The 114,809-nt window shown below is 33.1% G+C and overlaps 16 protein-coding genes, 1 long non-coding RNA gene and 1 pseudogene across 23 annotated transcripts in view; 10 read left to right on the top strand and 8 right to left on the bottom strand.

The window, feature by feature from the left end:
* The first annotated feature begins 2,737 nt into the window (after positions 1–2,737).
* LOC17894690 lies at positions 2,738–3,496 on the top strand. The gene is made up of 3 exons (XM_006300502.2): positions 2,738–2,855; positions 2,977–3,123; positions 3,213–3,496. The coding sequence occupies exons 1-3, from the start codon at positions 2,777–2,779 to the stop codon at positions 3,422–3,424; spliced, it is 438 nt and encodes a 145-aa protein (XP_006300564.1). The 5' UTR covers positions 2,738–2,776; the 3' UTR covers positions 3,425–3,496.
* Positions 3,497–4,765: 1,269 nt separating this feature from the next.
* On the top strand, positions 4,766–17,895 carry LOC17895746 (BEACH domain-containing protein B). Of its 4 annotated transcripts, XM_006301619.2 has the most exons (28): positions 4,773–5,015; positions 5,295–5,753; positions 5,860–6,018; positions 6,141–6,290; positions 6,693–6,848; positions 6,969–7,010; positions 7,100–7,444; positions 7,807–7,980; positions 8,074–8,234; positions 8,352–8,670; positions 8,768–9,191; positions 9,476–9,800; positions 9,954–10,142; positions 10,235–10,496; positions 10,596–10,787; positions 10,867–11,085; positions 11,167–11,343; positions 11,815–11,930; positions 12,393–13,758; positions 13,834–14,139; positions 14,222–14,674; positions 14,750–14,796; positions 14,879–14,972; positions 15,097–15,303; positions 15,679–15,804; positions 15,947–16,318; positions 16,400–16,631; positions 16,931–17,895. In XM_006301619.2, the coding sequence occupies exons 1-28, from the start codon at positions 4,968–4,970 to the stop codon at positions 17,596–17,598; spliced, it is 7,788 nt and encodes a 2,595-aa protein (XP_006301681.1). In that variant the 5' UTR covers positions 4,773–4,967; the 3' UTR covers positions 17,599–17,895. The 4 variants fall into 4 exon arrangements, with proteins under 4 accessions (XP_023644374.1, XP_006301681.1, XP_023644372.1 ...); XM_023788606.1 differs by lacking the exons at positions 15,947–16,318; positions 16,400–16,631; positions 16,931–17,895 and having other exon boundaries at positions 4,766–5,015; positions 15,689–15,799; XM_023788604.1 differs by lacking the exons at positions 4,773–5,015; positions 5,295–5,753; positions 5,860–6,018; positions 6,141–6,290 and having other exon boundaries at positions 6,757–6,848; positions 7,105–7,444.
* A 690-nt stretch (positions 17,896–18,585) lies between these two features.
* LOC17896475 lies at positions 18,586–19,146 on the bottom strand. Its single transcript, XM_006301242.2, has one exon. The coding sequence runs from the start codon at positions 18,850–18,852 to the stop codon at positions 18,586–18,588; it is 267 nt and encodes an 88-aa protein (XP_006301304.1). The 5' UTR covers positions 18,853–19,146.
* Positions 19,147–19,629: 483 nt separating this feature from the next.
* On the bottom strand, positions 19,630–33,960 carry LOC17895997 (protein SABRE). Of its 2 annotated transcripts, XM_023788037.1 has the most exons (23): positions 33,608–33,960; positions 33,342–33,453; positions 32,512–32,778; positions 32,155–32,414; positions 31,723–31,942; positions 30,883–31,053; positions 30,707–30,784; positions 29,729–29,980; positions 27,362–29,452; positions 24,948–26,775; positions 24,656–24,753; positions 24,056–24,412; positions 23,380–23,498; positions 22,910–23,156; positions 22,455–22,679; positions 22,119–22,258; positions 21,800–21,872; positions 21,538–21,639; positions 21,264–21,443; positions 20,855–21,172; positions 20,600–20,767; positions 20,107–20,467; positions 19,630–19,882 (listed from the first exon to the last, which is right to left on the bottom strand). In XM_023788037.1, the coding sequence occupies exons 1-23, from the start codon at positions 33,676–33,678 to the stop codon at positions 19,773–19,775; spliced, it is 7,848 nt and encodes a 2,615-aa protein (XP_023643805.1). In that variant the 5' UTR covers positions 33,679–33,960; the 3' UTR covers positions 19,630–19,772. The 2 variants fall into 2 exon arrangements, with proteins under 2 accessions (XP_023643805.1, XP_023643806.1); XM_023788038.1 differs by lacking the exons at positions 32,512–32,778; positions 33,342–33,453; positions 33,608–33,960 and having other exon boundaries at positions 31,723–31,937; positions 32,155–32,240.
* A 1,077-nt stretch (positions 33,961–35,037) lies between these two features.
* LOC17895147 (F-box protein At4g22390) lies at positions 35,038–36,937 on the top strand. Of its 3 annotated transcripts, none has more exons than XM_023787949.1 (3): positions 35,038–36,248; positions 36,405–36,489; positions 36,739–36,937. In XM_023787949.1, the coding sequence occupies exons 1-2, from the start codon at positions 35,083–35,085 to the stop codon at positions 36,448–36,450; spliced, it is 1,212 nt and encodes a 403-aa protein (XP_023643717.1). In that variant the 5' UTR covers positions 35,038–35,082; the 3' UTR covers positions 36,451–36,489; positions 36,739–36,937. The 3 variants fall into 3 exon arrangements, with proteins under 3 accessions (XP_023643717.1, XP_006302310.2, XP_006302311.2); XM_006302248.2 differs by having other exon boundaries at positions 36,733–36,937; XM_006302249.2 differs by lacking the exon at positions 36,739–36,937 and adding an exon at positions 36,606–36,725.
* Positions 36,938–39,459: 2,522 nt separating this feature from the next.
* LOC111831997 lies at positions 39,460–42,257 on the top strand. The gene is made up of 2 exons (XR_002835096.1): positions 39,460–39,646; positions 41,173–42,257. It is a non-coding gene; the product is annotated as an uncharacterized LOC111831997 (long non-coding RNA).
* A 2,222-nt stretch (positions 42,258–44,479) lies between these two features.
* Positions 44,480–44,595, top strand: LOC111832238 (annotated as a pseudogene).
* Positions 44,596–45,734: 1,139 nt separating this feature from the next.
* On the top strand, positions 45,735–48,027 carry LOC17894076 (dihomomethionine N-hydroxylase). Its single transcript, XM_006301541.2, has 4 exons — positions 45,735–45,766; positions 45,869–46,850; positions 47,056–47,329; positions 47,654–48,027. Exons 1-4 carry the CDS (start codon positions 45,735–45,737, stop codon positions 48,025–48,027), a joined length of 1,662 nt encoding a protein of 553 aa, XP_006301603.2.
* Positions 48,028–48,455: 428 nt separating this feature from the next.
* On the bottom strand, positions 48,456–48,930 carry LOC111831838 (phosphoglycerate mutase-like protein 2). The gene is made up of 3 exons (XM_023787053.1): positions 48,862–48,930; positions 48,686–48,793; positions 48,456–48,549 (listed from the first exon to the last, which is right to left on the bottom strand). The coding sequence occupies exons 1-3, from the start codon at positions 48,919–48,921 to the stop codon at positions 48,466–48,468; spliced, it is 252 nt and encodes an 83-aa protein (XP_023642821.1). The 5' UTR covers positions 48,922–48,930; the 3' UTR covers positions 48,456–48,465.
* Positions 48,931–50,521: 1,591 nt separating this feature from the next.
* LOC17894145 (phosphoglycerate mutase-like protein 2) lies at positions 50,522–52,610 on the bottom strand. Its single transcript, XM_006302508.2, has 10 exons — positions 52,458–52,610; positions 52,279–52,340; positions 52,100–52,207; positions 51,866–51,945; positions 51,553–51,715; positions 51,389–51,463; positions 51,201–51,289; positions 50,989–51,108; positions 50,869–50,913; positions 50,522–50,774 (listed from the first exon to the last, which is right to left on the bottom strand). Exons 1-10 carry the CDS (start codon positions 52,570–52,572, stop codon positions 50,684–50,686), a joined length of 948 nt encoding a protein of 315 aa, XP_006302570.1. The 5' UTR covers positions 52,573–52,610; the 3' UTR covers positions 50,522–50,683.
* Positions 52,611–54,142: 1,532 nt separating this feature from the next.
* LOC17895905 (glutamyl-tRNA reductase 1, chloroplastic) lies at positions 54,143–56,640 on the bottom strand. Its single transcript, XM_006300377.2, has 3 exons — positions 56,261–56,640; positions 55,878–56,119; positions 54,143–55,583 (listed from the first exon to the last, which is right to left on the bottom strand). The coding sequence occupies exons 1-3, from the start codon at positions 56,520–56,522 to the stop codon at positions 54,456–54,458; spliced, it is 1,632 nt and encodes a 543-aa protein (XP_006300439.1). The 5' UTR covers positions 56,523–56,640; the 3' UTR covers positions 54,143–54,455.
* A 6,992-nt stretch (positions 56,641–63,632) lies between these two features.
* On the bottom strand, positions 63,633–65,503 carry LOC17894910 (heme oxygenase 4, chloroplastic). Its single transcript, XM_023788293.1, is given in 5 exon segments — positions 63,633–63,925; positions 64,076–64,183; positions 64,351–64,574; positions 65,082–65,421; positions 65,423–65,503. Coding segments are annotated over 5 exon segments (846 nt in total). The 3' UTR covers positions 63,633–63,832.
* Positions 65,504–67,407: 1,904 nt separating this feature from the next.
* Positions 67,408–69,683, top strand: LOC17895498 (putative F-box protein At1g58310). Its single transcript, XM_006302084.2, has 4 exons — positions 67,408–67,565; positions 67,736–68,767; positions 68,862–69,002; positions 69,083–69,683. Exons 2-4 carry the CDS (start codon positions 67,754–67,756, stop codon positions 69,476–69,478), a joined length of 1,551 nt encoding a protein of 516 aa, XP_006302146.1. The 5' UTR covers positions 67,408–67,565; positions 67,736–67,753; the 3' UTR covers positions 69,479–69,683.
* A 290-nt stretch (positions 69,684–69,973) lies between these two features.
* Positions 69,974–71,048, bottom strand: LOC17893998 (protein PLANT CADMIUM RESISTANCE 9). Its single transcript, XM_006301560.2, has 4 exons — positions 70,922–71,048; positions 70,738–70,809; positions 70,424–70,633; positions 69,974–70,317 (listed from the first exon to the last, which is right to left on the bottom strand). The coding sequence occupies exons 1-4, from the start codon at positions 71,013–71,015 to the stop codon at positions 70,241–70,243; spliced, it is 453 nt and encodes a 150-aa protein (XP_006301622.1). The 5' UTR covers positions 71,016–71,048; the 3' UTR covers positions 69,974–70,240.
* Positions 71,049–73,471: 2,423 nt separating this feature from the next.
* LOC17894058 (protein DOG1-like 4) lies at positions 73,472–74,186 on the top strand. Its single transcript, XM_006300954.2, has one exon. It carries the CDS (start codon positions 73,472–73,474, stop codon positions 74,174–74,176), a length of 705 nt encoding a protein of 234 aa, XP_006301016.1. The 3' UTR covers positions 74,177–74,186.
* Positions 74,187–88,908: 14,722 nt separating this feature from the next.
* LOC17894405 (protein DETOXIFICATION 48) lies at positions 88,909–91,303 on the top strand. Its single transcript, XM_023787787.1, has 2 exons — positions 88,909–89,189; positions 89,574–91,303. The coding sequence occupies exons 1-2, from the start codon at positions 89,028–89,030 to the stop codon at positions 91,008–91,010; spliced, it is 1,599 nt and encodes a 532-aa protein (XP_023643555.1). The 5' UTR covers positions 88,909–89,027; the 3' UTR covers positions 91,011–91,303.
* Positions 91,304–98,428: 7,125 nt separating this feature from the next.
* LOC17894789 (protein FAM135B) lies at positions 98,429–103,101 on the bottom strand. Its single transcript, XM_023788250.1, has 15 exons — positions 102,794–103,101; positions 102,326–102,684; positions 102,160–102,245; positions 101,863–102,017; positions 101,516–101,769; positions 101,366–101,420; positions 101,054–101,272; positions 100,833–100,966; positions 100,536–100,722; positions 100,396–100,455; positions 100,065–100,313; positions 99,692–99,950; positions 99,402–99,607; positions 99,270–99,320; positions 98,429–98,968 (listed from the first exon to the last, which is right to left on the bottom strand). The coding sequence occupies exons 2-15, from the start codon at positions 102,496–102,498 to the stop codon at positions 98,666–98,668; spliced, it is 2,391 nt and encodes a 796-aa protein (XP_023644018.1). The 5' UTR covers positions 102,499–102,684; positions 102,794–103,101; the 3' UTR covers positions 98,429–98,665.
* Positions 103,102–112,793: 9,692 nt separating this feature from the next.
* Positions 112,794–114,809, top strand: part of LOC17896120 (amino acid permease 1) — a 4,176-nt gene continuing 2,160 nt past the window's right edge. The window contains exons 1-2 of the mRNA XM_006302132.2: positions 112,794–113,237; positions 114,735–114,809. The exon at positions 114,735–114,809 is cut by the window's right edge and continues 19 nt beyond it. Of these exons, the coding sequence (XP_006302194.1) occupies positions 112,886–113,237; positions 114,735–114,809 (427 nt within the window). The 5' untranslated portion in view covers positions 112,794–112,885. The remainder of the gene's footprint in view (positions 113,238–114,734) is intronic.

Genomic DNA, 114,809 nt, shown 5'->3' with positions numbered 1-114,809 from the left:
ATGGTCAAAATGAATAATTTATCGACAAATACTATTTTGTGCTGTTAAATTTTCACCGTGTTTTTAATTGTATCAAAACTCAGTATATGATTATTTACTTGCTTTTTCTTTTATTATTTTATTTGAACTTATTAATTATACAAATATATGATTTACCGTAATCGACTGCACTATAACAAAATTAAAATGTAACATATTTTAATCCGCTAAAAGTTATATATGTGTAATTATTTCTCCCGCGCTATAGCGCGGGTCCGAACCTAGTCTTTCTTTTAAGTTATAAAACACAATCAACTCTTTTCTACCATTGACCATGAAGAAATCTTTTCAACTATCATTCATCGTTCTTACTATTGTAACCATTTTTGTGCTAGGTTTGTATACACATTTAAAATCATTTTAATATATATCTATTGCATATAATCACTCTTCTCATATAATTTTCTTTAAAATAATAGTCCACCTAAGTTATAAATATGTATCAAAAATATTTTGCACTACATAAATCAAAAGTAATGGTTTTAGCTTCTCTTTTTTTTTTTCTTTCTAAAACCTCAAAATCATAATATATCGTAAAAAATCGAATTCCTATACTTACAGAACCAATCCCAAAATACCTTTTTAGAATTCTTTACTACCCATTTTGGTTAATTCTTTCATATATAATATATATGGCCATGATGAAGAAGAAGTTCTATGTATCCGTTTCCACGTATATATTTTGGTTTTGTTTCCACGTATCCGTTTCCGTTTCCATGCAACATAGAGAAAAACTACAATATTGCGATATAAATCAATTATTTTCCTTTCCATATCATCAATTATTTTTGCTTAATGCATTAATGATGCTCCCTAATTTTTAATACAAAATTTATTTGATATCTTAATAACTATTATTATTTTTGCTTACTGAGATTTATGTTATCAGGAGTGGTGGGTAATGTGGAGCAGAAAAAACAATATAGACGATGTCTTCCATTTCCAGTGAACACAAAAACTGGATTTTGTGTGAACGACGATTGTGAGTCAATGTGCAAGAAGAAGGGTAAAGGCTTAGTGGGGATGTGTGGTGGGCATACTCCTAAAGGGAAAAATCCTACTAAATGCTTCTGTTGTGGTCTTTGGTCTTGGCCCTGATTATACTAATGTCGCTACCAAATTATTTACAATAAAATTCATATCATATTTATAATAAAGTAATTAAAGCCATGAATATATGGTTGCTGTTTTATAATTCAGTTTTTGGATTTTAAATTTTAGATTTCAGTTTTTTTTTTTTTGGTAGAATAGTTTTTAGTTTTATAGTTTTTCCTATTTAGGTTTTTGTTTTACAAATCCTAAAAAATAGTTTTTGGTCTTTGAGAAAAATAACGTAGAAAAGGTAAAAATTAGATTTCCTAAATTATAAGAGACATTAAATACTAATATCGTGAATGAGAGACTACGGGGGAGTTATTGGGAGATTGATTTTAAAAGAATTTGTAGATTTCAAAAGTTTAGAGATTTTAAGATTCTCAAAAAGATTTGTTGATTCTAAAATAATGTTTACCCAGATTTTTAGAGTTTAATAGATTTTTCATATGATAGACTCTACAAATTTTTATGATAATTTCAGTATTTTGAAAGTTGTTTTTAATGACTAAATATGTAAGGAATCATCAAACCAATAACACTAGAATTTGATAGAATTGGAAAATCAATAAATACTCAAGTTTTTGAATAACAAAGGATTTTAAATAGAATTACAAAATACATTCACCAATAACAAGAGATTTTATTAAAAATCTAAGAATTCGTACACCAATAATAATAGAATCTTAAACTCTAAAAATCTTTTAAAGTCATTCTCCCAATAACTCCCCCGCAACAAAAACCTAAATCTAAATTTTAAAAAATCTTGATTGGTTGAAAATGAGTTTTTGAAAAATATAAACCAAAGTATCATTCGACAAATCATTCAAGGCCATAAAACATTTGCTCAAAGTTTGTGGTCAATTTGTTTATACTAGAAATCACATAAAAAAAAACATGAATCAGATTTGGATATTTGAGATATATATATTGAGGAAGTTTTAATATCTCCTTATGGTACAAAAATATACAAACCATTTATTTGTTAATTTTTTTACCTTTAACTCTTTAAGATACACAGCTAATTATATTGTTCATTGTAATTCTCATGGTATTAATTATCATTTTGATTATTGTCCTAATCGATCTACTAACTCAAGACAAAGTACTATCAATATCAAACAACACTATGAACCATCGATATTCAGACTCGAGTCACTCGACTTAGTTATACCTAGTATTTGTTATTACTTCATATTTCATCTCAGTTCCGACCAATAAGAAAGATATTTCTAACATTTTTATATAATATTTTTTTTTTTGTATTCAAATTAGTAGAGACTAATCTCAGTAGATTTATAAATATATACACTAAGATATATGTATTATGGGCAAACATGATATATTCAAAGAACACCAAGTCAACACAACCCATATTGTAAGTTAGCATTTGACAGACAGTATATATAAAGAACTGTTCAAGTCAAGTCAAGACGTGTGAAGGACGGTTAATCATCATGTTTGATAAAGATGCTTAACCACATTGACTTGGCAAAAACACTTTGGAAAAATTGAATCCATTTACATCTTTCTATAAATAACTCATCTTGTCTTTGTATTCTTTCACTTCAAAACAACTCACAAGTAGTGAAGAAAGACCCAAAGAAACAAAAAAAAAAAAAAACAGAACAACTAAAGTATTAAAATGAAAGCGAAATCAAGACATGGAGGTTTGGTTGTAATGTTGGTTCTTGTAATTGTTTCTTGCTTCATCGAGAATATGGGTGAGCCTAATTAATATATGATCATGTGTTAATATATTCTATATATTATGCTTTTGTTGTTGTTATATTATGTATATAACAATCTTTCATGACAATTTTATCGTTAATTAATAATCATTAGCCAGGAGCTCGACCAAGGTTTCGTCTCATGAACATGTTCGAAGTTATCTACCTAGAAGTGTACCATTTGCTCTCTACAACAAAGACAAGATGCTAAAATCATTCCCATCTTATAATGAGTATCGCAAAAGATTCAATCTAGCCTCAGGTTTTGTTTTTAAGAATTCTCTAACATCAATTTTACTCTTTACGTACTCAAAAACTCATTTGTGATGGATCTTGAATCATTTTATGCAGTGGATGTTTGGCAAACAGCGAGAAGCAAGAGTAGAGATGGTTTCATCACATTGAGCATAAAATCAATGCATTTTTTCGTCTCAAAGTTTGTGCAGTTGAGATATTCGATATCAACAGCAACACCAGTGAGTCGCTCTTGGACTTGTCGAATTATTTTCTGGGTAACATTAACTCGATCAGTCTCGTCCATGGCCAACGACACAACTCTATGATATATTTTTTCATCTTGATAGATAAAGTGTGGTTTGGTTGATATGTATGTGGGCATGTAAACTATAAGGTGACATTGGGGATTACTTGTAACAAAAGAGGAAAAATAATGGTTGATACTAGATAGTATTGTATTTGGTCAATCAGTTGCAGAAAAAAAATCAAATATATATTGTTGGAAATTTAAGAGTATTTAGGGTTGGATACAATTTTCAAAGGATTACTACCTAAAAAAAATTTCAATGAATTTATGCCAAATTTGTTTTCTATACATTCGTGTAAGATCCTATATGGAATGAATTTATAATCATCGAATCGATTCGAAAGAGAATAAGCATCGGCTAACTATGTGACAACAGTCGCGGTAACACAGAGGACACTATAAAGAACAATTCAAGAAACCAGAAAAAAAGGAAAAAGAATGTGAGAACTGAGAACTAGTAATCCGATAAATAGAAGTGTAGACTAAGAGAAAGAGAAAAATGTCCGGAAATAAATATGGTATGAGCTGAATATCAATATGTATATTTATGGTTTATTTTCATACAATTACTATATTTAGAGGTGCACGAAAACATGAGAGTTTAGTACATGAGTACTTGTGTGGAAATAGATTACAATCTTTGAATCAAATTGATTGACAAATAATGGAATTTGTTTTTGGTATTCATAAAAATAGAAAGTTGTAACACTTCAGTTCCTAAAAAAAATACATGACACAAGAATTTGACACATACAGTATTATGTGAGATACATATTGGAGTGTTCTTCTATGAAGAAAAGTCTTGCAATTATTTGTCTATACTCTTCCTTTATTTCCCACTAAAATTTCTTTAAGACTTTTTTTTTGGTAGAAAAATTCTTTAAGACTTTAACAAAACTTATTGAATGGAATTAGGTTAATCACTCGTGTTAAGTACTACATGCATGGAATAATGAAATTTTGTAAGTTTCTCATTTGGAATAAAGAAGATTTTTATTTTATTATTGGTAAAGTTAAATATTTAGAATCTTTGTATTGACTTTTGTTTTTTTGAACATTTTAAAACTCAAATGTGTTTGGTAATTAGATCTAGAAGAAAATAGATAATATTTGGAAATAAATATGTTTGACAATAAGTATGAGATATTTTTTTTAAAAAAATAAATGTGCAAAATGTGGATTTATCACATAAGCATAATGATTCTTATTAAGAAAATTATATATCGGATTTGATAAGAAAATTATATATATCGGGCCGTGTTTGGCATAAATATAATGTAAGACCGAATTTAGGAAACTTTAGTAAAAAGGAGGACTTGCTTTTGTAAATTCTAAATACTTGTCTGCACTCTTTCGTTTCTGCAGATTTCAGAATTTGGGGGTAAATGCTCCGACGCTTCATAGCCTTCATAGCAGCTCTTTATCACACAGACTTGAATAAGCTTTCTTCTTCGCCGTTTCTCTTCGCAGTGAATCCAAAATCAACGGTTATGCGCCAGTTTTGTAGAATCTCTTGTGTGATCAAACCGTCGGCTAGAGATCTCGAAACCGATTGAGCTAATATGGAATCTGGCTCTGTCGCAGGTTCTGATACAACTGCGTCTCATTTGGTACGCATTTTAGCTTTTTAATCGATGATCCTGGTTCTTCGTTGTGTCTCTTAGTGTTGTTTTTGAAATTGAGATAAGAATTTGGGTTTAGCTCTGATGTTGTAGTTGTTGTTGTTTCCTTATTAGAATCATACCAAATGTTACAGTCGTGTTGCTTTGCTTCTCTTTGGTTAGTGGCTAATTTGGTGGTTTAAGTGTCATTAGTGATGAAGGGGTATCTCACAACTTATACTTCTCCTTGAGGGCATTCATGAATTTAGTGTTTTTTTTTAATTGCAGCCTAGTGTATCTGTACTTTTAGATGCTCTTGAGAAGTCTGCGTCGACTCCCAGGATTGCAAATGGTCTTTCACAGAGGCTGTTACGCTCGTTAAAGCTTTCAAATGAAAATAAACTTTCTTTTAAGGCGTTGAATGGAGCTTGTCGTGTCCTCAGATTGGCTTGCGCTCAAGCCAGAGAAAGTAGGAAGCCTGGGTGTGTTAGCCCTTTAGTAGAGAGTAGTGACAGTCGAGTTATAGTTGATTCACCTCATAAAAGTTCTGATTCAAGTCATACAGAGGATTCTTGGTTTGAGTGCGTGGAATCATGCGTGGGGGTTTTCACTGAGTTTTTCTCATCGACAGACGATGCAAAAATATATGTTTTGCGAAGCTCCGTATGTGTTGATTGTCTTTTTGAGCTATTTTGGGAAAAAGCCGTAAGACACAATGTGATGAAACTCATTACTGATCTCATGAAGGTATCTCTTTCAAATAAGTACTTATAAGTAGTCTTTACTAACATCTATTGATCTAATAGCTTGTTAAGGAGATTGAAATGGATTTTTTTTTAATCTAAATTTTCAGATCAGGCCTTTGTGTGACGAAGACAAAAGTGCAAAATCTCAAGTGTGTTCCAAATATCTAGAAACTTTCACTCAAGTGAAGGAAAGAGAAAATGATTTTGTAGACTTGTCTGGTGATCTATTGGCGGGTATGAGGGATTTGATCAAGACTGATTCGAAGGTATGCCTCTATGTTACTTGTATAGTGTGTGTACAGTCTGTTTGGCGTCAGCCACTCCTGCTGTAGATCCTTATCTTAATTTTTTGCTTCTAATGTTTTTTTCTATTTTTTTGCAAATCCAGTACTACCAAGCCCTCTTCCGTGAGGGGGAGTGTTTCTTACACATTGTCTCTCTCTTAAATGGTAATCTTGATGAAGCAAATGGAGAGAAGTTGGTTTTAAATGTGCTTCAGACTCTAACCTCCCTGCTTGCAAATAATGATACGTCAAAGGTGATTCTTCTTTTCTTTTGCTCTTCGCTACAGTAAGGGTCACTTAAAAAATGGCTTGTTCAGTTATTACCTTGGGATGAGAAAATAGATGGGGTTCATGGAAGGAGTAGATTATAAGTTTCTGCTTACTGTGTTAGCAAAATACGAATATCGCACCTCTCCCCATAATCCATGTAGATAAAGGCTTTTCCCTGGATGACATGTATTACTTAACTTGATTTGGGATGAAGTAATAGTGAAAGGAATCTTGGAAGTGAACTTTGATCTCAAATAGTAAATTAGTAGAACGAAAGACACATTTTTTTTTTCATTGTTTTGGAAGACTTTCTGAGCTAAGTTGAACCTAAAGGTCTTCTGCACTGGTATAATTAGTTTTTGCAACTGCTTCCTTGTGCTCTTCAGTTTGCATTTAAAGCCCTTGCTGGCAAGGGTTATCAGACACTGCAAAGCTTATTGTTGGATTTTTTCCAATGGAAACCTACCCAAAGGCTCTTGGACGCACTACTTGATATGCTTGTTGATGGAAAATTTGATGATAAAGGCAGTGCTCTTATAAAGGTGGTGTAGTTTTCTAATTTATCAGTTAATGATTTGTTTTTCAATTTTCTTCTAATACCTTGTTCACTGGGGCTAATTATGTTATCCTGTTTCCATTTTTAATTTGTTCTTCCTATCCAGAATGAAGATGTTATCATACTTTACTTAAATGTACTTCAGAAGGTTGGTGCAATTCTTCTTACTTGGATTTGCCTTTTTCCATTCTTTGGTTTTGGAATATATCCTTATTGTCGAGTTGTATAATTTGGCAGAGCAGCGAGTCTTTGCAGTGTTATGGGCTAAATTTGTTTCAGCAACTCCTTAGGGATTCCATATCGAATCGTGCTTCATGTGTTCGGGCGGGAATGCTTCACCTTCTTCTTGATTGGTTTTCTCTGGAAAATGATGATAGTGTTATCTTGAAAATAACACAGCTAACTCAGACAATTGGTGGCCACAGTATTTCTGGGAAGGATATACGTAAGATATTTGCCCTTCTTCGGAGTGAAAGAGTGGGCAATCAACAGAGATACCGCTCACTTTTATTGTCTTGTTTGTTGTCAATGCTCAATGAGAAAGGACCAACAGGATTTTTTGACATGAATGGGGTTGAATCTGTAAGTCTTTGTCCCACTTGAGAAAGTTTCCATGCTTAAAATATGTATGCTATCATACTGCTACAACTTGTGGAGATAAAGTATAAGCTCATCAGTTTAAAGCTTCTTTTGGATGAAATCAGTTTCCAGTGATTAATTTACGCTGCCGTAACTGTATCAAACATGCCTCAAATTTAAATAGTAAATGTTTAGACATCGTAGAGGGGAAGTTTTTTTGAATTTTTGTTTCCAAGAAATGGTGGTACTCTATTGGAGATATTGATGCTAAAGTGTTACACTTTTCTTGGTGAGTAGACAAACTCTGACTATTTCTTGATTCTTAATTCTTACCTTTGTTTTGTAAATTATTTTTTTATTCGCAGGGGATTGTAATCAGGACACCTGTTCAGTGGCCTGCAAATAAGGGGTTTTCCTTTTGCTGTTGGCTTAGGGTAGAAAGCTTTTCTGGAGATGGCAAAATGGGTATCTTCAGCTTCATGTCAAAAAATGGAAAGGGTTGCTTTGCTGCTATTGGAAAGGATGGACTATCTTATGTTGTAAGAAAAAATACAGCTTCTCTGAGGTCTTTTTCATATTTTAAATTTACTTATGCTTCTCCTAATACAATTTCTCTTCCTTTTCTTTCTCAGTCTCTGAATCTGAAACGGCAATGTGTAAATGTGCATGCCAATTTGGTCTGTAAAAAGTGGCATTTTATTTGTATATCTCATAGTATTGGGAGAGCATTTTGGGGTGGAAGCCTCTTAAGGTGTTATGTTGATGGGGATCTTGTGTCATCTGAACGATGCAGGTGATTTCTCATAGATTTTTTTTTACATTGACAAAACAGAGTTATATTATGTAATGCTTGATTGCTTATTTTTATTTCTATTTGCCCAGTACTTGATTTTGTTTTCTTATGTTACAGCTATCCCAAAGTTACTGATGTACTTACCAGCTGCTTAATTGGCACAAGAATCACGTTGCCACAAATCCAAGATAATGATGGCTTGGAATCAATCCGAGATGTGTTCCCATTTTTTGGCCAGATTGGCCCTGTTTACTTGTTTAATGATTCCTTGTCTTCCGAACAAGTTCAGGCCATTTATTCGCTAGGACCAAGCTATATGTATTCATTCTTGGAGAATGAGATGACTGGTCCCTTTTCTGATACTCCACTTCTGAGTGGTATTCTTGATGGAAAAGATGGGCTTGCAGCTAAGGTTTCCTTTGGACTCAATGCTCAGGTCCTCCACCCTCTTAAGCAATTCTTACCATCATTCCTGCCATCTTTACTAAAATTGTTCTTTTTCTACTTAAACCAACTATTTTTCCTCCTTTTAGGCGAGCGATGGTAGGAGATTGTTTAATGTGTCTCGGGTGTCAGATCATCTACAAGAGAGGCTCGCATTTGAGGCTGATATTATGGTTGGTACTCAGCTATGCTCGCGGCGCTTGCTCCAGCAGATAATTTACTGTGTCGGAGGGATATCTGTTTTCTTTCCTTTGATTACACAATCTGATAGATGTGAAAGTGAAGCACTTAAAGAGGAAAATTCAGCTATGCCAACAAGAGAGCGTATGACAGCAGAAGTTATTGAACTTATTGCTTCTGTCTTGGATGAAAATCCAGCAAATCAGCAGCAGATGCATCTTCTCTCTGGATTCCCCATACTAGGATTTTTGTTACAGTCTATTCAACCAAAGCAGCTCAATCTAGAGACACTTTCATCCTTGAAACACCTATTCAACGTTATTTCAAGCTCTGGTACGTGTTATGAATGCCTCATACTAATGCTTCATTCCTGGTACCATATATTGTGGTTGTGTTTATAGATAAAGTGAAACGTGTTCCTAAGTGTGGTTTGTTTGGAATGGTTTTATGTATTTCCAATGGTTGGAATCATATTCTGATTTCCGCAGCTAGTATATTTAGTCGGATTCTTTCCTTTATTCTTTTGCTAATTCAGTATTTAAAAGTTGTTAGTCGATTATGGGGATGGTCTATTTTAAACTTCTTTAAGTTTCTCTTTATTTATTTTTCTCTATCAGGGTTTGCTGAGCAGCTTGTGGAGGATGCTATATCTAGCATTTTCCTTAACCCTCACATTTGGCTCCATGCGGCCTATAATGTGCAGCGTGAACTTTACATGTTTCTCATCGAGCAGCTAGATAATGATCCACGACTTCTGGGAAACCTTTGTCGACTCCCAAGAGTTATTGACATAGTATGGAACTTTTACTGGGAATCTGAAAGATACCTTAAAGGAAGCAAGCCTCTTATGCATCCAGCACGAACTATGGCAGAACGACCAAGTAGAGATGAAATTCATAAAATTCGTCTCCTTTTGCTGAGCCTAGGTGAAATGAGTCTGAGGCATGTCATCCACTGTAAAAATACAGTTTTTTTCTCGCTTCTTAATTTTTTACCCTTTATGTAGCTAGCTTTTAAATTCATGACACGAGAATTTTGAAACTTGTACTCAAGTCCATGTATTCAGTTTTATTCAAAATTTTCCTTCATTTTCAGGCAGAATATCTCATCAGGAGACGTAAAAGCTTTGACAGCATTTTTTGAGACCTGCCAAGATGTAGCATGTATCGAAGATGTGCTGCATATGATTATCCGTGCCATTTCTCAACCATCAGTCCTTGTTTCTTTTCTTGAACAAGTCAACCTTATCGGTGGATGTCACATTTTTGTCAATCTTCTTCAGAGGTAAATTTTTGTTATGTTACCAGCTTTTTTCCTTTATATTAATAAAGCAAACAAAACCTCAGCCACATATATTCACATAATGAATCTGGCAGGGATTACGAGCCTATAAGGTTACTCAGCTTGCAGTTCCTTGGAAGGCTTCTTTATGATGTACCTTCTGAGAAAAAAGGACCTAAGTTTTTCAACCTTGCTGTTGGAAGAACTAAGTCTCTATCACAAGGCCATAAGAAAATTGGTTCTAGAACGCAACCAATTTTTTTGGCAATGTCTGATAGATTGTTCCAATATCCTCAGACAGACAACTTGCGTGCAACCTTGTTTGATGTTCTTCTTGGTGGGGCCAGCCCAAAGCAGGTATCTGCGAAAGAATGATTTTTTGTATAAATTGTTTGTTCTCAACTTTCCAGAACATATTGTTGGAAGATCATTCAGAGTTTCTTTTTTTTCTTGTAGGTTTTGCAGAAATACAACCAGGTTGATAAGCACAAAGGCAAACCAAGCAACTCTCACTTTTTTCTTCCACAAATTTTTGTTTTTATATTCGAATTCTTGTCCGGCTGCAAGGATGAATTAGCACGAATGAAGATAATCAGTGACATACTCGATCTTCTTGATTCAAATCCTATGAATGTTGAAGCTTTGATGGTATATACACCTATGGCAGAATTTTTTTTGTTATGCAAGTGTTAAAATGGCAATTTAAAATACAAAATCTTATGTGTAGGAATTTGGATGGAGTGCATGGTTATCAGCGTCAGTGAAACTTGATGTGATAAAAGATTACAGATCTGAGTTGCTTAATCATGATGACTTGGCATTAAGTGAGCAACATTTTGTCAGGGGTCTCTTTTGTGTTGTTCTCTGCCACTATATTTTATCTGTGAAGGGAGGTTGGCAGCAGCTAGAGGAAACTGTGAATTTCATGCTCTTGCAGAGTGAGCATGTAAATTAATCAAACCTATTTTCTTTCTTGAATCTCAGAACAAATTTGTTGTTATTCTTCGCTTATTCTATTACATCACAGAATGATGTTCCATACCGGACTTTTCTCCGCGATCTCTATGAGGACTTGATTCAGCGTTTGGTGGAACTCTCATCTGAAGATAATATCTTCCTTACGCATCCATGTCGCGACAATGTGCTGTATCTCTTGCGGCTCGTTGATGAGATGCTTGTCCGTGACTTTGGCAGTAGACTCCTGGTATGACCTACCTATTCCTGGTTTTCATTCTTGTCATGCAGTTGATTGCTGAACCAAATTGTACATCACTCTGCAAAATCTTATGAAACTCCCTTCTTGTTCTACGTCTTGCTTGAGATTTATGGAGTTTTGGTTGTGATTTTTTTGCGTGTTCCAAAATTGTCAACCAGGTTAATGTTTAGATCTTTTGGTGCGTATTAGATTATCTAGAGTGGTGTCTCTTTCCATTCATTCATTACATTTACTAACTATGATAAGTCAGTCAGATAGGGTGGTGAAGGTATTAGTTAAATTATTCGGTGAAACATCTTGGATTCACTTAAGTTACTTGACGCTTTATAAACCAGATAACTACATTGTATTTAAGGTCAATGCTAGCAAGTAGTTTGATCCAGTTTTCTGTGCTAAGAAAAGTATATATGTTCTTTCCTTTATATATATGAGCTTTAATGTCAAATGTTTTTCTTCCAGTTTCCAGCAATTAGCACTGATTTTTCAGAGGATTTATTACAACTTGGAAATCGTGGGGACCACAGTTTGGGACTAGATGAGAGTTTCCAACGATTTTTGTCAGAAGAAACCTCTAGGTATGTTCTTTATGGAATTCATTTGACTGCGTCTTTAGTTTAGTGCCGTTACACCTTTGTCTCAAAGTTCTTATTAAACAGTATATGAAGTTGGTTATCTGTAGAAAAAATAAACTGTAACCAGACATGTGATCATCTCCTGCATGGATAACACTGTATCCATTGAAACCAATAATAGAATACATGTATGGGTAACATAACTTGTAGTCCATGATATTGTTGTAGGGAAACATAACTGGCCTTCCAATAGAAAATATGACCCGTGGCTAGTGTCTTCTATGTGAAATATATGAGAAGCTGTTTTATCAGATAATACAACATCTATTTTACGATATAGTACAATATTCCAGTATATTGTTTATATAGAGAAATCTTTTTAGTGATTGATTTGTAATAGTTGCTGCTTCAGTTTCTTGCTTGCTAGTTTTGGTGATGATATTATTCTCATCATTCATTTTCCAGAAACACAGAAAGTCGGCAGTCTTCCACCACAGTAACTGAACTTATGACCAACGAAAGGTGGTGGAATTTGTATGACAATTTGTGGAGAATAATATGTGATATTAATGGAAAGGGTCCGGTAAAGATATCTCCCAAATCTTCAGCTACGGGTCCCTCTATTGGTCAAAGAGCAAGAGGTTTAGTTGAATCATTGAATGTTCCAGCTGCTGAAATGGCCGCGGTTGTTGTGTCAGGAGGTATTGGCAGTGCATTGAGTGGAAAAATGAACAGAAACGTTGATAAGGCCATGCTCCTAAGGGGGGAGAAATGCCCGCGGATCGTGTTTAGGCTTGTCACCCTTTATCTGTGCATGTCTTCGCTGGAAAAAGCCACTAGATGTGTACAACAGGTGACCTCACTCTTGCCTTCCTTTTTAGCTGCTGATGATGAACAAAGCAAGAGCAGATTGCATCTCTTTATTGGGTGTTTGCTTTATGTGAGATCCCAGTATGGAAAGTTAGACGATGGTGCTCGTTTTCATGTCATATCGCACCTGATACGTGAAACTGTAAGTTGCGGTAAGTCCATCCTTGCCACCAGTGGTATGAATAAGGATGACAGCTCTGATTCTGGTGGAATCTTCAAAGAAATGGGATCTATCCAGAATCTTATACACAAAGACCGTGTGCTTGCTGCTGTCACTGATGAAACAACATACATGAAAACATTGATATCTGATCGTACTCGTCAAGTGCAAGTCCTTGGTGAAAGAAATAATGAAACATTATCTTTCGAATGCAGCAGCAGGAAAGCTTTTGATGATGAGCTGGTAAACTTTTTGAAAACTGTTCTCACATGGGATGAAAATAGACGAGTTGCAGTGCAATTAAGCCATGAAGAGCAACAGCAAAATGTTACTGAGAAATGGATTCACATGCTGCGATCTTTGATGGACGAAAGAGGTCCTTGGTCTGCAACTCCTTTTCCTAATAGCATTTTAAACCACTGGAAACTCGACAGGACAGAAGATTCTTGGAGGCGTAGACCAAAGTTGAGACGGAATTATCATTTTGACGAAAAGCTGTGTCATCCACCTTCTACTTCCACCACCACTGAAAATGAGACTTCAAACGTTATTAATGAAAGCAAGTCGGGTGTGATACATATACCTGAACAGATGAAGAGATTTTTACTAAAAGGCATTCGCAGGATAACCGAAGAGGGTGGCTCAGAATCCTGTGAGAATGACAGTAGTCAAAGTGAGCAAAGTTTCATTGATACTTCTACAGATATCCAGTTCTCTGAACTTGTGAGAACTAGCAGTGGTCTCAAGGATGTCGTACAGGATAAAGTGGATGCATCTTCTCTAGAAGTTGATACCAGCGAGGTACATATTTGACAGATTTTGAAGAATTAGACAAGAAAATGATTATGTATAACATGGTTTTGCTTTATTTCTCAGGTTTTGACATCAGTTCCTTGTGTTCTTATAACTCCGAAGAGGAAACTGGCTGGGTGGCTGGCAGTTATGAAAAATGTGTTGCATTTTTCTGGGGAGTTTTTGGTGGAAGGAACTGGTGGATCAGCTGTCTTCAAGAACTTCAGCACTACAAAGGGTAGTGATGTAACAAAGGCTGACAATAAACAGAACCTTGTCAAATGGTCTTCACCATATGATAGTGAGACATTCCTAGATTTGGAATCAGGAAACAACAATAAGAAACCCTTAAAAAAGATTAAGCGCCACAGAAGATGGAAAATAGGGAAGGTAAAAAACATTAAACTACTTTGGCATATTCGTGCATCTTTTCAGCATATTTGATAACGTTTCATGGACATGCTGTTGATAGGTGAAAGGTGTTCACTGGACGCGGTATTTGCTTCAATACACAGCTCTGGAGATTTTCTTCCAGGAATCTGTACCGCCAGTCTTTCTAAATTTTGCATCGCAAAGGAGTGCAAAGGAGGTTGGGATGTTAATTGTTTCTACCAGAAATGAATTCCTGTTCCCAAAGAATGCTGCTAGGGACAGGACTGCAATTATTTCGTTTGTTGACAGACGTGTAGCGATGGAAATGGCAGAAACAGCCAGAGATAGATGGAGAAGGAGAGAGATTACAAACTTTGAATACTTGATGATTCTCAATACCCTTGCAGGCAGATCTTATAATGATTTGACTCAGTATCCTGTTTTCCCTTGGGTAGTGGCGGACTACTCATCAGAGACTCTCGATTTTAGCAAAGCATCTACCTTTCGTGACCTTTCTAAACCGGTTGGAGCTTTAGATACAAGAAGGTTCGAGGTTAGTATAAAGCAAGTATTTCGTTTCTGAGATTAGTGGCATGAATCTGTTACCATATGCCTTATTTTTTGACAGATTTTTGAGGACAGATATCACAGCTTCACTGATCCTGATATACCTAGGTACATTGCATGCATTTTTTTCTGTACTGAAGAAATACTTCCCCTCCTTGCACCTTAGTAATTTTTTTTATGCTTAATGCAGTTTCTATTATGGGTCCCATTATTCAAGTATGGGAAGTGTGTTGTATTACCTTTTGAGGTTAGAGCCGTTTACATCCCTTCATCGTAGTCTGCAGGTACTTGTTTCCAACTTTGACCAATAGCAGATTTCTGGAGTATTATAGACAATAATTGTGTTTTAGATTATGAAAAAAATGGTAAATACAAACGTATCCCCTAAATATCTCTGTCTGTGGTCAGGGTGGTAAATTTGATCATGCAGATCGTCTATTCCAAAGTGTTGATGGGTCCTTTCGGAATTGCCTGTCCAATACAAGCGATGTAAAAGAATTGATCCCTGAGTTTTTCTACATGCCTGAATTTCTGGTGAATTCTAACTCTTACCATCTTGGAGTGAAACAAGATGGTGAACCTCTTGGAGATGTTTGTCTACCTCCATGGGCTAAGGTATGCTTCTCATGCATATGATTTGCAGGGTAATTTGTAGTTGAGCTCTGAATTAGTTTGAATTTGGTCTAGAAACTGGATATGCAGTAACATATGTGAGACTCTTAAGAGTAATTTATTTACTTTAGTGTTTGCTACCCAATCTTGTAATATGTTAAACATGTTCATGAGGTGTCTTTGGTCTTTTATAAAGGATATCACCTATATGATTATATGATAATTAGCAAACTTAAGTCAAATTTTTATTTTATTTTGGTGGTGTGAGCTACGGAATCGTAGTGACTTTGGATTCCAGACATCCTGAATATATCTCCGTTGTTGCATTCTTTTACTGTTTTATCTCCAGGAGAACTTAGTAACAAATTATATATGCAGGGTTCTCCAGAGATGTTCATTGCTCGTAATAGAGAAGCCCTAGAGAGCGAGTATGTTAGCTCACATCTCCATGATTGGATTGATTTGATATTTGGACACAAACAGCGTGGCAAACCAGCTGTGGAGGTACTCATCAATTTTTAAAAACTATCTTATCTTGCCAGCTACTGGTGGTAGTTTCTATTTCATAGGCTTGTCCATTTTTTTGTTGACATGGTATTGAAGCTTCCAAATTGTTTTCGTACTAAAATAAAAACCTGAATTGCAGGCAGCAAATATCTTTTATTACCTTACATATGAAGGTGCTGTTGACGTAGAAAATATGGAAGATGAACTGCAAATATCAGCAATAGAAGATCAAATCGCTAATTTTGGTCAAACTCCTATCCAAATTTTCCGGAAGAAACATCCAAGGAGAGGACCACCTATTCCAATTGCACATCCGTTGTACTTTGCGCCTGCTTCCATTAATTTGACTTCTATTCTTCCCGCTACAACTCATCCACCATCAGCAGTTCTATATGCTGGTGTAGTGGATTCAAATATAGTTCTCGTTAACCAAGGTCTAACTTTGTCAGTCAAGATTTGGTTGACAACTCAACTACACTCTGGTGGAAATTTTACTTTTTCTAGCGCTCAGGTATGTTCAGTATCATTCTTTTGGTTTCTTTCAATTCAATAATCTTTTATTCGACTTCAGTTGATTCCTCTGTCATTGCAGGATCCATTCTTTGGAGTTGGTTCCGATGTTCTCTCCCCTCGTAACATTGGAAGTCCCCTAGCAGACAATGTTGAACTTGGATCACAGTGCTTTGCCGTAATGCAAGCGCCACTGGAAAATTTTCTGGTTTCATGTGGAAACTGGGAGAATAGTTTTCATATCATATCCTTGTCTGATGGACGGGTAGTCCAGAGCATCCGACATCATAAGGATGTCGTAAGCTGTGTTGCAGGTATACTCTTTGTTTTCTGTTTCATTTTCCTGGTTGAAGATACTAGTACTTTCTTAGAAATGATAATGTAGATGAGCTGCTAGCCAATATTAGATTTCTAGGATAGGACATTGAAACCTTCTGAGAAATATTCCAATTATGGTGAAGAATAACAAGAGTTGGACTCAGCCAGTCCCACAACCTATGTTCTTGCAGTTGTTTATTAAAATAGGATTGCTGTTAAACAGGTCTACACATTTCATGTTTTTTAATTTCCAAAGCTTCTGATTGTGTTACTGAATATATCATTGATCCTGCAGTGACTGCCGATTCGAGTATTCTTGCAACTGGTAGCTATGATACGACTGTGATGGTGTGGGACATTCTCCGCATTAAAACACCTGAAAAGAGGGTCAGAAATACCCATGGAGACACAATGCGGAAAGATATCGTCCTCGCCGATGCTCCTTCTCATATTCTTTGTGGCCATGATGATATCATAACCTGCTTATATGTCAGCACTGATCTTGATATAGTCATTAGTGGGTCAAAAGATGGAACCTGTGTGTTCCACACATTGCGGGAAGGAAGATACATTAGATCTTTAAAACATCCTTCAGGCAGTGCAGTGTCAAAGCTTGCTGCATCGCACCATGGACGAATTGTCTTGTATGGTGATGATGATCTTAGTCTGCACCTATACTCCATTAATGGAAAACATCTGGCTAGCTCGGAGTCAAATGGACGCATCAACTGTCTTGAACTTAGCAAGTGTGGAGAGTTCTTGGTCAGTGCTGGTGACCAAGGACAAATAGTAGTCCGGTCAATGAACACACTTGAAGTAGTAAGACGGTATAATGGAGCGGGAAAAATTATCACTTCTCTAACTGTAACTCAGGAAGAGTGTTTCTTAGCAGGGACAAAAGATGGAGCCCTTCTTGTTTATTCGATCGAGAATCCTCAACATCGGAAGAGCACAAAATCCTGATTCTATCTTATCATCTATATGTAAATTTATGTCCGATTAATCCATTGATTTAGCAATGGTGTTCTCGATTATGTGGCTAATCTTTTGTGTTCTGCAGAGGGGACTTGACACTTTTTCACTGCCTTGTAAATGTGCAATATATCTCATCTTAAGCTGTTAAGATGCATAGACGATATATAGAGAGGTGTTAATTGATGTAACATTACCATAGACAGACAATAGAGATGCTCTTGAAGAGGTAATACGATTTGTATACATTATTCCTCGATTAAAGTTAGAAAGTATACCTCTTTCCTATTGCAAGTATAACTATGAATTTCCAGTATTCGATTGCTTAAAGCAATGAAACTCTGACCAAAAATAGACCAGAATTTCCAGTACAATACTTAAAACTAATAAATCATTAAAAAAATTGATAGCCGCTTCTTAAGGAGAATTAATCCGATAAATTTTAAGCGCAAAAACTACGTGGGGTACCCATTTGGGTTGAGATCGGATGGTTTGGGTACCTATTAGGGTGTTCGGATATACCCGATCAGGTTCGGGTACCCAATTCATTTAGTATAAACATTCAATCGGATATTTTGTATGATTTACACCCAACCCAATCTGCTTACTTCGGGTGGGCTTGGGTTTGGGTTTCGGGTGTGGGTGCTTCTCAAAGAGGACGATTAATCCGATAAATTTTAAGCGCGAAAACAATGTCCATCCGAGTACCATTTTTTGTTTCAGAAATGTTACGAAGTTATAATCTTTTGGAGACATGAAAAAACAATATAAAATATTAAGTCAATAAATAATGTAAAACACAGATTAATACAAAGATAGGAAACATACACAATTATTATTTTGCAGAAAGTATGAAAGTTTTGTTTTACAAAGTACCACATAACATAGACACCAAACTAATTAAATTAACAAATACAAAAATAGATTATTTTTTTAAAAAAAAGAAAAAGAACAGTTTTAATTTTCATACGTACCACATTAACATAAAAACCAAAAGAATCCCCCACACTCAGGTCGCGGGATCACAGCTTCTTCATGTGCAACTTCATTTTTGTTGCAGAGTTTCTTGCAAGCATTCTCACATAACGGAAGAGTTGCCTTGTTTGAAATATTCATGCATTGTCTCGGGATACAATGCTTAATACACATATCCTTCTTGTTTGCATGTGTTGTTGAAACCATCATTGTAAATAAAAGTACAATCATCAAAACATTGCATATGTTTTTCATTGTTTGAGCCGCCATTATTTATAAGGTGAGATGAGTGTTGTTGGTGTTCAAGTGTTTTAAATGTTGTTTTGTGTTATATATCAAACAAATTTGCAAGAGGGATGATTACCTTGGGTTGGCCTTTTGTGGCTTATATAGTAAAACTAGTAGAGGTTGTTTTGGTTTTTTGGTTTGTTAGTTAGTTCGTCAATTGTTGTTGGACGTCTAAAAATAGTCCATCGCCTACCGTTTCATTTTTTTTTTTTGGCCATCCAAACAATAAATAATTCTACATTGAGTCTAACAAACTGTGATTCTTGTTTTTTCTATATTTAGTTTTATGTATGGTATTTCAAATTTCATTAAATCAATGTAGTTATATATCCGACTCGATGTTTCTTGTATAAATACGCCAAAACAACTAAGTTCATGGGAGTATCGTCTATTTTTCCTTCTGTTCTTATCTATGTGTTAGTTCTATTCACCACTTTTCAATACCCAAAGACGCAAGGCCAAATCATTTGTCCTAAGAACTATGAGAGATGATGTAGAGAATGACATATAAACAACGCACACACAAATTACTCTACATTACAAGCTTTCTAGTTTTTAACTTTTGAATATGTATCAAGGTGATCCACTGTCTCTGCGACTCCGCACCAGTGATTCCGGCAATGCCAAAAGTTCAGTTGACTCCCAAGTCCCAACAGCCATCTTCTTATACCTTACATGAAAATAAAAAAATGTCTCTGACATGACACTTCTTCGAACAGGGCCTAGGTTTTGTAAACCCAAAATAAATGGAAAGATTGATTGAACAAAGTGACCTGTGGTTTTTTTTAATTTATATTCCAATATACCAACGTCTGTACAATATTGTTGATATCTCTCTTTCTCTCTTAATTTACTTTCTTCTATTTTACCAGGGATAACAAAATTTGGTCAGAATGTGTATTTTACTCGTGGAAATCTTCGTATGGGGAAGATCCGCTTGAATAACCACTTTCAAATGCAGTGGCTTCTCTTGGAGATGATGGAAGTGATTCTCTTTGCTGAGATGTTGAACCTAAGAAGAAAAAACAAATCAAGAAGCTGAGTTAATGAACTGAGACTGACAATAACATTGCCGATGCAACATTTTCCCAAGAATCCTTAACTATCTATAGATTAGAAGATTGAATTTTATCAAGGAGGTCACTTTCTTGAACAGTCCTTATATGTATACTATATATAGGAATTAGTTGTACTGATTGCGAACAGCTAAATAGGGTTAAGAGGGTTTCTCATCACCTCTTTGGATCCTTGGACGGAATTTCTTAGTGTGCCGCCTGATGAGTCTTTTGGCTTTTGTTATAGTTAATTGCCGAGCAAAAGGAGAGAATTCTACGTCACTGTCACTCCAATCGCCATGGAAGTCATTCTCTGCTTCACCTCTCATAGTTCTCAAGACGAAAGCTTTGGCCTTGCGCCTTTGCGTATTGAAGAGTCCTCGAATAGAAGTAACGAAACCATCGCCTGCTCCATCACTTTGTCGCTTAAACCATGTGACTTGTTGTTGATCAGGTTTCCCAGTTTGATCATTGTCACTTAGATTCAGGTCATTGTCAGTAGACTCGCGATTGTTATGTGACTTGTCTTTGAACTTCTTTCCCTGAAAGTTTGAATCAAAAGAGAACTATTTAGCTTGCTTATCTTGTCCTCATAACCTCGACTTTATTCTAGAAGTACAATGTTTTAGATAAGAGGATTTATAAAGATTATATTCACGCAATACATTCCTGACCTGCATTCCAGTAACCGACTTCAATACTCCCCAGATTATGTGCTTCTTAACACGGGAAAAAAGCCTCCTCCAAGTCCCGGTAAACTCAGCACGATGAAATGTATCCATCAACAATTTGAGGTCGTTAACAACAAATCTTGAGCCCTCATATGTAACTAGAAGCTCCACCTGAGTTGAAATTATGTAAACTAGTTAAACCAACTAACCAATATCTGACATTCAATTTAAAGTGGTCGTAGAAATTAGCATACTTACCTGACTAATTTTAATGTTGTGAAACTCCATCATCCTTCTAGGCCTAGATTTCTTCTCCTCATGTGATTTACCAGCCTTCTTTTCTTCATGAGAAGAGCGGCCAGACTTGACAGGTTTCATCTCTTTGACCTTCAGTTTAGAGGAATCTTCCTGTTGTTCCATGGAAGATGACACAGTGCAAGAGTCAGCCTGTAGAACGAGTTCATTAGCTACGGATTCTGCCACATTTTCTTCCCAGCTCCTATCAAAAGAAGATGTTCTTCTCAACTCCTGAGCTGAACCACCAGTGCTAGACCTGAGGCTTAGAATATTTGATTTCTGCAACGAGAATTCAATAAAAATCAGAAAAAATAAGAATAACAGAGAAGACATTCAAAAACTTGGAAGTGAGACTAAGGTGAAAGCCTACTTGAACAGAGTCTGTATTGCTTTGTGACTGTACTGTAGCAGAAGCAGAGAGAGCTGCAGAACTAACTCGAGATGCTTCAACATCCCTAATGGCGTGGCTAGTTGTTCCAGAAGATTCATGACCTGCCAACCCTTTCTTTACACGCTTTGAACCAGCTGTTGTCGAAATTTTCCACACTTCCTGCAAGACACAAAATTAACCAAACAAGCCTTCGTATAAATTTAAGTTTTATCAGCTTTTCATCTACAGGCTAAATTGTGATATTATATGTGACCTGTCTCCTTTGTGAATCCTGCTCTTCCTCTGGGAAGAAATACTCCCACATCATTCTGTACATTGTCTCAGTCAAATGGATTCTCAGCGGATAAATCTCCACCTACAATATTTGCAGATATTATCAGACATTTACCACACACACAAAGGAAATAAAAGATTTAAAAGAGTCATACAATTCACTGATAGTTAATTATAATGGTTCCTTTGGGTATTTTGTATATTTGCAAATCCAGTAACGAGTGTTGAAAGAGGATACTTACATGGAAAAGCTCAAGTGGATAATGCCCATCTTTTGGCGCTCCCTGCTTTGCATCCACACGTAGCATAACTTTCCTGTACATATAATTACATCACTTCTAATGAAATTCAACTTCAACTCAAACATATGTGGAAATAACTACGAATCACACTCGCAAAGTCAGAACCAGAATCAAATAATGATTACAAAGTAACAAAGAGTTACATCATACTAAATTAGATATACGTTATATAAACTACTGTATTAAAAAATCCAGAAACAAAGGTAAAGTATGTAATATGGAAAACAACACTGTAGATGAGCATGTAAAGATAACGTACTTTCCCCATTCAGGTGGAGGATTCCATGCTGATAAAAGCATATCTGACTTTGCATTGGGTAGACAGTTCCTAACAACAAAGTACTTGGTGGTGAAGCGAGCAACACCAATGTCTTTGTAGTCCCGATCAAAGTCATATATCTGCATGAACAAACCCAATTTAATATGTACTCCTTTAAATTTAAACAGTCTGCCTACATGTAATAGACCAAATCAGTGATAAATTAAGTAAACCTAATGAAAGATAGTAGGCAAATTGCTCATAACACACCAAGATTCTTTTGATGGTATCACTTCAGAGGCATTGGACTAAGAACAACATAATGTATAAACGTACCATGTCATTTATCTCTGCCTCAGCAAAGGATTTACCATCTACAAGCATGCTCCAAACAACCTTATTAATTTGTAAGGAAATACACATAGCATACGAGGGGCTTTTATTCTTTTCCTTCTCCATTATTCGCAGCTGTGCAGCCTTCTGCAATGCCATTCTTAAAGATGCAGAAGCCGCCTTTCTAGACTTTTGTGCATATGTGAGCTCTTTTTTTAATCCTTGCACCTAAAACAGACCAGCAGAAATTACAACATTAACTTCATATTGTCACCACAAAATAAATGACACTTTCAAGAACAGACACATAAGCCAAACATAAACCTGATGCTTAGGAATAACAAAAATCTCTAATTGAATAGTTGCATGCACAGCCCACATTAGTTAATGAAACAAGTTAGAGACTTAGAGCAGTAACCAATGAATCATGAAGCAAACTTCTTTCCGCAGAGTCTTACCAGTATGGATCTTCTGGTACTAATCATCCACAAGTCACCTTCCCTTTCCATATGTGTGTCATCCACATTGTCAGAACAATGAGACAATTTTCTAATATCATCAAGAAGCAATTTCCGTTCTCGCTCTTTCTCTTCAAGGTTGATTTTTGCAAGTTCTACTTCTTCAACTCCGTATGGAACTACCTCATCAGCCTCCTCTTCAACATCTTCATCTTCAGTGGGACATTGGAGACTACTTTTCCTTGGCCTGGGTCATAAAAGGAATTCCTTAATGCTAGGACATATTCAAAAAAAAAGACAGAAAAACAAGAATTTGAAGTTTAGCCCTAATCATCAGCGAAGTGAAGGGGGTATGTAGTCTAAAAATTGTACATGTTTATTTCAAGCAAGTTACAGCAAGCATGAGAAAATGAAGAATAATGACATGAAAAGTGTGGGTCCCTTTAATATTATTCAGGTTTTAATCTCACTTTGGAAGCCTTGCAAAGAGAAGGTTTGTCAACACATCCAGCATAACTTGGAATTGCCGAGATGTCATTGTAGCTATTATATTGTGTGAATTGAAAGTGAGCTCTTTTAGTGGTTTCACCTGCAAATATATAAATAAGAATTAAATTACTTAGAAGAAAATAAGAATTAGGTTAATTCTCTGAAAAGACCCTGCAAAAAAAAAGAAACATATTTGCTTACTGACATGAAGGTATCAATTACAAGTGTACATTGACTATATTACTCCTGACGGCCAACACAAAAATTCAGTGATTCATAGAACCTTACTAGTTTATACGGAAAAAAATCTTCAATCAATAAATGTGAAGTTACATTGCTACACATGGCATACAGAGAACACCACGCCCAAATTAACTGCATGCCACTTTAAATAATCTAAAACGTATGCCAATTTATAGCATTTCGTTCTGTATATCATGGAAAAAGTAGGCAGAACAATCTATTGACTAGGTTGCATCTCCTTGCAGGATCCAATGCAGAAAATATATGACATAGTTTCAGAATTCTGTCATGATGGTTGCACTTTCAACGAGCAACTATAACTATTCTCCTATGCATAAGAAAGCACGAAATATGTCTCTGCAGACAATGTAATGAAATTTTAACCAAAAAAGGCACTGAAGGTATTGGTGTTACCTTTAGATCAGGGGTTCCACCTTTGTGTCTAGTATACCGAAAATACATGTCACAAGGCATGAAAACTCTTTCAAGTAGAGCCCCAGTACGCTTCACTTTTGGGGAGTTTCTGCGAATTTTTGGGAGCCACTGCAATCCAGCACCTGGGTCAACATCAGTGGGAGCTACATGGGCTTGTACATGCTCTAACATTACAGAAACTTCCATCCGTGTCCATGTCATTTCAGGACTACATTCTGGAATTTGGACACTTCCAGTGCCAAGAGCCTGCTCAATCACTTCCACACCAACACGCATAATGGAATTAAATGATCGTGCTAGAACACGACCACTAACAGCAGCTAGCAGAAAGCGACCCTGATAGATTAAGGTTTATCAACAAGTCAGTAACTCCTTTTTAAACCCAAGGAAAATTAGTTTGTTAACAATATTTACCATGTAGCTTGTTCAAATAATATATTTTTACAGTGTGAAGCTATAATCCATGCCAAGAGAAGTTTGAATGCAAGCTAGGTGGATTTAATCAGCCAAGAGCCATACTGTTAAACGCTAAAACATGTAATGATAAATGTGCATTCTTACGCATCAGTAATTACTTACATTAGCTTCTTCTGAGTGAAGATTAAACTGTGGCTCAATGACATTCACCATGAAGTGACGAGTCCCTTCTTCCTCAGATTCATTGGTCTCAACTATACCTGGTTATACATCCAGGTCAATATTTAATAAGTAAATTATGCATTGAGATCAACATAGCAAGTTCTCTGCCACTCTCCTAGATGCCATATTCTTTCTGAAAATTTCATTTTATTAAGATATTCCAGTAATTTGATAAAGTTTGAGAAACAAGACAGATAACGAACAGATGTTGACAACAACAAAAAAGACATACCAACTTCGTCATCTGATTTCTCAATTTTCAATGAGTGTGACGGTGATGAAGGAGGTCTAGCCATCTCCATAGGCTGAGAAGTTAGATTTCTTCCAGGGCTTGCCGAAGATCTCAACATTTCCCCTTGATGTGTTTCGGGACAGGATTCCTTTTGGTTTTCTTCATGAAGCTTCCTCTGTGTATATTGACGAGAAGGAGAAGGTTTAGGAGGTTCAAATGCTTTTGAAATTCCACCAACAAATGACCAAACAGCATCCCTGTTCTCTATCGTCCACAAGAGTTTGAGGCCATAAACAAAGACCCGCTGACAATTGTCAGCAATGACAACATTGTATCCGTCATCATCACTAGGATCTGATCGTATGTGTTCATCACTCTCACTTCCATTCTCAAACTCAGACCGCACATACGTCATCTCAAGATTTCTTCGTCCAGCCTCTTGCCATGCTAATAGTCTTTCAGGATCTGCTTTTGGGGCCTGCCTTCTAATTGTAAAATAATCAGAAGACAATAAAAACCCTTCATCCCGATGCTTCTCATCCCTCTTATGGTCCTTTCCAGAAGATACTCTGTCTATCAAAGCATTGTTTTTTCTCAAATTCTGAACACTTCCTGGAATGCAAGGATGCTGATCTTTGTTAATAAAAGCCTTAGGCACATGAAGGTCCAGACCCTGATATACAAGGTCAAGTGCATCCCGCTTGCATTCAAATGTATACTTTTGCTTCCCGCGACTATAGCATAATTCATATTTTAGCTTTGCCATGTTAAAGGTCAATCCTTTGGCAGGGTCATCAGAGTCCCAAGGCATGTACTTTATCACGGAAGGAGTGGCATCTACACGGAGCATAAATTCCGTCATTACCTTATCCATAGATAAATTTCCTGATCTTGCAGCTCTTGCGACTCCAAACCTAGGCCATCTGGAGAAAGAACGTAACTTGTGCGGAGGATAGTAATTCATACCCCAAAACTTAAGTATCCATGCCAAATCATGAGCTCCAAGATTCATAGTTGGTGATGCAAGAGGTATGCTGTCAGGCTTGTCTTGTGAAGTGTAGACAGTTCCAACGTCTGTTGGGTTCTCATTACCTAAGGAAGACTGATGGATTTTTTCGGGTCTAAGTGAGAAATTCCACCGAAGTGAGAGTGATGTTGATCTAAACGGATCAAAGACCTTCTCACGAGGCTTTCCTTCAGCTGGAAATGCATATAGATAATGATTCAAAGAATTCCCAGACTCACAATCCCAGTCCATTGTAACTTCGAGGTTAAAATCTGGGGCTTCAATAAATGCAGCCCCAGAGGCGTCGACGGGTACTTTTAAGGAATGTCGACTAATCAAACTCTCCAGACTGCTCAATTTTATCTTAAAATCTTTAGCATTGACAAACACACGACCATCTGACTGCTGGAGTTCAATAGGACCAGTCACTATTTGAAGTTTGTCTAGACTCTCATATGGATCCGTTGTAGCAAGAACAGACCACTTTGATTCAGAAAAAGATAAAGTGATATTGCCATGGACGTAGTTTCTCATGTCATCCCACCAGGGTAAGCTTCGTTCTTTTTTAACAACCTGTGCCATACCTGGATTCCTAAGACTCAGATTAGCTCTACGAAGAGCCACTGTGAAGGCATAGCTAATGTCTGCAAACGCTGGTTCATATCCAACCCCAAAGGAAACTTCTCCTTGTTCAAAATGTATACGCAGATCTGAGTAGGTCTTCAATGGCGGAGTTGTGCCACTGGCTGACCGGAACATTCGCACTTTTCTCCATCTTCCTACAAAGACATCTTGGGAAATTTGTGGCTGAAAACACGTTGCCTAGTTTAAGAAACAATTACAAGAAGTTAAATAATCAGTCAACTGATATCAACATTCATGTATATGTATATATAATACAGAAATGGAAAATTTAGCAATATACACCCATACCAAAGGCAGGGGATGGTGGGGAACATTTTGCATGCCTTATAGAATCTCATACTACATCTATAGTGATCAGAACTCCATACAAATGCACAGCTACAGATCTATGAAAACTTATTCTAGCTTTCAAAGAAGAAAATAATCCAAACAAGCATGCATTGGAAGACAAGAACGGAATATTAATCTCTTACTAATAGAAGCATTTGTGTTCCGCATGAATGGAGAATGAAGTGAGAAACAAATCATCTGGGGGAGGAAGCTAAATCTCAAACTACTAAATTTGTTGGATTTCAGAAATATATAATAACTAGAGCAGACCATTAAAACTAAAGGTCTCAGAATACAGATCAGATGCTACCATTAGTATGCCTTAGAATAAACAAAATAATCACAGAAAACATCAACAAAAAAAAAAAATCAACCACAAAAGAATAAACAATATACAGATGGCATGGGAAACGATAACACAAAATAATAATACCTGCTGTGCCAGCACAATACGACCTTCACATTTGCCAGAAGTGCCAGAGAGGAGAGGGAGTGTGTAATTTCTTAACTGAACAACCAACCTTCCAGTATTCAAGTAGACATTGCTTCCATATAACCGAGAAAAGGGTATGTCATTTTCTTGACAAATAGGATCAAGCGTCTTCAAAACTTCTAACAAACCAGCATCACCACCAGGAACTGCCGTCAAGCTTAAATCAAAATCTGTAGCACAAACAGAAAGAAGAGAGGTTCTAGCAGCACTTGGCTTAAAACCTGCCTGGAATCCTTCCCTATAGGCACCTGAACCCTCTGAGGGAGCTAAACCCTGGCATGCCTGATAATACGATTGAAACGACCGTTTATGAATCTCCTCTTTCACTTTGTTAATAGCTAAAGGATCCTCGACATCAATTTCAACCCCATCAAAACACATCATTCTTTCATCGGAAGCATCAGTTGTTTCTGCACCTTTAGGAGCCTGACAAGCTTTGTGAATAAAATCTTCAAGGAATTTCAATCGGACAGCCAACTCGCAGGCTTCTTTCTTTACCAACTGATAGTGTTCATCAAGCCAACCCTGAATTGGTTCTTCTTCAATATCTGCAGTTAGTCTACGTATGCAAAATCTTATGCGGCCAAATTTTGGACTAGATTTCTTAGGCTTTGAGCTTTCTCTCTTTCTTGATAAAATATTTTTTCCCTTTGCTACAGATATAAGTTTTAAGCCTCGCAACATCTCTTCAATTGAATCATCTATGGCACGCAACTGAAGTTTGTATGGCATACAAATATGCATGTCAAGCCCTTGTACAACCCAGTCCCAAGGACCACCTGTCATTACAGGAACTGCATCAGACAGATTCAAAGAAGCAGTAGGGATTCTTGATATTTGCATTCTCGTAGTTTTAAATACTCGAGATCCATTAAAAGCAAGCATAAGGCCCTCAAGAAGCACTCCTATACAGGCATTCTCAGAAAAAATTGATTGTGCCTCCAACGTAACCTCCACCCCATCTCCTACCTCAGCTGATATAGTTAACGTTTCCACATCAATAGCAAACACAGATTCCTTTTTCTTCTGCTTGTCAACAGAATTGGACTGACCACCATCTTTCACACTAGAGATGCCTTTATTGCACCCGCTTTCAGGTTCATTATGCCTCTGTCCATACACCAGGGATTTCAACCGCAAAAACAGTTCATAAAAAGATAGATGGACGTCAGGTTCCCAACCCAGTGAAATATGAGTAGCACTGAAGAGAGAACAGACATCAATATCGTTAAGACCACCGGATCGACGTACAAGCTTGGCTTTGTGCATATCAAACAATGTGACATTCGAACAAGGCTTATGCTCTTCCAGATACTCTTGATAGATGGATTTTGCTCTTTCAAGTTCCATTTGGGTTGAGTGTTTATCCTTGTTGAGACAAAAACTAAACTGTGATATTTCAAGAGAGACCGAGTACTTTAGTCTTTTACACGCTTCAGGAGCAGAAGAGAGAATGCTTGCAGTGCGGGGTGTGCCGTCAGCCAGTGAACTAAATGAAACCCGACCACCTTGTGATCCATAATTGACAGATTTAGGATCGTCAATAATTGTATTATCCAATCCTGTATCATCACAGAAATTTACACAGCAACGTTCAAGATTGAGGTTCACAAGCCTAGTTCCTTTCCCAGATGTTTTGGATGGTTGCACTCCGCCAGTCTTATTAGCTTTTTTGCCAGCAACAGATAATGTCTTAAATAGAGCTTTGAAGGACATAGCATTTGTTATGAGAGATTCAACACGCTTGAAAGAAAAGTAGATACCCATTCCAGTCACATCTACTGAGAGTACCAATTTACTTCTGAAACCAACCTCGTCAGATGATGTCCTATCTCTTCTTCCCCAATCCAAGCTAACCTTCGCTATATGCATCAACGAACCAGAGTTTGGCTCTATTCCGAAAATGTGTTCTTTAAAGCATTCTTGGTACTCATCTGCCAAATGCAGATTCAATTCACCAAGTTCAACATGAACTGCTGTGCCCAGACTCGAAATGTTATTTGCAAACACATGTGATGACTGCGAACAAAACTGCATATAAAACACCAAGAATCAAATAATGTTTAGCATTTAGTACACCAATTCATCTGTTGCGCAACAATATAAAGAGCTAAACAATCAAGCATGTGAAATGTATATGGCCCAATATCACAAATACAGTTTAACTTCAGTTAATGAATGAAGTCGAAAATTAACCAAATTATGTCATGGATAATAACTAGCACAAGATGCAAATAATGAGATGCAGCATGATACCTTTTGATTCATGTTCAGCCCCTACATATATACAAGCACAAGGTTACTTACATGATACAGAGGCAAATCATCAATACCATATAGCATAACCGTCATCTCCGGGGCTGAAACTGTGCCTGTCCACATGACGGCCTTCATATCAGCAGCTTTTGTTTTCTCAAGAGTGTGAGATTTTTCTTGCAGCACCAGTTTTTTCTTTCTTAAGAAATGAAGGCGCAGCCATGGCTGTAGCCTAGAAATGAATAGATTGGATCGGGTACCTCCTAGCTTTATATCAACTTCAGCTCTAATAGGCAGAACTGGCTGAAAAGAGAAGAGGTAGCTATCAAAATAATATGCAACAACATAAACTTACATGATTTAGAAAATAAATCTTAATCTAATGCACAGAACATATTTTCTGTTGGATATCATACAGGAATAAGGTACCTTCCCTTTCTACGATAGGAAAGAGATCGTCACGTATATTTATTAATTCAATCAATATTTTGGAGACTGAGCTATTGTTACCAACGTCAAGCAAGAACTAAAAGAGCCAATGGTCTCAAGGAAAATCGAGAAGTAAAACTACGAACAGAAATCTGAGTATCAGAGACAAATTATATATATTAACCTCCACTCAACCTGAAAACACTTCTCTCCATTATGAAAAGGCAAGGTACATTCCTTAGTGAAAGGTACACGGAATATTTAGCATGTAATGTAAAAGGTAATGAGCAGGAGAGATAAACTCAAAGTCCAAAACATGTGTACTTCCTATGTATTCTTCAACAGTTCCAGCATTGGTACTGAAAATTAACTGAAGCTACTGAAAACCTCATCGATGATGAACTCTCATATTTTGTTACAATCATATAGAAAGGCACACAGTGATGAAAGAAAGGACGGAAAATACAGCATTGCAGAAAGCGTGTAAATCGAAATTTAGTTGTAAAGAGACAAACAAATAGGCATCTTTCACAAGCAAGAGTAATGAGTCAAAATTAGAGAACCTTGAAAAATAGAAATGCAATGTCATGACTTTCAAACCTGAATAGGGATGTAGATGAAAGAGACCACATCAACTTTCATTATCTCCAGAATAGATGAATCAGCTTCCTTAAAAACCTGCAAAGAATCACGAGCGCATAGAATCAGCAGAAAAATAGTAAAAAATAAATATTGGAAATCAAATATCTGAAACAATTTCCATCAGACAAACATACATGAATCTCACTGAGTTCCATCTGAACATCAAGACGTGTACTCTCCCCTGTGTCTTCAAAAGATTTTGATTTAACACTTCTTAGATGAATTCCTGTGATGTTATTCTCAGCAAGAAGATCATGTTCTCGATTCACACATCTGACATCCAGTTTGGGTAAACTGAAGGAAACCTGCTCGGTATGACCAAACTGTCAATAGATCTTGGATGAATTCTTCTAATGCTTTAAGCTTACAAATCATATAAACAAAAGACACCCAAACCTAACAACCCAGCGAAAATGCGAAGAGAAATCAACAATAACCTAGAAATGATGGCTCAAATTAAGATAGTTAAGTATAAACGGTTTCCTTAAGACGTTTTTCTACAAAAATGATTCAAATATTATAACAACCAACTCACACTAACATCTGCTTTGCATATTGCTAGATGGATACGACCAAATCTACGCCAAAACCATTTATTTGATTGGGAATTCAATGGTAAGAAATTCAAACAAACAGATCCTTTAAGCAGCAGATCCTTTAAAACAATAGCATCTAGGCTGAAGGGTACTACACAAGAATGTTGTTATATACTATAAGTGCAGAAGAATTTCTGAAAGGAAATTATTAAAACTATCGCCAGCAACCAACTTAAAGAAGAAACATTAAATTGAACTTGATGAAGTTCAAGAATCTCTACTCTAACATACCCTACAGCGAATTAACTTTTAGTATCAGAGTAATGATTACAATATTGCAGACTCCCAGAACACACTTAAAAACCAAGGCCAACTAATAGAATAAAAATAAAAGTTACAAGACTCCGCAAAGAGTCACTTTCCATTAAGCCAACTGACCTTATCAGGAAATGACGGAGAATACTTAGCTAGAGCTGCCAGCAGCTGATGCTCTTTATGGGGTTTCTTGGCAAATGAGGCAGCAGTCACTGACGTTCTAACTTCATCTGAATGAGCTGAAGCTGATGATTGTTTGCTCTTGGGAAATGAATCCTCGTCAAAATTCAGAATTACATCTCCGGATATAACTTCCACATTTCGTAAAACAATACCTACTGCCCTAAATTCAAAAATTAAATTAAAAATTAAAAAAAAAAATAGTACCAGCAGTGAGCAAACCACTGATGCAATATAGAATTATTGTCTGTAATATAAGGGCACAGCCATCTTTAAGGTCACAGAGAATTTCCTAAATTTCCTAAGACAGTCAACAAAATTCATCCATTTAAAGAGGATTTACTTCACGTAAGAATAAGATACCAGTGACAGTACCTGTCATGTCCAAACTCGGAAGAAAGAGAGAGCTCATCACAAAATAAAGCAGCAGAGGATCTGTCAAGAGAGGCTGAGACTTGGGAGGCAGGACAACTTTCAAAGCTTACATTAGATGACTGATCAGAAATTATGCGTGATTCACATAAATGAACCAGAATTGGTAGAACATTTAGCTTAACATATAGGTTTGGTTTTGTCCCACCATCCTTATTTATATCCAACTTCAGCTCCTTGACTTCCACAATCACCTTTGGAGTCTGCATTTCACATAGGTTATTAGAAATTTGTTTCCAGGGAAGTCTCTATTCAAGAGAAATTAAAGCTCAGTCTGGAATGTGGACTCAAATCAATTACCTTCACAACCATATCTGCAACAGAAACTGAAAGAAACCTTGCAACATTAGCCACCACCATCCACTTTCCCCTGCCTGAAGTTCGAGATTTCCGACTTTTAGCTTTCTGTAAATTTGTTGTTGAACTTGAGGACCTCATCACAACTTCAAGATCAGATATCAACACTTGCACTTTTGGATCTCTAGAAAGAAAACCAACGCCAAGTTTGACCAAGGACTGGCGTAAGCTTAGTTTAATTTCACTGGCAGACACCGACTCAATGGCACCCTGTAAAACACTCAAATCAGCAGCAAGTCACCTTGAGATCAACTTTGTTGCCGAAGAAATCATTAGCAAAGAACTATTTTCCCAGTGACCAGTGGAACACAATTAATCATGTCAATGATATGATTACAAACCTACGGTACCAATCCCAAGAAAGTTAAATGTAAAAAGGATAGGTGTAATCCGCTACAGTGATATGATACAAGCTTCTACAGGAAATACACTACATTGATCTGGTTCAAGCTACTACAGAAACACTCTCTCTCAGCTACAGAAAAGACACTACATCCACTATTGATCAGATGACACTCACTACATTGATAAGACTCAAGCTTCTACGGAAACATTCTATCTCACCTACAGCAAAAACACAACATCTACATATGCCTGACCTAATTTAAACCTCTCTCAGCTACAGAAAAAGCACAACATCAACTACATTGATTTTAAGCCTCTACAGAGACATTAGTTCTAAGCTACAGAGAAAAACACTTTAAAGTCTTCTCTCATCTCCCTTGACAAATAGAAAGTTCAGAGAAAATTTCCAGGTCAAGTATAGTGCTGACCTTCTTAAACTTCACCACAACGTCCTTAAGGCATTTCCAACCACCAATACGAAACACAACAGATGCTCCCAGCACTCTACTAAGCATCCAGGCAAACAACCTGGAACAAAGTCTGCACGTAAACTGGAACTATAAGCCACCATTTCACACCACTAGATCAAGTCGATTACAGCAAATAAATCATATAATAAACTACTTCGATTTGAACTGTATTCATCAATAGAACTAAGATCAACCACAAAACAGGAGCAGGAATAGGGACTCACATGAAGATCATCCACAGAACGATGGAAACAATCAGAAACCCGAAGAAGAACTTCGCAGGTGAAGCAGCCATATCTACCACCGCCGCAGAGAGAGAGAGAAACTAACTCCGCCGGGATAAACTAACAGAATCCTCACCCACCGGCGGCACTAAAACAAACGATTTCAGAACAAAACACCATCACACTTGCCAAGTCCGAGGGAATAAACCCTAATCGTTTCAAAATCAGTCAAAATTGTAAGACTACAGAGCTGCTTCCATGGAAGAAAGATCCGATCCGCGAGATTTTTTAGGAGTGTGATCGCTAGAGAGAGAGAGAGAGCTGAGGAGGAGAGAGAGAGACTGTTTGGCTGGTCTGATGGATGACCATGTGTGACTGGTGACAATGGTCGACGGAGTAAGGTGAGGATCTGGTGCGGTTAGGTGTAGCGTAGACTCGGTGGTTTATTGGGTAAAAACTTTTGAGATGTCTTTTTGTACTTTAGGGAAGAGAGTAAATATACACAACTGTGTCACTTTGGGAGTCGGATCATAGAGAGGTCAGAGAGCTATAAACCTGCTTTTAGCTTCTAGGTGACTCTTTAGTCAATTTATTATCTTCATTCTTCTTTCTCATCTCAAACTAATTAAGTAAAAATATTAATTACTGGAAAATTCTCCCAAAGAAAAATTACTTCAATATTAACTAGAAAAATACATAAACTTTTATTCTAATTTTATTCTTTGTTAGAATATTAAATAAACTAATTTAATGTTGGTTAAAAATATATGTACTCTTACTTTTTAAAATTTTTATTTTTACTGTAACGGCGTTAATAGTGTGAATAACGCTATTATAGAAAAATTTATGTGTTTTTGTGGTAAATATTAAATTAACATATTAATGTAAAAAAGAATATAATTTTTTCTTTAAGTAAAGAAATTTGTGTGCAATAACGAATACGATATTTTTAAAAACGGTTTTTTTCCTGAAAACGGTGTTATTGTGAAAAATGGTGTTTGCATCCTAAACCTTTGATTTGTGAAACTTCTGTTTGCAATAACAAATTTGTTAGGATGCACACAAACTTCTCAAAACGGTGTTTTTGTGAAAAATTGAAACACTACAAAAACTAAACACTTAAAGAAAATAGTGTTTTCTTACAGCAAAATAATAATAGTCTCTTCTTCCTTTCTGAGCTCAATCCGGTGAAGAAATTACAATCAGCAAATTGAGACTAACTTAATTGGACCAATATAACTGAGCAAACCGAATACGATATAAAACTAAGACCATGCATAACCGAAATAAACCGGAATAATTTCGGTTCGGATCCATTTTCACCAACCCGAATCAATTGAAACCCGAAAACTTGACCCGAATTATGAACACACTCTCAAAACTCAAAACAGTACGTTGAACTGAAAAACTCATTTCGCTCAAGACCTTTGCAATCCCTAATTTCTCTCTCTGTCGAAGCTCTCCGGGGAACAAAAATGGCGGATTGTCCGATGGATATCATCAACGATTTGTTCCTCCGTCTCGCAGCAACTACGCTTGTACGTTGTCGCGTTCTCTCGAAGCCATGCTTCTCTTTGATCGAAAGTCCTGATTTCATCTCATCTCACCTCAGTCGCAGACTCGAAACCGGAGACCATCTCATGATCTTACTCCGCGGACCTCGCATTCTACGTACGGTGGAACTCGACGCGCCGGAGAACGTCTCAGACATCGACCACCCTTTGCAAGCCGGAGGTTTTACAGAGGTTTTTGGTTCTTTGAACGGTGTCGTTGGGTTATTCAACTCTCCCGTTGACATGGCTCTGTTAAATCCTTCGACCAGGAAGATTCACCGGTTACCGATTGAGCCTCTTGATTTCCCAGAACGTCACATCACTCGTGAGTATGTGTTTTACGGTTTGGGTTATGATTCTGTGAGTGAGGACTTTAAAGCTGTGAGGATTCTTCAGTCTAAGTTTAAAGGAGGCGTAGATAATTTTGGTTACCCTGTCGAGATAAAAGTTTTCAGCTTGAAGAAGAATTCGTGGAAGAGAGTCTATCTTGTTTTTGAGATGATGGGTCTTTTCATCTATTTCTATTATCATTTGTTGCCTCGTCGTGGATTTGGTGTTGTTGCTAAGAATCATATTCACTGGATTTTGCCTCGGGAACAAGGAATCATCGCCTTTAACACGATAATCAGATTTGATCTTGCCTCTGATGAGCTTGGAGTCCTAAGTTTCCCACAGGATCTATACATGGAAGATAACATGGACATAGGTGTGTTGGATGGCTGCGTTTGTTTGATGTGTTACAGCGAGTTTAACCATGTTGATGTTTGGATATTGAGGGAATATGAAGATATAGAATCTTGGACTAAGATGTTTAAGGTCCCGAAACCAGAGAGTGTTGAGTCGTTTGACTTCGTGAGACCTATGCTCTATTCCAAGGACAGGAGCAAGATTCTGATGGAGATTAACAACGCTAAGAATCTCATGTGGTTTGATTTGGAAAGTAAGAGTCTTACAGCTGTTGGAATAGAGTGTGATAGTTCGTTCACTGCAGATATCCTCGTGAGTAGCCTTGTTTTGGGATGTAAAGGAGATCCTAATGAAGCTCAGCGTAGGAAAGATCAAATGATGCAGAAGAGTAACAAAAAGGGGTATGCTCATCTCTCTAGCCAGTGTTTTCTTACTCGTTTTGTTTCCTTAATAGAATTGTAGAAATGATAATAAGGAAAATCTGAGTCTTGGATATCTTCATTGTTTGATATGGTAAGGTTGCAAATGGTTAACTGTATTAACATCTTATGTTACAGTCTCAGGGGTGGTTTTCTCTCCAAGGGATTCAAGCTGAAGTTATGAACAAAGCAGGAAACTTCTGAGCCCAAACATTAGATCAAGGTAAGTGTAATGAATCTAATGATATGAGTATTTCCCTCAATTTGGTATTTTTCTTAGGCCTCATCTTCTTTTCTTTTCAATGTGAGATTCTAATACATTATTTTGTGTCTTACAAGGTGGAACTTGTGTCAACGTCATACTTTTAACATAAACAAAATAACAGCTTCATCCAAAATCTGACTATTTAAGCGTTTTTGAGTTTGAAACATGTAGATGCAATCTTGATCTCTGTTTTATTTTCAGGTGCAGTAGCAGTGACTGTAGCAGTCGCAGGGGTAAAAGGAAATGGCAAAATCCTAAAACCCATATAAGGACTTCGTAATAATTAGCTTAAACATGTGTACGTAGTAGGTCGTAAAGGAAGATACTCTTCTTCTTTGTGTAATTGACTGGAATCTATATTTTCAGTTCTCTCAATCTCAATCAAAAGTAAATCTTGTTGCAAATATTGTTATTGAAGAGGATTTTAACTAGAGAACACAATGTTTAAACAACATCGTAGTCTATAGCCTCTCCATTCATGTTGAATAATGTTGTTCATTCGGAGAATTTTCTTAATCTTTTTTATAAAAAAAAAGATTAAAACATCTTCATAAAAGTACGTAACACAACACTAAACCAAAAACCATTTTGTTTATTTTGTTCCATAGGTTGAGTTGATATTCCCTTTTAAATAATTGAAAACAAAACAAACAAAGGACTTGAAAATAAACGCAAGTTTTCTTAGTTAAAAAGCATACACCATGGACCTTCTTCAGTTCTTTTTCTTCATCTTCTTCTTCTTCACCTCCACACTTCATTCACTTTCGCTTGGTCACCACACTCCCTACTAAGAAACCGAGCATCCGAAGGCAACCAGTCCAACAACTTCCGCTTGTGTGGACAACTAGTAACATGAGTGGTAAAATTTTCAAACCCTTGGCCATGAATATTGTCGGAGCATACCGAGCAAATCCAGAAGGCAGATTCACTCGTTTCACTGCACTTATCCTCCTCAAGTACTCCTGAATCTTCCTGGAAAAAGCCTTCAAGAGAATAAGATGGAACCGGCTGAAGAATGTTGTATCCCCTCAATTCTAACCGGGAAGCATAATCAGAAGCGAAGGACTTTGCGTCGGATATGACCATTATATTAGCTGGAGGTGGATTCTTAACGGTAAACTCACAGATAAGGCGATCTAAAGTGGTTGAAAACGTAGAGCCTATGATATTAAGGGCTATTCCACTGGCATAGACTTCTCTAAGGATCTCACTAGGGACATCTGTTAGTACGCCAATTGCAGTGATGGTGAGAGGACCAGAGTAGCCTTTATTCTCTAAAAACTGTTTAATACACAGACCGACCCGACGAGGAACACAGCCATGTGGAACTGGACACTTCTCAATGTCCCAAAAGACTGATGTTACAGCACCCAAATCTTTCTCATGAGGCTCAGTTAGTGGTGAGCTTAAGCATTGGAGTTCCTTACTTATGGGCACAAACTCTGACACCTTTTGTTGATGGTATGTACTAGAGAGATGCATGGTGATACATTCAAAGTCTTCGGAAGGAAGACTACGGTAATTGCATACTGAGCAGATAAATATGGCAGGTTCACCTGTTCCACTGCTCTGAACCTCCTCAAGTCCCCCTGAGTCTGCCGGACAAATTTTCTCAAGAGAAACATTGGGAAAAGGCTTCAAGAGGTTGCATCTCGATGGTAGAAAGTTAGAATCACAAGCAAAGATTTTGGCATTGGATATGACCATTATGTTACTTAGAGGACCAGGCCTATTGGAACATTCAAAAACAATCTTCACAGTGTCTGAAGGACCATATGGGACGTTCTGAAGAGTGATCCCACTAGAATAGACTTTTCCTAGAATGTCATTAGGAACGTCTGTTAAAACGCCAATGGCAATGATAGTGACATCATCAGAGTAGCCTTTTTTCTTCAAGAACCGTTTGATACACATACCAACCAGCCTAGCATCAAAGCCAGGGGGAACAGGACACGAATTGATGTCCCAAAAGACCAATGTCTTCACATCCTCCCAGACTATTCCAAAAGGTCGTGCAATGTTTGTCAGCATTGCTTTACCCGGCGAATGCACCTTACAGTGTCAACTGAAAGAGTAGCCATAGCATTCCTAGCCTCCATTTTCATCGCGCGATAAAGACTTTGATAATGTTCTTCACTAGATAAATGAGCGATGAGATTTTCAAAGCTTTCTTGAGGATCATAACGGCCACATACGAAGCAATCCCACAAAGCTGATTGCCTCGTTTCCTCTTCCTCAAGTACCTCTGAATCTTCTTCTTCCATAATTAAGCTTTCAAAAGAATAAATTGGAAACGGCTCGAGAGTGTTATAGCCAAACATTTTTAGAACGCTAAATAAACCAGGGTAGGCTTCCCTGGACGATATGGCCATAAAATTAGTTAGAGGTAGATTTGTATCAATTAGGTCCACAATGTCTAAATGACAAGGGGTGACGATGGAAAGAGAGATTCCACTGGAATAAACTTCTCTCAGTATCTCAATAAGTACGTCCGTTAGTTTTCCAAAGGCAGTGACTTTGAGAGGACCTCTGTAGCCATTCTTCTCTAGAAACCGTTTAATACAAGGAAGGACCATACGAGGATTATAACCATCGGGAACATGACACTTCTTGATGTCCCAATTGACCAATGTTAAAGCCACTGCCTCTTCCTCTGTAGCCTTCTTCATCATTCAAGAAGACTCGATATCAACTAGGACGGTTAGGGTTTCGAAACGGGTATATATACTACTTATTTGCTGATTAGGGTTGATTTTGCGTTATACTCTTAAACACGAAATCTTTTGGGCCATATTAGACCGACCATGTCATTTAATAAGCCCAAACATTTTTTATGACCGTTAGTGATATTTTTTGTTTATTTATTCTGATTTTGAATAATTAACGCTCTATTTCGAAATCGAAGGAATCAGAGAAACAAAACCCTAACTTCATTCTTCATTCTCTCTCTCTCTCTCGCTCTCTTACGTTTGCCCCAAGTTCTCTATGGAAGCAACAATGGAGGAATCAATCGGTAGTGATGATTGACTGTACTTGTATGAGTTTGTGATGATCGCAATGGTTCGATTTTAATCTATGGAGAGACGAAGGACGAACAGAGTTCTGATTTGAATCGGTAGGTTTCTTTGTTGTCAAATTTTGTTTTTTCAATCGTTTTCTTTTGACATTTAGATTCTGTGATTGATTTCAAATTTGTGGATTTCATAAGAACATAGTTTAGGGTTTACTAATTCTCTGATTTTAGGAAGCAAAGTGGTAGAATTAGGAATTGGATTCTCAATTTTACATCGTCGGTGTTTTGGTTTTAGATGCTAGGGTTTCAAAACGAATTGGGCGTGTTTCAGATCTCTGGTTTTGATTTGTGGTTCTTGTAATCACTTCTATTTAAAATACTTCGTCTTCAGAAGATTACACTTTGTGTCGTCTTCAGAAGATTACACTTTGTGTCGTCTTCAGAAGATTACACTTTGTGTTGACTTCATAATCGTTTAAATTGATTGAACAATGTCTTTCTCTGACTTGTGTAGAATGCTTGACATAATGAATTTTTTCTGTGTTTGTTTATATCTGATTCGTAGAGAATCCTATGTCTGAGATCTATCAGGTTTGTCTTATTGTAACCCATTTGTGTTATGAAAACAGAGGAATTTTAGTGGAGCAATATAGATTAGATGGATTTAGAGTACAATGTTCTCATTGTGGATCCTTATTCACATTTCTCATTTGGCTTACCCTTTGTATCACCTCGTTGTTTGTTACTTCTCGGTTTTTTTCTCTCTAGAAATATATTGTATGCCTTTCTCTGTCTTCTTGTTATAAACATATGCCCTTGTTTGTTGAGATTTCTCAATGATGACATGTTTTTTAGAACATGGTTATCTTGCTTCGTCATTACATTGTATTCATATGATTGATGATGGATTATTATAAATGTATCTATAGAACTGACCATTTCTTACTGTTGAAGTACATATGTTCTCTTGAAAATATTCTCATGTTACTTTTATAGTTTAATGCTTTCTTGTTGCTATTCTTGTTATGTTCTGATCATGGTTATTGTAATTCAGCCACAGTTGAATGAAAGCTTAGATGTTGTTATCATGTAAAAAAGCTTGTCTCAACTCATCTTACGAGTCTTATGAGTCTGTTTCCAATGTTTGTGCTCATATCATTTCGAGCAAATTGCTACCTTTAAACGTTTTATGTTTTTAAAAGTTCTAAGCAGGACTGAGTTGGTGAGAGTAATAAGTATTGGTTAGTGTCTTTAGGTAACTTGGCCTAAGATAGTGCGTGCAATTCATGTTTACACTTGTGATTCTTTGTGTAACATTATTCATTTAAATTGTAAATTATGAACATCTGAAAGCTGCATTTAATTTATTTTTTTGTGACATTCAAGTTTTAGTGGTAATAATTGTTATTGTATGTTTTCGTTTAAGTGTTGTCATGTAGGTAAACTATGTAACAGCTAGCTAAAGTTTGGTCTTATAGTTGTGTGTGCTTACTATATCTGGTGTTCACACTACTGATTGAGCATTGTCTTCTCTGACTTGTTTAAAATGATTGATATATACAATCAGTTGTTACTGTGTAGTTTATATCTGATCCTTAGAGAAGCTTATGTATGAGAGATCTTGCCAGGTTTGTTGTGATGCTATCCATCTTTGTTATGTACACAGAGGAAGTTATACATGTGCAGTAATCGAGTCTTCTCTGACTTGTTTATATCTGGTTCTTAGAGAAGCTTATGTCTGAAAGATCTCGTCAGGTTTGTCATGATGCCATCTTTGTTATGTAAACAGAAAAAAGTTGTTCTCACTGTGAATTATATTCCTTATTGCTAAGTTACTTCCTTTGTTTCTTTGTTTCTCTTGAACTTCAAGACTTGAAGTATATTATGTGGTACTTCTCTTTTGCATGTTCAAGCTCTCTTCGTTATCTTTTTTGTTTATAATCTTATGCTATTTTCTTTGAGATTTTTCAGTGATGGAATGTTTTAGAATATTTTGATGTCTGAATCCTAGGTATGCTTAATTAATGTATATGATTATGATTATGCAGGTATATATTGGATTTTGTATATTCTGTATGTGATTTACTATGGGACACTATTTGATAACTGAAACCTGACTGTTCGTTCGAAGTATGTGTTTTAGTTTGGTTTTTGTTATCTCTTCCGAAGTAACAAATAGATGAGTCAGTAAGCTAATTTTGTTTTTGGTCAGCTGGTGTAGCTTAGCCAAAGAAAGACTAATACCCAAACAACAAAGCCATAAAAATAACTATCAAACAGAGCTAATACAAACAAACCAAAAACAAAGAGTCAAAGCTTCTTTTGTTTATTTGTCTATAGTTTTAAGTTAACTAGTTTTGTTTTTAAGCTTGATCACTATACTTTTTAGGGTCTGAATGGTTACTATGGTCACAATGGAAAATCCATCAATGGATTAAACGGTTATATTTTTAGGGTGGACTATAAACCGACTCTATTTCTATCTAAGGACTGGATAGCCCAAATTTCTTATGTGTATAGGGAGGCTAATCGTCTTGCGGATGGATTGGCGAACTATGCGTTTTCTCTACCTTTAGGTTTCAAGTTTTTAGATTATTGTCCCGGTTGTAACGCTTTATTTTTTGGACGAAGATGCTCCTAGAATTGGGATTCCTCGACATGTTCGATTGTAGTTATTTTTCTTGAATAAATAAAGAGACAATAGTTTCCTCTCTTCCACCAAAAATAAAATAAAGTACGTGGTTGGTCTGGAGCGGTTTCTTTTTAGTTTTTTAGTTTCGCACCACTGGGGTCTGTTCTCTTTGTGGTTTTGTCCGCTTTAACCACTGCCACCATTCTAACCCTCGTGTATCATGTGTCTTTGCTCTGTTTCTCACTCTTTTGAGTATTCTCAAAAATATGAATTAAATCTAGAACTCTTATATCCATGTAATTCAATAATTTAAACATACATATAAAAATTAATATGCTGTAGAAAAATTAAAGTTAATTTTTGAAGTTTTAAAGTCAAGTTTCTCTTAATTAAATAAAGCTCCAAAAGTTATGGAAGTCATATAGTTACCATTTACTTAATTTATCTCTATCGTTTCACCTAATTTTTCAAAAGTGTATCATGTATGCGTCAACAACGTAAGCAACCGCGTACGGCGTATCTATGTATTCACTACAGTTGACTAATGAGAAGAGACACTGCTATAAGACCAACATTATCAATGGGATCTTAGCTCATTCTTAACTTAATATTTGGTATTTTTTTATTTAATTTAAATGGTAAATGATGATTTATGCTAAGATCTGGATCTTAATTAAGATCTAAAATTGTGGCTAAGATACGACATGTGTCAATGGACGATTGGTGGAAGGCTTTCTCTTCTTTTTTTTTGTTATGTGTTCTTATTCAACATTTATCTTTTAATTTCTTTCGAAAATCTATTTTCTTGTTTCATGCTTTAATATTTTAATTTTAAAAAATTAAAACATTGGAACTATTTAGGACCTTTTAATTTAATGTATTTTAGATTGACTTAACTTTTTGTAAATGTTGTTCTTGTTATGCCAGTATCAACCTACCAATACCATCCAATAAAAGTTTTTTTTTAAAAGTTATAATCTAATTTGGTTTCTTAAGACTCTTGGAAAGTCTAATAAACATTTGAAAAATTTTGTAATATATGTTGTTTTTTACTCATTCTCAAATATACAAAAGAACTATTAAAGGGTTAGTTTGTGTATGGAAGTACTTCTTGTCGATATGATGGCCACTAAAACTCGCTTTTGTGATCGAGCTATGCATACAAAATTATAGAAGGATTTGGTCGAGCATATAAGGACAAAATTTTCTAAAAATCAAGTTTAAAACTATCGTGCTTTATGTTATTTATCTTATAAATTGTATCTCATTTATGTTTTAAATTATAAATTTGTAATAATTATAAAAGTTTCTAAAATTACATATTTTAATTTTATTTAATTTTTTTAAAATTATTTTTTGCTAAGATCTCCAACTTAAGATCCTACCAATAAAGACATCTCAAAACAAAAAACAAAAATACAACTCTTAACATTTACTTTTTCAAATTTAATAATAAATTAATCATAAGATTAAAAATTAAGATCTGATAATGTTGCTCTAAGAGTTTATAATAATTTATAAAAGTAAACTCTATTAGTCGTATTATTCTATAAATAACAAAGAAGTTTCACTGTTAACTACCCAAAAAGGCAAAAGCAAACTGGTTGGCAACAAAAAAAAAACTAATAACAACCCATAAGCTACTAAAATAACCCATAAAATATAGTCAACTAAACAAAAAGGATAAAGTTGAGAAAAACTGTAATTATTCACTTGAAGAACGTATAAAAAATGATACCAGAATTAAAAAAAAATCTTATCTTTAAAATCCAATTACTTTCTATTTTTAGAACATGTCTTTTATTATTATTTTTTAAAATTTTATAATTAATAATTAAAAGCTGTTGCAAAAATCATATTACAGTATTTGCTGAAAAATAGTCTTATTTAAGCCTTTGAAATTTCTAAATCCGTAAGTAATACTCAATCTTATTCAAGTATTCCAAAATTCATTTTTTAAAAGCAACGATGGTAGCTTTAGAATTTCGAGCTTTCTAAATCAGTAAGTAATACTCAAAAAAAAGCAACCAAATAAAAGAACAGAACAATGTGACAATGATGATACCAGCAAACCGAACAAAAACAATCATTTAAAATGACTTCCCATGCATCTAGTCAGCTTTAAAAAACTGAATTTTGGAATACTTACATATATAATTTCGTTAATCCTAAATATTAATCGTCACTTGTTCATATATCACCAAGGAAAATGACTTTAAACAAAACATATAGATCTACATGGTCTTTCTTTAATTTATTCTATAGCAGCAGCAATGGTCCAAATTTTAGATATGTTTCCTTTTGGATGTGATCATACCAGCACTAATATACCAGATCCCATAATTCCGCAGTTAAGTGTGTTTGGGCGAGAGTAGTACTAGAATATGTGACCTCCCGGAAAGTTCTCGTGTTGCATCTCTTTTAATGACTTTTTCAAAAAAGCAATGCACTCCATAAATTTTCTTTTATTAATTTTCATGTGCATGCGTCTAACAATATAGGTCTTATTTCGAAGAAAAAGTATAATTTTCGAAGAAAAAGTATAATTTGTTTTACAGTAACTTTAACTGTTTGTTATATTTTCATATTAGCTAAATATATATTTTGGATTTGATTGATTACGAGTTACGATGGTAGCTTTAAAATTTTGTCTGTAAATTTTGAACTGTGGAATTTTTGGTCGTGGCTGTAGATTTTATTGATCTTAGTATTTTGGGTGTATGAATTATTTTTTGAAAATCCTAAAAATATGTGTTTTAAGAAAAATGGTTTTGTACAACCAAAAAAATAATTAAGAAAATATTTTGGCTGTAATTAAAATTTGATTGCTTTAGATTTGTAGCTGTGAAAAGACGCGTCAAGCAAGAGTCTTTACTTCTTTTTTTTTTTTTTTTTTGTCAAACAAATGATCCATTATCCATTACATACATGTATAGATGTACTTTATTTGTCTGTTATATATGAAGTAAATTCATCTTCATCATGTACATAATATTACACCGACGACATGATAATTTTGACGTATATATGAAGTTCAATAAGTTCAATATATGAAAAGTGCAATCCTAACGAAAGACATTAAAGCAAATAGTGCAATCGAATCACAGAAAGTTCAATATGTGTCGTATACTTGTATTCATTATCATGAATTTTACAACTCATTATACGCACGAGCCTAACTACATAATCTGAGTGTATGAAGCTCTCTAAGATAAACACAAATAAGTTTTAAGATAATGTTTATCTCTAATTAATGAAGTATACCCCATGCATAAACATATACTAAACAGTATTTCTAGGTACTTTCTGTTGGTTTGGTAGCTAAAAAAACAACTAAACTTGTTTAATAATGATATGAATATGATGAATTTTTGTGTCAAGTGTGCTTTAATATTCTTTTTTGAGAAAATACGGTATTCAATTTTTGAGAAAATAGCAAATGACAACACTTCGACCGCGTAATAGTACTACTATTACAAAATGACCGTAACACTATTATTTAAGCTCTTGCCACTAGCTAGCTAGCTACGTCAATCTTTATTTAGGGTCACTTGAACAATGAATAATGATTTTCCTACACCAACATTATTGTATACGGTTATATATGAAATTTAAAATGTATAAATAGATAGCTAGATGAACGTTCTTATTACTCATTTTGTAGTAAGATTTCTCCACTACTAACTTAAAAGTGAAACCTCTTTGTCAACTCCCAAAATTTTTCTATTGAGTATTATCATGAATCCATCAAGTTTCATACTTGTTTTATTTTCCATTACATTGGCCGTGGCTCTCGCTAGACGTTTCTTAAGATCCAAGAAACCAAAAGATCAACAGCTTCCTCCAGGTCCATTGGGATGGCCAATCATTGGGAACATGGTCCAAATGATCATGAACCGGCCGGCTCACTTGTGGATCCACCGCGTCATGGAAGAACTACAAACGGAGATAGCATGCTTCCGCTTTGCTAGTTTCCATGTCATCACCATAACCTCAAGCAAGATTGCCCGTGAAATGCTAAGGGAAAAAGACGAGGTTCTCGCTGACAGGTCGGAGTCATACGCGAGCCATCTCATAAGCCATGGCTATAAGAACATCTCTTTCTCTTCCTATGGAGAGAACTGGAAGCTGATGAAGAAAGTGACGACTACCAAACTTATGTCTCAAACAACATTGAGCAAAACACTCGGTTATAGAAACCTAGAAGCTGACAATATCGTCACATATGTCTACAATCTATGCAAACTAGGGTCAGGAAGAAACCTGATCAACGTGAGGGATACAATCTTAACATATTGCCATGCCACGATGATGAGGATGATGTTTGGCCAGAGGCATTTTGATGAAGCGGCAGAGGATGGTGGTCTTGGTCCGAAAGAGAAAGAGCATATGGACGCAATATACTTAGCTCTTGACTGTTTTTTCAGCTTTAACTTAACGAACTACATCCCTTTTCTTAGAGGATGGAACGTAGATAAAGAGGAGGCAGAAGTAAGAGAAGCGGTTCATATAATCAACAAATGTAACGACCCGATCATCGAAGAGAGAATACATCTATGGAGGAAGAAAGGCGGAAAAGATATGGAAGAAGACTGGCTCGATATCCTCATCACGTTGAAAGATGATCAAGGAATGCCTTTGTTCACATTTGATGAGATTAGGGCTCAATGCAAGGTGAGTGATATGTTCACATACACATCAAATTGTTACACATAATTTAGGCTTTGTGAAGATTTATGAACTTTCCAACTAAAAACTAAATGGCAATATCCTTTACTCTATATATATACTAGTATTCTAGGTTCCTTCTAACTTCAAATTTGAGATTCGAACATGGTTGTATTAATATCTTATATTGTGTATATTATCATATATGCAGGAGATCAACATTGCTACAATTGACAATACGATGAATAACGTGGAGTGGACGTTAGCGGAGATGTTGAATCATCCAGAGATTTTTGAGAAAGCCACAAATGAATTGGACATGATAGTTGGTAAAGACAGACTTGTGCAAGAATCAGACATACCAAAACTCAACTACATCAAAGCTTGTAGCAGAGAATCTTTTAGGCTTCACCCAGCTAATGTGTTCATGCCTCATCATGTAGCTAGAGAAGATACTACTCTCGCTGGTTATTTTGTCCCCAAAGGTAAAAACTCAATCACTTATCCCAACTTCCCAAGATCACAACTTTAATTATAGGTATTGGAAAATAAAAAGTAAACAAAATTAGTAATAAGTAACTTGTCATATAAAATTTCAATAATTATGATTCCTGACGTAACGTAATCTTACGTTATATAAGACAAGTATAAAACAAGAGGCATTTCTTACGTAAGAATATACATGCATGCACAACGTAACTGGTAGTGTACTATCTTAATAAAGTTCTAATACAGTCTAGTCAAATAAATAAATGTTATTTATTCCAACTTGGTATTTATAGTCTAACATTATATTATTGCATTGACAGGTGGTCAAATTCTTGTGAGCCGTTTGGGACTTGGTCGGAATCCTAAAATATGGGACGAGCCAAACACGTTCAAGCCAGAGAGACACCTCGATGGCCATGTTGAAAACTCACTAGGTGTGAATCTGATGGAGCAGGACATGAGGTTCGTTACATTCGGCACCGGTAGGCGTAGCTGCCCCGGGACTAAGGTCGGGGCATCTATGACCATCATGTTGTTAGCCAGGCTTCTCCAAGGGTTCGAATGGTCTCTCCCTCATGGTAAAAGTCATGTAGAGCTCATTTCGGCTGAGAGCAACTTGTTCATGGCCAAGTCTCTACTCGCATGCGCCAAACCTAGGTTGGCTCCAAGTTTATATCCGAAGATTCAGACTTAAGACAAATCATCAAGTTATACAATCTTACCAAATGATGTGAAAAATGTCTTATATAGTTACATATTGCTAAGTACCTTGTATATTTCTAATCGATTCGTGTGTTTGTGAGCTTTTATAAATCTTGTTTAATTTTCCTTGTGGGTGTTGTAGTTTTCGAAAGTTTTATGTAAGCTGCCCTACGGTGGATGTATGATAAATCTTGATGTATTTTTATTTTCTTTCATATTATACTAAAATTCATGTAATTAAGTTGTGCTAAGTATCAAGCAAAAGCAATCAACATTGTAAATTTACGGTACATACCATAAATATTTCAGAGTTTTTTATATAAGATTTAACATATAATTTTCATCACTTTTGCCTCTCCAACTATTTCTCATCAGCAACATTATATGGAACATCATCTCCTGAATTCATAACATCAAGATCGATTCTAAATTACCTGAGGAGAGTTGACACAACGACCAACTCAATTCTATTGGATATCCCACTTGTCTTAACATGCCTATGCAAATTATCAACCTGTAATAGCAGAGTACATCACTTAAGCTACAAGCATAAAACTATAAATTTTAATGTACCGATTCATATTCCATATTACATCACTATAGCTACCAAATTAAACTAATGCAAAACAAGTAAATTAATGCTAGTTTACTTGTTCCCATCCGAGAGGTGTAAGATGTGCGTCAAAGAACTCCTCAGATGAGTAAGCATCAAAGTTCTTCCCTCCGTCTACATTATGAATCCCTTGAGCATGCCTCACCTAAACACAAGAACTCAATCAAAACCTGAGTAACAAAGCCAGATTAGAATAACCTTAAGAACACAAACCAGATGTATGGTTTTGCAACGGTGCAGTGGGTAAAGGCCTTGACTTGGTTTAGCTTCCATAGCTAAACTTGTGCAAAAAAAATCAAGAAATTACTTAAAAGTTATAACACATGAAAAGCAAAACCAATTCAACATTGACTCAGAGCCGTTTAATTTAAATATAAAACAAATTTCAAGTATTTTAAGAGTAACAGATAAAGCTTCTGTGGCAAGGAATATTGCTGCAACAAATTAAAGGAGTAGTGATGGAAGAGGAGATGATATAAAAGAATTGAGTTCATTGATTGGTGAAGTTTTATACATTAAAATATGAATCAGTGGGCAAGAATAATTTCTGCTTTTTCTTTCATATATATTTTTTTGTCATTATAACTTTATAAGAATACTAACTTTTGGAATATATATAGTAAAGTTGATGCTACTTGCTAGCTTTTGAACACCCAAATCACATTAGGCCATATAATAAATATTTCAATTTGAAAAAAACTAATCATGCGATGAAGAGAGAGAACATTGAATTAATCTTTACAAACATTCACCAACCAAAATACAAAACATGTTTTTAGTTGAAGTATTTAACTTGGAAGACTAGGTTCGAAAGAAGGAGTGTGTTTATGAAAATTTCTTATATAATATTATACAACTTATAAATAGGAGAAAAAAAAAATTACTCTTGTATTATTTCTTCAGTTTACGTATTAGTTTAGTTGCTTTTCTCTATTTCAATTAAGACCCAAATTGTTCCAACCTCCAACCTTTTCATTTATAAAAACACCAAACAAAGAAATGAAGAAGTAAAGTTTGATTGTTTATTTTATAGCTTTTAGACCGATCGATAATATGAAGATATGTAGTACAAAGTGTTATTATAGCTTTTTTTTTGCTTGTGCAGTAAATTTCATCTTACAACGTATTTCGAATACTAGAAACACTTTAGACGTTTTCGTGAATGAACTCGTAAGTTGGGTCATTTTTAAAGCATTGTACAAAAGCAGTTCAACGTAATTTGTTTAAAAAATAAAATGTTAATTAAACAACACCTTTATATGAATAGCAGTTGTTGGATCAGCCTTAACAACAATCGTACGATCGAATTGTCACACAAATATATCCCTCTAATGTAGTATATATTGCCAAAAATTGAATTTCAAGACATCTTCATGCGTTTAGCCGCACTTCACCGGTCTATATTATGAGTATTAGCCAAAGAACATCTATGCCACCATATACACAAGGAATGTGACTGAATTCTTGACGGAGGAAATCCAGGTTCAAAGAACGGTGAATGCATTGTTATTCCAAGATCAGCACAATTATTTCACGATATGTGGATGAAATACAAGCTAACTCGGTCGACTTCATCAGGGACATATATATGGGACTACATCGAAGAAGTGTGCTTATACATGTCATTACCAATTACTCTGCTAGGTTTCCAGAAATTGAAGGTAATATCAAACAAGTAGGTGGAAAGCTATTAGCCTATTATCCAATATGAAGGAACAGTCTGAAAATTAAGTGATTAAAACCCTTGAAATGGAGAAGTTGACTGATTACACTTGTAACCCTGTGTACATGATGAATTAATGGTGTCAATGATGGTGTTTTTCTAAAACCACTTCGTACTCAATCGAGATAAGATTTAAGTGTGCAACATTGCTAATCCATAAAGGAGAGTATAACTATAAACATCCAAATTACAAAAAGAAAGATCTCAAAGACAATTAACTTTGTTAGTTTTTAAGAAGTTTGCATAGAAAAATAAATAACTTTGAGATTCATATAAGATTTAACACAATTCTCATAACTCTTGTCTCTATAACTACTTCTGAGCATCAATATCACTAGGAAGATCTTCTCCAGCAGGTATTTTTCCGGGATAATTGGTCACTGGCGGATTCGAACTATTCATACTACATTCCAAAGAGAGAAGAATATGTATAACTTTCAAAAAAACTTTGTGAATGAATCAAATTGTGAGCACTTTCTCTGAATTAACAAACTTACCATTTATCTACAAGAACAACCGAACGGAGTTCACAGTTGGCAAATCTGCAACAAACAAAAGAATTTTGAGATTTGATACAATGGCAAATGATCAAAGAGAGAGAGAGCAAGAACTCTTACTGTGTAGAAATCTCCTTTTTCACGGCTGGATCGCAATCGTTTCCAAATGTGTTTAATGTTTGATACAAGAACCCGCTATGAGTAACAACCGCAATCTCTGTTTCTTTCCTTGTACTCAACCTGAATTCAATTGATTATATATCAATCATGCCATGAGTATATCATATAACATCAGACACATAGAGCTGTTAACAAGAGTTGTATATATTCACCAGTTCATGAACTTCACGCCTCTGGCCGCGATATCTTTGTTCTCCTCTCTAACGTTAGGCTTCCACAAGACATCTTCATCAGTTTCTATCTGTATATAGAATATGTGAAAAACAAAAGAAAACATCAAGGCCGGTCCAAAGTAAACCTATAGAAAAAAGATTCGTGTTTCTTGAAACTAAACACTTGCCAATGAAAAATCAATTGCAGGGAATAATTCGCGGTACTTGGTGATATTGCTTCTTCTGTCACAAGGATGAACACCCTAAAGACCAAAACAAGAACATTAATTTTCAAAATCTTGTAATATCAAGAAAATGTCAATTATACAAAAGATGGAAAAAGTAAACATACCAAATGTTCACGGCATAATTCAACCGCAATGAATGGTGGACAATTTAAGCTTGATATAGCGGGACGATCGCTGTTTCCTGCACCTGCCACCATAAGCAGAGGTGCATCAACTCCATTTTTGTCACCTTCCCCACCAAAAGTTCCAACTGCAGTTTGCAAAGTCCTAAAGCATAACAAGTATAGAGATAAATTACACAACTCTCAAGTGAACTATATAGCAGAACATAAATCACAAAGCATGTTCAAGTAAGAATCCATTCATGTAAAGACCATTAAGACCATATCAATAAGCTTTACTGGTTTAGTATATTACCTGAGGAGAGGGGACACAACAACCAACTCAATTCTTTTAGAAATCCCACTTGCCTTAACATGTTTATGCAAATTATCAACCTACAATAACATAATTCACATTAAGACCACAAAACTTCTATGTGTAGCATTATTATAACACCAGGTCATTCAAATCATAGAGTGAATGAAATTCTAAGCTAATGAAAAGTCATAATTATAAAAACTCTAAACAATGATGTGTAAATTAACTTACCTGTTGCCATCCAAGAGGTGTAAGATGTGCATCAAAGAGATCTTCAGATAAGTAAGCATCATGATTCTTCTCTCCTTCAACATTGTGAATCCCTTGAGCATGCCTCACCTAAAACACAAGAACTCAATCAGAAATCTGAGAAACAACAACATAATCAGAATAGTGGGAACAAAACTAACCAGATGTATAGTTTTGCAACGGTTTAGTGGGTAAAGACCTTGACTTGGTTTAGCCTCCATATCTAATTTTTTGATCCATCCGAGAAGAAAAAAAAAATCAATGAAACACTAAACCTTGACTATTTCTTGAATTCAAGATTTTGGTTTTAAGTATTCAAGAAACAAGGAGAGAGTTATACCGTGAGAAGGAAGAGAGCTGCAACAACGAAGAGGGAGGCGACGAATTGAAGGAAGAGGAGAAGAAACAGAGGAAATGTAAAATGGAAGATTTGAAGTCATTGATTGGTTAATCATAGAGATCCGTGGCCAAGCTTTTTTCAGGCTTTTGTTTAATTACTCTTAACAACTTTCCTGTTATATCTTTTTTTTTTTTTTGTCGAGTACAACTATGGAATATTCCTAAAGTCCCAAAACCTTTTGTTGTGGTTCTGTTTGACTTGAATTAATGTGATGACCAAAAAAAAAATATTTATACAATTCTTGTCATGGCACCAGCCATTTTGTTTATTGCTGTTTTTTCTTCTCATAAACACATTAATTATATTATTATTACTAAGTAGCCCTCTAGGCTCTAGCAAAGAAAAAAGAGGGTAGTTTGCTTTTTTACATTTTCCTCAAAATCTTTATATAATTATATATATATATATATATATATTCTCATTTACTTTCCTTATCTTATGTGATGCGGATATGAGAATCAGATTAACTTTAATTTTTGCGAATTGTTTATTTCTTTTCTAATTTTACAACTTTTGTACTCAACTACTCATCTTATATAAGTTGATCAATAGTCTTATTTTAAAATCACCCTTGAATATTGAAAGTTAATAGAAAGTATTGTCCTTTTCACAAAATTTGACTTCTTATGTTATTATTTCATTAAAGTACATGGAAAAAATATCATTCTAAATATTCAATATAATAATTCTTGAAATTAATCCTACCAAAAAAATCAATTTTGAAATTAATTCTAAATATTTAATACAATCTAGTGTGTATTTCATAAATCTTTCTAATATATTTTACCTCAGTTTTAGGAGGTTTTTTCTCTTAATTTTTAGCCATCATAAAAGTATTTATTTCAACGGATTGATAATCATTGACACATTGATTTTTTTACATGTATACAAAAGCGAGAGAAAGTTTGTCTTCCTCTATGTCCATGATATGAGTACAAAAGCAGACAATATGTGCTGATTTGATACATTATATTAACAAGTGATTTTTTCAATTAATTAATTATAGTAAATTGATGGAAATGGATAAGTGAATATCTTATATTAACAAGTGATTTTTTCGAGGATATATGAACAACATATAGTTAATTATGTGTATAACATTACTTTGAGTTAAATTTAGTTATTAGAAATCTTAATACAAGTTTTTTTTAAAATACTATATTTTAAATATATCAAATACATCATATGAAATTCTATTTTGTACATAAACCGCTCATGATTTTGAGAGGGTAAATGTCTACCCACAATATTTTATTTTAGTTCTTAAATTTTAAGTTGATAATTGATGAAAATTTGTGCTCTCAATTAATTTATGAACTTTAAAAATGCGTTTGGAGAGTTTTTAATCGCTTATAAATTGCTTTATTACTTGATTTTGAAAAGAACAAATATGATAACATTTTCATTACATATTTTCACACTATAACAATAAGTCATTAAATTTATAAAGCATAAACAAATATGGCTAAACTTATCCTTGTAATTTTGATGTGTGTGTTTGTTCCTTTTTTTTTTTTTTTTTTTTTACTGAAAATCTAAGCAAAATTGTTATGTGATCATCGAAACCACTCCTAAATGTGCTTTAGATATAGTTCTTGGCATAGAAACAACATCACAAGCAAAGATAAGACAAGAAAAAACATGTCTCTATACCACAAGAACCAAAAGTTTATACATTATTACAAATATGTAACGGTACTTGGATCAATACTGTTACACTTCGAGTCTCTGAAGCAAAAACAAATGCAACAAGCTCGCTTTAGCTTCACAACACTTACACTTGACAATAGATATGTTAGTCTCTTGCACACAAATTAAATGAATCAAATAGATCCATGCAATCTTTAGGATCTATGCAATTTACTCGGGTTTGCGGGAAGCTAATCTTGTCTCGTCTGTCAAAAGAGATGAACATTTTCTTCCTCTTCTTCCTCTCTTTTACTTCTGTTGTTGTTGTCCCACCATTGCCTTAATCTTTTCTTCCAAAATGTCTTTCTCAAGCCCGTACATTCTGTTCAAAGCATGCATATTCTCAAGTGTCTCGCTTAGCGTTCTACTGTCACTCCCATCACATCTCAAATGTTGCATTGGACCGTGCAAGAATCTATTCACGATACCTCGGCTTAAGTCATCAACAGCTCTTGTTGTTTTCTTGTTGAGGTCATCTCCCATTTTGGACATGCACTTCTCGAGTTCAGCCACTCTGATTCTCTCTGCATAAGCTCTTAACTTCTTGATGGTTGGAACAGTCTCCAATGAATCCCTCCATGCTTCAAACTGTGTTGACTCCTCTGTGATTATGGTTTGAGCTTCCATTGCTTTTCTCAACCTGTCTTCTTTGTTGGCTGCAACAACTTCTTTGAGATCGTCCACATTGTAAACCCGTGCGGTTTCAACTTCATTAACACAAGATCCGACATTTCTTGGAACAGAAATGTCAACAAAAAGCCTCAGTCCTCCAACCTCTGGACAAGCTTGAGGGAGATTCTCTACATTCTCCTTAAAGAACAATGGCGTCTCAGAGGCTGTGCTGGTAAACACAACATCCGCTTCTGCAGCACAAGCTAGCATCTCATCAAGAGGTCGATATATAACCTCAATACCCGGCATCTCCTCACGAATAGCTGAAACTCTCTCTTCACTTCTGTTGACCACCACCACTTTTGCACAACCCTTGGCCATCAAATGCTTTATCACAAGCTTCCCCATTTTACCTGCGCCAACTACACACATCCTAGCGGATGCGTGTGAAGACTGCGGAAGCTTCATCAGAGCAAGTTCAACAGCAGCTGAGCTAACTGAAACCGCACCAGAAGCAATGTTTGTCTCTGTTCTGACACGCTTCCCAACAGTTATCGCGTGTTTAAACAGCCCGCTGATATTCCTCCCAAAGCCATTTACTCCTTGACCAACTTTCACAACTTGCTTCACCTGTGCAAGGATCTGACCTTCTCCAAGGACAAGAGAGTCAAGTCCAGCTGAGACTTCAAATATATGCTGTGTAGCATCCTTGTTGTACAACAGAAAACGGTGTTGACAAATCTCCGAAACAGGGATCCCACTCGTCTGACAAAAGAGAAAACAATCTGTTAACACTTGCCACCTATTCTAACACAGCCATGATAAACACTGTAGTATATAAACAGATCAAATATAAATGCCACTACAACTGTTATGATCAATCTAAAAGTAGACACTTCAGAACAAACATGCCCTTGTTTTCATACGCAAGTCTTACAACTTCAGTTTCCTGTCAGTTTAAGTTAACAAAGACTACTATACACTAACATGTTGTAAAGCATTAGTCACACTCCAAAGTACCACCAAGAAGAACAGTATAAGGAAAACAAAAGTTCACACCTTTGACATCCATTCAGTAACTTCTTTAACTCCACGATGCTGAGACAAAGCTAAAACATAAATCTCCATACGGTTACAGGTACTAAGCACAGCAGCTTCTTCGATATGATTCAAACCGCACAGTTCAGCAATAGCTCTTGGCCATTCAGCTTCTGGTATAGCAAGCTTCTCACGCATCTCGACAGGAGCTGTGTGAATGCTAAGTCCAATCACCACAATACTGCTTCTCTCCTTTGTATATCCTAACAACCACAAAAATCATGTAATAAGAAAAAATTGCATTCCCATCTTTCAGATCAAAAACATAAACATAACTCAATAAAATGGATTTGAAACACGAAAAGGTTCAAAGTTTGGGATAGTTAAACAAAGAGAAACCATACTATCAGCTGCAGAGTTCTTGAGTTGTTCAAGGGCAGAGACGCTAGCTGCATTAGACGAAGCAGAATCAAGCTCACAACGAGCTCTCTGAATCAAACCACGTCTGGTTCTATTGTTCCTTGGAAGAGCACGAACTCCATTAAGACCCAATGTTGTCTGTGAAACAGAGGACAAAGACGAAGAAGAAGAAGAAGAAGATAGAGTATGGTGATTCAATAAAGTCTCAAGCTTTGGACAACCAACGAAAGCACTTGAAACCGCCATTGAAACCCAATTCTCAAATCTCTCTTCTTTCTTTGTCTTCAATAAAAAAAATCAAACCTTTGAGAGAGAGAGAGATTAGGAATTGAGGAAGAAGAGACAGAGAGGGATGGGCTTTGGGGATGTGGAAGAAGGAGATCGTTGTGAATATGATTTGAGGCTGAAGCTGAAATCAAAATCGGGTCAAAACCGGTTTAGTCAAGATATTGAACCGGGAATTATGGATTTTGATTGGTTGGAGTAATCTAAAGATATGAGTAATGAGAAATATTGAGATTTTGATGAGATTTGATTGGCGGGTGGAGAACACGTTTTATCCACACTTTGTGTTTTGCTTATTTGGTGGCGTTTGTTCTTACACGGCAACATATGATTGTTTTATTTATTTGTTTTCTAGTAGATTTGTGACTCTTATGAGATCTATATATATTGTGAAATTTAATTTATTTGTTTCTTTTTATGATGAAATAAATATTGGGATAATATTTGTGCATAGGAATTATCCGGATATCTGAAAGGAATCTATGTAGATCTTAGAAGTTACCATATGAAAAATGTGAAAAAGTTCAGAAGAAAATAATTAAATATTGTTTTCTTGGACATTATTATAAGGCTCATAGTTTGTTTTATTGTATCAGCCTATGGATATATTGATTGTACTATGAGAAAATATATCATTGTTTATAAAGTGTTACATTCTTTTAAAATTTCATACTAAATCGGGGAATTTTAATGCTTGATTGTTTTTAATAAAGATAATAATCATCATAGTTTAAGATTTTAATGTTTTCTATTTGATCATTACAAAGGCTTCAACCTATGAATATAATTATTATAATTTGAGAAGTATGTCAAAAAAAAAAAAAAGAGCCTAAAATTATCTTTAAAATTAACTCATTGTGTAGTAATTGGCTAAAGTGCTTAATCATTTTATCAATACATGTCGTCTAGCTTATAAAATTTAGACTAATTAACAACATATGATTAAATACGTTGTCATGCTACCAAATAATTTGTTTATTGTTTATTGTTACCATCAAAATTGTGATTAGGGTTTCACGTCTTTTCACTAGGCTCATGGACCCATCATATCTAACGGCCGTTTTGTTATGTTTGAGAAGCTTTAAATACTTGTTAATCTATACTACAAATCATTACATGATATTCCATGAGTATTGTCCTCATTTACACAGTCCCATCAATCACTTTTCGGAATGTCACACATCCTAATACTACTCCAGTATAAATACGTTTAATTGTAGAGTACTCTTAGAATATTTGAACTAAAAGATAAATGCACTTTGGTGTTAAAGATCGTCAAATTAAATACTTTAAACCTTTCCGCATTTTCTGAAATCAGGGTGCCACAATTCCCCCTACTAGCATATGTAATGTGTTATATGATGTAATGAATTATGATATTCTATTGACTGTTCCATCGATTATTCATTTAACTTTATCAAAAGGAAAAAAATAGGGTGCAACAACTATGCAGTTGCCAAGTTGTTGGCTGTTCCATCGATTATTCAGTCATGTTCCTTCGCCAAGATTTGAAGGGCTACAAGCGATAAAAAAATTAGGGCCATTTTATCAAAAGGAAAAATGGGAAAAAAAATAAAAATAAAAACAACTATGCAGTTTCGTGGGCTTGAACCCAGAAACTATAGGGTGCAATACTGATAGTAAACTACTAGACTAAAGAGAGATTTAACATTTGAGGGCCGAAAAATGTATATAAAATAAAGGGCCACAAGCTTGAGCTTCATGAGCCTGTCCCAAAGGCCGGCTCTGCATATAGATCATGACCAATCAAATATATGGCTATAACTAAACTAACTTAATTTAATTAATAGCAAAAAGAGCAATAAATGATAGAGAAATTAGCATCTAACCATCTATATATACATTTTTGAAGTACATTTGGTACTAAAATCTATTTAGGTTTATAACCTTTTATTTTATAATATTTGCATAATCAAATCCTTGCCAATTGAATAAATAACAAAACTTAAAAGTAAATTTTGTAATTAAATCACAAGCAAATCCTAAAATTGGAAACAAATATTTATTACATCAAAAAGATTTCCTAAATTGTCTTTCTCTAATAAATCGAATCTCTCTCCAATATATTTATGTAATCTTATTTGTTTTTAATTTATATTATTACATAAAATATATTTATAATAAAAAAAAAAAAAAATTTCACACATTTTGTAATTAAAATTTTTGAAAACGGACGTATATAACTCAAAATATAAAGGAAAAAATATATGTACAACGTCTATAAGGTAAAAAAATTTAGATAATAGTTCACAACCATTATAAATAATACTAATATGTTCACAACTATAAATGAACATGAACTAAAGGCTCTCATGTATCTAAATTAAAATTTTAAAGTTTTATAGAATATTTAAAATGTTAAAAATATTTAAACTCTACAAAAAATTAAAATATTATTAATATTTTAACTCTAAAAATATTTAAAATATAATAATATAATAAATAAATATGATTGAACGGTTTTGAGTTTATATAAATATGATTATATGTTTCTTACGGGTTGTCTATACTAAAATTGTTTTACGGGTTAAGTTAAAATATAAAATTGATTTACAACAAATCGTCCCGCGGTGTACCACATGTTTTTTTTGGTGGGAAGTGTATAGCGGATTGACTACATATATCTACGAGTCTGCTTATTATACAAATTCATAAAATTATATAAAATTAAAATTATATAAACAAGTATAAAACTAAATTATATAAACCAACAATGAAAATGATAAATCAAACAAATATATTAAAATTATGGACCCGTGGTGTACCACGGGATGAATCCTAGTTAAAAAACAAAAAAAATATCAATAAGTTTTATAAAATATCTCCTTAAGAATTCCCAAAACGCTAGGATAGACTACTACTCCTTAGTGTATGAATTCCGGAGGCTGCTGAGTTCAAGTTTAACGGTATGAGATCATTGTAGTTTTGAGATCTTTGATTTTGTCTAGGGAAGTCTCTAAGGCTTTAAGAAACTAAGTACAAAACTATTAGAAAAAAAAAATCTTGAATCAACCTTTAAACTTTAAAATCATATATACTTTATATTTGGTTGTGCCTCTGCATCAAGAATACAAAAGGTATTTATATACAAGAGTGTTGACATCTTTCTTGGTGGTCATGACCTCTGTGTTTAATAAATATTTTTTTCTTTTTCTTTTGCAGGATTTAATTCATTGTGTATATTAAATAGAGAAGAGGAAAATAATAAGAAAGGTGTTTTAATGGGAATGACAGAAATCAAATTAAAAGAATATTACATTATTTATCATATTTTTCTTCATAAAATATAATATATGGAACCAAAGAAATTAAATATCAACTAACTTGAAATAGATGTTTTACACTAATAAAGGTTTGAAATTCAAAATAAGATCATAATTTAAAAAAATAAAAGAAAAAATTTTTATTGTTCTTTATGTTATTTATGTTATAAATTGTATCTCATGTATGTTTAAATTTTTTTAATTTGTAATAATAAATTCTCTTAAATTAATTTTAATTTAATATCCTTTTAAATAAATATTTTTTTTCTAATAACCACAATTTAAAAGCCTACCATTAAAGACACGTAAAAACTAAAAACAAAAATACAATCTCTTAACTCTTAACTTTAGAATTTTAATACTAAACAATTCTTAAGAGCTAATCTTAAGAGCTTACCAATAATCATGTTGTAAGGTTATGATCTTAACGAAACTTTCTTGTAAGATAAGATATCTATATATCTATACATATATATATATATATAGCTATTAATCTATATTAGATGTCATCAATCGACATGTCATGTCATCATCGATCAGTTGTTGTGTTTGAATAAAAATAATACAAAGGCAAACTTTTGAATGCTTTCCATCTTGTTTACTGCCTTGTTCATGGCTTGTGCATAAATTAAGCGATATCAATTAAGTGCAAGTTTAATAATGCTTGTATCTGAATAATAAAATAAATGAGATAATAATATACAAGAAATCATAGAGTCTACGAATACCACAAGAGGTTAATAAAAGCACATAACTTCGATTATGAGATTGATAGTTCTTGAACTTGAATTACTTATGTAAAACTACCCTATGGTCCTAGCGATAATTATTTATAAAAAAATTTACCAAAGAAAAATAATCCTACTTCATTCAGTTTACAAAATACAATAACATTTATAATTGTTTGGCGTAAGATCGAACAGAATCCTGTTATGAACTCCTTGTAGATACATATTGTCTTAGCCAACGTGAGAAAGTTTTTAAAACACTGCGAATTTTCAAGAGCTGGTTGGGAATGAGGATGGAAGATGAGCAAAATCAAGTGTCACGACTAGTATTGATCATGATATACGGGCTGTTCTCTTAGAGTCGATGAATCAAGTCAATGTTGCAAGAATGATTGGAAAAGCTCCTTGAGTCTAAGTTGGGATAATTTTCAATATAAAATGGAAATCAGTCTGATTAGTCTTTATCCGAACATCGTATGTGGAATCGATTATATGTTGGAACTAAAATTTTGACAAAGTATTAGGCCCTACAATATCTTGTATTTACATATCAAAATGAAAGTTTATTTGAATTAGAAATGGGGATCCAAATTGGGTAGCTTAGAAATATTGTATTTTTTTACCAAGTATCAGAATGAGTAAATGTCCCACAATTGATGTAGAAGTGATAAGGCCATTATGCAAGCCACACCCATGTAAGCATGTGGCCACAACCAAGACGAGCCATGAATCATGGGTCTTGATGAATGTTGAGTTGTGGAGACAAATCACAAGTTTGAGTTCTTCCTGAGTATGTTTTGAGTGGTAACTCGTTTTGAAGTCAGAAAAATCAAAGAAGAATTTTCTGAGTTAAACAAAGTGGTCATAGTCTTTAAACTTAGAAAAATAGAAGAAGAAAATTATGTGTAAACGGAGTGGTCACTCGTTTGAAGTTAGAATTCATATTTGCAATCTTCCTTATGACTTTTTGCATGTCATTTAATATAAAAGCTTTTAGATTGCGTCAAAAATATATATTCTTGCGGAACAAGATGGAATATTTCCAAATCCTTATCAGAATAAATCTGAATCCTTATCGGGAAATTTTCCAAAATAGTACCCTTCATTGACTTGAGGATCAAGCTCCTCCTCCGATCCCTATAAATAAAGACTCTCATCATTCTCTCAAAAATCGGAATCCAATTCAAATAAATTCGAAAGAAAAAAGCTTCCAGCAAATCTATCTCTCAAGTCAAGTAGTCGCGAGAGTATATTGTGGTACCATTCGTAGATTAATCTATAATCGAGTGTTGTGATCATAGTCTTAACATGTCTTAACAAGGTGGATCCTATGATTTACAATCTTATGAAAATCGCCATACTACGGAAAATTTATTAATTGGATTGGATTTTTGTTTGTGATTTTCAATTCAGGATTTTGCAATCCCTACATTATATGCGTAAAATAGACAAATTAGCTACAAGTATTGTAGCATTGGAAGGCAGGGGTTATAGAAACAGAGTCGAGTCCAATGTCCTCATCTACTTAGGCAAAGGAGGTAACATTATGGGCAAGGATCAAAAGGTACTTCAAGACCAAAAAATGGTTAGGAGAAATTTGGCTCTAGCTAAAAAAATTATTAAATTTTGATCTGCATTTGATATGCTAGATCTGCTTGATCCGCTTTTGTCCTATTTGAACCGCTTGATCTGCTCTGCCCGAAATGTGTATTGTGACCAAAAAATATTTTACTGTGATAACACAATTTATTTAGTTATAAAATAAAACCACACTTCACTTTTATTGCTCCAGGAATTTCCAATAGGACCTTACTAAGCCCATTTAGCTTTAGTATGTATAATCCAACTTCAAAGTAATATATAATAAAATCTTATATTATTACTTATATATACATTAAACTATATTTTCAAAATTAATATTACTTTTCTGTAAAATGTTATAATGACAAATGTATTATGATTACTTCTTGCTAAAAAGGTCTACAAAATCATTAAATCTTTTTAACTTTTAAAAATATGATATTTTATGCTCTCCTCTAATTTCACTTCTACCACTTTCCTCCTATTAATATTTGTAACCCTTATCAAGCATATATTTTTCCTAAAATGAAAATATAATAAAATTTGAAAATTAAAAATTTATATTTTTGAGATTAAAAATAGCGCGGATCTGATTCTAGTTTAGTTATAAAATAAAACCACACTTCACTTTCTCAGCAAGTATCACAACACATCATTTTCTAACTCCGTGTATTGTGCGAATCCATTCATATCTTGTCTGGCTTATTCCAAAAGATTGTTTTATATATATATATACAACTCCGAAACAGAGTCATGAAGAGTAGTGAAGATTTCTTTTTTTAGGGTTTTTAGATTAAGAAAGATGGATTCATTCACACGCTTCTTTTGTTTGCATGTTGCATCCAACTAGTGAATGTAAAGTTCTAATTTAAATTATTGATCAATAATAAATTTAAGCACATATGAACATGTTAGAATTGCAATAAATATATAACAATTCCCGATTTGTGATAGAGATGAAAGCCAAAACAAAAGATAAAAGATCAAATTTTTTTTTGAGAAATTCCTTTGAATACCACCATTTTAGTTTTTCTTCCAAAAATACCATAATTTGTTTTTTATTCCAAAAATACCATAGAAGTTTTATTTTCCAAAATTACCATAAACATAAAAAAATGAAATTTTGAAGATGTAGAATTTTTTTTTAATGTTTGGGTTGACTATTTATATTAGGGTATAATTTTTAGGGGTAGAGTTTAGTGTTTAGTATTTAAAAATTAATTTTAAATTTTACAAAATTTATTTTAGTTTTGTGGTAATTTTGGAAAAATGTATTCTAATCATATTTTTGGAAAATAAAACTTATAATGGTATTTTGGAAAAAATACTCATTTTTATGGTACTTAAGACATTCCCCCCTTTTTTTTTTATACCAAAAACTGGTCCGGACTAAAAAATATTAAAGATGTTACCATAGGTTATGGTCATGAAAGTACTTAATTATTTAGTCCCAATCATATTGGTTTGAGAATATGAAAGAAAGAAAAACTATTTTCTCCCTTTATTCTTGTTTTATATGCATTCTTTAATAGAAAGATGGATCAGTTTAGTTCATACAAACGTGAGAGTGGGAAAGAAACAACTAAGGAAGTATTCAGAAAGGTCAACACAAATTATCAAGCAATCAAAGAGAAAAAAGAGAGACTTGTACATACATAATTAGAAAGGTCAACACAAATTAGGGCAACAAGTAATTAAAAATCTCCCAATATAACTTGAACGATGTCTCTGTCTCTTCCAAACAATGATTCTTCTCTTCTCTCGTCCACAACTGCATATTCAACATAAGAACTTGCTTTACTATTATAATTGCACCAAAACTTTATTTTCTTTCACATTTTAACACTGAACTAATGCACATTTTAACAAAAACATATGTATAAGAAAATTCATATATTATTGTTATGTTCTATATATATACCTCAGCAACTTTGTTCAATTCTTGACCCACGTTCTGCAACAACTCGGAAAGCTGGCCGTCCCATTTGTAGAACTCGAGTTCTTTATTGTCGAGTATCTTCGCAGATACCTGAAAATATAAATAAACTTATTATTAGAGTTCAAAAGTCACACATCATATGAGATATAGATTTTTGGTAAAAATATAAAAGAAGCGACAATCCTTCTCGCTTGGGTTAGCTTTGGATTAACTAGACCAAGCAAATTTTTAGATATTAAATTTGTGTTTTTGTATACCTTTGTCCCAACCATTCGACCACCGGAGCTATGAGCAAAGTAGATGTTGTAGAAGTGGCAGATTAATGCTGGATGATCTTTCTCTGCTATATTTTTTAAATACTGAGAATATGTTTTACCCGAAGCCATTGGCTCCGGAATCTCGTGACCTTGTTCCTTGAACCACTCCAAATCCCTTCTCAAGTTCTCTGCCCTTTCCAATCCCGTATTTTTTAGCCCGGCATCTACACACAAAAATGTCCCAGATCTTGTATATAAGTTACACACAAGAAACAGAATCTTTTGATTAAGATCTATATATAGTAACTGTTACTTTATACATAACCATAACTTGCGCCATACACTAACATAGTTTTATCTAATACAAAAGTTTATTAGTTTGAAAAGTTGTATCAAGAAAAAAGATTTCTTACTATAATATTCTGTGATCCCTCGGAGATTGTTTGAAGACTAACATAAAGTGCATATGATCCAAGGAAGAACGAACTCATGACACTAAGATTGGTAGGACTACTAATACAGTCTGGTGTAATTCAAGTCCAAGATTATTTCTCAAAACTTTTTCTCCTAATCATTTCAACTTCGGAGAAGATTATATTACAATTGATTCAGATGAATCATTTCAATGAATCATGTTAACTAGAAAACATACTAATTTTTTTTTTGGCTAAATAAAACTTAATAAAATTTCAATTCATAACTAATAAGAAAAGGATGAGAAAAAAACTTACAAGCTGGGACAGTAGATTCGTGAACAATTGTTTCAAGCGTGTCGAACACAAGCTTACTGTCCACGAGAAACTTCAAGTACCCTTCGATTGTGAAACTCCACGGTGATACAGGACCATCTTTTTTCCCTTCAGATGCATGAGCTCTCGGGTGCAGTCTCATTACCACGTACCTCATCTCCTCCACAAACCCCTTAGTTTCTCCAGGATATATTTTTGTTGGCTTATCCTCTACTGACGCCATAGCATTCACAACCAAAGTCGAAGCTTCGTTTGCTCTTCGGACAAGATGTTGACGAGGAGTGGCTATGGTTCGGGGATACCTTATTGTCACGGTCTTAGCCCCTCAGACTGACATAACTCTCGATGTCTAGACTTTTGATTACGGGGAAGTAGGAAGAGGCATTGAGTCTTGCTGTAGGCATGAATACGCAATATATACACACACGTACGAAAACTTAAATATGAAGTTAAAGAAAGACTACGTAAGGTGTATATATACTATATAGAGTTGCATTATATAGTCTTTGATTTTAATATAAAGTGTATGTAGTTTTACATTAAGTCTTTATATTAAAGACTTTACGTATCTTAGTCAACGGTTTAATTAAGACTAAAGACAGATTCGTACGTAAGATGGAGCTGTTTCTAACAATATACCACCGCTGCACTAGTTGACAAAATAATAGAGAACTGGGTCTTACGTAACAAAGCATGTTAAATATTTTTAAAAGAAAGATCGGAATAATAATATGAATAAAGTACATACTATTTGACATATAAATCTTTTTAATTGTGGTAATTGAAAAATCAATCATTAATAGAGAGAATAATTAAAGACTAGCAAGAATAAAAAGAAAGAATTACAATGTGAAAAATAAAAACCATTGAGATTATATTACATTTCTTGCATGCTTGTGTGATTGAACTTTTGTGGTTGAAAAAAGTTAAAACAAGTAGCTAATAACAAATAGAATTCAAGCTAAATCAGCTGCAGAGTTCTTGAGTTGGTCAAGGGGTGAGATACTGAGACGATGCTTGCTTTATTTAGACCTCTCTGGATCAGAACTTTGCATGGTCCTGTTATTATTCCCTTGTCTTGTTCGCGGCCATGTTATTTCTTACCTTTTCTTCCGGCTTTAAAATTTCTTGGGATCGGTTCTGTTTGCGACAAAAAGAAGAGAGAATGTGGTGTAAGAAACTAGCTATATTCTTACTCGGGTTGTGTTCTTTGTTCAGGTTAGAATTGTATATATCTTTGATGGATTTTGGTTTCTAGACATGTAATTAATCAACCTATTTACCGGACGCACCTTTCTTTGCCACAACTTGTCCAATGTTTTCATCAAGAGCATATCTATCGATAAGAAGAAAAAAAATCCCCCTAAGAAAAAACTAACACCATTTTAAAAGATGATAAAATAATATTTACATAAAATAATATTTTTAAAGATATTTATATAAATGTGGTCTCAATAATATAATGAATTATTTATTATTTAATCAAAAGATTTGTATTGTTATAAATTTTTAAAGATGGTAAAATAATATTTACACATATTTGTTTATGATAACTATATGTCGTATGGTTATAGTGTTATTTGTATTTTCCTATATATTTTCTCATAATAAATTACGTATATTACATGTTTTATGCTATTATGGTTATTTGGGATGGAACCTGAACCAAACCAAACCAAATTCGATAAAATTTTGATTAGTTATAAATATCTATTCAAATATTCAACCAAATTGAGCTCGAAAAATTAAACCGATCCAAAACTAAATTATTTTAATATATTTGAATAGTTATTATATAATTCAACACAAATTAATGTTTAAATTCTTAGACTATTATTATTGATAGTTTTTTAACAAAATCTTAAGATACAATTTTTTAAAAAAATAATTCTTATATAAAATATATAATTTAAGATTTTGTTGACAAATTGTACCTTAAAATTTTGTTTAATCCTCGTAAAGGATTACTCGTTTATGAACGGATTTGATGAGTTGCGACTTGGAAACAAGTCACCAGCAACCACCAGCACACGTGTCTTTATCGTTATTCAACGTGGCACAAACATGAATAAGGATAAAGACACGTGTATCGGTTCCTTTTTTTTTCCTACCGTTGTGGTTCCTTTATTGGGCTTGTTTAGGCCTTTTTGTTTGAGAAGCCTTGTTCTGTTGGGCTTCTCTTGTGTTTTTCTCTTTCTCGTTTTAATAAATCCAGATATGAAAGAGAAACCAAAAACACGAGCTTTCAATATCCTTGCTTGCTACCTTAAAACATCAAAGAGTTGAAACACACACAACTTTACTCACAGAGCCGCATTAAATGCGTCCGCCGAACAGCGTCGCGTACGTATCTACTCTCTAGAGATTCTTGTCGGCTTAAAAGGGCCGGCTTAAAATCCTAAAGAACTCACTTTTTTCTTCTTCACTCTCGCTTACAAGCTACAATACCTCAAAATTTCAACAACAGTTGAGTCATTTTGATATTCTTCTGTGTTCTTTGAAGTTTCCTCAAGCTATATGTAGCAAAAAGATAGAATCTTTCTGCTTCTTGTGACCACATATTTGATTCACTTACCTTTTTGGGTCGGAAATCTTTATAAAGACGGAACCTTTATGCTTGTATCTTTGGTTTTCAGGGTTTTGTGTTGAAGAAGATGGAGACTGGTGATGGTTCTAAAGATGTAATCGGTGGTTTACCAGAACCTCTGATTTGTCATATTTTGTCTTTCCTTACTACCAAAGAAGCTGCTTCTACATCTGTTCTGTCAAGAAAATGGCGGTATCTCTTTGCTTTTGCTCCTAATCTTGATTTCGATGACTCTGTCCATCTGAGTCTTGTGAAAATCAAAGAGACTGATCATGTTAGTGGTAGAGATTATTTGGAAATGTATAACGAAAGAAAGATTCAGCTTTCTACAAGTTTCATGGATTTTGTGGATCGAGTTTTGGCATTGCAAGGGAATGACTCTGTACACAAGTTCTCTTTAAAGATCAGAGATGGTGTTGATCCTGTCTGTATCACTCGTTGGTTACTCAATGTGTTGGAACGTGGTGTGTCTGATCTTGAACTAGGCATGCATTTGAAATGGAAATCTTCACTTCCTTCGAAGATCTTTTTGAGTGAGTCACTGGTTCGGTTGAGACTAAATGTGGAACTTGGACCGACCATTGATGTTGAAGATGTTAATCTCCCTAAGCTTAAGACTCTTCATATTGAGTCAGTCCGTTTTGAAAAGCATGGTATTGGGCTTACCAAGCTTCTTTCTGGTTGTCACAAGCTTGAGGATTTAGTTCTGGAACATATATCTTGGTGCTTATGGGATTTCTCCTTTGTATCTGTCCCAACTCTTAAGAGACTAACGGTTTATGAGGACTTGCAAGATGAGAACCCGAGCAGTGTGTCCTTTGATACCCCGAATCTTGTTTACTTGAAGTTTGCTGATGCTATTGCGGACGAGTATCCAACAGTGAACTTTGATTTGCTTGTTGAAGCTCATATCGATCTTCGGATGTCAGAAGATCAGTTGGAGGAGACACTATATGATAGAGAGGCAAGTGGTTTAGATTCTGAAGGTAATATGAAAGGCTTTATGGTCGCTAATGCAACAGAATTTATAATGGGAATATGCAATGTGAAGATCCTCTATCTATCAGCTTATACTCTTGAGGTTTGTATAACTCCCATCTTTCTCCTAGTCTCTCTAATACAACTAGTTAGCTTTTTATTGCTTATGGAATGAAGTTGATATGGTTTTGTTCCAGGTACTTACATACTGTTGTGAAGCAATACCACTATTCAACAACCTCACTCATTTAACTATCGAGAGTGAGCCGCAAGTTGGATGGCAATCATTGCCGGACCTTCTCAAGAACTCTCCAAACCTGGAAACTCTAGTCTTCAAAGTATGGAACAGACCCTTACAAAGCATAAGCATGTGTTTGAGTTATTTTCAAAGTTTGAGATGTTTTCTCTCACATTTCAGGGACTCATTCACCAATTCTCGGATAGATGCGGCGATATGTGTTTATGCAATCCTTGGGAGGAGGAAGACGAGGAGGAGGAAGAAGAGAAAGAAGAGGAGAGTCCTCCTTCTTGCTTATCATCATGTCCAGTGAAAGTGCTGAAGATATTGAAGTTTGGTGAAATTCATGAGTACCAGATAGAGACAGAGAAGAAGATAGACCAAGTAAATCACTTTCTAGAGAAGTTGCCAAATGTTGAGAAACTGATGATATACTACAGTACACCAAATGATGAAGATGTGATGAAAGTTTACAAGAAGCTTCAGAGGCATCCTAAAGTAGCTTCATCTCAGTGTATTCTCCAAATCTTCTCTGATAACCTCAGCTTGTCATCTAAAGACTTTGTGCTCTCTTAGGTATCTACTAAATGAGGTCGAAATCTTTTGGAAAATATCTCAAGTGTGTTTTTTGAATTACTCTGGCTCTTTCAATGAGTCTTGGCTGCATGCTTTTGTGTAGTTCTTTTAATGATCTAATCTCTACACATTACTATCTTATTTCTGCCATATTTCTGTTCTAAAGATATTTGTTTTTAAGCTAAGTATCTGATTGTTTTTCTGATTTTCTCTTATTTAAAAGAAAAATAGGAAACCCCAAGTAAAATTGTTATAAGATTTTCACTGAAAATATGAAAGAATTTCCAAAATTTAGATATTCTATAGAAAAGAAAGGAAACTACAATAAAAAATTTAAACTGTTATAAAATTTGGGTTTTTAATTCACAAACTAAATCCAAAATCTAAAGACTAGAATAGAAAGATTCAAGACCTACTCGAATTCGCTCACACAAGTAAATTAACTCACAATGAGAAGTCAATGACCAATTCTTTTAAAAAATAGTTTACATATATTTTTACAAACAGAAGATTACATTTCATCTTTGCACATATAAAAAAAAAAAAAAAAAAGTAAAAAATATTACATTACATCATAATTAAACTAAATTTGCATGGTTACAACTTCACACAACTATAGAGAAGATATTTAACAAACAAATCTTTCAGGTGAACAAACAAAAAAAAATCTTTCAAATTCACACCATCCAATATATAACATTTTTTATTTATTTATCGACATTATCTTGGAATGTAAATACTTGCACTAAAATGTGATATTCTTCAACGGTCCATGCCTGATGCTACAAACGGCGGAGTGTTTCTATTTGATACTCCTCTCTCAATGTTCCCTTGCCACCCTTTTGTTTATAGTGAGATTATTGCAATGGTAACAAAAGTTAACAAGTTATAACTAAATCGACCATCATTACTAAAAAGCAAAGAGAGAAGAGAGATCTTGTTTACCTAAAGAAGGATCAAGACCGCGATGTTTAAGTTCGCGGTGTTCTTGAGAAAGAGCACAAGCACAACAGAAGAAGTGAATAGCGCCATCGGCGCAAGGCTCCTCAGGCAAAGAGTATTGGTTCCTCAATTTGGCTCTGTATAGTGAAGCATAGTACCATCCACACCCAATGTGAGACATTGCCACTATCATTAGTCCAGCTAGTCCTCGACCTTTTTAATTTAATCCATATCCATTAATTAATCATCCTTGATAATAATCAGTTCATCTCATTAGCTATGTAAGATATGTAGTATAATGTAAATCAGAAACTTACTTGTTTCTCCTTTGTCAAGGATCTCAGCGATCCTCCCAAATGCGACGCAAGGACAAAACCATGTGAAGCAACCTTCCAACCCAATTTACAAACAAATAGTTATGACTAATTAAACCGAATTATTATATTCTTTAAACTTTGTATAAGAAAAAGAGTTATAAACTGAAATGAAAATTTATATTACATGTAGAGGTATCTTCAGAGAGACAATCGTATAAACCAGTAGTCCATTGCCCTTCAGTTACTATCTTCACATTTTTGCTTTCTTGTTCAGACATTTTTTGTTGTTGTTTATTTGTTGAAGAGAGAACTTATTAACTTTGGTGTGTTTAGATAAATTGTTACACTCCAACTATATATAGACCAACAATATAAATTATTTTATTTGTTCGGTCTTAGTTTTGAATATTGACTACAAATTTTATACATATGTTTTTCTTACTTGTCACAAGAAAACAACTAAAATAGAGTATACAACGTCGTGGTCACTTGTTCAAACGGTGAAGACTGTTCTTTCCAGGTAATTTCAAAGATCTTATCTTTTATAAAAAAAATAATTTATTGATTTTCACATTCTTTCGATTTTGTTATTTATTGATATGTCTCAAGAATGTGAATAAACTAATTTTACAAAGTGTTTATACAGGTTCGAAATGAACCAATAAGGGGTTGAACAAAAAAAATGAGTTTGTTAATTAGAAATCATATTCCAGATTATATAGGTTTAACTTCGAATCTCTTCTACAATTAAAAAAAAAAAACTTTGAATGTCTTTTTTTTATATCAACAACTTATATTATTAGTGAGGTTCGGTTAAATTAATTCGAGGAAAAATGTCTACAACAAAATAAATTACGGTAAAAAAATAATTAGTGTTAATGATGTAAATTTGTTCTTTCTTAACTTGAATGGTCAAATGAAAACGAAAGACTAAGTTACATACAAATAATTAACGCCGAATGTAAATTTATCAGATATGTATTTGTTTAATTTATCTCGAAATCAAAATCTCAAGTATTAAAGGTCATCTGATTGAGACAATGGAAAAGTCAAATTATTTGTAAATATCTATCGAATTTTCCACCCATTATTTAACTGAACACACAATGTGCCACCAAGTTTTTGAAGTTTTTGTATAATTTTATGAGTAATCTAATATATCGAAATCACTTAAGTTCAATATTTAATTTCCTCTTATTTATTTATTTAGATGAATATCACTGGCTCCAATTGGTAAAACTTATATTTGATGTCCAAATTGTTCTTGGCCCATCTTGAGCCCATAATAAGTACTACCAACTCATATGATCCTTCCGATGGAAAAGTTACCATCCACTTTGTCGCACACTTCAGCCAAACTCATAGTTTAGAAAGTAGAAACCCATTTCTATGGAAAAACAACTTTTGCATATGAAAAGACCTTATGCATGCATGAGTTGTTATCACAAATTTTTCAAATTGTATGATCTTGGTGAAGTTTAAGGAGACATTAATCATATCAAAACCAGCTTTGTGAGGGCAATAAAAGCAAAATATACATGTCGCACGCACGATATATATCATATATGTACCCAGACATCTAAAATACATTCACTAGAAAAACTTTTAAAATTGTTGTTACGTACAAACACTTTAATTGGGCTTTGGTACAACTAAAAATATACTTAGCTTCTGCGTTCGCAGCACATCTTTTTTTATATACGTGTCGTCAAGCAAGTGTGAAACCGACTTGTTTTAAATAATGGTAGTTGACTCGAATGTCTCCCATAGTTTTTTATCTTATTTTATTTTATAATTTCTCGTGGATTTTCTATTTCTATTTAAAAAAACTTTTTGTTCCTATTCATTGTATATACCAAAGGTTCCATAAAAACGCTATGGTCTTTGTTAGCTGATAGTAATTTTTAGATAAATAATTTAAATATTTATAATTTGAATTTTTTAAAGAAATAATTTAACTATTTATAAATTGAATCGGTTGGAAAATATTCTATTGCTCATGATGATGGCTACAAATATATTCGAATACGCGATTCGGTATTTGTTCGATATTTTGAATTTTTTGTATTATTTTCGGATTTTAAGTGTATATTATTTATTCGATTTTTGTTTGGTTTGATTATTGGAATGAAAAATCAGTTTAAAACCGATGACACTTTTATAGATGAGTTTAAGACTGTTTGTTTTTGTCATTAGCTTGAATTAACTAGATTAGTAACTCTTTTGTGTTTGACAAAAATAAAATAAAAAATAAATAACTCTTTTGTGAATTATCTAGTTTTTTCTTTTAATAAATCGTCCTTACAAATTACAATATAATGGTTCCAAGTTGACTACACCGATATACACTTCATAGTCTTCATTCAGTGTCTTTTGTTTCTTAATGGCTACGATTGGTTTATTTTATACTATACTATAAATTATTATTTGTTGTTTTCTACTTTAACATTACACACAAATGTGAAGTTTAATGTATAGACAAAATTTTGAGTTCCAGAAGAATAAACTAATAATATTAAAATTAATACAAAAACTAGATTATTTTGTATACTATATATATATTACCGCTCAATGTTTCCTCTATAACATTTTACGTATACGTCACCAATCGACCCATTGTTTTCACAAGTTGACCCATTATGTTCTGTCTTTGTCTTAAATACATATATATATAGTCAAACAGATTTAACACAGAGACACACATGCATGTCTCGTCTTATAACTAAATGAGATCATGCCAGTCACCAGCAGCTCCGAAACCTTTGCTACCTTCTTCGATGACTGGCTTAACCATCATAGGCAACTCATCGAACAACTTGCACACTTTGCTGATGAAGCTAGCACCAGTGTCACTCAAGTAGAAGAAGAATCTCTTGTCACTAAGTTTCTCTCTCACTGTCTTCAATACTACCAAGAGAAGTCATCTGCTATGTCCGTCGCGGGAGAGGATCTATACGATTTCTTCTCCCCACCATGGCTCAACTCGTACGAGAAACTTATTCTTTGGATAGGAGGTTTCAAGCCAGGTATGGTTTTTAAACTTATAACCACTTCTGTTAACGACCTTACAAGCCACCAGAAAGACCAACTTGAGAGCATCCGGTTAGAGACTCAACGAAGGGAGAGAGCTTTGACGCGAGGGTTCGCGCTTTTACAACAGAGTGTGGGAGATCCACTTCTGATGGTTCGATTCAAGAACATAGGAGCGTTGAGGCTTGGCGAGAGAGAGCAGCCAGGAATGAAGGAGGAGGAGGCCATGGAGGTTTTGAAGAAGGAGATGACGGAGGTGATGAAGAACGCTGATCAGCTTCGGTGTGTTACGGTTGAGAAAGTGGTAGAGGTTCTGAATCCACGACAGGCGGTAAAGCTGCTGAGAGCCGTGGGAGAGTTTTATCTCCGGTTGCGAGATTTAGGTGTGCAGATAGAAACATTGCTTTGACAGGACCTATGTTGAGGATTGAGATGTGTTCTTTTTAGGGTGTATTGGAATTTTAGTACATTTTAAAAACATAATTGGAAAGATACTACAAATACTATTTAAAATTAGGAAAGTAGTCGTACGACCTATAATGTGAGATAGAAATTATGTGAAATAAAGATAAAGAAGAAGGGGGAAAATGACAAAAGGGTATTTTTTTTTTGTTCTCCCGATTTTATTTTTCTTTTCTTTTTTAATTATATTTTAAAATATTTTGTTTATTATCATCACCCCAAATTTTTAATAATCAAAATATTAGGGATTATAACTTTGGTTTTCAAAACTTTTTTGATACATAAAAATCCATGTTTTTTTCTCTTTAATTTGATATGCATTTTGCTAAATTAATTTTAAATAAATTTCATATTTATATATTTATTTGTACAATTTAGTATGTGTACAGACGTATTTGTACAGTTTAGTATATGTACAAACGTATATGTACAGACGTATTTGTACAATTTAGTATGTGTACAGACGTATTTGTACAATTTATTATGTGTATAGACATATTTGTACAGTTTAATATATGTACAAACGTATATGTACATTTGATTAACTGTACAGATGTATACGTACAGTTTATTGATTGTACGGAAATATAAAAATTTATACATTTTTATTCATATAGCTAGAAAAAGTGTACTTAAATATGAATATTTATGTACAATTGTACACTTATAAGTTGTATATATAATATTATGTAGTATTTTTATTATTGTACATAAATATATTTTTGTACAACTGTACAGAAAATATGATGTACAAATTATATTATATAATTATTCTAATGGCATATTCGTAAATAAGCTGTTTTCAGAGTCTTTAAAAGTCATTGAAATAGTATCAAATAGTGAAAATGTAATACTTTCCTAATTATAAATAGTATATGTATTAGTTTTATAATTATGTTTTTAAAATGTACTACTTTTCCAATTAATCCTTCTTTTTATTCTTAAAATTATTCAACGTATGTTTTGGTCTATAAATGACCATCATCTTCTTCCCCAAACTTTGTTTTTTTCTTTTTCTTATCTATGTTCGATTGTGATAAGCGTTATATAAAATTATAAACTATTGCTAATGGTTAAGAATGGCCACAACTTATGCTAAAACGATATTCATTTCTACAAAATTTATGGCATTCAAGTTGGTGGTAAATCCTTAATTAACTCTTGCTCTGGTCTATTACATGTAGGCTAAATTAAGATAATTTGCACTTCTTTACTATGCATTACGTTCCATATGTATAGAGTTTTTGGGCCTTGCTAAGGTGGGTTGACTTTTTTAAGTTTACTCACCTAAGTCTGTAAGCTTCTTTTGTTTGTCATATATCTAGGTCTTCCTTGTTGTGGGGGGAGAAAATTTTGGAGAACGAGCAGCCGATTGCATATAATCAATCGGATAAAGATTGTAAATTCTTAAAGCCTTTTGTGCAAAAAAAACTTCTACAATCATAATTACTTTCTTCCAATGGTTTTTGTTTCTCCAATGTTGCAATATCAAATTTAATTGCTTCTTCATTTTAATTAAAGTCAGTAATATCAAATATCATATATATTTGGTACTTTACTAGTGCCTATTGGAAGTGTGGCTCAAAGGACCTCCCTCTCATGAAATTGTTTATGTTAATTAAATGATATTTTATTTTGCAAGTCATAAACTAGTAATACTAATAGTATCTTTGATTTTCGTTGATGCAAATGTTGGGTAATCTTTGCGAGAAAAATAGACAAATTTGTAAAGGAATATTTTGAAAATATGTCACAACTCTCATGGAAGGTATGTGAGCCGTTTGCTGCAATTTGGGCCTAGGCCTAAACTTATATGGCTATGGGGATTCCTTGTACATGATAGTTTTTCACATAAAAGTATTTACATTATTCAACTTTATAAATTCTATTCATAGCATAATTGAAATAATTATGAATACTCCTCCAGTCATACCAGTGTAAAACTGGTATGTGAGGCGCAAGAAAACGGAAATTAGAATTCATCAATTTGATTCTAGAAACCAAATTTTTAATATTAAAAAATATCAATGTTTATATTATGTACCAAATAAACCAAACCAACCACATACAACAAAACTGAAATTTATTTATAAAATATTATTTTTTACTAATTAAGTACGTAAAAATATGTTCAAATATACTAAAGATATATTACTATTAATTAAGCTTAACTAATTATTTGTTTATCTTCATTAAATCTATCTAAAAAAAAAACACAAATCCATCGAAGACTTTAGAACTTAAATATAATTTGGTCTTTACAAAATATATATAATTCGGTTAATTTTGGTACTTATTTTAATGTCCAAAAAATCTGAAAAGCCAAATGCCTATAGTAGTAGTCATCACTAGCATGATATTGCGACTGCAAAAAATAAAGGCCATTTTACTATCTATGCATGCACTTGATTAAAAACTGATTCTCAATAAAATACTTTAAAAAATCAATCCAAATCTGCGTCGCACCAACAAGTACAAATCAAAATATAATTCTCGTCCATTATTATCATTAACTTTTGGGAATTCTCATTATGTTAACGGATGATAATTAATTCGTTGTCACGTAGTGCATTACTTAGTGCACGGTTGCTTCATCATGACTACATCTACATGTAAAAGAAAAAAAAAAGCAATATTGGTGTGGTTTGACAAAACACCTGTTGAAGATGCAACTCAGTTTATGCCCTGTCGGAAATAACCCATACGTTAATAGATGCTTCTTTGTAATGGTGCAGATTTTTTTGGTTAAGAGATTGGGAAACCAACCATAATGGCTCGTAGGAATCGTATTCGTTTGTGAAGTTTTTGGTGATATAGACACCTTCGATGAGACAAGTCCTTATGGCATTTATGTTTACAATTAGAATTAACTGAGTCAACATTGTTAACGTACGTTATGGGTTATTATGAGAACTAATTCGTTTCTGCTTTTTAGGTTTTGTCACACATAACTTTTTTGTCTGGCAGTATCGATCGGAGCATCTCATGCAGTTTTAAGTTCTTCTTATATCGGTGCAATGCATCTCCTACTTTAATTTGAAACTTTGATGCTTAGTTTTGTAGTTACGTGACACAAGTTGCGTCAAGTCAATATTATACTATTATTTAAGTTACTATTGAGTTGTTCATTGTATAAATAAACTTATAAACGTAAATAAACAACTCTCATACACATATAAAAGCGTTTCAAGGACTATTTGGAAATAGCATTGATCAATATAAAAATTTTAGGGTTCTTCCAAAATATTGAACTGACAGCATTATTGTGCGTTGGATGTAGGCAAATGGACATCGCATCAATACATTTAAAGAAAGGTTCGCATATATATAATGGCTTTTTATTAAATTTCCAAAAATGTACATAGTATAGCACCAAAACTTCATAAAAGGACATCGTCGCATAGAAACAAAAACTAAAGTACGTAAACATGCATTAAGAAGAATAGTTTCCAATACTACTAAGTACTAACATTCTATTTTCCCAATCACCAAAAAAAAAAAAAGTATTCGTTTGTTATGAATTCGAATATGACGACGATAAATGGAATATGATTTTTTTTCGAAAAATTTGATTTTTCCGGTCCGTTGTCCTAGAAGAATTAGGAACCATCTATTACAAATATGCTCTCTAGATTATGTATTTATTCATAATCGCTATTTTGGTTTTAGAAGTTATAGGGAAAGTTATATCCATTACAAATATTTTGCGTATTTAAAAATAACAAATCAATAAGCGTTTAGCAAAAATGGCATATTCGTAAGACTTATTCTTGAAATGATATTTTTTTTTGTAATATATCACACTACATTTATTTCATTAATTTCGAAGGTAGAAAAATATGTCTTATTTATATTTTATTTAAATTTTGGCGAAACGCTAATTTTTTAAAAAAAATATTGAGTATGGACAACATAAAAGCAACCAAAAAAACAAACAGAGAGCTTTTGTATTTGTCAGGAAAACAAGGGATAGTGTTCCAATTTTGAAACAGCCAGGCAAAATAATGGTATGATTCGGCCATAACATATCACATAAAGTGGCAGCAAACACATATAGTGGATTCTGCGAATTTGTTCCACAATTTTGTGGACAATTTTGTTATATGCTTTTTCTCTTTTGTTTTTGTTTTTGTTCTTTTTTATACACTTGTCTTATACCACATTCTCAATTTTTTACATACACATATTGACACATTTATATATAGTATTATTGTGCTATACATACCTATAATATTCACCCTTGTGATAAGTCTTAAACTTTGCACTTTTGAATAATTTCCATATTTTATTTGATTGTGGATGTTGTGTAGCCGACAGTATCACTCTTCTTGATTTCCACTATCAGAACAATTGTCTTCCTTATATGTATAAGAGAAAATAATAAGAAAAACGCACCAAAACTGACATGGCACTATGTGGCCACAACTTGTATATACTGCGCTTCTCTTCCACATTTTGCTTATCGACAACAATACATACATATATGTGATATGTCCACGATCAGACTAGAAGTATGAAGAAGCTGGTTTAAGTTACTCACTTTTGGTCCACTAATATATGTTTTGGTTATGTGTTTTACCTTCTCTAACTCTAACATGAAAGTTCAAGTAGCTACTTCACTAATGCACCAAAACTTGTGAAAGACCTCGAGAGGAAACAAAAATAGTTAATAATAAGTATGGTATTTTTGAGAGTTGCCCTAATGGTTGTTTATTTGCAAAAGCTACATGAAACTAAAATTGGAAGTTAATTAATCAAAAGAAGTGTTGAGAATATGTTATAACTGAGACAAATTTTGAAATAGGTAAAACTTTTTCTTACACTGACCTACTCATCAAGCTTTTGTATTTATATAAACAGTTTTGTCGCAATGGTCCAGAAGAAGAATAGATAGAAAAGAAGAAAATAGTGAAGATAGTTGATGAGGCAGCTTTTGTTTATTTGTCTACTTCTTTATTATATTTTGCTTTGTTTTGTTTTGTTGTTTTTTTTTTCCCATTAAGTTTTTGGTTTTGGCCCCCAGAAGCAAGGCAAAGGAATTGGTCTATCTCTTCCAGAGAAACAATTTCATTTTTGTTCACAAAATATAATACAATTGCTATTGGATCACGTTTCTCTCTCTTTCTCTCTCACCACTTTTCTTATGTTAGCTTTTTTTTAATATGATACTGTCTACTTGGAATGCATATCTCCACAACTTTTTTTAATTCTTTTTTTCTTTTTTAATATCGTTCATTGATGTATGAGTTAAGACTACATGGATTTTTAGAATCGATAAAAAGTTCTGTCCATTCTTTTTTGTTTTTTAAGATCAACTATATACCACGAGAAGTTTATCCAAGCTGAAGGTTTTATATTCTAGAGGGCAAGTCTTTACCGTGAGTAGGAAATGACAAACTAATATATATTAGAATTCTTACGAAAATGCTATTTTCTATAACATTTTTTATGAATATATTATTTTTATTAAAATTTGTAGAGTTGCCATCTTCGAATACTTAAAAATGTATATAGTTTTATAATTTAGTTTCCTAAAATCCATATTTTATAATAAAAATTAAATTTGGTAAATAAATAGAACTGATTAAACTCAAATATAACGGGTCAAATGTATGCTTAATCATATATTCGTATTTTTGTAGTTTAAAGACAACTCCATAAGATTCAGACAAAATAAAAATAAAAACATAGATACCATCACAAAAAAGGATAAATTCATAATTGATTTATACATATTCGAGTAAAAAAGGATGATATTCACTGTAAAAACACAAAAGCGGGGTTTCTGAAAAATAAATAAAGAAATGATAACTTTAATTTCAAGTTACAAAAGATTGAATTTAATCAGTGATATAATCTTCATATGTGTTTCTGAATTTTTTTACTATTTTATATATTAGGGTTTTTATACAATTTAAAAATAGATTTGGATTATTTGTCGCCAAGAATTAAATTTTTGTGTAAATTTTATAAATTTTATCATAAAATTAACAAACTTGAGAGCATGTTATATTACTGGTTAATTTTGATTATACTACTTTTAAAAGTAAAAGAAAATTTGTAAAAAAATGTTATTTAGAATAGTTAAAACAACTATAAAATTTTCACAATGAATAAAAAGAAAATTGTGGAGTTCTGATGAGTGACGAGATTACAAAAGCTAAGTAATGCCACTTGTCGATCACTCTTAAGCTACATATTATAGTTGGTTTGCCCATATTAACATTACTAATTCAATTAATCATAGTCTATCTTTAACACTCGAGAAGGTTGGGAAAGCACGTGTTGGTTTGAAACGAACTGCGTATAACTTTAGTCCTTGACATAATTATAGTCTAACTCTATAGCATTATACCAAGTTTAGCAACAATAGTGACTACATAATACGTTATGCTATTATGCACTTACGTGTATTATTACTTGGGTGGATATCTCTAATAAGTATTAAATAAGAAAAAATAAATCATATAGAAAAATAGGAAAGAAAAAGAAATGGAAAGGTATCTCAAATGAAAAACCATGATATACTCATAAAAACTCTCATAACACATTTTAACATATAAATAATTGTTATTTCTTTAAGTATTTTAATAAAATAAATAATTGAATTAAATTAAAATGTAAATATGAATTAGTTTAGAACTTTATTTGGAAAAATTACAATGTGAGTGCATCTAAGAAAAAAAAAAGATATGCATTGGAGATAGTCTAAGCATTATTGCATATTTTATGCTATTGATAAGTGGGAAGACAGACGACAAAAGTAAAAATGAGAAAACGTTTAAAACAGACTTTGAAATTAGTGGATTACTTTCTTTACAATCACCTATTTTATTATCAGTTCACCACCAGCTTTGTTCTCAATTATCGCAATTGCTATAACCTCATCTAAAAATCAATTTGATGGACCAAAGCCTATATATTTTGTTAGATTTAAGGTAGCTTTTAACAATTTGTCACTTTCACTAATTATTCTCTTTTAAGGGTTTAAGTGCTCTATTAAATATACATCACTTTTAGGACCACCATCAATATCAAAGATTTGTACATCTAATATATACAATGTAGCTAGATTACCTAAACTGTTTTAACCAAGCGGGTTTACATAAACATAATGTGTGTAAAAACTCCTGAAATTTTGAATATTAGAACGAAATCTCGACGACATATTTGGAAACTATTTCGATACTGAAAATGTAACTAAAATACTAATTTAGTTTTACGTATTCTACAGTTATTTCACTGTGTTTATGCATACTAAGTATGGCGAGAAGTAATACATAAAGAAAGATATGTATATCAGTCTTATCAGATTACATAGGATATGATTAATAAAACGATAAATAGTTAACAAAGATAACCAACCAGAAGAAGCGCTTAAGAAAAGAAATTTCACAAGATTTTGGATGAGACTAAATCTTCATAAAAAATCTGTAAATCTTTATATTTTCTAAGAGATAACTTTTTTGCTATATCTTTTGTGTGCCCCCTCTGTTATGTATGCATTGTGTTCCCATTCATGACACAAAACAGGTTTCAAATCTTTGTACTTTGGAACTTGTGTTGTTTTGCAAACATATGCATGGTCTTAAACACATATGCATGACCGAGCTAACTAGTAATCAAATGGCCGATCATGATATCTTACATTGTATATAGATAGTGACAAGATGCTACATGCACATCTCGTAAGAGAAGAGCACAAACATTGAGATTTAGGGCAGAAATTTACTATATATTATTCATAATATATTTTCTGTATATTTATACTATGTTATTAAAACTTTCATTCAAAATTTCAAAACTTTTATGGTTTCCTTCGCCACTCAAGTGAAATATATATATAAGTTTCTTTATTTATTTATTTTAGCCACTTATTAGATAATCAACCCTTCAATCACTGTATCACTACCACTCAAGTACAACATGTTTTTATAGCTTACCAAAAAAAAAAAAAATGCATGGTACAATATTCTTATAGATGAATTATGACTTCTCTTTTCCACGCGTACAACTAATCATAATACCAAAGTTACTATAATGGCTCATTTTCTCGTAAAAGAATTAGTTTAGTATGTATACTCACTCATATCAGGAGGAACCGTGGTAATGATGAGGATATTAGAATCTAGTCGAATCCAAATAATGGTCCACAAAAAGACCAAATAATTAACCACTACCATTAAGAATCTACAAATATGTATATAAAACAATTAACCTAGTATTACTTAATTCATTCCTTTTTCTCGTTTTCAAATGTTGAAAAATGTTTTTGCTATTAACATGCTCTCTATTCCAACTATATATATATATAATCATATCTAAAACAAAACATATGAAAAGAAGTGACCCATCGTGACATTTATTTAGAATTATCTATGCGCAAAAAAACTCAATGGACGACGGTCCAATTAATAAGGCAATACCGACGACAAAATATTTTGGTTTGGCCAAAAGAAAACACTGAGAATTATGATAATTTTCACTTTATTTTCTTACCATCCAATATATATTTTTAGGGTGAATGTAGTTGTCAAATAGTCTCTTTACTTTGTTTTCGATAAGCTTAAAAAATATTACTACTTCGAATGAGACCAAATGAAATAATTTATTAAATTTTGGGCTTCAAAGAAATTGTTCTTTGGTCTAGACTTCAGTTATATTATTTGTTTTGATTTTTTTTCTTATTTAACCGTTAGAGTTTGGACCAAAACACATATTGAGTCCTGAAACTTGTAAATCTAGCTAGATCATAATCTTTTCTAGCTTAGTTCGGTTCAATGTAGTATCCACATCGAGACTTGCAATCTTTATTGTAAATGGAAGAGTCTCTTCGAATCTGAGGCCAACTTTGATTTGGATTTTCTCCACACACACAATAAGATAACAACACATTTTTTTTTCTTTCTCTTCACATTGCCTTGTATATAGTCGTCACCTTGCTATCTTGAAGATAACTCTTATCTTCAAAAACCAAAAGATAAAAATATCAAATCAATGAATGGGACCAGAGAGAGATAAACAAAAATGAGAGAAGCATGTCGTCTGGTTGTTATGGGTTATGATCGACACAACACTCTTGAACATATATTTTTGCAGACAAGAAGAGAGAGTAGAATTTGTTCACATGGATTTTGTTGTTCACTACTGAACAAAAATATATGGCAGTGATTTTTGCATTGTAACAGCCACCACTTCCCCCAATCAGTTTACTGTAATGCCCCCTTTGTCCCTTTCCCTAATTGGAACTTCTTTGTCTACTGTTAAAAGGATCTTTACATACTTCTAAAAAGATCTTTACCCATTATATACAATGACTGTTTTAAAAACAAATAATGCATCAATTTTTATCAAAACTTACTCAGAATTATTCAAACGGTTTGACCCGACCCAAAACCCGTAAAACCCGCATATATTTATGAAGGTCGACCTAAAGAAAATTGTAAATTTATTCTTGATTCTATAATATAATGGAATAACAAAAAAGGAGCATTGTATTCTATTTCATCATAATTGTTATTATGTATAGTTTTGGTATTAACTATTTATCAATAATTCCATAGTTCGTATTTGAGTTTCTATATGTTTCATGAAATCAAGTTTCAAGATAATATAATGACTGTGCCATATATTGAGAGTGACCACTCACAGCCAGCAGCTGAAGAAAGGAACCATATATAGTTTGTGCATTATGTGGAGTCGAGTTAGGTACTTAGCAGCCAAATTTCCTAGTTGTGCTTTTCAAACCCATCTTCAAAATCCTTTAAATATACCATCAAAACCATTTTCTTTTAAACAGTCATTTCCATCCACAGGCAACACATATCCATAAACCACTTATTCATAAATATTTACAAAGAAATTGACACATTGTTCACATTCATTCAAATAAATGCTGCATAGATGACATATGCTTTTGTGGATATACAATCATCTGAATTGCCAACTCAATCTGAATATGAAAAAGAATGTCGTGTAAGTTGGTTGTGCGTGGAAAGAAAGATCTCATATGTTAATATCCAAAACATGCATTGTAATTGTAATTTTCTCGATTTACAACCTTATGAAACCAACCGAGTCTCAATTAAAAAGGAAAAAGAAATCTTAAGTTTTAGAATTATGCTAAGTTGCAATAGACATGCAATTTTCAGTTATGCACATACACACACAACTTGTGGAAAAAAACTATTTTTAATTCACATGCTTTTTAAAATCTTATCTTGTTTGACTAAGTAAACGTATAAGTCAAACCGTAAGTAAGCAAATAAATAAAGGATTATCTTGACAGAAATTAAAGTATATGGACTAGTCTAGTGTATGTTTTTCATCATTGCACCTATATGACCTAACCTTAAATTTACATCGTTATTAAATATGACCGACCTAGCTATTTCTAAATGATTAGGCGGTATTTAAGGAACAATTATTAAAGTAAATCAAGAAAGAATTTAATTAGCCCATCTCTCTATCTCTCTATACTATAGTGTTCCGGCTTGGTTGGAGCCAAACTATAGTCATTGTACATCTGAATACGTTGTTTTTTCTTCTTTTTATAAATTAAGTCTCAATTAGGAAATTTGGATTAAGAGTCAAGTATCTTCTTATCAAGACTACTTGAAACGTTTTAAAATTCTTTCCAGATAGAACTTGAACTAGGGATTCTACAAAGCACAAACATCACCAAACAACTTTAGCAAAAAAAAAGAAAAAAAAAACATCACCGAACAAATTAAAGAGTCACTTTATTTAAGTGAATAAAACGTAAATATATACATTGAATTGTTAGATAAGCACAATACAAATTCTATAAATTATCACTCAAAAAAGTAACACTTTGACAAATGATTAGTTCTTAAAATAATTAGCTTTTCAGATCAAGTAATATATTAAGAAAAATTATTAAATAAAATTGTAACTAAATATCATTGTCATGATATTATTAATCAAAAAGATTTAGTTTACATGATTAGTACTAAAGAATTTGAATATTCTATAACATTATATATTTAGAGTTCTGGTATGACTTATTTAAACAACGACAGTGGCTTTAAAGATGTTGTAGTTGCCTCGTTGGAAACAGAGGAGAACGAAAGATCATAAGAAGATGCGGGCAAGTGTTTTGTAGTGGTGTTGCGTTTGAAGAGGCTATTTTAGATCATGCTCTCAAAAGAAGATCGCAACATTTAACAGTATAAAGAGATCAAACGAACCTTGGATATATGTGTGCTAAAGAGCATGGTGACTAGTGGATATATTGCTCAAAATATTATTAAAAAAAAAACATAGATTATTTTTGAAAAAGAAAATATATGTTTTGAAAAAAACATATATTGAAGGTCAAAATTTAATTTTCATTCCATGCACTCAAAATGGAGAATGTTAGATGTTGACAAATTTGGTGATTGTTTGTACGTTTTCTTTTTGTAAGGATGAGACAAGATCCAGATTATAGGTGTCCATGAAGATTTATGAAGTAATTTAGGATCAATGGAGCTTGTTGCGACAAAGGAATGGTCAATGTCAAAATTCTAGGAAGAAAGCCTTACAATAGCTGAAAAAAAAAATAGGATAAATTTGAACGTACACAAGAATATTGCAAAGATATAATTAAATCTTACGAAGATCTACTATGGCAGTTGAATTTTTCCCTCAGACGAAATAGTGAGCAGAAATTTGAAACTTACAACATAGCCAAACATCAATTTGAAGAGATAAAAGTAGACATGACCAAAAGCTAACCTTAACCGTATTTCTAACTGTAACCGGACCGTTTATAAACCGTAACCGTACCGTAACCGTTTATAATGGTTAAAAATTGTAACCGTTAACCGTATAAATAAATTAGTTACGGTTATAAAAAAAAATACTAACCGTAACCGTTAATTAACCGTAACCGTAATAAACCACCGGTTAACCGTTATAAACCGTAAGGTTAACCGCACGATTAACCGAATATTTAAAATTTTAAAATAAATTGTAATTATAATTATATACAATGAAAAGACACATTGAATGTTTGGATAAGATTTTCACCTTATTAAAAGAGATACAACAAGTTGAACTTGTAAGTAATAAAAAGAGAAAATTGTGGGGAATGCCATGTACAGTACCAAATCTTCTTTAAAATGCCATTTTCATAACTCCTTTCAAAACATGCAATAGATCCAATATAAAAAGACCATGTTATCCTTTTTCTTTTCTTTCATTATCTCTCTCTTCTTCATCTTATTTTTTTTTCTTCCAACAACAAGCTATTCCGGCGTACCAGATCTAGCAGACGAATTCCGGCGGACCAGATCCAGCAGATGAAATTCGGCGGACCAGATCCAGTGGACTAATTCTGACGGACCAGATCCAGCGAACTAATTCTGGCAGACCAGATCCATCAGACTAATTCCGGCGGACCAGTTCTAATAGATCAGAACTTCGGCGGACGAGTTTCGACCAGAACTTTGGCGGACGAGTTTCGACTAGAACTCCGGCGGACGAGTTCCGGCGGACCAGATAGACCAATTACGATGGACAAGTTATGGCAAACCATTCCCGGCAGACAAAAACTAGTTATGATAGACTTGTTTCGGCTGACAGTTCAAGTGAATCTGATTCGACGGACCAGATGATAAAACAAGTGATATTTTATGGTGGACAAGATTCATTTCTTTATAGATGGACAACATTCGACGAACCAATTTTGGTGGACTAGACTCGAAATAGTTATGTCAGATCAGATCTAGTGGACCAGATCTAATGGACCAGATCTTATGGACAAGATTTCTTTTTTATTTTGATTATGTTTTTTTCAAAACATTTGCCTGAGGGTAAAATCGTACATACTAAATTTTTTGTGGCAGGATTTGAAAGGAGTTTTCAAAAATGGCACTTAGAGAAGATTGAGTTTGAAAACTGGCATAGAAGACAAAATTCCCTAATAAAAACATTTCATACTAAACTATTTTTAATCATATATTATTTTATTATTATTATAAAGGTTAAAATAATTTTGCCTCCAATGTTAACATTATAATAATAATCAAATAACCGTAACCGTATTTAACTGTAACCGTAATTAACCGTAACCGCATATAACCGTAACCGTCTTAACCACATATCAAATGGTTAAGGTCACGGTTAAAAAAAATTATAACCGTTAACCGGTGGTTATTTAACCATAACCGTATTAACCATAACCGTGGTCATGCCTAGATAAAAGGTTTGAAATTGGGGAAATTTGTTCTTATTTTCTCCATTTATTTAGATTTTTGATTTTGAAACGTTCCATTTTCATTAGAAGGTTTGCTATAAGTATTTAGGTATGAAATCAGATCGAAATTGTTTACGGATCAAATTTTAAAAAATTTAATCGAAATTTTTGAAATTTTGATGTAGGTTAATTTTAAGGGGAATTTCAAAAATACCCCTTTTCATATACCTCTTTTTAAAAATACCCCATTTTCAAACTTTATCAAAAAACCCACTAAAAATATTGAAATTTATCCAAATATGTGTGTAAGCTTATAAATATATACACAAATTACATTTATATGTGTATAAAAATTTATATACCTTTCATAAATAGCGTAAAAATAAATTATAAAAACCATATAAAAACCTTATAAAAACTGTATAAACCCTTTTAAAAACCATTTAAAAACCTTATAAAACTTATAAAAACGATTAAAAACTATTTAAAACATTTTTAAATATTTATATCGAATCTCCCAGTAGTAGTTATTATATAGAAGTACCTTATAAACTATATATAACTTTACAATTTTTTATATTTAAATAGGGGTATTTTTGAAAATGGATAGATAAAGGGGGTATTTTTAAAAAGGGGTACAAATAAAGGGGTATTTCTCAAAAATTCTCTAATTTTAATCCGGTTTAAGAATAGAATAAAACTAACTATGATAGATTTAAAAATCAAAATTCAGATTTGGCAGGGTTACACATTGTCGAAGTTTCATCGTGGAACTTAAGAGTTTAAATATTTGAAATTTATTATTTGACTTATGTAAAGAAATGTTGTAAAAAAATATATATAAAATAATTATGTTCCTAAGATGTGTCATACATTTTACAAAATTTGCTATTTAATTTTCTAAAATTTTGTCATGTATTACTACTTTAAAGAAAAGAAATTTATCCTGAGAAATGTTAGACGCTCTCAGGGTAAGAAGAGAACTAACTGTAGAATTGTTAGACGGATACTCTCAGGGTAACAACAGCCTGATATTGTAATAGTTATTACAATAATGAATTGGCCAGCCGACATAACCGAAAGAGTTTCAACATAGTGAACCCCCAAAGTTGTGTCAAAATTAGGCAAAGAGGCTTTGGTGTTATTAATGGCAATGCCATATTGCCATGTAATTTAAAATATTAAAACAAACCTTTTTTTGTGTGTGTGTGTCTTCCATCAAAGTTAAAACTTCTCGAGCTATCCTCTAAATCTATGTGTCGTTTGTTCGGTTCGGACTTCGGTGGTGGGCACACGATTTGTTTAGTCAAAGCACAAAAAAAAATTATATATATCCCACTTCAATATAAAAAAAAAAAAAAATTCTTTATATAAAAAATTAAGTTATAGCCACGTGTAGAGGCCACACAAAATTTATGCAAGTATAAATACAAGTAAGCCTTCACCTCCAAAAGGCCCAACCAATTCCACAAATTAAACTCTTTGTGTGTCTTTTATCATTTGCATAAACTTAGTTTTTGCCTCCAAAAGACTTAAAAAAGCTTTCTCGGCTTTGTCTCTTTGTCACTTTATCTCTATTTCACTATTCTCAAGAATCATGTGTAATTCTAAACCATCTTCTTCTTCTTCTTCCTTATTATCTTCTAAAGACAAAACCCATTTCTCAAAACTCGAGTCCTGTGATACAGATAACCCTCATTATTCTGAATTCACTAATAATGATTCTTTAGACCTTAAAAGATGGCCAACTTTTCTTGAGGTAAATCATTTTATTTTATTATAATATATTTTATTTACGGTGTATATACATATATGTATATATATATATGAACAAAACAATACAAGAATCGAGTTCTTGACAAAACTAGATTGTACGAACTATACCAAGATTATATATTAATAGAAACAAAAGTTTCACATGTTTTTTCTTGTTTTGATGCCTAAATCTTTATTCCCGGGTTGGTACTTTTGTTTTGTTTCTTCTTTTTTTTTTTGTAATTTTTTTAATTAACATAACTTCTGTTTGATTAATATAATAATTAAACCATCAACTAGAAAAAGATAAAAGAAAAAAGTTGGTTGAAATATCTATGGACGTGGACGGTTCTTGTTCTTGACTTTGGTTTTCTTAATCTGGCGGCAGGGCTTAGAAGAAGTGAAGGCAATCGGAAAAATCTCCGGGCCGACGGCACTGACCGGACTTCTTATGTACTCAAGAGCGATGATATCGATGCTGTTCCTAGGCTACCTCGGTGAGCTTGAGTTAGCCGGAGGATCTCTCTCCATAGGCTTTGCTAATATCACCGGCTACTCTGTCATCTCTGGTTTGTCCATGGGGATGGAACCAATCTGCGGCCAAGCCTATGGAGCTAAACAAATGAAGCTTTTAGGACTAACCCTTCAGAGAACTGTCCTCCTTCTCCTTTCTTGTTCTGTCCCGATCTCCTTCTCGTGGCTCAACATGCGCAAGATCCTCTTATGGTGCGGCCAAGATGAAGAGATCTCCTCCGTAGCTCAAAAGTTTCTTTTATTCGCTATCCCTGACCTTTTCCTCCTCTCTATCCTTCACCCTCTTCGCATTTACCTCCGAACACAAAACATTACATTGCCCGTGACTTACTCCACGGCCGTGTCCGTTCTCCTCCACGTTCCTTTGAACTTCCTTTTAGTGGTGAAACTTGAGATGGGAGTTGCGGGAGTTGCTATAGCTATGGTTTTGACAAATCTCAACCTTGTAGTCCTCTTATCTTCTTTTGTGTACTTCACGAGCGTGCATAGTGACACATGGGTCCCGGTTACTATTGACTCTCTTAAAGGTTGGTCGTCTTTGCTCTCACTTGCCATACCCACTTGTGTATCTGTTTGTTTAGAGTGGTGGTGGTACGAGTTCATGATCATTTTGTGTGGACTTTTGGCTAACCCAAGAGCCACCGTGGCTTCCATGGGAATCTTGATCCAAACAACAGCTTTGGTCTACGTCTTCCCATCATCTCTCAGCCTTGGTGTCTCTACAAGAATTGGTAATGAGCTTGGGGCCAGACGTCCTGCAAAGGCTCGTGTATCCATGATTATTTCACTCTTCTGTGCGGCTGCCTTAGGCCTAATGGCAATGGTTTTTGCTGTTCTGGTTCGACACCGGTGGGGACGCTTGTTTACCACGGATGCAGAGATTCTTGAGCTGACTTCAATCGCATTGCCCATTGTGGGCTTATGTGAGCTTGGAAACTGTCCTCAAACTACCGGTTGTGGGGTTTTAAGAGGCTGTGCAAGACCAACACTTGGTGCTAACATAAACTTGGGTTCGTTTTACTTTGTGGGTATGCCGGTGGCTATTCTGTTTGGGTTTGTTTTCAAACAAGGGTTTCCAGGTCTTTGGCTCGGGTTACTTGCAGCTCAAGCGACTTGTGCTTCTCTCATGTTGTGTGCACTCTTGAGAACAGATTGGGCAGTCCAAGCTGAGAGAGCTGAAGAGCTAACGTCAGAAAGTTCCGAAAAGACTCCTCCTCTCCTCCCTATTGCAAGGTCAAAGAGCCAGTCTAACTCTGGTACAGAAGATATGATGAGAACGATGTTGGTTTAGATTGATAGCTATTCTTTGGAGTCATTGGCCATTAGGCGTACGTACATATGTTCTTGTCAAAACATTAATTTTTTGGAGTTTACATTGCTCCTTAATTTCTACTTTTTTTTTTATTCAAGAACGATAAATTTATTTTGTGGGCATTAGTGGTGTTTTTGTGTTATCTATGTTTGTATGGGTGTGATAGTTCTTAGTTTTTGACTTTAGCAGTTTGTACTTTATATGTTCCCTTTTGTAATAACTCAGTTTGGTGTGGTTTTATTTATCTTTATCCATTTTGTAGGAGAAAATGATATTTTGTTTTGTTAAATAAAAGATAACAGCTTAACTCCATTACAACTTCAACTTATATTTTGAGTAAATAAAAACTAAGAGTACTAAACTAATTTTGATATCAAAACCTAAGTCGCATGGAAACAGAAACGGATACGTGAAAACAAAACATTTTGAAAACTAGAAATAAATCTCGTCAAAAATTTCCATGCAATTTAGGTCAAGGTCATAGTTAATGTACGGGCCAAAGACAAATATAATAACCATGGAAACAAAATAAAAATTTAGAATATTTTCCATAATAGAATAGTTTTTTTTTTCCACCAATTCTTTTGTATTATATGTTCTGTGAACGAAGAACTTTGCTGATTTAACAATCAATTCTTTTCGTAAGGACAGGCAAGATGAATCTTTTATTTATGAGCTTTTCTTGGTTGTTCCATAAAAGGAAAATATATTCGCAGCCGAAAATGGAAATTTTCTTCTTTTAATTCTTCTATCATATTCTTTGTCTCAAAGCCATTATGAGATTCGATATACGTTTTATAATTTAATTAGATCACATTTATTTGATTTTGGTTGTTTCCTATGAGCAGAGAGAAGCATCTTGACATATAAATATCAGTTCTTTTTCTTTTATATCTTTTGAGGGGACCAAAACATGAATTTATACGAACTTCAAAGCGATGTGGTGCCAAAGAATAAAACATAAATATGACAAGAAAAAAAAAAGAAAAAAACTTAGTGGAATTGATAATGCGTCTACGTGTCGACACTATAAATTACCACTGATATTTCTTTTTCATATGAAGTAAAACTTAAATTGAATTCTATTGGCTTGCTGAAAAAAATAGTTGAGTTTCATTGGTCATGTATAAAAAGCTGGAATTTTCATTGGTTTTTGAATTATGACGAAAGAAAAGACAATTGTATTTTTATAGTTTCGACATTCACCTTTTGTTAATATTTACACGTGAGTAACTTGTGTTTTTTGGTTTTTGTCTAATATTGGTAAACACTATGAGGTCGTCCAATTATACAATCTCTAAAATGATGCTGTTCATGTGAAGAATATGATTACGATCGAGAACATCAAACAAATACACTTTTAAATGTATATGTAATATAATTTCATGTTAGTATATTAGATTAGCCTACTTCTTTTTACTTGTAATCTTCTATTAGATTTGAATTTACAATCTAAGCTAAGCCCTTGTCATTTCTGATTTATCTAGATAGTTTTCTGTGTGTTTGTCATTTTGAATTGTAACCCATAAAACTACGTTATGTGAGAGTGTAAAAATTGGTAGATACCCATAAATTTACATTATCTATCAAATATTTTAATCATTTTGGGTTGAGTTCTTAACCCGTCCTATAAATAAATGGATTTTTGTGGGTTTTAGTCTAATAAGTTTATGAGTTTAATGGAACAGCCTATTAGGGTTATGTATTAATTACTCACTCGTAAATCACTAAGAAGTAACAAATATGTTATTAAACCAACTTATTAGGGTTATGAATTACTCAATGGTAATTACCATCGGTATTATAAATGGATACGTCTATTAAAATTTTTGGATTGAATTAGATCCGATTATCCATTTTAACACGTATTTTGTACCTCATAGAACATTAGACACGAAAGGTGATGTATGACCATGTAGAGTAAAAACAAGTATGTCAAGTATACACTAAAAGTTGAATAAGTGCATCAATCACATGTTGTTCTTACCGTCTTTGGCTGCATCAAACGCTCAACGGTAGCCACATAAAGCATCACAAAGTACATACATAATATGTAGAGATGTAGAGAGAGTCGTAGGCAAGTTTGTGTTCAAACAAAAATCGAACTAAAAAAAGATTCCAAGTCTAAAAAAATTGTCGCGTGTGGTAAAGCTCGAGTTTGGAGGAGGAAGAGATAAAAGCCTATCTTAGGCGCAGGTAGGCAGGGTCCCCCACTCGGAGACATAGAGCGTCTTCCAATTTTCTTGTAAAATAATTTACTTAAACTTTTTCAAACACATTCAATTTTATTATCTTCTTGTTTATGCAATAGACAACATAAATAGTTAGAGAAATAATAGGACGAAGCAATTTTCATAAATATTATTGTCAATTTAAATCAATTCATCATTTTTAATCCGGTTTTGTCAAGTTGGTTAACTATTTTTAACAATTTTTTAAAAGATTTATTGGATCGTTTATCATTTTATCCGATGATATAAGCTTTACGGTTTTTTATAAATGGACCATAAGATCAAATATATGATGTTATAAGCTGCGAATATTTTTTTTTTACCAGAGGATCAAAGTGTAGATTATACATTATATGTAAAACATAAAAAAAAAATCAATGAAATATATACAATTTAGAAAAAACAGAAAAAGAAAAAAAAAACAACATTGGTAGACTGGTTCAGAACATCTTTCTATATCTCTCTTACCACACTTTATTTCGGCTTCGCAACCTTATGACTCGGTGGTTTCATGGTCGTGCTTCTCGACGTTTCTTCTCTATGTTTTGATAAATATTTTTTTTTTAGCTCTAAACACTGACACTACTATTAACCATGTTTTTAGTTTCACATTTTTTCACATTTAGACAAAAAATAATAATATAATGTCATCGTAATTTCGACTAGGATCAAATGTAATATTCCGAAGCTAGCTTTGATAGTTGGTACATCAACCAATGTATAGTCTGACCACCTAAAAGGAAAAATTACCTTATTCTAGTCTTCGATCGGAAATGTTTTTGGACCTAAGCTCCAAGCTATGACCTACGTAGGTCTATAGTATTTACTTGTAATAGGTACTTGTATCAAGATTTGCATGGATTTATAATAAATATATGTATGATATAAATAGTATGTAATGAAAATTTTAACCTGCATCCACTAAAGATTATCTTAAATATAAAACATTATGGTTTTTTTTCATATATGTTTCCAGTCATATTGTTATTCAGTGCATATATCTTTAATAATCAGAAAACTATTTTGCCAAATGGGAAGAAAGATCACCCTAAACATATAATATCCATAGAACTTTATTGACATGTATGATTAGTATCTTTTGTATAGTTTCTAAATTATTGACATGTATGATAAAACAAACAAAAAGAACTAGTTTGATCTCTTTTCTTGAACATTCACATATTCTATTTACGATACATGATCGCGTAATGCATGAGCTTTCTCTCTCAACCGACCTTAAGCATGCCCCAAAAAATTAGGATATGATTATATATTTAAAAAAATAACTCATTGGCTCTGCCGCCCGGATGAATCCTTACCAATGGTTTACACTTTTGTGTTACTAGCTTTGAATTGTTCGTTATTACTTTATACTATTCTTTTGGAAATAACAATCAAAGTCAATTATAAAGAGCACAAAAAAGTAAATTATAATAATCTAGTTTTATCACTTATCTAGATAAGAAAAGAAGGCCACTCCTTTGCCACACCGCGTTAGAATGTGTGTATCATGAGATAATAATGGCAAGTTTTCATTTGTTACACAAAAATTAATCAAACTTACTTAGAAAATTTCACTACATAGATTATAATATGAACAATGTAAAAACTTATATGACAAATGGACTTACTTGTTATTTCAACCTCCTTTTGGAACTCTTATTTTTGAACTATTCCATCCATTTCACACACAAAAAAAACCGTTCTAAATTTTATGTTCTATTGTATAAAAAAACATGACGATGGTAAAATTGGGTTATATTACATTTTTCTTTCGACTTCATTAGATTAACTTGTAATTTCTGGATTTTGAGTGAAATTATTAAAATAGCGACTTAGAGGGTTTATTGTAGGAAACCCATTTTCAAATTGACTCTACTCAAATCGTATTTTTATTAAAATTTAAATAATTGATTACTTATTAAATAAAAGCATATATATAATTTAGACTTTTTATAATTTATGTAAAACATGTCAAATTAATACTTTTAATGAAATATTAAAATTATTACTAGTATTAAAAATATAAGGGTTATGCAAGTAGCTATCGTCTTTGTTGACAAAAGAACTATATTTGGATATGCTAAATGTCACTAGCTCTAATGGATATAACAATTTGTACAGTTGTTAAAGTGTTAAATGATCAATGAATCCCAATTGTTCAATTTTTGAAGCAAATTAACATGGTCGATCATGTCAGCATTATTAATTGTATATCAATGCAAATTTGACACACACAAAAATGTCAAGTCATAGTTTTGTTTTTCCTTTCTACTGGTCGGCTAGATTAAGTTGATTTATGTTTCGCTTTTTAGCAAACGATAAAGATAACAAACCAAGACACAAACCACTAGTAAAAGAAAGCAATATTAAAAGAAAAGAACTATGTTATATATTAACTTCACTTTGTTTATATTAGTGGCGTGGTATGCTTAATTAGACTAAATTTGGAACATACGTTAAAACGATTAAATGCATTATGCCATTCTAAATTCAACCACACAAGTTTCTACACAGAGGAAGAAAGAAACACGTAAGAAACATTCATCTTGGTTTCATATTATGGACCAAATACCTTAACTAGCTATATACATTTTTGCCAATTGGGAGATTTGCTTTTGATAACGTCTTTGAATATATTTTGTTTTGTTTTTGATATGGTTTGGTCAAAGACTCAATTTATGTTATTATTTGCTAATTAGTGGGTCAAAAACTATGATCATATTGTCTTGTATTTATCTGAAAATGATATATTCAAAAAGATCCCATGTTTGGTCAATCTTCTAAAATTTTTCAACTCAGAGTTATGTTAAGCTCTTTTAAACTATTTTGGTCAACACTATATCTATTGTGTGTAAACGTTTAAGACAAAACCACTCACACTTGTATAACATCATGCGAACTCTAAATCAATTTGAGCAAACACTCTCAAGTAATAATTAGAAGATATGCACGTCCCATGATACCAAACCATATGGTCGTTTTTGGCATGATTTTATCTAAATTGTGATGTCATAGGCGGTTTCTTTATTATTATTTTTTTTATCAAATAGGTACAGTTTATTAGAATATGGATTTCAATTTAAAACCAATTGATAATAAATATACATATATATATAGAATCCATATATTTTATATACTGTCAAAATCTTTGTCCAGCTTCCGATGTAATAATGTGAGATATTATATTTCTAGTCCTATTCTAATTACCACTATAGTATCAGAGCTTTACGCAAATTAACAGTTGATAAATTGTACAAAGGATTTGAAAGCATCATGCACAAGCTTCCCTGGCTTGTGGTCATGCCCGATTCTGTAACCAAACTTAAAGAGTTTCTAGCTAATACACCTGTTAATCCATTTAACCCGGAGACCAAAGCATATTCAAGTATCACTAGAACATGTGACTTCTGTCTATACTTTGTCCTTGGTGTTTTTCTAATAATCCAGCTAATGACACTTGATAATTGGTGATATTTTCCAAGATCTATACAATGCAAATCAGTACTACAGAAAGCTATTCATCAACTAGATATGCAATTATAAAGATTGGAAAACTTATAGGCTTTCACTTTCATGAATGTCTGACAAATGTTGACTAATCCACTGTCCTCCAACATAAATTTTTTCACGATCTTCTCCTCATGTAAAAGTCGTCGAAGACCACCAGAATCGTGGAACCTATCTCACATCTTTAAAATTTGAGCAACCTAGACGTTCTAGAATAAGAAATTAAGTAGCATGCTTCTCAAACACTCTTACTTATAATTAAGTTATAAGCCACTATCACAAATCTCAAAGGTTAAGAGAATGATGGTAACACACTAAATAAGCTAGCTAGCGTAAAGTCCTAACGTTATCTATTGTCACGTAACAGAATAATGAATGAATGAATTTGGGAATTAGTATTAATATGTTTATATAATTGTCTTTGTTAGTCTTGAACAATCTTGATCACTCTATGAGAAAAGGCCATCGCAATACACTAACACACATTGACTGGTCAAAGCTGTACGTGCGTGCATATACCTAAAATTTGGTGGTCCTATGGCACTTGAGACTTCTGAAAGAGAACACGTACGGGTCTATTGCGTAGATCAATACGTTTTGCAGAACTCTCATCATGGTTTCTAAGATCCTTTTGAGATTGACAATATCTCTCTTGAGTCTTTCTAGTTATTATCAAAACGTGTAACAACAATTATACAAAGATCATCTCATAGGACGACTAGTCAAAAAGCTCTAAGAAACTTAGATATTTGGTCCCAAAACGAATATAATTCATTACAAACTCTTGCTCATGACAATTGGCGTAGAACCAAACAATTTAGAGCTAGCTAGCAAAACTATTTAAATCTTTTGACGTTATCTTTTTATGTAGACAAAGAAACACATGTGGTTGAAACTTGAAAGCTATAGTAGCCATATCACATGCATGTGCCGCAAAGGTTTGTTCCTTCAAATAATTGCATGCATATCCTTTATTATTGGGATGGGCCGAGAAAAAAAGAATCGTTGAATCAAAGCAAACAAAACCTAAATAATTGATGCACAGAACCTTAAAATGATGATGATAGACCTAAGAACCTATACAAAAGATGGCCCAAGAGTTTCGTAGGCAGCTCGATCCCTATCTTAAAATAGACATAACTTTTTGTGGGATTTTGGTAAAGACAAAAGACGAACGGTAAAACAATAGCTACAATGGACCCAAATCTAGTGAACTAGTAAGGAAAATGATATAAGATGATTAATTGTTTTATGTGGTTCACCTTTGTGTAGTTATTGATACAATGTTGATAAGAGAGTATACAGAAACAATGTTGGTGTGGGAGGAGAAATAGCAATAGGTGGTTAGGTGTATAAAGGTAAGTGATCCATAAAAATCAATCAACCTATTAAAGCCTCGAATGGCAAATTCGATTTGGGTGCGATTACGATTTGAGCGTGGGAGCGATGTAATTAGGGAGCGATGCGATTAGTTAGAATTATGAATGGAGATGTGATTCGAGTGCAATGTGATTACATCATATTTTCGAATGACAAAGCGATTTGAATGCAATTAGAAAACAAAATTACCAAATTAGTTTGAAAAGAAGAAAGTTATCTTCATCTCTAAATGCACCATCTTATACTCAATGTTCATCCACTAATGAGGATGATATATCAAGTTTGAAAAGCTATGATTGTGTTTTTCTATGAAATGGATGCATAACACAAGAAACCAAATGCTTTAATGTGACTATAATCCTGGATAAATGAATTAATAAGATATGCCACTACTCTCTAATATCTTCGTTTCTAAGAACAACTAACTTTTCTTTCAGAAACAATTTTAGACAAAACTATCTATATAGCTAATATACAACAGTTTCATATCTCCCTTTAAATCCCAAAATTTCTTCAGTGGAACAGATTCTGAAATGACCACATTATGAATCTTGCAAAGATATCAGACTCCAAAAACTCTATGTGAGCAGCACGTCCAATGAATGAGTTCAGGTTACGGCCATACACGGTTGTATCAAAGTTGACGTCGCAGCGCATGAACACCCGTTGCAGATGTGGTGCCTCAGGGACCGGTCCACGTATTTGGTCCAAACAATTGTTCAGCATTTCCAAGAAGGCTATTCCCCTTTTCGAGCTGTCGAAAGAAGCTGGCTGGCATGATTCGATTCTTGCCGAGTGATATGGAACATAACCATCCTGCATTACATAACAGTTACAGTATTGTTGAGATTTTTTGTCACCTAATCTGATCAATTTCTAGAAACAAAAGCTATTCCAATGGCCTAATCTGATCAATTTTGACGATATATTACTTATTGTAAACTTAACATCCCAATATAAACCGTAAATGTGGGCAGTCCCGTTTACAGTTTAGTTTAGGCGGTTTTCCGGTTTCTGTACTATAAAGCTAACCACGGGAGAAGAAAACTATCAGTTTCCCCATAATCACAAGGCTCATACTGCTTCACACAATCAAGTTTTAAACTGCGAAGCGTACCTGAGGCGACGAGAGGAGAATTATATTTTTGAAGTTTTCCAACGTCTTTTGCTGAAAGAATTCAACCCAAAGTTTAGAACACGACAGCAAAGATATATATCTGCGAAAACCATTGTGAGTTATTTCTCTAACCTTGCATAGTTTGTAAAAGAAAGTATGCCGGATATCAGGATCATCGGTGAGTGTAAGCTGGTGAATAACTTGTGTACTCTTTAACTTTTTCAGGAGCCAAAGCCCGGAATTAAACAAGGAGTTTGTACTGTACAGATAACCCAAGTGCGGTCCCGAAAGTGATAGGTACGTGTGTAGAAACTTCCTGTATGGTTCCATTAAACTATCTGAAACAAACAAAATATATGGCATAAACACCAAAACATAACTAAGAGTCATTTGATATTTACCAGATTTTTAAAGAATATTACCGGCAATTGCTGTTCTAATGATGACATTACCAATGGAATGACCAACAAAACTCAATTTGATTCCTTTCAAATGCCCCTGTCTTGAATATCTATCTTTTTTCCTCTTAAGGAAAGAAACAACTTCTTGCGCGAGCCTCTGTCCCATTTCCCTGAAATCACCATGTGTTTTATCCTCATTTGCCTCGGACATAAGAAACTCTATCTTCGGATCTATCAGAAGCCACTGATTCCGAACAAGCCTTAAGTCCAAGTGATGCCCCTATGGTAGCAAATATTAAAAATTTCTGTCAAGATAGTTAAAACAGATCGAAAAGGAAAGAATGTAGCTAAGAAATTGCTACTATAGTTCAGTGAATTTCAAGAAGATACTTGCCTGAAAACCATGAACAAAGACAACAATTTTTAGTTCACGGGCATTTTGCTGGGAGTTAGTAGCTTTTGTTTTATCCGCTTCGTCATTGTGCCCGTTAAGTAAGTTAGAATCCAGCAGATCCACATGTCTCAAATACGAATTATCACTTAAAGTGCGCCTTGGTGCATTCAATACACGTTCAATTATAACAATTGGAACCCGCATAGGATCTCCAAGTATATGCATGTCTTGTATTGAACGGTTGTTAATCTGCAGCCACAATTGTATTGAAAAAATAAAAGAAGGGTTTATAGATTAAAGAGGGAACTAAACCAAACAGATAAGAACGAACCCGCATCTGTGCAATACTTCGACGGTGAAGTTCAGCGCGGGTAGCTGCAACTTGTGCAGGCTGCATCAGAGCAAAAATCAGATGAGCCAGGCTTGTGTTTTAACAAAATTTGGCAAATAGAGACATAAAACCAAACTCACTTCATTCAACTTCAACACGGTTGAGGCTCTTTTATGGGCACTCTGGTTTAAGATATCAGTCATTCCACTATTTATAAAATGATGAGGCATTTCAACCTTAGAATACACCATCCATATTGACCATTCAGCTCTTCGATCTTTAGTCCAGATATCACGAAGATATTCCAGTATTTTTGTGTGATTATCCCTAAAAAGGCCACATGAGATAAATGCCTAGTATATTGATCTTCTCAGATTGCTTAACAGACGATATTGACATACAACTTAAAAATATCACTGAAGTTCAAAAGGAATTACCGGTGAAATCCTAGAAACGTGGTCCAAAGATAATGCAGCTGGGTGCCTAGTAAGTGGAATAGACGGGATAGATGATCCTTTGGTAATTCATGAAGCCACTCATCACTGCCTAAATCAAATGTGATATTCAACTTCTGTTCCAAAAGAATGAAGAAATAAGCAGAAGACTATTAAACAGAAAAATCCATAAAAACTAATCAGCATCAAAATAAAGTAAGAACCTCAAGACTGTTTTGTTCCTTGCCTTGTCCTGAACCATCAACTGTTGAGTTAGATAACGGAACATTGTTCATATTAGAAACAAAGTCAGACAAGTCTATTGGTTGACCAACTGCCTTGCTAAGTCTTTGCATTTCCTCGAGTAAAATTTCACGAGCTCCAAGTAATGCTTTAACAAATGACACCAATTTCTTGTCAGCAGAAGCAAGCAGACCAAGTGCCTAGTGGATAGAAAAGTTGGAAACTAATCAATAAGACATTTTCTAAATCTATACACATGCAAAATATTAAACCACTGAAACACAAGCACATACTTTCTTGAAAGATTGAGCAGTGCTGCCACCGACATTTTTACTGGTACTTACGCCACTGCATCAAACACTTTGACATATCAACTAAATTGACATGAACTTAAGCAAACAATAAAGTAAATTATGTCGAACTGAAACATTTTTTAGACTAACCTTGATAGATTTGCAGGTCTTTTATAAGCAGCAGATTTCAATACACTAATGTGGACACTAACATCAACAAGAACCGCATGAAGTGTATCAAAATGCACTGGACAGTATGAATGCAAGCCTGTAAGAGCTTTTGGAGGAATACGGAACTCATGAACTGCAACAGGAGACGCATCTAAATGCTTCCCTGGTGTATTATCCATACACGGAGCATACATAAGCTCAAACTTCAATATAGCAGCAGATGTAGCTGACCCCTGCATACCCACAATCATTTCACAACTTTAAAAACACAATATCCACACCCAGACGGTTATCATTCAGTGCTGCCCGTTCGTAATTATTGCTACCTCATATCTTTCCAGTGGCAGAGTAAATGAAATCATCATACACAGACGAATATCCTGCCTTGCGTATTTGATACGAAAGGGCTGTGTTAAGAAACTATTATCATTATCAACTATCCTCCACACTCCATATGAGTCATTAGAACCAGAATCAGGAGCTGTAACAAAAAAGACAATCCTCAATATCCTTTTCTACTCAAAATAAATTCTCTAACCATACTAAATAATGATCTCAGACATAATCACACAGGCATAACAACAAAGAACATGAACTTATCCACAAGAAAGCTTTATGTTTACCTTCATACTGAACGACTCGTGAAGGAATACCACGAGTTACGTTATCACCATCCTCCCATCTCATGGTGATTTTTACTTGATACCATCTGAAAAAATTAAAATGATCAGAAACATTTTTCTAAAACAATGTTGAAGTAGAAACTTCAGCTTTGGTCAAGTTCCATACCCTTGCTGGAAAAGATCAAGGTTATGAAACCTATGGATATAAATCGCAATCTCTTGAACCGTGTCAACCATCAGTACTGGCTTAACCTTTGCTATGTAAGGTTTAGCATCAAGAGTCTTTGCTTGCCTACTTCTTTTACTCAATCCAATTAACCATCTAAGACGGCGTAACATATGTAAAACCAAATAAAATCACATCACTTTGTAAAATCTTTTGACTTTGTTTCTCTTCAGGACAATAAATACTAATCCTGAACTAAAGTACTAATCAACTCTTAGCAATCAATCTCATATCCCTCTCTGCATGATAAGATCCTTTAACCCTTCCAGTATAGGTGAACCATAACACTTAACAAACACCTGCAGATAAAGCAATAAGCATATTATATAAAAACAGAAACTTTAACAAGACCCATCATTTGAATGATCAATGGAGATGTAATGAATCAATCACAGAGCAGAACAGAACCTGTAAGGTCTCTTAGATCAAGATCTGACGCGTTTACGCAAAAAAAAAGAACCCAGATTTGTTTAGGTCTCAGCTTTTGGGAATAGGGAACAATGAGACAAACAGTGAAGATAACAATGTGGAAGGAAAGAACAGAGGAGAAGAGGATCTGGGGAAGATACAAATTGTGATTGGTACAAGAATAAAAATGTTGTCGAGCAATTCGAGGGGAACTTTTTAAATAACTTTTATAAAAATGAAAACTTTATTCGGATTTGATTAAATTTTTGTTGTAGAGTAATTAAGGACGAATGTTCATACGAGAGAGAGAGAGAGAGAGACCATGTTTGATCCAAGCGTTGTCTTGTTTTTCGATTCGTACGGTAAAAGATCCAGACCCGCCAGTTTTCGGGTAACTTGACTAGTCGGTTTTGGGCCTTTGCTTATATTTACTGAGCCTCTATCTTATGCCCATTGGGTCAAATTGTCACATCGTAGTTGGTTTTGGGCCTTTGGTTATATTTAATGGGCCTCTATCTTATGCCCATTGGGTCAAACGGTACGAGAACTATCACATTGTATTTCTACGAGAAATATCACATCGTACCCCAAATTGTACTATAATTTTATAGGAAAAACGATTATATTTCTATGAGAAGTATCACATCATACTCCCAATCTAATGCATTATTTCTTTAGTTTATACGATTCAACAATACACAGTATAACGTTTAGTTTAATGGATTGTGTTAGTTACTTTGTTACAACCCTAGATTAAACTCATATATTGCATGTTATTGGAACGAAACAAAAAGAAAAAACTTAATGAAATCGAAAGCTTAGATAGCCGGTTCGAGTAGTGCTTGGGACGAAACCATATAATATACTCTGGTTTCGGGTTTGAAGGGATGTATGGGTTTAGGCCCAAAACCTCTTTGATTATTTTAAAAAAAAAAAAAAATCGAAAAATGTTGGTATTAAGAGTTTTAAAAACTTTTTATATTGGTATATCGGCGTTGTTGAGTATATTATCTTCCTTTGATACTAAAATATGTTCAAAGCTAAGGCATCTTCAAAAGACCAAAAGATTAGAGGATGTATGTTTTTGATGTTCAAAATTCTGTTTTATCCGAAAAGAGAATTGTATGGACTCGATATGTATGTAGTATTATATGGATATAATTGTATATGGAGTATATGGACCATTGTAGATTCCTTCACAATTGAAGAACAAAGTATTAGAAAGAGGCCTATCTTTTTTGTAAAGCGAAATGGAGAAGATGGTTAGCATCACGAGTGGCATCTTCATATCTATTTCTTATCAAGTTTGTTTAGCAAGATAAAGTCTTATTGTTCTTTTCAAACGTAAAATCTAAATATTCCATTAGGATTCTTTGCTTATTTTGTCATTTTGTTAATTTACTAGATATGAATGTGTATTCAGTTCATAAGATTTAATTATACATGAAGCTCCTAAAAAGTGAGAACTTAAGAAATCATTTGGTAATTTGATGGAGACAAATAATTATTGGGGGAATTTTAAAAATACCCCTTTTCATATACCTCTTTTTAAAAATACACTCTTTTCAAACTTTATAAAAAAAACCCACTAAAAATGTTGAAATTTATCCAAATATGTGTGTAACCTTATAAATATATACACAAATTACTTTTATATGTGTATAAAACTTTATATACGTTTCATAAATAGCGTAAAAATAAATTATAAAAACCTTATAAAAAACCTTATAAACCCTTTTAAAAACCTTAAAAAACTTATAAAAACGATTTAAAACATTTTAAAATATTTGTATCGAATTTCCTAGTAGTAGTTATTATATAGAAGTACCTTATAAACTATATAAAACTATTCCTCCTAATTTACTGTGAAAAGGATATTTGTTGAAAATATCAATAAAATGAACACTTTTTATTCCAAGTGATAATTCCTTCAAAATCTTTATTTTATTTTACATTTTCTAGTACACTTACAAATTCTATAATTCTTCTTTTATTATTAGCAACAGCTATCTCAAGTTTGGAGTTGATGATGAACACTACCAGCTTTATGCGAAAAGGCTTTGAGAGAACATCCTCATCTTAATTACTTTATAAAAGAGTGGTCGGGAACTATGTTCTTAACTTAAGTTTAGCGAAGCTGTGCCAAAAAAAATTGAAGTGGCTCTATATATGTTTGGATCTTACAACATAATTGTAAATCATGCAACCAAACCTAACATAATTGTAAATCATGCATCAAAACCTTACCCATGTGATCATAGAGCACTCAAAAAAGCTCCACTAAGTAGTTTCATTTTAGACCATGCTACTCCAACATTACATTTTATAAAGCACAATAGAGGAGGTTCTTCTTATCTATATTCTATGAACATCATATATATATATATATAATAAATGGATATTCTAAAAAATAATGGGATATTTTAATTAAAAATATTCACATGTTATGTTGTGTGACCATAGAAACATATCGTTTCCACTTAATGTAAATTTTGTAGTACAAAATATATATATTCTGGACATTAACATTCATACACTATAATATATTATGTATTTTTTAGGAGGGTGTTTAACACCATTCGGTTAACCCGAATTGAACTAACAAATCTTAATTTCATGACAAGTTTTCGCTGAATGGAAAAGATATATATACAGGATATTAACATTCATACACTATGATATAGTATGCATTTTAGGAAGGTGGATTAACACCGTTCGGTTAATCCAAATTGAACTAACGAATCCTAATTTCATGAAAGATTTCCGCATTCAAGAAAGAAAAAATAGCATAACAAAAGAGGAGCTTGGAATATAAAAGAAGAAGAAAAACATTCAATATTTTAACGCGTTTTTACTACTTAAAACTCTTAAAATCGGCGACCTAAGAAAACCTTTTTTGTATTAGTTTTATCGGTCTATCATGAATTCAATAAAAAAACTTTTTTTTTTTGTGGCGATTGTCTGTTGTACAATTCTCCGGTTTACGGATTGTTGGATCCACCTCGCACATATTTTATTAAAATAACAAAATAAAATGTTAAATAAAATATTATCCTAACATTTTCATTCATAATATTTTATCTTCATCACTTTTGAATTTTAATTTTGTTAGTCAACCAAACAGTTTGAACATTGTTTGTCAACGACACTGAAACTTTTCAGAAATTAATTTCATAAATCATTTGAAATAAATGAAACAAATCATTAAATCAATCAATATCAAAGACTAAAATAACATGAACTAAAGTACTATGTGTTAGTCGTGTTTGAACTACTCCATCCATCGATCGGGTCCGAGTGATCGTTCAGAAAATCTGGTGATATGACCTCAATTGGGAATCCAAGAACTACTTTTTTGATATTTTGTAAATCCAATTTTATTATCTAAAGTTTTATTTTATTATCTTATGATTATTACTGTTTTACTTTAAAAAAAAAAAAAAAGACTTTCCAAGAAGTCGGCACTAAAGTTACTTAACGATATGCACCGTCCATTTTTTTCAGAATTAGTTGTCTCACATTACATAACAGCTTATTTTAATCAAAATCAAATTTAACTTTATTTAGTTTTCATTTTTCTTAATTATTTTTTTCTTGTAGTATTCCAAAAACTTTCTACGACTAAAATTAATTTCACAAAACTTTACGTCCGAATATGTGTTAAGATACTTTTTAAACTTAAAACGCGACCAAAGTGATTCGAACCAAAAAAATATTTCGTTTGGAAATTAATACTAAATTAAGTGATTTAATAAAATTAATTTTATTTATGTATTTCTTTTTTCCCTCAATTTTATTTATGTATTTCTAAATACATTTATATAAAAGAAAAAGCTATATTAATGCGAATTTAAAAAAAAACTATATTTGGATGTGGACTATGAAAATTTTGATTCTCTCCAAAAAAATATTTGGCATATAGAAAATTCAAAGTTTCTTTTTTTCCATACTCGAAATCATTGTATAAGTTGATAATTTGGAATTTTATTCTCGTAGGGTCTTTCAGACTTTATTGGCCAAACTCTTTCACGTGTCTTTGAATATAATAAAATGATATCATATCGTAAAATTTGTATAAATTATATGAACCTCCCACGTATAATAGTATAATATAGCAACCTAGTGAAATAGACAATGCACTAATAAAGTAAAAAGAATGAAAAATCGTTTTGTCAATTACTTTGCCAATTTTTGCAATGCCATTGCCAAAGCCACTTTACTGGTATCGCTATAAATCTTTTCTGGTAAATATGGTGCAACGTCAGATTTTGATATCTCTTATACTATACCTAGCAACCTAGAATTTATCTTCTCGAATTGTGTCCATGATTCAGAGATCTATTAATGATTTTTTTTTCTTGTCTCGAGATAACCACAACCACGTTTTAGAACAAAACAAAAACGTCATCACAAACTACAGTTTGAAAAATATTAGATTTAGGAAGACGTGTTGTTACAGTTGATAAACGACAAATATTTTTGGTAATGATGCAAAGTATTCAACTTCTTTATGGGATCTTATTATCATTTAATAACCTAAAATTACTCTTTGTGTTTTTATATTTTCGTTGGTGGTGAATATTAACTTTATGATGAGTTTAGCATAAGCCAATGTAACATCTTTTGACCTAGTAACATGTTATAACACTTTTAGATGCTTTTTAACACGATTTATTTTATATATAAATAGTATATACGAGATTAAATGTTAAGAATATCATTATTGAAGGTTTTTAAGCAAATCTTAAGTTAAGATTGTCAGTTTTTAAATATCTAAGATTTGCTTAAAAGACTTTCAATAATGATGGTCTAATAGCTTAATTGGTAACGACTTTTTAAGTAGTATAAAACTTTGTCGGTTTAAATGATGTTATGAAAAAGTTCATATAAAATACTTTGTTCTAGAGTATGTACAAACTAAAACTAAACAAAATATATATTAAATAGAAATGTTGTTATGTATGAGTTGAGTTATTTGATGTTTATGTTACCAAGTGCTATAAGAAACCTAATCAAATTCGAAGTGAGAAGCCACAAGGTACGTAGTGGCTGTATTGAGTTTGGATTTCTCGAATGGCGTATTTTGTAAAGGTACCAAACTAAGAGAATGTGATAAGTGATAACATTAAATGAAGACGTGTAAAAACTGTAGAATAATAGTTATAGATAGAAAAGATTCGATGCAGTGATACTTTTCTTAGATATATATATGTGCGTATAAAATTTGAATAAAGGTGTAATTTATATAGAGAATAATCTAGACTAGAACAAGCTAATTGATAAGGTTATTAGAATTTAGAAGAGTAACTAATAAATTTAGGTCGGTCACTTATCTCCTTTAAATGGAAGTGTTAAGTGCATCTTTTCTTTTTGAAGAAGATGTTATCAACCGCATTAAATACTGGTTTAAGAAGTTAATTACTTTTACGTTATATACTATTATTACCGACCTAATGAAACATCTAAAAATGACAAATGAGTACTGTTCTTCTTTCATAGCATTTCTTTTTTTTACTTTCTAAAGTCGTCGTTGTCCTTAGCATGACAGAGCTGCTTTGTGTTTGATTGTATCATTGTAGTGTCTCGAGCACCACGTCATTTTTGTATATATATATATACTTTTAACATCTATTTATTTTGTGTCTATACTTAATTATTTTTTGTCAAAAAGGTTAAATATATTTCAGAATTAAATTAAAGAAGCCTTTATAGATAAATGTTATAGGGATATTGAAAAAGATAGGCATTAAGAAAATGATAAGCTGATAAGATCACTTGAAAAGAATATACACATATTATGAATTGCTAGACACTTATTAATCTTGAAAATAAAAATTAAAAATCTTGATAGTTGTTTTGAACCAAAATGTGAGCGATGAGATGACTCAAGGATCCAAGAACATCAACAAGAGGCTCGTGCTCCAATCAATTTGCATGCTTAATTGCGAAATCATGTCTTTTCATAATTAGGCTAAATCTAGATTATATTTCTCTATGTTAATTGAGATTGTATTCTAATTAGTTGGAGCTTTTAAAATGTGTTGAGAAAGATCCAAAGAAACCAGAAGAGATAAGCAGTAACAAGTTTAATCAAATCAATATAATCTGAATACCAAATTCTACTCTTCGATTTTTCTTGATTGTAAATCACTATGTTTCTCTTGAAGGAGCAATATATGTTCGTATGATGAGACACTATCAGTACTATTCAAGCTTTTTAGGAATAATTATTGTCTTCCTTTGATTTGAACAACTAACATGACCATGCCAACCCATAAAGCTTGATATGGTTTCAAAACCAAGTGTTTAAACAAGTTCTTCAAAATGAAGATGGATAGCTAGATGAAATTTAAACTATAATGTTACAAATCATTGAATATATATATAAGGTATGGTGTTCTAACTAGTTATGATGGTTTATAGTGTGATTGCACAATGGCTTAGAATTTTCAATCCGTGACCTGAATTCATATTTAAGAAAAAAGAACATCACATCAAAACCAGTCAATGAAATTTTCAGATTTATTAGCTCTTCTTTTTGAAGTTGAACTTTCCACTTTGCTTCCAAAATCTTTATCATTCACATTTTTTAAAACTCTTTTAGACAAAACTATAAAAAACTACAATTGAGGATACTTCACAGCAGCTAGTTCTCTCATCCGTGTACATTGTCAACATACACATATTAGTATAAGTGTTTCTTTCAGAACAATTTTTCAAACACAAAGACTTTTTAAATACGAGGCAACTCGTAAGAGTCCAAGAGAGATCATATAAAAAAAAAACATTCTTCTTGGACCATTACTTTTTATAAATAAAATAATCCAAATTATATTAAATTAATTAGCCTTAATTATCTTGCATGTAACTAAAACAGCTTTTTGGTGTTCACTATCATGCGTTAAGTGAAGATTCACCATCACAAGTTTTGATTTTTTAGGCAAAGTACCTCAAAATTCTGAGACGTTACAGAAGGCACCTGTCTCTCCATGCCATTTGTTTGAAAGATTCAGTAAATGACATTTAAAGTTTTCTTTTTAAAAAATCTTGAAATTATTAAAGAAATTAAAAAGACAAAAACATGTGATTATGTGTGAGTATACCTAATACGTAACGGTAGACAAAAGAAGTCAAGCTTTCACATAATATAAGTCTTTTGTTAATCATTATAAAACTAATTAAATCAGCCTTTGACCAACAAAACTGTTTCAGCCATTTGTTAATTACTATTTCAATGGTTTTTATTTGTTCATTCGTTGAAAAATAGTTTCACTGAAGAATCGAAACAACTTGTCTCTTCAAACGGGTTAGAGGTAGGTGAAAAAATGAGAAAACTATAAATGGTTCTAATTATTGGTTTCTTAATTTGTTTACTCACAATAGACTTCTTTATTAAAGTTTTAGTACAATGTTTTCCTTTAAATAAGTTTTTGTTTGTTTGTTTGGCAGATATTTTAGATAATTTTTTTTTGTTTTTGTTGTAATTGAAAGACCTAGTTAAACTTAAACCGAACTATTATTGATTAGCTAATTTATAGAGATGAAATTTCAACTTAGTACTTTTTTTTCTTCTTATTAATTTAATTGATTTTTATTATTGGTTTCCTAATTCGTTTACTCACAATTGGCTTGTTTGCTAAAGTTTTAGTACAATGTTTCTCTTTGATAAGTTTTTTTTATTGGGAGATATTTAGATATAATCATTTGTTTTTTAAAAAAAATTATCTTCTTCTTTTCAATTTAAATGATTCTAACTATAGCTTCCTACTGTGTTAACTCACAATTGGCTTCTTTATTAAAGTTTTAGTACAATGTTTCTCTTTAAATAATAAATTTTGGAAGATATTTAGAGAAATTATTTGTTTATATATATATATATATATATATATATAAGAAAAAACTAGTTAGACTGAACTACTATATTGATTGCTAATTAATCGAGATGAAATTCGAAAAAAGAATTTGTATTACTTTTTTTTACAATCAACATTTGTGTCTAAAGAAGCAACATGAAAACAAATAATAAATATGTAACGGTCAAACATTTTTACTGGCAAAGTGTATTTACAATATTTGACCTGATATGTGGTTGCATGAGTAACCTTTAATAAAGTAATCTTTTAGGGAAATAGCCATCACATAAGTTTACACTTTTATTATCATCCGTTTTTTTTTTTTGGTCAACACACTTTTACTCTTCATCAAGTTCAAAAGTTTTGTTTTATTTTATTTTTGGTTAGAATACTTAAAACACAAGATTTGAAGATCAAGAAATAACTCTATGGAAACAAATCCAAATCAACAATACACTATAGAAACATAAATTGATTTTTATTATGTATTGTTAATTCAAATTTTTGTTTCCATAATGTATTATTGGTTCCATAGTATATTGTTGGTTCGAGTTTATTTCTATAGTGTATTGTTGGTTCGATTTTTTTGCTTATAGTTTATCTAAGAAATTTCATTAAGATTTTTTATTGGTTGATATTTTGATTAAATGAACTACTGTCTACTTAATGCATTATTCATATTACTTTTTTCACTCTCTAAAAGAATATATTAAAGATCTGTTAGCTCTAAAGATAAATTTTCATTAGTTGAAAAAAAATATAGTTATAAGTGTATGTCAAACTTTTCGACCTACTAGACTTATACAAAACTAAATCCTAACTATATGAGAAAGTAGGTTATGAAAGAAAAAGAGAGTTCTAGAATGATTTATATTAATATTCTTTTATGCACATGATTATGGGAATTTCAAAATAAACTATGAATCCATTCATATTTTCATCAGATATGGATTTATGAAACTTGGTATCAAGATTATTGAACCGTCTTGGCCTAATTATAGTTTCAATATCCAATCGATTTTTTACCTTTTTCTTTTCTTTTTAAATATCTAACTTTTATTAATATGTGAAGTAAAAACTAGATACAAAGATTAGGCTTGACAAGAAAACATATTCTTTAAAATGTTTTGATTTTGATCTATATATGTCTCAATGATGAGTGTGGCAACTTCGATATCCAAAAGCAAATAACATAAAGAGGAGTACCTCATTAAGAAATTATATTACATCAAATTAAAGTGTTAACTAATCTATATGGATACATATATATGATTTATGTTGGTGGTTCACTTTTATTTGTCATCTTCAATCGTCCATAGAGCTTTCATGTCTCCAAGTTTGGAATTCATCGGATTTTAAGAAATTTTTATTTTGGCTCCATTGATCAGAAAAATGGAACCCCAAACATCCGTGGCATCTAGTGCCTAAAATATAAATATCTCATTTTTCTAAATTAAAAAAATGGTTTAAATGATAAAATCTGCTTTTATTTATACAAAATTATAATTTAATTTAATTTTATTTCAGTATAATTAGTTTATTAAGATATGTTTAGAAATTAAAAATTTAAGAAAATTATAATGTACATGGGAAAAGACAAAATCACTTTTATTCAGAAAATCATATATTAGTATATATATACAAGTTCTTAGAAGTAAATCTTTGTAGTTTAAAAAAAAAAAGAATATAATATTTGTAGATTTTTTTTATATCATCAAAATATATAGTATTCTCTTATTATTATTAAACTAAAATATAAAAAACCTTTTTTTTAATTCACTAAAATTAACATTGAGAAAAAAGAACAATTATTACAGAATCTGAATATTAAAATCGTCCCCCCATAGGTGGTCACTACTAAGTCTAGTCCAAAAGCAATTTTTACACATCCCAAGCCAAAACACCATATTAAATAAAAATCATTTAAAACATTTTATATATACACAAAAAAAAACAAAAAAATATATCATAAAAGTTGAAAATCGAACACGTATTTTACGTATACGTCTCGTTGGCATATATGCTATATAAAAAAAAAAACACTTCATTATATAATACATATACAATTAAGTCTATATAAATGTTATTATGTAACACACAAATCTGTTGACTATACTTAGACTTCTTCATTTACTCATCCTCTCATCTCTCATCTCTCATCTCTCTCTCTCACTCAAAACATTTATTTTATCTTCTTCTCATCTCATCTCTCTCTTTGTCTCTCTCTCTCTCTTTCACTATGAAGAGTTTCAACACAGATCAAGAACGCAACCACTCCACGGCGGAGTCCGGCGATGGTTACAACATCTCTGACCCGACAAAGAACGTCGATGAAGACGGTCGGGAGAAGCGTACGGGGACTTGGCTTACGGCTAGTGCTCATATTATTACAGCGGTTATAGGGTCAGGAGTGTTGTCTTTGGCATGGGCAATAGCTCAGCTTGGTTGGATCGCAGGGACTACGATTTTGCTTATCTTCTCGTTCATCACTTATTTCACTTCGACCATGCTTGCTGATTGTTACCGTGCTCCGGATCCTGTCACCGGTAAAAGGAATTACACTTACATGGAAGTTGTTCGAGCTTACCTCGGTATGCTTCTTTTCTCTTCTTGTTTTTTTTTTTTTTTAACTCTATAGTTAATTTTACTTGTAAAAAGTAAATGTTAAAAATAGACAAAATCTCAAAATTTTCACCAACTTTAATATTGTTTCTCTCTTTATTTTTTTTTTCACTCAATTTTTAGTTTTACTTGTTAGGTAAATTGGACAAATGAAAAAAAAATCTCACTTTTTTCACCAACTTGTATATATTTTTTTAATATCAAAATATGAAAATTTTGACAGTTTTTTCATATATCAGAAAGTGAAACACAGAAACTTTTTGACAAAGAAAAGAAATTTGACTTTCTTGCACCAAATTTATTACCATGACTTAAAAGATTCTATGTCTTTTGGATTCTTGTAATTTGTTTGTATTTTTTTTTTTTACAAAACAGTAAATTTATTACCATGACATGAAAGATTCTATATCTTTTGTTTTCTTGTAGTTTGATTTTTTACTTATAAATCCACACTTTTACACTTTTTTCTTAATTGTCAGAAAAGGGTTCTTTAGGAAATGTTCATTTTTGTGAAAAGGTTTATTTTCTTAAGGTATGGGTTCTGTTTGATTAGATACTGTGTACTTTGTGTAGTATTTTAGTTTAGGATGACGTTTGTCGGAAGAATTATTTTAGTTTCGAAAAGCAAAATTAAACATTTTCTTAAATACTGATGTCGATCAAAAGCGACAGTACTAGTTTTGCATCAATTTGAAGGTTTATTAGCTTAATCAATAATTAAAAAAAAAAATTGAAACGAATCTTGAATTCATGATTCTTGGTTATTACTTTCACAAGGTTTATCTATGGAACAATACCTTTTCTGAGTTTTTATTTTGATCATTAAAAATTGTTCTGTCTGGTTCAATTGAAATTCGAGATTTGTGCCTCTTGTAGTAAATGAAGTTTGGGATTTTTCTCAGTTATATTTTAAATCTCTGCAATTTTGGGTTTCAAGGAAAAAAAAACTGTGGATAATAATTGAACTCATTAAAAAGTGTGGACTATAGTTATTGCCACAAATTGCTATATATACTGTATTTGCTTTTTGAAATATATAAGTTTTTTGAATTTTGACTGAATTTAAAACTTTGGTAACCGTCCATTTTAATTGCTAATTATAAGCTATATGGTTGTTGAAGTAATTAATTTGGCAGAAACTTATCTTATTCAATCAATAATATATTTTAGCTTGGTTGTCAAAATTGTATATTTACTAATTAAGATTTTGGACTGTTTATAACATTATTAAAGAATATTTTGACATATGAGGCAATGAGTCTTTTTTGTAGTATTAGCATTATTGTTGGTGTTTTGGATGTTGATAGAGTAGTTTTATATTATACATAGTTCCGTGGACTGTTTTGTTGTTTGTTTTATGAAACATAAAAAAATTTAATTAATAGGTTAGATAAAACAGAAGTAATAAATAAATTAAAAAATAGACTCGGAAAATAATATTTCTTGCAATTATTGTAATATGACAGGTGGTAGGAAAGTGCAGCTCTGTGGAGTGGCACAGTATGGAAATCTGATTGGGATTACTGTTGGTTACACCATCA

Source organism: Capsella rubella, unplaced genomic scaffold (assembly GCF_000375325.1).
Source record: "Capsella rubella cultivar Monte Gargano unplaced genomic scaffold, Caprub1_0 scaffold_2, whole genome shotgun sequence".
Taxonomy (NCBI): domain Eukaryota; kingdom Viridiplantae; phylum Streptophyta; class Magnoliopsida; order Brassicales; family Brassicaceae; genus Capsella; species Capsella rubella.
The sequence above is the reverse complement of the archived record's forward strand: the minus strand, read 5'-3'. Positions and strand labels throughout refer to the sequence as shown.

What these genes read in the sequence shown, in the direction of transcription:
- LOC17895905 (XM_006300377.2), bottom strand. Translation starts at nt 56,522, where the DNA reads ATGGCGGTTTCAAGTGCTTTCGTTGGTTGTCCAAAGCTTGAGACTTTA. An exon ending in CAAGAACTCTGCAGCTGATA is followed by an intron (nt 56,120 to 56,260) that starts GTATGGTTTCTC and finishes TGTGGTTGTTAG; the next exon opens with GATATACAAAGGAGAGAAGC. An exon ending in TTACTGAATGGATGTCAAAG is followed by an intron (nt 55,584 to 55,877) that starts GTGTGAACTTTT and finishes CTCTTTTGTCAG; the next exon opens with ACGAGTGGGATCCCTGTTTC.
- LOC17895147 (XM_023787949.1), top strand. Translation starts at nt 35,083, where the DNA reads ATGGCGGATTGTCCGATGGATATCATCAACGATTTGTTCCTCCGTCTC. An exon ending in CAGAAGAGTAACAAAAAGGG is followed by an intron (nt 36,249 to 36,404) that starts GTATGCTCATCT and finishes CTTATGTTACAG; the next exon opens with TCTCAGGGGTGGTTTTCTCT.
- LOC17895746 (XM_006301619.2), top strand. Translation starts at nt 4,968, where the DNA reads ATGGAATCTGGCTCTGTCGCAGGTTCTGATACAACTGCGTCTCATTTG. An exon ending in AGGATGGACTATCTTATGTT is followed by an intron (nt 7,981 to 8,073) that starts GTAAGAAAAAAT and finishes TTTCTTTCTCAG; the next exon opens with TCTCTGAATCTGAAACGGCA. An exon ending in CAACGTTATTTCAAGCTCTG is followed by an intron (nt 9,192 to 9,475) that starts GTACGTGTTATG and finishes TTTCTCTATCAG; the next exon opens with GGTTTGCTGAGCAGCTTGTG.
- LOC17894076 (XM_006301541.2), top strand. Translation starts at nt 45,735, where the DNA reads ATGAATAATGATTTTCCTACACCAACATTATT. An exon ending in TTTCCTACACCAACATTATT is followed by an intron (nt 45,767 to 45,868) that starts GTATACGGTTAT and finishes CTAACTTAAAAG; the next exon opens with TGAAACCTCTTTGTCAACTC. An exon ending in AGATTAGGGCTCAATGCAAG is followed by an intron (nt 46,851 to 47,055) that starts GTGAGTGATATG and finishes TCATATATGCAG; the next exon opens with GAGATCAACATTGCTACAAT.
- LOC17895997 (XM_023788037.1), bottom strand. Translation starts at nt 33,678, where the DNA reads ATGGCTGCTTCACCTGCGAAGTTCTTCTTCGGGTTTCTGATTGTTTCC. An exon ending in CTCCGTCATTTCCTGATAAG is followed by an intron (nt 31,054 to 31,722) that starts GTCAGTTGGCTT and finishes CATACCGAGCAG; the next exon opens with GTTTCCTTCAGTTTACCCAA. An exon ending in TCATCTACATCCCTATTCAG is followed by an intron (nt 29,981 to 30,706) that starts GTTTGAAAGTCA and finishes TTCTCTTTTCAG; the next exon opens with CCAGTTCTGCCTATTAGAGC.
- LOC17894405 (XM_023787787.1), top strand. Translation starts at nt 89,028, where the DNA reads ATGTGTAATTCTAAACCATCTTCTTCTTCTTCTTCCTTATTATCTTCT. An exon ending in GATGGCCAACTTTTCTTGAG is followed by an intron (nt 89,190 to 89,573) that starts GTAAATCATTTT and finishes ATCTGGCGGCAG; the next exon opens with GGCTTAGAAGAAGTGAAGGC.
- LOC111831838 (XM_023787053.1), bottom strand. Translation starts at nt 48,921, where the DNA reads ATGGAAGCTAAACCAAGTCAAGGCCTTTACCCACTGCACCGTTGCAAA. An exon ending in GTTGCAAAACCATACATCTG is followed by an intron (nt 48,794 to 48,861) that starts GTTTGTGTTCTT and finishes TCTTGTGTTTAG; the next exon opens with GTGAGGCATGCTCAAGGGAT. An exon ending in CACCTCTCGGATGGGAACAA is followed by an intron (nt 48,550 to 48,685) that starts GTAAACTAGCAT and finishes CTGCTATTACAG; the next exon opens with GTTGATAATTTGCATAGGCA.
- LOC17894789 (XM_023788250.1), bottom strand. Translation starts at nt 102,498, where the DNA reads ATGTTACGCCGTCTTAGATGGTTAATTGGATTGAGTAAAAGAAGTAGG. An exon ending in ACGTTTCTAGGATTTCACCG is followed by an intron (nt 100,723 to 100,832) that starts GTAATTCCTTTT and finishes TGGCCTTTTTAG; the next exon opens with GGATAATCACACAAAAATAC. An exon ending in TCTTTTACAAACTATGCAAG is followed by an intron (nt 99,321 to 99,401) that starts GTTAGAGAAATA and finishes GAATTCTTTCAG; the next exon opens with CAAAAGACGTTGGAAAACTT.
- LOC17894145 (XM_006302508.2), bottom strand. Translation starts at nt 52,572, where the DNA reads ATGATTAACCAATCAATGACTTCAAATCTTCCATTTTACATTTCCTCT. An exon ending in GTTGCAAAACTATACATCTG is followed by an intron (nt 52,208 to 52,278) that starts GTTAGTTTTGTT and finishes CTTGTGTTTTAG; the next exon opens with GTGAGGCATGCTCAAGGGAT. An exon ending in AATTATGCCGTGAACATTTG is followed by an intron (nt 51,464 to 51,552) that starts GTATGTTTACTT and finishes TTTGGTCTTTAG; the next exon opens with GGTGTTCATCCTTGTGACAG.
- LOC17895498 (XM_006302084.2), top strand. Translation starts at nt 67,754, where the DNA reads ATGGAGACTGGTGATGGTTCTAAAGATGTAATCGGTGGTTTACCAGAA. An exon ending in TATCAGCTTATACTCTTGAG is followed by an intron (nt 68,768 to 68,861) that starts GTTTGTATAACT and finishes GTTTTGTTCCAG; the next exon opens with GTACTTACATACTGTTGTGA. An exon ending in TGGAAACTCTAGTCTTCAAA is followed by an intron (nt 69,003 to 69,082) that starts GTATGGAACAGA and finishes CTCACATTTCAG; the next exon opens with GGACTCATTCACCAATTCTC.
- LOC17893998 (XM_006301560.2), bottom strand. Translation starts at nt 71,015, where the DNA reads ATGTCTGAACAAGAAAGCAAAAATGTGAAGATAGTAACTGAAGGGCAA. An exon ending in CTCTGAAGATACCTCTACAT is followed by an intron (nt 70,810 to 70,921) that starts GTAATATAAATT and finishes TTGGGTTGGAAG; the next exon opens with GTTGCTTCACATGGTTTTGT. An exon ending in CCTTGACAAAGGAGAAACAA is followed by an intron (nt 70,634 to 70,737) that starts GTAAGTTTCTGA and finishes TAAATTAAAAAG; the next exon opens with GTCGAGGACTAGCTGGACTA.
- LOC17894690 (XM_006300502.2), top strand. Translation starts at nt 2,777, where the DNA reads ATGAAAGCGAAATCAAGACATGGAGGTTTGGTTGTAATGTTGGTTCTT. An exon ending in TTGCTTCATCGAGAATATGG is followed by an intron (nt 2,856 to 2,976) that starts GTGAGCCTAATT and finishes AATAATCATTAG; the next exon opens with CCAGGAGCTCGACCAAGGTT. An exon ending in AAGATTCAATCTAGCCTCAG is followed by an intron (nt 3,124 to 3,212) that starts GTTTTGTTTTTA and finishes CATTTTATGCAG; the next exon opens with TGGATGTTTGGCAAACAGCG.
- LOC17894058 (XM_006300954.2), top strand. Translation starts at nt 73,472, where the DNA reads ATGCCAGTCACCAGCAGCTCCGAAACCTTTGCTACCTTCTTCGATGAC.
- LOC17896475 (XM_006301242.2), bottom strand. Translation starts at nt 18,852, where the DNA reads ATGGCGGCTCAAACAATGAAAAACATATGCAATGTTTTGATGATTGTA.